General features: G+C 46.0%; 1 protein-coding gene across 1 annotated transcript; it reads left to right on the top strand.

The window, feature by feature from the left end:
- Nucleotides 1–17,732: 17,732 nt before the first annotated feature.
- Nucleotides 17,733–70,956, top strand: LOC144134178 (uncharacterized). Its single transcript, XM_077667139.1, has 13 exons — nucleotides 17,733–17,794; nucleotides 24,277–24,300; nucleotides 28,572–28,689; nucleotides 35,902–36,064; nucleotides 46,760–46,817; nucleotides 46,912–46,982; nucleotides 49,013–49,261; nucleotides 53,545–53,676; nucleotides 55,641–55,860; nucleotides 61,035–61,188; nucleotides 65,351–65,521; nucleotides 67,409–67,522; nucleotides 70,718–70,956. The coding sequence occupies exons 1-13, from the start codon at nucleotides 17,733–17,735 to the stop codon at nucleotides 70,856–70,858; spliced, it is 1,677 nt and encodes a 558-aa protein (XP_077523265.1). The 3' UTR covers nucleotides 70,859–70,956.
- Nucleotides 70,957–144,179: the final 73,223 nt, after the last annotated feature.

Here is a 144,179-nt window from a genome sequence, read left to right on the forward strand (position 1 = left end):
GACATTTAGGAAAGAAGAGCCTTAAGACGATATCGGTTTGTCGTTGTAACCTATCTGTTTTTTGCTGCAAATAAAGGATCATTATTACTTGAGAACAGTGGCATGCGCAGATGAAGTGTCGAATTATTTCAGGCTCAAATTTTATATTGACAGCAGCACATAGCGAGGACGAGTTTTCAAAAGGATGTTTGGGTGCGGAAGCGTTGTCTGGTACGAGTAGGTAGAGTGTTATAGTTATAGCCGAAATGTCGCTGATCACGAAGTGGTTGAGAAGGTAACGCTGTGCTGTTTTTACCATGAAAAATTCTACATACTGTATGGCTCAAGCAATGACAGCCCGCGGGCACTTATAGTAATTTGGCCTGGAAGGTACCATTGGACACCTTATCATTCAAAGTGCACAGCAGTTGATGTGAAATGTGCATTTGAATACTGGAACAGGCGCGGTGTTATCTCAGTGTCGTTGGGCTTAAAATATGTCAGCCACCTGAGCTATCAGATGACGTGAATGACATCTGTTGCTTCGTGTGCGGTTCTTGTGCATCCTTGATTAGCCTGAACCTAAGCGCACTCATTCTGTAACGGCTATGGTTTCATATTAAAACCCGCAGTACTGCAATTAAATAAAACTGTTAATCTAGCTTCGACTGCCTCTGAGCCTGCTAAGCGCATCAATGACTGCGGTTTACGCTACAATGTAGTCGTGGCGTCAGTTGGTGCCAATAGCAACGCTTGGTTAGCTGGCACCATACTTGCAAACTGCGTATTTCCCTAGATAGCGATGCCGGCATTTCCTATTGATAAGACTATGGCTCAAGAAAACTTGTTGGATGAGTTGGTTAGACCGGGCGCATTGTATCAGATGAAAGCTGGGAACGATGGTCTCGAACTATCGCATCTCGTCCCAACCAGTCAATAAAAACCACACACTTCCAGGTGGTGGTGTATTATAGGCACAGCATTGAACCGATTTTGAATGCGAAATCATTGTACGACTGAATCGATCAGATATCGTGTTAGGGCCCTTGTTTCTTAAATGTAGCGTGTGATTATACACACATCGATCAGTAGTGCACATTTTAATTGTAGTGCTGTTTCTTCAGAACCTACTGGCAGTGTCTCATTGCCAAATTTTTTGCAGCATGCCAAAAGCTAATGTTTTGCATCATTTCAAAAGCCTGGTGCTATGAAAGGTGATAGAATGGGGCAGGTCATCATCTCAAACAAAAAGCGGGGATTGTTGAAAGCTTCTTCAAGGCGTAGAATGCGCTATGGCAGACCCAGAAAGCACCACCAGAATCATTTTGTTAAATGCCGTTTGTGTAAAGGCTAGCCTGAAGAGCAGCAGTCGTAACGGGGAAATCGTTAAGGTCCGGTAAGAGACGTCGATATTTTAACGCCATTAATTGCTGACGTATATTTCTGTTAGGAGACCCTACTGCTGCTATCCTAAGTTGCATGCACCGATTGCTTAAGTACTGATTTAATCACTATGAATGTAGTTGGTTTAGGCCTGACCTCCCAGGTTTGCAATACTATGCCACAGTTTACACTTGCCAGAACGTGAACTAACTGTACCCGTATTTCTGGCCGGTGGGTTGCTCTACCATGCTCCGTGAAGTTTGTTCGAAGCTAAATGAACGCCAAATCGACAAGAATAAGACTTTGCGGGCCGAAACTAATCCTCTTACGTTGAGATCATGTGCAAGGTGCACATAGAAGCGAACAACGCAGTGGCCTAGAATTCTAAGTAGGCTCTCTCGTCGGCTGACTGAATATAAACAAGCATGATGGGTTTGACACTATTAGTCACAAAATCAAGCATGCGCACCAAGGGTCCCAGAGGCTTGCATAACTCAGGCTTGACTAACTAAACCACGGAGAACAAGAACACTCCCACGGCAACGGCTGTTAAAGGCGCGTTTGCTGTTTCGCTGATGTTCGCATCGGCGTCATCTGCGTAACACCCTGCCGTACTTATCAGTCAGCATGCAGTGGCGTCAAGCATTACGTCCGCGTAACTTGCCAGGTTGATTTGCCGGCATGTATTGACGTCACTAATGACGTCACAACATTGCGCTAAAGCATAACACCAACATCAGTAGTCCGTGTAGCAGTACATTTTACAGGGCTTCCAGTACATCTTGCTTGGCAGCGGCCGTCCTATCCGTCTTTTTGCGTGGTTTGTGTTGAATTTAGCGCTGTTTTTACCTTTTGTTAGAAAAGCTTGTGTATTTTATGCCTTTCTTTAAAAAGTGAAATTTCCTTGCAAAGTGATGTAACGGACCTCCAGTGTACCCCACTGGCCATTTAGCGCTGATTATGCCGATTTGTAACAAAGTGCCACGCTTCTATATCAACTTTATGTGGAAGGTTTAAACCACAGCGCATGGCCTGCTCTGTCAAGCACCGTGGAAAACGCACAAAAAACTTATCCCGTCTCGACGGTGCAGGCAGAAAGCGTTTGTGTCGGCAATTTGTCATTTTCGGCGCTCGTTATGCTTCTTGCGCTTATTTGTACGCGGAAAATCGGGCATGTGGTCCTCTGAATAATGCCGCACTGCGCGGTGCGCACGGCCTGCTGCGCCATGCTGCACCTCGACAGAGTTAGCAAGGCAAGGGGGCTACATTAGCGGATCATGAGTAGCGGAATTTAAACATACTGTGCACAAACCTTTTATTACAATTGATCCATCCTCGTGAGCAAAGCCTCCAATTTCTATTCGCTTTATATTGCCGCGAATCATTGCACCGTTTGTTTTCGCACTCAAAACGGCCGTTACGCGGCTGTGTCATTTTGTTTTGTAATTCGAGATTCGACGAGACTTATGTTCATATATCGGGGCCGGTTGCAAATGCTTCCACATTTTTCCAGATGGCTGTAGTTGCTTTTGGTTCTTTATTTCGAAGATTCCTCGCCAGCTTTAAATTGAGCGCGGCCAACAACACCAAGCATTCAGGACGATGACCGCCGACCACGCTTGCGGCTATAGCCGCTGTCGAGGCTTTTAGTTCTTAATGGGTGCAAGTCAGTCCCTTAACCACGGTTTATGGGGGTTTAACGTCCCAAAGCGACTCAGGATATGAGGGACGCCGTAGCGAAGGACTCTGGAAATTTCGACCTCCTGTGGTTCTTTAACGTGCACTGACATCGCACAATACGCGGGCCTCTAGAATATCGCCTCCATCCAAACTCGACCGCCGCGGCCGGGATCGAAACCCCGTCTTTCAGGTCAGCCGCCGAGCGCCGTAACCACTGAGCCACCGCGGCGGCACTCAGCCCCTTAAACCGTTTCTTTTGGATGCCGTTTCGTTGTCTTTTTCACTGAGGAATGTCGTCACCACAACGTGACAGTTTGCATCAACCTTTGAACATTTATATATATATATATATATATATATATATATATATATATATATATATAGATGTGTGTGTGTTATGTAAGTGAGCATTAAATACATTATTAACGAAATAAGCTCAAAGTCTTGCCCCCCACTCAAAAAAAGTTCCGTAGTAACTGTAGATTACCCCGTCTTCAACCTCTCTGCAAACGGTGCAATGCGCATGCGTATATGCAAGCCTAGGCGAAATCACGAGTGGTCATTCAGGCTCACTCACAAATGCTTGGTCAACGTACGGGCTCTCTCAAACTCACACTGACAAGAGCTCGACCTCATTCGAACTCATAACTGAAACTCATTTTGGCGCACTCAGACTCACGACTAATCTAGACTCCCTCATTCATTTGAACCCACGACTCGAACTCACTCGTATAGACTCACGACTCATCTTGGCTCACTAACTTCTACTCATGACTCATGTGCGCTCTCTATTTCGAGTCACGACTCACCTGGACTCATCCACTCATTTTAACGTGATAGCGTTAAATACCGAGTAACGAAGAAAATCCGGCGTCGGAGCTGTCGGCGCTGAGCGAAAAATCAGCATCATGGCATTGGCACGCGGTGCCCAGAGAGGAACCTAGGAGGCAGGAGGGCCACCTCGGTCACGCGATCTTGCAGTATCATTACAACTTGCCTTCCGCATAGTCATAAAACTGCTCACCATAATAGTTGGCACTTAAATTAATGACTGGTCGCTTGGGAACAGCAGCCTCGGTCACACAAGGCTCACCACCGGGAGAACCTGACGTCGAAGAAGAGTGGCGCATCGCTTATCCGATGCATCACTCTCCCTGTGAGGGATATGAGGACTCCCGGGTATTTATGAAAGCAAAGTAGAAAATGACCTCCTGCAATATGTGCATTAACTCATTATGCTATCGCGTAATACCCTTAGAGTGGAGCTTAAGCGTTTCCCATAATTTTTGACTCACGGCTCATCTGCACTCACTCATTCGTATCTACCCATGGCTTATGTGCGCTCACTTATTCGGGCTTACTCGAATATTTCAGCTCATGACTCACCGAGGCTCACCTTGACTCGTGACTTCCTTAAGCTCGCACATCGAACAGTGGAACCATTTTTGTGCCCAGCGGCCCATGTTGCGCGCCTCAAATGCCAAAAAAGGTGTAACACAGTGTTGCGATGAGATCTATATGCAGTTATCCTGTAGCCTGAGATGACTAGAGGCCTGCAACTTCCGCTCGCGAGATTTAATGATCTGAGGCGACTACATGTTTTTGGCAATCAATTAAAAAAAACAGTAAAGGAAGAATTAGAACAACTGTGATGCAGCAAGGTATAGCTATTATTTAACGAGACTAGGCGCGGCGACTAACAAACTTTTCTCGCCTTTATGTAATGTTATAGAATGATGCAGCCATAAAAATTACATTGCACCAAGGAAATAAATTTTTCTACATTATAACCTCGACCAGAACCGCATTTAGATTTACGAGTGCGCAGGAAACTCGCGTTTAAGAACTTTACAAACTCGGGTCCAATTGGTATCAGATTAAATGTGATCATGGGATTGTTCGACCTCACATCATGTATTTATTTGATTTGAGGCCCACACTACAGAGCTAGGTAGGAGGATTCAGATCACAATATCAATGTTAGCTGACTCTCATCACGACACAGATCGTAATCCGAATATGAGTACGAACTCACATACAACTCAGATCAACATATGAAATGAGCCTGAGTGAACCTGATTAAGTTGACTCAGAAGTGAGTCTGCCGAACATGTGCAGTTTATATTCCGTTTTCCCAGTGTCATTTCTGGGTTAAAACCATTTGTTCGTGCGCGCGGTGTGGTCGACATTAGCTGTCCCACTGAGGCCAAGCGGCGGTAAACAAGTGCGCAGAAAATTTCTGTTAGCTAGAAAGCGGCCATCATTAAAGTTAGCACTCTCTAGTGCGCATGCATCACTCTAAAATTTTTCACCACGATTCAGGTGTGAGAAAGGTTTCCCAGAGTGTCAGAGGGCTAGAACCTTTCTGGCCTTGATAAACAGCCTTATGCTATTCATAACATATTAACAATGTTCATGAGCATCAAACATCAGAAAGGTGTTCACGAACACCCTTCAAAGTGTTGAACACGCTTAAAGGGTGGTAGCCCTGTGACAAGAGCATTATAATTTTGAAAGTTTAATAATTAACCGTCATTCGTCTACATGGGAGTGCTGTCTGGTGCTGAAGCGTTGTGGCGAACGAATTCAGCCTATTCTACATTTTTGTCTTTATATTTTTTTGCCTTATCCGGAACGTTGTGATCATGTGCTGCAAACAGTAAAGACGATGCCAGGATCAGCACCAGTGCTGATAAGCTGTGCGGTAAAACCAACCACACCTCTTGTAATTGCAGCTACAGTGGTTAGTAACGCATTCCGCACCTTGAAACTAGCATTTATAATTCGGAATAGATCTCTCCCTGTCGTCTACGACATCATTCCTTTAGAACTCGTTTTATATGTAATAAAGCCCAATAGCGCCAGGTGTAAATAGACACACGTGACAAGGCCGACATATTCCCTCACTGTGCCACCGGCCGTCGTCACGTAGCGTAACTGTCACGCATCGCTATAGCGAAGTCATGGCTGTAACGAAGAAATCGCAGGACCCCTTTGACTTCGTTATAGCTAGTTTCCGCTGAATGTTCGCCGCCGTATAGAGATGTCGCTAAATATAGCATCACATACTCAGTGATAACTGTCCTCTTTAGATTTAAAAAAAATATTTACGCAGAATATCTAATCTCCCTTCAGCATCGCTCTCTGTAGAGTGGAAACGCAAAAAGGTGCCTGTGAGCGTAACATCGGTCCATCCTAAAGATAACCAAGTGGTGGAAACTATATCGGAGTCTTCATCTGCGTCGCCTCTGTGCTAAAATTTTCACTAAGAAAATATAGAGTAAACGTTTCACCACAGTACGTGACTCCAGAAAGAGCGGGGAGTTGGCCTTGAGGAGGAAGTGACGAGGACAACTACGAAAAATTAAAAGTCAATGTTTCACCACAGTACATGACTATAGAAAAAGCCCGAAGTTTCCGTTAGGAACGAAATTATCAGGATGGAAATTAAAACTTACAATAAACATTCCACCACAGTATACGACTCTAGAAAATCCCGGAGCTGCCTTTAAGGATGAAGTGAGCATGATGGGGAGGAAAACTTAAGAGTACGTTTCACCACAGTACATAACTCCAGAAAAGGCCCGTAGTCGCCCTTAAGGACAAAGGCGTGTTTGAGTTAGTTTCTGAGGCCTAAGTGAGGCAGCGCGTGTCTGTGTTGGCAAATGAATATATGCCTAATTAGTGAAGCGCATTAAGAATTGCAGTATGAATTAATTGCGTAGTCTCAGCATTGAGGCTGTTGTCAGAGTGTTTAAGACCTATAATTTTCATTTTGATGACCACGAGGATGGGGGTGCCATTTAGTGTGACTCAAATATCACACTAGGGCTTTGAAGAATTTTACTTTAATGGTTCAGGGAGACTTTGAGTAGAGAATTAGTAGTAGAGCAGGTTTTTGTAGAATTTGAGTATTTTAGGATTGTTTCAGTAGTTTTCAAGAATACTATTTAAAAATATTGCGGGGTGATTAAGACTACCTATGTACTTTGAATGCAAAAACAATGTCTCGTCGTGAGTTCTGGTGCGAGGTTCATTGCGATTCATTCGTTTCTAATGAGACACCCACTCGTTAGCATACAGTCACAGAGAAACGATTGCACCGGGTTCAGCTTTATTCGCCAAAACTCAATGCGGTTTGGTGCCCTTCGAGTTGTGTGCCTGGATCACAATCTGCAGTCCCTGGTTGAATTCCTCGCACCTTGAGAAGGAACTTTCTTTTTGCTGATGGCGTCATCGGGTTCTGAACGACGCCGGCTTTCATTGCCCATGTGCCATAAAACGCTTTCGCATTAAAATGTGGCCGTCAGGGGCAACGCACGCCCGTGTTGGTAGCCCATAACAAAGCGATGTGCAAGCGAATAAGAACAAGGCAAGAATACCAAAGCCGCGCTTTGCTGTGTATCTCCTTCCTGGTGTTGTGGGCTGTTGCTCTTTACTGTGACTAGATCTACACTCAGTAGAAATTGAAAGAATATTTTGGCCTATTACAGCGTTGTTATGAGGAATAGTCAAAACAGAGGAAGCTTTCAAAGCTAGAAAAAACAAAATGAAAGAAAAATGTGGTCTCCACTTGCCGTTTCCTTAAGCTGACTGTGGTGATGGTATTAAATTTTTGCACATGTATTTCCAATGCTTGACCACATCGGTATCCTGTTCCCGCTGTTGATCACGAAGTCTGTATTACTTTCGATATCATCATCCACATCACGTTTTCAGTTGAGCGGCGGGAAAGAACTATCCTGGTTTTCACTTTAAACATATTGGGAATAAATTTTTTTCCCACAAAATAGTAGCCAGCTGCTCCCAAGTAAAGCCGAACAATCAAAATTCTCTGAAAGCACAAGCTGCTTGGAGTTATTATCAGTGTCGGTTGAAAGTACGTGCGAAATGTACGCTGCTCTTGAGGCGATCTTTTTAACTCGCACGTTGCGTGCACGCAGAGTGGACCTACTTCGGAGTACGCGTAGGAGACCTGGAATCCAAAGGACATGGCGTGTCCGGAAAGGTGTACGCTGCGACGGCACAGGTTATCTGCCTCGTCGACTTCAATTACGATGGTGCAGGGTCCTGTAAGTAATAGCCATTGACTGAGCGTGTCACAAGTTTCCGGAATAGGAGGTCTAAGATGATTCTGGTGTGGGCTAGTTGGTGCATACTTTCTACGACACAGATTGACACAGCGCAACGGGACGAGGACGAGAAGAAGAAACACGATACACAGGACGGGTGCTGCCTTTGTTTCGTGCTTCTCGCCCTCGTTCACTTGCGCTGTGTCAATCTGTCTCGTAGATAGGAGGTCTGTTTGTGAGCCCTGCAGCGAGGCCACTTACGTCAGGCCGCAAAACTTTAGACATCTGCAGGGCGAGTAGAACTGCCATCCTCATCGCTGAGAACCGTGGTGACTTCATAGGCACCTTTAGTGCTCCACTGTACTTCTAAAGGAAGATCCTGTGTCCCTGAGAGTTTTTACTGAAGCTGCATCTGCATGTGAAAAGAGTAAGTTACGGGCCTTTCTTTTCGGGTAGTTGTGAAACTAGGTTGGGCGTTCTTTCTTCTGCTGTATGAGTTGCTCACAATGTTGCAATGAGAGTGAGAAAGAGAAAAGTTTAGGAGCATCCATGCAATGCGCTCAGAAGGTCAGCCTCACCTTTGGTGCACAAGCAGCCTAAGTGCATTACGGAAAATTGCCAGGCGAGTAGGTACATGATTTCAACGAAAACAGTGCGCGAAAGACGGGACTGAGTGTGTACATGTCTCCTACTCTCGTTCCCGCCTTTCTCGCGCTGTTTTCGTCAAAAGCAGGCTAAAGTTTCACCTTAACAATGTAACGTGCTTGGCCTATGGCTGACAACCTTTAAAGATGGTACCAACCATTAAATAAGGTTCGTGACACATTTATGATTTTAGGATGTTCGGGAACACTTCACGCGTGTACATAGCTGGCCATATTGGTGTTTATATGTACCAGAAGGGTATCCATGAACACCCTGAAAGATGTTAGCCTGGCAGTTAAGCGCAACTTTTGTAAAACTTTACAGGTGCAAAGCATTTTAGTGTAAGCGGTACCAAGCGCCACTGTTGCTCAGAGTCAGCGTACTAACGCTGTGCTAGAGGTAAAGGGAATGTGGAATAATAGGCGTAGTCACGAATATTGATTTTCCCTCTCTCTCTTGTGCGATGTTGCTGCATCCAGATGTTAACGTGGAGTGGTAGAGGGCGGGTCTCGTGAGTGACCCGGGGGACGTACTTCGCGACTGGTGAGTTTGAGACAGGCGTGCAGGTCTTCCGACGTTAGCACTTGGAAAGGCTTTCCTCAAAATTACTTATTTATTACAATATTTACAACTTATTTACATATGCCGACAGATTTCGGCCTCTCCACTTTAACTAAATAAAAGACAAAACTCTCACACTCTCGCGAATCCGGACCACCGTCGGCCACCACACGGCCAACCCGCCCGGCCGCCGCTCAAGCAACTTGCTCCTCCAACTCTGTGACCCCGGGACCACCACCGGCCGCACACGACCGATCTGTCCGGCTGCCACCAACCAACCTCCCGCGCTCTCCTTAGCGCGCACCCATCTCCTTGTCCTCCCGCCAAAACTACACCCTCAGCCAATGAGTGACTTTCCCGCCACATATTGGACGCAACATATCACAACACAAAAGAAAAGCACACAATATAAAACACACGCTTTGAAACACAAAAGAAAAGCACAAAATATCGAACACACGGCTCGCTGCAAGCTGCCGTGGCTAACTAGAAGAATGCCACAACGAAGGGGGAGAAACCATTTATGACACATGCGTCCTGTTAGCCGCTCTGGCCTAGGGTGCCCGGATGCCCGCTCGCCTCCGGCGCTGGCCCATCGAGCAAGCTGCTGTGGCTAACTAGAAACATGCCACAACGAGCGGAAGAAAAACCATTTACGACACATGCGTCCTGTTAGCCGCTCTGGCCTAGGGTGCCCGCTCGCCTCCGGCGCTGGCCCATCGAGCAAGCGGCCGTGGCTAACTAGAAATATGCCACAACGAGCGGAGAGAAACCCTTTACGACACATGCGTCTGATCGGACCATTCCCCCTCGCTTAGGCCGAGGCTCCCGACACTCGCGCGCGACGCCGCCCTCAGAGCCTCTCCCTTTTGCCGGCGCTTTCCCCTGCTCCCCTTCGGCGGCCCTCCTCGCGCCTTACCACGACGTACACCAGCTGCGTCGTGACAGGCGTAAAGGGCATTTATCATGACCGATAATAAAAGGTCTGGTGACGTTGCTATGACATAATGCCATTCGTGCGGATAACAACCCTGACGCGCCACTGTTGCTCAGAGTCAGCACACAAAAGCTGTGTTAAGGGTAAATGGGATGTGGGTTATTAGGCCTAAAGGGCATTTATCGTGACCGATAACAGAAGATCTGGCAACGTTGCTATGTGATGACGTCATTTCGTGCGAACAGCAACCATGACGCGCCCCTGTTACTTTGAGTCCGCATACTAATGCTGTGTTAGGGTTAAAGGGAATGTGGATTAATAGTCCTGAAGGGTATTAATCGCGACCGATAATAAAATTCTGTTGACGTTACTATGATATGACGTCATTTCATGCTGGTAACAACCTCGAAGCTTCTCTAGGCTGCGGGAGCGTTCATGGGGCGGCGTTTCTGGCTCTGACAGGAGTCGATATAAAAATGCAAATGCCACTCATCTTGCAAGGTGTTTATCAGAGATAGCTCTGAGCTTAGCTCTGAAAGGCGCATTACCAGGAATTCGGTGCAGCGCCCAGACAGTAAGCCCAATCAAGCGGCCTGTCACGTTGTGTTCTGCAGGCACCCAGTGAATCTCTTTCGTTCTTACATTATGGATGACGTCAACGAGGTATTTTTGAATGTTCAAAGCAATACTAGTAGCGCTTGGAGCAAACTCCTGGTAATGTTCTGGGAAGGAGGGGGGTTGTTGTGGAGTGCGGCGGACCCCCATTAGTAAACTGCGCGTAATTGATTGAGAAACGTGATTGGAGAGTGAGGGTGAAATATTTTGGTGAATGACCTCGAAGAATGGCGCCACAATTAAACCACACAGGAAACCTTATGAAACAAAAGACTATGAAATGTTGGTGATACACGGATGTAGAACTGTGGCTTTGCTATATTGAGTATTAGTCTGCTAAAATGTTTCAACAGTACTGTCATTAGTAATGTAACCAAAATGTATTTTTGGCCCTTCAGGTACTATTAAATGATTAGGTTGCAGTTTTACTGTGTTGAATTGCACTTGTCTCTTTTTTATTCGCCTTGTTTACTATGCATAACGTTTCTCCTGCAATGCAGTTTCCTTCATTGCATTGCGTATGACTCTCTCCGCTAAAGTTGTCAACTTCTACGGGTGACTAAGCCTGTCAAGTGGTCACTGCTAACAGCTTTTTCTGGCCACCCACAGTTTTTGTTTAACAATAGCCTAAATAAACATTCATTCATGGTTGGAGAGCAAGGCAGCACGCTTTGCCAGTTGACCTAGCCTCACTGAAAATAGCGGAGAGGAAACTGAGCAGACAACTAAACTTTGTTCGAGAAGCGTTTCGGAATGCATGCCAGGCATACAACACCAAGCACGCATTTTGGTGACATGTGCCTCACGTATTTTTCATGTTCCTGCCAGTTTGAGTTTGTACATTGCCACGCAATGGTGCGAAAAAAAAAACAGACAATAGACGAGGCGATTGACGTAGAACTGCAATTAACTATTATTGGGTTGACCGGGCGCACAAAGAACTGAAGCCGGCGGCTGTGACCATAACAACAAGGCAAGATAACCTCTGGCCCTTTAGGGTAACAAAGTGGATTCCAATATTAGGAAAGCGTAGCAGGGAGCGACAGAAAGTTAGGCGGGCGGATGAGGTTAAAAAGTTCACAAGGAACGGTGGCCGAAGCTGGCAAAGGACAGGGTTACTTAGAGAGGCATGGGAGAGGCCTTTGCCCTGCAGTGGAGCCAGGATGGTGATGATTTTGATGGTGAGTGAACTTTCCAGATAAGACGTGCAAAACAACCACAACAGCATCGAACAACGTATAATCGGTTCCACCAGAGTGCGATAATTCGCGCTAAACCTGGTTTGTCTTGCATCACAAACGAAAGCGGTAAAGCCACGTGCCACCGATTTTGAAGAATAAACAAACAACCACTACAAACCTTTGTGTGAATATACTAGAGCTAAAGCTTTACTCTTCGCACCACAACTCCCAAGGTCAAGTTTGTTGTGCGTTTGACCTTGAGTCGGCGGAGCGGAGGTGTGGCAAGTGACGTCATACCACATGACTCGTTGGGGAGAGGCGCGCAGCTGCGTTCGCTCGGATTCTCGCCGCTGCTGTACCACGTGACTGGCAGGGGTGTAACAGCTGCTTCTCTGGCGCCGGTCGGTCAGTCTGGCCATGGATGAGGCACGCGCTGAAATGACTCCGGCGCCAAACTTTGTGTATCTATCCTTAAAAGAGCTTTCGCTCATTTCACGAGTGCTAAGAAGCGCTACACGTCAACTAGTTTTTTTTTTTATCGTTTCTAAAAGTCGTTTAGTTTTTTTTCATGTGCCGTCTGTATGCCTTCTTGTTACCCCTCTTTGTCTCACAGTGTACCTTTCGGAGATTTTTAGATATATAGAAAAAGAATTGAGAGGAAATTTTCTCCATGGTAGCTTGAAAGTTTTGATCTTGCGAGATTAAAAAGAAAGCCTTAATTCTGCTTTTCACACTCAAGAGTTCCTGCCGTAAATTCAGCGGGCACCATCACAAAACCTTTTCGGTGAATTGTGCGCCTTCCAGGAATTTTTTCGTGGAACCCCGTATTTGTTGTCTTCGGTCGTTCCAGAAGCTGTTAAAGGGACTATGCAATAAATTAATTGAGATTACGTAAAGCAGACGAGAGATAGGCATTCGATCACTCATCACCCCAGTGCAAGAATTTTTGAGCTACCATCAATAACACTGAAGATATAGACGATTAAAAATTACCCTCCTCCTCTCCCCCCTCAACTCGTACACGAGGAGCACCAGAAAAAAAATAAAGAAAACAGCTCTGGGACTGGGTCCCACCCATGAATAAGTCGTCCGCCGACGTTTATTTTGCAACTTCCGGTTGTCGCTACTAGCCCCGCAGCAGCAGCGTCGGCGGCGTGGCGGCATCTCTCCGGTCTCTTCTTCTTCCTGGATTGCGGCGCGCGTAGGGTTTCTTTGCTTGTCATCTGTGGTAATTAGCAGTAATAAACCCGGACCTCGAGGTGCGACTGCTCGCTTTTACGGCCGCGATGGGCATCGAGCCCTATGCGTGCCCACGAAGAGCCTTGCGAGTGGCTCCGGAACTCCCTACAGAAGGAGGCGGCAAAGGAAAATTGAAACCATGTGCGCGAAGGCAATGCCCTGGCTCGCGCTTGGCAGAGAGGCTCGCGCGGCGGCACAAGCAAACGATTTTCACGGCTACCGGAAGTGTGCCCGTGACGTCGTGGCTTCCCTGGCTCCAGCGAATGAGAGCGTGTGGTGGCCTGGCGACGTCATGGTACAGTGACATCTTTGTTACACGATTTTAGTTCCAAAATCGGTCACTACGAGCACACCAATCGGCCCGCGAATTTTGAAAAACACGGTTCATAATAAATTGCCGGCTCAGTTCTGAAGACTCATACTTGGTGTGAATGCTTCTTAGCATCATTTCTAAGCATTGAAATCATTTACAAGTGACTTTTTATTCGTTGCATAGTCCCTTTAAATGTCAAAAAAATAGTTGTTAGAGTTTGGGGAGGAAGAAAAAGTGCCCCGAAAATTTAAATGTGCAGATGCCCGACGTCACTCGTCAACACGAAGAAATTACTTTTTCCACCCTCATTGGGCAGCGAAAATGAGCTGTTTCAAACAAACAGGAGAGTGCGGTTTTAAGGTAAACTACAAAATGTCAAGGCTCAGAAAACAAAACTAGAAACACTGCGTGTCGAAAGCAGGATAAATTAAACAACGGGGCAAAAGCACCGTGCACGGAAGAGTGATAACCAGGAAAAAAAATTAGGAGCTCTGTATCAGATCAACAAGCGACACAAAAACGTCGCCAGTGGAGCAAGCGATGAAAGAAAGCTCCGCAAATAACTTGCAGATAAATCTAGGCTCGAAGTAAACAATAACGATTGAAATGCTAATGCCACGGGCGTTCATAAAGCACGTATTATCAGCAGCATAGGTTTACAACGCTCTTACTCGGGCATGAAAATGAGTTCGTGTTCTTCTAGCTACAATGAAAGGTAACAATTGATTTCCATAAAGGAGCGCGCAAAAGTGCCAAGGCATCGAAAGAAAACTGACACCATCAATCGGGACAGTTGAAGTACTTGCACTGGTCCGCTTTCAGTATTTGAAGGGCACTGTACTCAAAAAATTCACGCTGAGTTGGCACTTTGTGGCGGCAGCGCCCCAGATTATGAGAGAGCTCTCGAATGGCGCCTATGATCTGAGTGCGCTCAAACAAGCCTGTGAGAAAAATAACGGTGCGGCCGGCCGTCACTAAGCGGTGGACCACAAACGCAATGGAAGTGGAGGCTCAAGTCCTCACAGGCCAGCGGATAACTGTTGAAGGAATAGTCGAGCAAGTTGCTATGGGTGCCGACTTATCGCACAATGTCCTTGACAAAAACCTGCACATGACGAAGGATTCCGCGGTTTCTGAGGCTTGCGCAAGAAGACTTGCGGAAGAAAGCGGCCGCAACAATGTTGAAGCTTTACGAGAGAGAATATGATGATTTTTCGGTCACCTTACCATCATAGATGAGAGTTGGGGGAGTACTCTGAGACAGGAACCCAGCGGGAAATAATGGCAGCATTTAAACTGACTAGCGCGAAAGGAGGCCAAGGCTGTGCGTGCATCAGGCAAAGCCATGCTGAGCCTGTGTTAGGAAAGCCGTGGTGCTCTTCTTACCGATTATTCTCGCAAAGAGCAAACTATTACGGGGAATAATTATTGCGAGCTTCTCACAAAGTTGTGAGCTGCTGTCGATGCTCAGCGCAGAAGAACGCCCACGAAAGCGTCCGTAATCGTCTCCTTCAAAACCGGTGACGGTGACAAACGCTGTGACCCTAGGCTAGAAAAGCTTGCCTCTTACTTTATATTCACACGGTTTCAAACCAAACTTTTTCCTCTTTTCTCGCATGACTAGCACAGAGCGCGGGTAAACATTTCCGGGAGGATGAGGAAGTGGTCCCTCAAATGTAGCTATTCCTTAAATCCCAACAAGTCATGGTTTTTTGGGCCAAAATCTTGAAGACGAAGCATTGTTACGTGCTGCTGCCAGAATATTGAATGTAATGGTCCATTCATTCGATGCTCGGAGAAACATTTCTCCTAAAGATTTCCCATTGCTCGCATCAAGTGTTAAGTTTGCCATAGAAAGTTAATAGGGAACGTTTATCAAGATAGAAAAATAAACATTATTAGCAAAAAAAGTGCAAGCTTGCCCACGGGGAATGGATGATATATTTATTTTTGCGGTGAAATCTTACGATACACAAAAAAATGGCGTTCATAAACTACTTCCCGTTGAAAAATGTCCTTGTCGAGATTTCCTGCCTATGAATGAGAAATACTACTGGAATAGTCTGCGGCAGTTCGTCCATAGTTGGCTAATGTGCTTAGACTTGGGAGGCGAATATGCAGAGACAGATTAAACTTCCTTTCAAGTCTCTATGTTTCTTCATGCCAGTAATATGTTCACGGCGGAGCTGTTGCAAGTAATCGTACGGTACAGCGAAACACGCTACCCGTGGACGACTGCGTACCATGCGCAGACCAACGTTCTTACGGAGCGCTTGAACAAGACCATAGCGACTTGGCTGCGCCGTACGTAGGCGCCGAACATGGCGTGGGAAGTCATCCTGCCTTACGCCGTCTTCGTCGAGGGCAGTGCAAGAGGTCACGACGCTGACGACGTTCAGGCTCGCCCATAGCAGGGAAGACATGACCACGCTCGACGCGATGCTGCCCATCGTTAGCCGAGAAGATAACCTCGGAGTCGCAGCCCACACTCTGAACAGAAAGGAGTAAAAAAGGCGAGCAAGCTGTCCCCTAGAACACCCCCTTTTATTAAAGTAAAAGTGCTAGAGGACAGATTGCTCCATTTTTACTCCCATATGTAGGCGTATTCGTGATTAGACTGCACCTACAGTGCGCGAGGGAAGTACGTTGCCTCGCGCACTGTCTTTAATGGTCTTTAATGACAATGGTCTTGGTCTTTAATGACCAAGAGCACAAAAATGCCCGTCGCTGCAACCTACTCCGACACCACGCAGTATACAAACCGGGTGACCGCATATTGGTGTGGACGCCCATTCACCGCCACAGGCTGAGTTTAAAGCCTGTACGACACTCCTTCGGCCTGTACACGATCATACCTGGACTTGGAGAGCTCGACTACGAAGCGGTCCCCGGCGGACCGACAGCATCACTGCGGCGCAAGAGCGCGCACAAAAGCTGCGCATGTGGTACGCGTGAAGCGTTATTACGACTTCGTATTTGCATTCTGACTGATTGTTTTTGCATTCTCTGTGTTTATATTGGCGCACATTTTTCTTCAACGTAAACCATCCGGTCGGTGCTTATTTAAGAAAGAGGTGATGCCGCAGAGGCTTGCAAAGTTTATGTGTTCATGCTTATTGCCGCCGGAAGACGCGCTTATCGCTTTATTTGTGATGCACGACGCAGCTGTAGATTTATATCGAAAGATAACAACAAAGTGTAAGAGATTTTGCGCTGTTCCTGACTTGTTGTAACTTCGCACGCCGTATCTTGAGAGAGCGCCTTTCTGTCTCTGTGTCTTCCTGTGTTCGTTCACTTGCGCCATTCAACTTTATGATGAACCAACTAGCCCAACAGCAATTACTTCTGTATCTCTAAAGTTCGATGTCAGCTTTAAATTGAGCGCGGCCCAGGACAGGCAGACATTGTTCGACGACTGCCGAGAACGCTAGTTGGCATCCCCACCACCGAATCATTCACTTCTTTGTCGGTGCAAGTCAACCCAATAAAAAATTCTTTTCGAAGCTCTTTTCGCTGTCTTCCTGACCATCGGACAGCGGTCACCATTACGTGGCAATATGAATTTTACGAGCTCTTCTCTTATTTTAGCAAACAAAAAAGCGCACAAAGCAACACCAGTGGGAATGCAGCTGAGCAAAAGTTTAGTTTATGGGTTTAACGTCCCAAAGCGACTCAGGCTATGAGAGACGCCGTAGTGAAGGGCTCCAGAAACTTCGACCACCTGGGATTCTTTAACGTGCACTGACGTCGCACAGTACACGGGGCTCTAGAATTTCGCCTCAATCGAAATTCTATCGCCGCGGCCGGGATCGAACCCGCGTATTTCGGGCCAGCAGCCGAGCGCCATAACCACTCAGCCACCGCGGCGGCGCAGCTGAGCAAAAGCTGTCATGGTAACGTGATGGTAATTCTGGAACATTTTGCGCATTAAAATAGTCATAGTACGTGGTAACGGCCTAGTCTCCAGATTCGATATTTTGGTGTTTGGTGCTGGTGGTCTTGTTGATCTTACTGCCTCCCGGGAAACTGTGCAAAGGTTTCCAGAGAAGTTCGACAAAGTCGTGACTGATAGCTTTCACACCGTTCGCTCGGTCGTTTGCTCTCTCTGCTCCGTAGCTGCCGTTTTCATGGTTGGAAAAACGGACGATCCCGACGAAAATGGCGAAGTGCTACGTGACTTAACGCTAAGGTAAGCGGCATGGTCCCGGAAAGTAATGGCTCTCAAATAGTCGCGTGATGCGTGGATATATGAGTTACTTGAAACTGGTCAGTACTTTTCAACGTAGTCTTAGCACGAAAGACATGCGGCTGAATATCTCAGATGCTTTAAACAAGGATGCTAAATAAAATAATGTGACCGAAGCCAAATAAAATTTTATCAAGGGCCCACACATCTTCCCTTCCCTACCTGTAAAAAGCATAAAGACCCATCATGAAGCTATGCAAATAAAATTCAAAAACTGTAAGCATATCTCTGGCAAAACACTTCTAGTCACGCGTCGCAGAGATGCACCTAAAGATTAATATATTTACCCCTATAAAATAGAGACTCGCTTCTGCCGAATTTCCGAGAAAAAAAAAACGACCGTTATCCAGCTTAAATGCTGATTGGGTGGGATTACGGCTGTGACATGGGTGCCTGACTCTGACACCGTCTTTCTTGGTGGCACTATATCCGGAAAGCGGATATTGCAACCCGTTTTAATGTATACCTTCCCATTCAAACTCCTCAGCGGAGCAAAACGTTTGGCTCAGTTTTTCTCGGCTGTCTCGGCTGTGATTCACATAAAAAACTGTTTGAAATAGGAAATAGGCGTGTGGAAAAGACGAGCCGTTGCGGAATGTGGTGACGCACTGTCAAGCCGCTGATAAGAGCGGCGGCCGCTCACTTCGCCGCGGTCAGCGAGCACGCTCCGTTTGCGGGAAAGCCTCTGAGAGCGCTGGAGTATGGCAACGCACGAGCGCAGTCACGTGGTATTTTTTGCATATTTCGCGGGCTTTCTTTAGATGCCGGAAAGAAGGACCTCGTACGAGATACAATGCTACAATAAACTAGATCGGTTGTTTCTAAATATGCTCTACAACCTAAAGTAATGCTGTTGGCACTGAAATGAATACTTGAAAATTTGCGCAATTTATCTTAATTAGGTAACTAAGCGGAATATATAAATATTCTGAGTAGCGCCACACGATGTCACGAAGACGAAGACAGCTTGACTACAATGGCGTACCGAAAACCTACTGACCACCAGCAATATTTGCACTTTGATATTAGCCATGTGAAACCTGTTAAAACCAGCATCCCTTACAGTCGAACACTTCGGTTCAAACGTATCGGCTCTAAACAATCTGACTTTAAAAGCAACTGCGCCACACTTCGTAGCATGCTCATTAAACAAAATTACCCCCTCAGCTGATCGATCACGCCATAGAGCGCGCAGATACGTAATCCCGAAAGATTCTACTATCTAAAGAAAAACCAGATACTTCCTACTCAAACACCAACCTTGTCCTCACTCATTCTGCATCCGCATCAAAAGTTGCTTATAATAATCTCATGCAAAGTATTCGCCAGAAGGAAATATCCATAGAGCCACCAACGGCTTTTTATAGATCGAGAAATCTACGGGACATACTAACTTCCTCAAAAACTACTGCTCCACAACCCACAGGCTGCCACCCTTGCAAAAAAAGCCGCTGTAAAGTTTTTCCGCATATGACTACGTCTCAGAGCGTTAGCAGTACTGGTTCTAACTTTCATATAAGAATTCAGGGTGGCTTCGCCTGCGATAGTGCGAGCGTCTTTTACCTACTCCAGTGTACCATAAGTAACCTTCCGTATGTAGGCCAGACTGAAACCCTCTTTATATTACGCTTCAATAACAACAGAGCCCATGTTATACCCATCTCAAACCTGTCCCCTATCAAGACATTTCCAGCTCTGAGGTCGTTTATTTCATCATAAAACAGCTTCAATTCAGGAATCTGCATTTAAATCTAATGAGGACCGTTAAATTATAGAGTCCCTCCTGATCTATAAGTTTAATATACTATCTTCTGGTTTGAACGAAAGCACGGGGAAATTGAGCACCCTACCAGTTCAAGCGTACTGATATCCACCGATGTTAGTGCTATTCTGTTCGTTCTTTTTGTTCATGTATATCGCCCCCCGCGTTTGAGTTTAATCGGATTTGTATGTTCAACTTGCCGCTCCATCATATAACTAAAATTTCGCTACGTTCATCTTTATAGATCACCGCATAGGTATGATTCTTATTTCTTCTTTTTTTGCGCTCGGACAGAACAGGCCGATCGCGTGATGAGTTATTTTTGTCAGTATGTAATAAAAGATAATACTATTACCGTGTAGGCTGCTTTAGCGTGACCGTGTATTTTTTCAGTGTTTTTAGAGTGTACAAATTCTCGATTCTTAAGTTTTGCTGTCTGGTAATCCTGGTTTCTCGTCTTTGGACTGTAAGCATGACACGTGTAATCATCGGTTGTCGCATTCTATAGCAAAGCTTGTTAACGCTTTAAATTTCGTAACGTACTCCTTCTGTCCAGCCGTTGTGACCCACATTCGTGCACCTACATACCGCGTTTTAGTCACGAGTGTGTTATGTTTTTAATCTTCTGTGCATTATATGTTTGCACGTTTTTTGCGCACCCGCCGTCATATTCTGTTCCCTCCCTTCCTATTCTGTTATTCTGATTAAGGCCGTTCCACGGCCGTGGCCGAAACGTCAAATACGTTGTTTCAACGTTGGTCTCTGTTTAGTCAGTATATATATATATATATATATATATGAAGGAAGCCAACAGTCACCGAAACCAGGGTGCATAGGAGAATGTTTCTTTTTTTTAAATTTGTAGTGCCAGTAAAATGGTTTAAAGAAAATCACTTATAAAGCAGCAGAAAAACAACCATGCTGCCGGTGGGATCCGAACCAACGACCTCCGAATATCGCGTCCGGTGCTCTATTCGGAGCTCGTGGGTTCGGATCCCACCGGCGGCATGGTTGTTTTTTCTGCTGCTTTATAAGTAATTTTCTTTAAACTAATAGACTGGCACTACAAATTAAAAAAAAAACATTCTCCTATGCATCTTGGTTTCGGTGACTGTTGGCTTGCTTCATATGTTTGTCAAACGAGCCCATCAATTCTTTTGCCTTGTTTGCTAATAGCTTAACGAGGGTCGCGGTTTTGGCAGTCCTGATGCCATAGGTAGCATAAGAGGGTCCTTGCACAGTTTCCGCCCTCGCCGTTAGATGACGTTCTACGTCACACTCGCGGTAATACAGGACGTCCTACGTCCACCGCTATGGACGAGGATGGCGCTGCTGAACACTCTCAAGCCTCGCTTACACGCTAAACATAAATACTCACAAAAGCAGCAGATTGGACAGCGTTCGCCGTAGCTCAGCTGGCAGAGCACCGGCAGCGATATTCGGAGGTCATGGGTTTGGATCCCACCGGCAGCCCGGTTGTTTTATCTGTTGCTTTATAAGTAAAATTCTTTAAACAAATTGACTGGCACTACAAATTAAAAAAAAAGAAATATTCTCCTATGCACCTTGGTTTCGGTGACTTTTGGCTTCCTTCATATGTTTGTCAACGCTTCTCGAGTCTTGCGGCGCGTTCTTCTGGCGTCTCTTGAGCGGGTTGTCGCTTACTCGCTTCGTTGTGTCGTTGTTTCTCTTTCGCGCTCTCCATAACGACTACAATACACTGAGGTGAAGCGCCTGTATATATACACCCCGCGATTCGACGCCTCCACTCCCTCTACCCCAGCGGTGCACGTCTGGTGGAGCGAGCGGCGACGGCAGCGGCGTCGACTGCGGCGCCATCTGTTGGAGCGCGGTTGCGGCGTTGCTAGGCAACAGCGGCTCAAGGTCCTTCGTCGGCCACGGCAAACGGCTAAAGTGCGACCACGGGACGAGCCGAACTGGCTGGCTGGGGTAGTGTTGCTTTCGCAAGAAAATGCAGACAAGGATAAAAAGTTATACACTCGAAGAACTTCAAACAACTTCTGAAGCGATAATCGCTAGGATGATAGCGTGATGCAGAGAAAAAGTTAGGGGAAACTTGTCTATGCATTTAGTGTTGCGACAGGCAAGTGGCGCATACGACAACGTAAATAGGGAATTCCTGTAGAAAACCCTTTAAGATGGTTTCGCAAGTTATATAATTCCTTTCCTAAGGATATATATGGAGATAATAAAGTTGTAATCTTCGGGAAGGAGTGAGAAATATAACTGTCGCCGTAAGCAAAATAATAGAGCAGGGTTGTCTTCTATGACTGCTGCATTCATGGTTTATCAGGTACATATAAAAAAAGCCACCAGAAAGTGATCTAAGTTAGGATTTCATGTACACAGTAGTGCAACGGTCATAGACGAGCTGCTGTCCGCTTTCGTGCATGCGGACGATATTGTACTATCATCTGATAGCCCGAAGGATTTTCAGGCTCTTGTTAATTGCTATGTAAACAACAGAGCCGCTCCGGGCTTGACGATTAGCGCCGTTAGGAGAACTCTGGTTATTATCATCAGTTATACTTGGCTAGTACTTACTATAAAAGACCACGAGATGCCTATAGACCGGCAGAATATAAATATCTACTGCTATGGGTAAACTACAGAGAGAAATACATAAAGAAGCATAACTGACTGTTGGGGCTAAAAGGCTATGAGATGCCGCGATTAGGATGCATAGGGTTCTTCAGAGCTGCGACAAGTATGATGAACTGAGAGGCATTTGGAAAAGAATAATGCCGCCAGGGCTTACTCTTGGAAATGCGGCTTTGTGCCTAAGGTCACAAAACAGAAAAATTGAATTCAACCGAACAGACAATAGATGTACAGTCTGAAGAAAATCCCTAGAAACAATACAACCTTATACTAGAATGCGGTAGTGTCCACCCGGTTGTCGTTGCACGCTCAGACACTGTCCTTGATGTCCTAAGATTCAGAGAAAACGAAGTGCCTGAATCTGGAATATGAGTGAGAAAAAAGCGATTGGGAGATTGTTGGCACAAAAGCAGCGCGACGACGTTAGGTTACGAATTTGGGATTAAAAATTAATAAAAAATGGAAATGTCTATAAAATGGTATGAGTTTTAACGATTGCTGAAACGAATATAGGTACAAAAAGACGACAAAAGTCACAACTGCCACCGCGGTTTAATTGAGCACGCTCCTAAAATCCGTCCGTCCGTCCATCCATCCATCCATCCATCCATCCATCCATCCATCCATCCATCCATCCATCCATCCATCCATCCATCCATCCATCCATCCATCCATCCATCCATCCATCCATCCGTCCGTCCGTCCGTCCGTCCGTCCGTCCGTCCGTCCGTCCGTCCGTCCATCCATCCCATCCATCCATCCATCCATCCATCCATCCGTCTGTCCGTCCGTCCATCCGTCCGTCCATCCATCCGTCCGTCCGTCCGTCCGTCCGTCCATCCATCCATCCTTCCATCCATCCATCCATCCATCCATCCATCCATCCATCCATCCATCCATCCATCCATCCATCCACCCATCCATCCATCCATCCATCCATCCATCCATCCATCCATCCATCCATCCATCCATCCATCCATCCATCCATCCATCCATCCATCCATCCATCCATCCGTCCGTCCGTCCGTCCGTCCGTCCTTCCGTCCGCCCGTCCGTCCATCCAAGCAGAATGGAAGGATAACGCGTCCATCCATCCAAGCAGAATGGAAGGATAATCGCGTCGTTCTGCCTAAGAGTGCAACGCCGCAAGATTGAGGTTACGAGATGTAGGTACCATCGAGCAAAGAGTGTAGCAGCGTAAAGGAAGCTACATATAAACCATTGCGCACATAATGGAGCGCCGCAAGGCAAGCGACATATATGTACTCTGGCGGAGATATATGCCTCCTCCCGGCCGGATAGAAGGTGAAAATTTTCCAAATGCCTTTCTTAGGGAGCGCTTCTCCAAAGGGAGAAAAATGCCCGAAGTGGGAATTGGCTCCAGCTTTTTTTCGAAGAAAGGCGCAAATAAAAGCTGGATATTGCTCGTGGCTCGCATATAGAAAAAGTGCATGGAGAAAACATGGATGCCATATGCTTATCCCGAAAGCGAGCACATGCAGTTTAGAAAAGTTCGAATAGAGTTCACCCATTTCTTATTTTACAGCAAACGCAGTAGTAGGCTCATTGATCCCAATCAAGGCACTTGAGTTTGAGAGGAAAAGGTGTCATTCGAAGCACAAGCTTAGATAGGAGGCAGCTGAGCCAGCCACCTGCACTCTCGGTGAGCAGCACCTATCAACCTTAGCCTGTGTGAACTCCTATATTGCCACCCAATTTCACTCTCCAGGAGCTCACGCCATGGGGAAATAAAAATTATTTCCCCCGAATCACCCCTCGGTCTATACGACTGCTCACCCATCTACCTGCACCCTCCTCCTCACACGTGCTCCAACCTCCAGGGTGAGGGTGGAGGAAGCAAAGTAAATATACACAGAGGAAGTTTTATTACAGTTGAGCCAGTGATTCGAATGCAGTTTTTGTCGGGTAGCACCCTCTTTTACGTCAAACTTCTATCATTTGAAAGTTTGTAAGTATGCAACTTATGTTAATCAATATATTCTTGATACTTAGAGGCTTAATTTTTGCTTATTTTCCGCAGACCAGCCGCTGCCAGGAGGTCGGGGTAAGTATTTATTAAAAAAATTCTTCTTTTGTCGGCGTCTTGTCGGAGACTGAGTCATGCTTAGATTGGCTTCTCGTGCTGTGCGTCACATATCAGGTGGGGGAGGGGAGAGAGGGACGGTTGGAAGATGGAGGGACGGCAATCCCTTTAAACGCCGCCTGCTACACCTAGCAGGTGGAGGCTTGACACAGGCTCAAAAAATAACTGCGGAAACGAGACACGGACGGAGAAGAGGCAAAGACGCACACGAACGCAGACTAACAACTTTATTACGCGAAGAGCACAGGGCGTATATTAAGCAATCTCAGCATCTTGTCCAAACGCTAATCAAGATGCCAGCTATGCTTGAGCATCAATGCGAGGTGAGAGAAAGTGCGATTCAAGTACAACTTGGACGGGCGGTTCTGCTTGACGCATGTTTGACTCCGGTGCCGAGTTGTACGTTTAAGTGTCGAGAAGAAGATTGCAGTGTTGATAGTGGCCGCGGCGGCCTTTCTTGGTTGAGGTCCAATGCAATAGCGCTCGTGCACCGATATTCCGAGGCACACTAAAAAACGCACTGGCTGCAAATGAATTCCATGTACGCCGACACTTCGGCGCACAAGAGAACCTCAGTGTGATGTTATGGTATAAAGATATCCTGATTCCTACTACAAGAAAAAGCAGAGACTTTGATGACCGCGCCGGTTCGACCAGCACTCTAGGACCGACTACTCCTGTCTTACCATTTGGCTGTTTGAACAAGTCGATACGTTCAGCATAACTACCGTTGAGACTTGCCTTCACAAAAACTTTCATAGTGCCATGTTTTAAAGCCAATCTTAGAAGAACCAGCTCCACCGCGTTTTGGCCAGCCGTGGCGGGACGTGTGACGTGGTTGCACCATACAGACCTACAAGACGGAACGGCAGCGCTGTTACAAATTTTCTTCTCACAGTTTGTAAGCTATATAGAGATTTTTGTCAATACAATTTATGTACTTTTTATAACGAAATCCTGTAGATCGGTGTATACAGATTTCAAACCTTGTAGACAATCTATAGACAATCTATAGGATTATGGCCATAGATTTTAGCGGGCTTGTCTCTTAGGCAGTAATATAGACTATGAACACGCAGAAGAAACAAGAAGGCAACAGAGTTTATAAGGAATAAGTAGAAAGTCTGTAGGCCACGTTTATAATGCAGTGCACTGTTCCATGCAGATACTTGTGCTCGGGACGAAGCAGATAAGCGAGACGCGCGGGTTTCTAGAGCAAGCTGCGCGTCAAGCCACAAGAGGCCCCACTGCAAAGCATCCATGTTCGGCCGCATTTTGTTCAACCAGCTTGCGCGCACATTTGGAGCTGAGTCTTGATGAGCGCTAAGCGCTCGTGGATACAGCCAAGAGGCTTAGCAGTGCTGGGAATGCTGCGCATAGACAGGAGCTCAGTAAAGACTGCAGAGTTCTTCTTCGCTTCCTCGTCCCCTCGAGGTGCTTATTTGGCGTTGGACGGGAAGCACAGGGCCACGAGATAACAAACAGACGAACAGATGAACTGGTATTTTATAAAAAAAACATCAAAAACACAAAAGAAACAGAATCTTTGCATTCAGCTACCAAGCTGCCACAAATTTGCGACTTGCCAAAGGCCGTGGCGTGTTCCTTCGACGAAGTCTGACTAAGAACCGCGTAATGGCATGTAACATGCTTTCAATAACCAACTCTGAAACTTCTAGAAGCGGGCGGCGGCGTCTGCCTCCTCTGCGTTCTTGAGAGGTCTGGGAATTTCACGCGCGCCGCCTCGCCGAGGTCGCGGGAGAGGCGGGCCCGGACGGGAGCGGCGGCAGCGGGCGCCCTAGAGAATGTACCTACCGCAAGTCTCCTCTTCAGCCTCCAGCGCACCCACCACAAACGCCTAGCGTGCGCTACCGGTCTTATGACGTAGGAACGCACAAACGTGTGGTGTAATGGAATTTTTTATAATAAACTGCACATCTCCAACCAAAAATGTTAACTTTAACCCAACGTTTCGAGGCCGACTCGGCTCCTTCATCAGGGGTGACTGAGGGCAGTAGCAAGCGTCTTTTAAGTATGGAGGAGAGGGGGCGGGGGGGGGGAAGAGAACGTCAGCTGTGTCGCCAAAGGCGCGGGGAGGGGGAGGGAGGGTGGTTTAGGCTGTTAGTCACGCTGGCGCACTGCAGGGAGGGGCTGAATGGCGACTTTTTTTCGTTGCGTTGAAGAGCGAAGTCCCTGGGGATATACTGGGGGCAGGTTTCCTTTTGTGCGGTTGATAGTGGAAGTAATGCACTGGGCCGCCAGCTGCCATAAACACGCTGCTCGACAACATCGGGCCCATGCCAGGATCCAACTACACTTGCGTGCCGCCTACATCGAGACAAGGTAAAGTCGGCAAAGTCAAAGTAAAGCCCGCACGACGAACCGCCGAAGTTGTTGGTTGAATCGCGTCATGCGTTGTAACTCTCCCGTGCGCCTTTTCTTGTCCTGTGTTTTCTGGTGTCTCCTATTCAGCTCCTGTTTCCTAACCAAGAGGGAAGCTGTCGAGTTCAGGCGCCTGCTGGCAGAGAAATTTTTTTATTCTGACTCTATGTTGCAAAACTACACTGAGGTCAACGCGGAATGCTGAAATAAGGAGGGCCGGTTTTTTACACGCGCCGAAATATAACCATTCGGGCATCGAAGCATGGCCGTTCGCGAGCCACTAGCCAACAACACAACGCAACAGGCGCTGATTCCCTACGGCGGCTGAGCAGAGATTTCTTTCTGAATGAGGTTTGCATAGTGTGACATGGTACTATATAGTGTGCCATAGGTGGTTTGGAAAGTGAGGCACAACGTCCTAAAGCTGCACAGGGCCTATGAGAGGTCCCATAAATGAGAACTTCAGATTCGACCACCCGGAGCTTTAAACGTACCCTTGCTTGACTTGGAAAGGAAGGATTAAAGGGCAACTCTGAGGTTAATTACGACATATCACATTTAACTGAAGCTACTACTGTACATTGTTCTTAGCCTTATGATCCTGTGCGCTGCATTTTGCAGCTGGCCGGCGTATTTGTTCAGCGCAAGTGAATTTAATAATAATAATTGGTTTTTTTGGGGGAAAGGAAATGGCGCAGTATCTGTCTCATATATCTTTGGACACCTGAACCGCGCCGTAAGGGAAGGGATAAAGGAGGGAGTGAAAGAAAGGAAGCATAGGTGCCGTAGTGGAGGGCTCCGGAATAATTTCGACCACCTGGGGATCTTTAACGTGCACTGACATCGCACAGCACACGGGCGCCTTAGCGTTTTTCCTCCATAAAAACGCAGCCGCCGCGGTCGGGTTCGAACCCGGGAACTCCGGATCAGTAGTCGAGCGCCCTAACCACTGAGCCAACGCGGCGGGGTTCAAGTGAATTTGCAATTCTCCCTTTTCGTGGCTTCACTCGGTTAGCATACATGACGTCATTTGTAGGTCGTCCAATCCGTACTGCGTTGCTCGAGACGCACAGTTGTTTTTTTTTTGTCGTCTTTAATTGCTTGGTGGTCATTGTTCTGAAGACGTATTTTGCTATTATTGGAGGCAGGATCAGAAGAATGCATCCGCATCACTGACCCAAAATAATCGATAATCCCTCAGAGTGGTCATTTAAGGTCTTTTTCTGGATGCTTTTTGTGCACAGGTTCAGAGCAGAAAATTCTCGAAGGGTTTCTACGCTTATTTATTTATTTATTTATTACCACAAGGACCCCGGTTAAGAGGCTTTACACTGTAGCATTGTGGTGAATAAAAAAAAAACGCGCCTTCAGTTCGTAATTATTGTTTTTCCCAAAGTTTAAGTTTAAAGATTAGAATAATTTGTGAGTAGCGGTTTACACAATGATGCCTTTAAAGGGGTGAGACGGTACTGTGATCTACAAATTTGAAACATATCTTTTAAAGGCAGGTTCGCACTTTCAACTCTGGTAATAAATAGACGCCATGCTCTTAGGTCCTTGTTATGAGTATGTCCTTTCTTAGCGCTATTTGATTGTGTGATCAATCAGTTCTTAATTCCGCCTAGATTATATTAGTGGTTTATTATGACCAGTTAGTAAACTAAAACTTGCGAATTTCATCCCCGTGCTCACGAAACATAATAATCTCATTCATCACAAACCACCATCGCCAACTACTACCATGAATATGATGTTAGGCTCACTGCCTGAACGAAATGCATTTGAAAACACAGTAAGCGGAAACAAAACAGAAGGTTTTAAGTGCCTCAACTCCTGTTACCCACTTTCAGGCTGCAGCGCCTGGAAGCGGAAAACCTCAGGAAATACACCAGTGAGAGAGTCATTCTCAAACCCTCCAAACCAATCAAGGAGTACAAATACTTCAGCGTTTATTCCAAAGAGGAAAAGGTACGCATGCTTTGTACTATGCTTGCTTTTATGCATTGCGTTTACGGATGCTGTAATCCTCTTTTGGGCATTTCATTAGGATGAGGAAAAGAGCATATATACAGGAAGATAACAATAAAAATGCAAATTTAGCATATGCATTAAAACCATATAAACGAAAAAATAAACACAAACAAGGGAAAGACAGAAAAGATAATACGTATTAAGGAGTCGCAGAAACGCAAAATGAACATACATGGTGAAACAAGAAAAAAAGCAGTCTTGCTTCATCCATCGGGTAATTAGGTGATTTGTGAAGCAAATGGCGTCATGTTTGGCGTAACGACGCAGCATCACTCTTTAATTGAAGCATCGCGAGAAGGTCTCTTTCTCTCCAGGGAACGGAGAACTGCTCCAGTCTTCTTCCCCGCGGTGCCTACTCTCCACGGCGACGTACTAGTAGTGCAGCTAAAACTCGACTTCACGAAGCGAAGAGCAACTACGAATTAAGGCGTTAAATCGGGAAATTAGTGAAATCGAGGAAGGTATTTTTTCGCCCTCCGAAATCTAAGATTGCAACATACAAAAGCTACCGCTGCATCACATTTTCCGGCTACCCGCGCCTGTGCGTGCGATAAGTTCACGGAAGCAGTCCGAATCGTTTGTGCGTGAGAGCGCCTTAACGTAAAACGGATTCGAAGCCAACGTGGCAAGCTCCGCCGACTGTCGAGTCCCCAATTCCGTGCAGTGGCGCATCTTGCTGACCCGTCAAAACAAAACCAGGGCCGAAACTTTGGCGCCTTGGTGCTGGCACACTGCGAACAAGCTCCTAGACATCATGGGCAAAATAAGTGAGAATTCACCTTTATTTTGCTCATTTATTCCGAAAAAACCTTAGTTAAATTGGCTTTACTAGCAGGCTGTCTCGTTACGTCGGGCTATTGAACACATTGATTCCTATGGGCTCTTGCTAGGGAATGAAAATTTCTTCATTAGATCGGCAACTTCGTAAAACTACTGGGTTTCATAGACCGGGTTTCAACTGCAGTCGGGCACGGAGTTCATGTAATAAAATGGTGCAGTCTGAGGGAGCCTGAATTCGTAGATTAGGTGTATCTCGCGACGCCTATGAGCCCTAAAATGAACAATGCACAAGTTACGAACTCTAAGATGGCATACGATGCCTACGATGACATCGCTGAGGCACTACTAGTACTAGTCACGCCACTACCAAACAGTATGCTTACCCCGAGGCAAGAAGCAAAGCTAGGGCAAAAGCTCTACACGGAATGCGCAGATAACATGAACAAGCGGTATATGTAGATGCCGCAGAATACCAAGAGAAACAAGCGTTCGCACTAGCAGCGGTGTACACGGAAGGCAGACTGTTGGTCTCCGGCACAACTAAATCGAGATCCTCAGAAAAGGCAGAAGAGGCGGCTATCGCCCTTGCCATCGTTAACACCAGTGCTGATAATATAAGACGCGACTCTAAATTCGCCATACGCAATTGTGCGAGGGGCAGAATTTCTGAGGCAGCAATGAACACATCGGGTAAAAAAAAACATAGAAGTATTGTTTGGGTACCGGCTCACTCGGGGAATCCTAATAACGAAGCGGCACACTTCAAAGCTCGACTAATCGTCAGCCGAGCAGAGGACGCGGATGTTTTTGAGAGTTTCTCAAAGGACAGCCTAGCATCATATCCCGACATTACTAACCATTTTAAACTACAGAGGAAGATCTCAATTCCCTGCACCTGGCTACACCTTGCATAAGGGGCAGGAGACCACCTGCAGGTGACTCCAGACGTGATACTTAATGACTCCTTGCTTACTATCAAAATTTTTTAAGAGTGATAACGACCCGTAATGTACGCTCTGTGGCGAAATAGCCACTTACAATCACATATTGTGGAACTGTAAACAGGGGCAGCCACCGGAATCTCTTAATACAAGTTCCTACTCTCGATCAATGGGTGGCCGTTCTTGGTCAGCTCAGACCTGGGCGTTCAAACGCGGGCCATTGAATGGGGCTTCAGGCCGCTGTCAGCCGTGGACTGCTAGCCACCCAGCACGAATCATCTGCATTTTGCCTTCTTACGAAATAAATGTTTTGCAATTCTAGACTGTATACAACCATGCTGGGGCCTGAAGAAAATCGATCGAGACCCGCGATAGAAATGCCTCGGTATAATATTCGAAATGAAAATTTAAAACCTGGGTCAAGCAACACGTTGGTAATGGCGACGAAGACGAAGAACGGCGGCAGTTTAATATGAAGCTCCTTAGACGACGACTCCGTCTGCCAAATCTGCTAAATCTGGCGAACACGAGACGACAGCAGATGGCACACTCTGCAAGCACGCACGTCCACATGTTCCGCAGGCCTGCTAAGGCTAACTTGGGCAGCATCCTTTTCTCGATTTGTTCAGGTATTTTGGTTACGTAATGCCGCAAATCAGGTGCTTGCAGCATCTTCCAATTTCCTTAAATAACCTTTACTATGAAGACAGGAGAAATTCGTCATTCTTAACTGCTGGAAAATGCGGGATTAACTTGTTCTGTCGTGCACTCTCAACGCGAATACGGCTGTATGCATGTGATAAGGTAGTAAGCGTTCTCAAGCGCACTCAGTTATAAAATAGAGTGCGCTAGAGGGCGGCTTACTCCTTCTTTACTGTTGTCTCTTTAGAGTGTACTGCATGAAATGTAGTGCGGTATTCCTTCATGGAATAAGATAAAATCTTCCCAATAGCATACCCCTGAAGATAGTTCGCTTTTGCGATTCATGGTGGGGGTCTCTAGAACACCAGCAAGTATTGAGCTGCGGGAGGGCAAGTAAGTGACGTTGTCTGTGAGACCGCTTAGGATGTAATTTGAGAAACCACACTGTATGACTCGAAGAGAAACTTGGTGAGCTGCATAATTGTCCGGAAATCTGCATTTCTTTCATTATTTTTTTTGCGCTTGCCTTACGGGAGTTCGAGTCGAGCCTCATGTACTCTTGCAGGCTGTCTTCTGCGTCTATTACTTCTTGCTTCCTACATCCATGCCACTCACGGTGCGGGTTAGATGTCCATCGAAAAGTGATACATTTACTGTGCCGTTTATATTCCAAACGTTTCGTTTTATTTTCTCCATCTCTTTTTCTTCCGGAGCGCACGAGATATCGTCGATAACCTAGCTGTCGTGAATGCTGTGCAAGGCTGTGCGTCGTGATATGCGCAATATGCATATTTATAGGTGGTATTTACTATATTCAGTTCTGCGCTTTAGTATTAACCAAGACCTTCCGTGTTCTGTGAGTTTCCGTACACAGGAGCGCGAAATTTCAGCAGCACTGAACAGCGGCGTTAAACCGTTAAGGCAAGCTCCCACACCAGCACTGAAACGGAATTGTGGCAGCCGGCTCGCGATCGCCGCTCTGATATCTCCCGTCGTCTTGTCAGTTGACTTTCCGCCCCATTTTTTACCTTTCACGGTAGCCGCATGCCGGGTTGTTCCCGTGGCAACCGTCCTCGGGTTGACCATTCATCCGTCCGTACCACAAGAATTAGTAGTAGTAGTAGTAGTAGTAGTAGTGGCGGTGGCGGCGGCGGCAGTAGTAGCAGCAGCAGTAGCAGCAGCAGTAGTAGTAGTAGTAGTAGTAGTAGTAGTAGTAGTAGTAGTAGTAGTAGTAGTAGTGAGAAAAACTTGTGGTTCGTCATGTCACAGTGGGTGGGGCCCATGGTCCAGAGCGCCTGTGCCCTTGTCTGCCAGTCGGACCCCGTTAACCACCTGTCGCTTTCCTCCAGACCAGAGCTGGGTAGAGCAGCTTCCCATATACACTGGGTGGAGTTTAGGATGGGGGAACCACCGTGTTATGTTGACACACCCAGGGAGTGTGGAGCAAACCAACCTTGTGTTTACAAACATAGCTGGCACTCGAGGACGCGAGAGCAGACGGAAGCTGAAAAGTAGGGCTGGTGCCCTTAGGATTACATGAAAAAAAAATGTTTTTAAACAGTTTTCTGATTTCAGAGTGCACTTACGATGTTGGCTTGTGTGAAAAATCACCGAAGTTCATCCTAGAACAGATTCAGATAGTGTGAAACGTCACTGCGACGCCTTTGTATTTTTAAAACACTGCATTAAGTATGCGAAAGGGTTTTGCTGACTAGGTGTGCAACAGGGAGCGCGGCTTTCTCAAACCATAAGGAAAACAATAAGAAACATTCTTCTCATTTTATAGAATACCCATGGAGGCTACTGTTTCTTAACACTGGGCCAATGCGGTTAAGAAGAGTGAGAGAAAGTGTACGCTACACCATTTCGAAGCCATTTTTTTAAATCGCCACCATAAATTTGTGTTGTGAAGCTGGACGTACACTGAAAAGGTTTCCTATCCTGTGTGTTTACATGAATAGCGGGAGCTTCCTGTATAGTCCGACAAGCAGCATTGCGCGCTACACTTGCTCACTAATACTAATAAAGTAGACAGCCTGGACAGCATTACCTGAAAAAGCGCAAGTTCTGGGGCAGAACTTCCGATTCAGACACATGGGAGAGGGAAGGATGTTAGGGATGGAAGGAAGACTGCGGAATGTTTTATGTATCAAGGTGCGTCGTAGTATCCACGCGAATATTTGCGGATTGTGAGCAGGATCGCGAATCCAGTGTGTGCGCACATGACATTGTTACATATTTGAACAGCGCAATAAAATGCGGTGTCCTTTCTTCGTTGTGTCCCGTTGTTTTATTGCGCTGTTCAAATATGAATCAATACCAACTCGCCCAGTTCGCAGCTTTAATGACATTGTTACTTTGTGCAGAGCTGATGAATGTATTGTGTAGTTTGGGATGGACGATGAAATTCCTTAAGCTGTTTAAAGGCAGCGAGGCAGTCGGTGAAGAGGTGTAGCACACTGAAGGCGGAAACGAGACGAAGGGAAGCAGTTGCATTGTGAATCACTTCAACATCCATACACTTGGCGGTACAGGGCGTGGTGTAGAGAGAGGCCTGCGATGAAGTCAGTTTGTGAGAAGCTCGACGGAACTGCTACGAACTCTTCCTCTTCTTCATTAAAAGAGCTAATATTGCTATTTTGAGCCCATTTAATTTCATTCGGTCTGTTTCGGGCTGCTCTGTCGTTTGAGTAGAGCGGTCGGACATTCCCGGCTTGGAGTGGCGACCCTGAAAAGCTTTTTGGGCGCGGCAAGGGGGCTACATTAGTGCCGTCACTCATCGCATTATGGTTTAAGTTATGGGCACGCTCTGTAGACATAATTCAACGTTCGCCATTGCAAATAATAATAATTGGTTTTTTGGGGGAAAGGAAATGGCGCAGTATCTGTCTCATATATCGTTGGACACCTGAACCGCGCCGTAAGGGAATGGATAAAGGAGGGAGTGAAAGAAGAAAGGAAGAAGACGTGCCGTAGTGGAGGGCTCCGGAATAATTTCGACCACCTGGGGATCTTTAACGTGCACTGACATCGCACAGCACACGGGCGCCTTAGCGTTTTCCCCCCATAACCATTGCAAATACCGATTTCAATTTCCAGAATTTTGAAAACTGGTTCGCTTTCAGTGCTGACTGCTACTAGACACGATATATAATCATGCCGCCTAAAAAGACAATTAAAAGCACAATTAGTCATAAAAACTATATATTCATAATTTTATTACTCTTTTAACAGGTATTCACAGTCAGTCTTGCCGCGTAATGCTCCTCTACGACCAGTCCCATGAATATTTCATGGCTTTTATGAGAAAAACCTCGAGGAAAAAAAATTTGGGCCATAGTTCTAATGGCTCCCTTAAGCGGCTTGGAGTCCTCTGCATACCACACTGGAGGCATGAACTCTTGGCTGCATAGAACTATGCCCTAGCGCTGCTACTAGGTCTAGATTTACCCTATGCTTGTGGATGGAAAATATAAGCATCCTATTTCAAACGGGGTGGTGGCAGTAGCCACTACGCTCGGCTTTTGGTCCTTGTTTTTATTTAAAGATGCACTCTATCTTACTGCAAATTCGCATTTTCATTAAACCAATTTTTATTCCTACACTTCTAACATGATGTCACCTCAGTGCTTTTGAGCCGCCAATCTTCCTATCACTTTTTGCTGAATTGGACAGCAGATTCGTTCACGTGTGCCTGTGGCGACATCCGGATGGATACCACCATATTTGAGTATAAGGTGTCCAATAGTTTCTGCAGATTTCCCACACACAGCACACGTGTCATCATATTGGTTGAATTTTATTTTTTAGCTTCGCGCTCTAAGACACCACGATCTAACTTCAAAGACAAGGGCACTGCCTACTGAGGCGTCAGAATGATTCCTTTATGATCTGAAAATTGAAAAGTGGTTTTTGGGGAAAGGAAATAGCACAGTATCTGTCTCAAATTTCGGACACCTGAACCGCGTCGTAATGGAAGGGATAAAGGAGGAAGCTAAAGAAGAAAAGAATGTGGTGCAGCAGTGAAGGGCTCCGGAATTGTTTCGACCACCTGGGGACCTTTAACGTGCACTGACATCGCACAGCACACGGACGCCGTTGCGTTTCGCCTCCATCGAAACGCGGCCGCCGCGGTCGGGTTGTGGAAGACGGGTACTCTGGATCAGTAGCCGAGCGCGCTAAATACTGAGCCACCGCAGCGGGCTTTTCCAGTTTCGTTCTAGTTCAACAATCTGCTTCTTTTCCATTACATTAATCCTCTTTTACGTTCTGCGTGTTTACCTATCGCTTAAAGCTCTATTCATCCGTGCTTGTGTCCTGCGTGCTTACTGGTTAGTTCCCTGGTCCTTTCCCTCAACTGTCAGTCAATGCTGATTCTATATGGTTAATGAAATAAGCTAGCTTCCCGCCTGTTATAGTTCAATTTTCTCAGTCGTGCTTCATGTTATATTTTACTGTGAGGTTCTCATGTTTCGAACGATGCCCTGGCCGCATCTCGCGGGCCATTTCTTAACGCAGGGCTCTTCAAGGCGCATTTTAATTGTGGTGGCCGCCGTATGCCGGTCGCCACTGCACCATTCAGTTGCGCCAAGCTTCCACGTCAGCCGAATAATCCGGTATTTACTCACAGCCAGCCAGGCCAACGCCGATGACGCTATATTGTTTTCTAAAATGGGGCCCTTAAGCTATCATTTTCAAAAAAAAGAAAAAGTATGACTGCATTGATGAGTAAATAACAAACGTTTGCGGCGGTGAGTGTCATACGAAACATGTTCATTTATTACAGACAATTTACGGTGTCGTGAAGATCGAAAATTTTAACCCGCCAGCTAAAATGGACTTGGGCGAATTTAAGAAACCCAATCATGATGTGAAGTCAGAACGGAACACACTTCTGGACTCGAAACGGATCCAAATCAAGGGCTTCAATATAGACGGCCAGGCACCCGGTAAGTCTTCAGCGTGCTTTTTCAAATGTAGGGAGGGGCTCATGTGTCATCTTTCAGAGCGGATCTCCCTGTCTGCAAGCACGGAGAGATTAACACCATTATACTTGTATGCTTCTTCTTTGCATTTCGGCGTGCGTGGATTGTGTGCAGTGTCCTTCCTTCTACAGACACTCGCAGCATGAAAAGAACTGGACCTATTATACCAAAAAAAATCAATTTGGTCTTTTGGTGTGATATGATTAAAATTTGTTGAGCCACAGCTCCGAGGGTAACTGCGTGTCTGACACGCCAAAAACCTATATCGCTGTTGATAATCGTATCCAAGCGCATGACTGTATTAGTTACAAAGTTAACTATCCGGGTTAACCAGGCTTGCTAGTTAGCATCATTTCCCTGTTTTTATGTTTCCGCCAACTCTGGAAATATGCGTGGTATCCTTTTTTCCCCTATCCTTTCCCGCCATCACGCCTGCCTGTTTAGCCTCCATGTCTTCTCTCTTTACCTTCTTTGCTGGCCACTCATAATTAGGCGCACAAGGCAGTAGTTAGCAGTTGTAACGGCTGGCACATAACTTTTGCTTCCTTTTTTATTTGAAGAGCCACAAGCTGCAGCCAATATTTGCAAGAAGAAATTCATTCCCGTATAGATTTTTCCCCGAAACCACCTCTGATTGGAATTTACTTCCAAAATAACTTTTTAAAACTGATAAATTCATTCAGGCATTAGAAGCACATTTACTTGGTTAGGTTGTCTGATTTTTTGTTCCCTTTCATTCAGCTTTGTGTTGTATTGTCGTACACATCTAAATAAGTCTGTAATTAGCATGCTCTATGCCTGTCCTGCTTGGGACACATCGGCATTCAGTATCTTTAAATAAATAATAAATAGATAAAAGCACTTCCACCACCAACACCGAATCTCATGTCATCGCGGGTGCGTCAGGAACGGCTTGCGCGTACAATCTGTTTACTGGGGAAAAAACTGGAGGGGGCAGTTAAGCTCTGCCTGAAGGGTACGGCGCTACAGTTTAATTGGTTAATGCCCATATCCGTGGAATTGGTCACTATACTTTATGTTTATAGATCGCTGGGAGCCCTCATACCACAACTGGCGGAGTAGTGCAGCGGCTCACGCTTTATCGCATAGTGTATCATAATTATACGCTGCTTTTTGCTTGTGCTAAAAACAAGAAATTATTTATTACTGATTTTTTATTGCAGTGTGCGCTGTTCGGAAGCCACGCCCGCAGTTACTTGACATTGAGAAGGATTTGTTTTGTAATTCTCTTTTAAAAGTGTGCGGAGGTAGTCTTGAGCGTTCGTTGCGCAAATTCGGCAGATGCAGGAATTTTTCTCTGCGTTTTAACTGGAGACAGTTTTAAAAAAAAAAATATTGGGCCATGAAATAGCACTTAGTCGTTCGATGAGAGGATCTGCTGCTCGCTATTTCTTGAGACTGCTCTGGGAGAGGAGTATATACTTGCGTATCTCACATGGCAAAGCATGCAGTTATGACTAATTTTGTAACTCTTTGCAGTTTCATACTTTCGGCTGCAGAATAAAAATGCCTGCAATCTAGAGATTCTTTAATAATTACTGTTTAAAACTAAATCTGTGATAGGACACTGTCAGATTTTGTGGCGGAAGGAAAAGTTAGGTCCTATGTCCTGTGCGCTGTGTTCGTCTCTTTCCTCGGCCTATATCCGTTCGGCAGGTGGTGTCAAAAGCGGCACTAGTGTGCTTTGAGAAGACGAGGAAGAAGACGATCTTCTGTTGGTGAAGGCAGAAAAAAGCGTGGGAGACAAAGAAAGCTGAAGACAGATTTGATGTCTAAAGGACTAAAAAAAGCAGTAATGAAGCTATACCTCTTTTTGAAGTGCGAAGTAATAAAGGCCAGGAAGCAGCGCTTAAAATGCAAAAAAGTCGTCAGACAGATGCAACCAAATTATGTTTATTTAAAAGAGGAATGGGACGTGCGTGATGACTGCACAGAAAGGAGAAAGACCATGGATGGCCAAGGAAATGAGAAATTTTAGAGGCGAAAACATGGCGTGCCGAAAGAAAGAACCATTTGCGTGAGCGTATTCCTAGATAACGCAGAAAGGTATGCGCGATAATAGAAACCCAGCAGCCCCTTTAAACTCTGAAATAAAAGCGCTCATCAAGGCATCAAACCACATGGCGCCTAGGTGGCGCTGCTTACTTTTGAAAGCTGCCTAGACAAAGAGACTATTTGCCCTTTTGCCTAGGGAAGCAAATGCGCTTTACGCCGGCCTGCAGTTGTCGCTCTGATTAGGTTTGACTTGGACGAGAAATGGTAATCCGCTTCAAGACACCCCGCCAGGTCCCAGGTGTTGCGATCAACGTGCTCTGCAAGAAATGCGATACGTGTAAACGCTGCAGAAGCGTTACAGTCGTACATCTCAGGGGCTAGTTTGTATGGATATCCCAAAAATGTTTTCCTGTAAAGAAATTACCATTCTGCGGTTGTGTATTGCAACTCGTGTTCAGTTCAGGGTGTTTAATCGCAGTTTTATATTTTCATCAAAAGTACCCTTGACAGCACGTGTGTAATAATAAGCGACAATATTTTGCTAAAGCTAAGCAACCAGATAGTTCTGAAAACTGATCATGATATGGATCATTTCTGCCTAAATAAAGCTCAATATAAATTTTTAGCCAGAAAAAAAATTCACTCACTAAGGGGTTAAGCGATGAGCCACTGCACTGAGATGGCAGGTGCTGTCCACTGTGGGCCTAGTGATACCAAGGTTGCTCTCCGCGAGCAACTTCTCGTTACCAGTCATTGATTTAACTGCCACCTTGCACAACGGTCAATTTCCTAACAATCGGGTGGGTAAGTCGTGATGACGCCACAAGACCACGTGGTCTAGGTGGCTTTGTAGGTTACTGCAGCGGCCCGTTGCTCCGGCTGCCAGGCTTCAAACGGTCGCCAACGCCTATACCTACTCCGGACAGTGCTTTCAGAGATGCGTTCACTAACGCTCTCGCGTTAAAAAAACCAGTCACCAAACACTACTCCCTCCAAGAGACGAATGTCAGCGCTAGCTGACTGTGCGAAATGCATAACACATTGTCACAGCGAACATTTGACGTACTCAGGGAAGGTTTACTGAGACTTACTAGGACGCGAAGGTAGCTGGAAGCTCGAGAGAGGAGGACAACCGCCACAGGAGCATACCCAAAGCTAGCCAAGTTGCAGACAATGCAGTGTGACAGCGCCATCAGCGTGGATAGTAGTTTGGCATTACCCCCCCTCCTTGAAAGGTACCGCTCGGCGCCGCACTTAAGATCGCGAGCGATGGTGAACAGTACGCGAAGTGACGTCGCAAGCGTATGGCTCCTGTTGTAGACATGTGTGATGTGGTACATATAAAGCGAATTTCAAAGGCTTTGTCGGACAGGTCATTTAAGGAAGATATGGTTAGTATTCACTTAGTTGTTAGAGAAACCCACTCTTCTCATTAAAGTCTAGTTAGCTAAGGGATGGGCGTTTCCGGGGATGCTCGCATATGATCATATCGTGTGGAAGAGAGTCGGTGTTTGCTGCGCAGCGAATACATTTTGGCGGTGGGCTGGTGGGGTGACTGGCAAGCAATTATTTGGGGCGACAGAATGGTGTCTGTCTGTAGCTACCGACACCGTGACAGCTTCTTTTATGACAGTGTGCGGTCAGGTAAAGGGCCCGAAATGTGCCAGTCAAGGTTCATCTTTCATATGTTTTGCTTTAACAAACTTGCCATCTCACTGCCGGAAATGTGACATAAGGAACAATGCTCCCCGCTTTTGAAAAAAAAAAATGTTATGAGAAGTGCCACAATGAGCTTACTCGCAAAATAGTGGAAGCCGCAAGATTCTCGGGCTCAAAGAAGAATGCGTCAGCGCGCCCTCTTTTCTACTCTCGGGCAAAGATGTTCCGTTCCTATCTGGTTTTATTTATCTTATATTTGTGTTTACAGGCACATTTTACACGTGTTTTTGTTTTTATTGTTTTAGAGTTCAGCCGTAATATTGCTTTTGTTTTTTAGCTCTGTTATCGTGTTTATTGTTGGCTGTCACTTTTAATTCGTTTTTTATCAGTCTGTTTCTAGCCATTTTTCCGTGTTAAAAACCCGGCGCTGGTGGTCGTAGCAGGCTACGTAGTTTCGAATGCTTTGAAAAAGCAACGAAAAAAGCTTACATTTTTCGGGAATTATTAGAAGCAACGGGAAGATATCCAGAAGAACAATATGTAGTTATGCATGTCCAGATGCACCCAAAATTTCTCCCCGGAATTACTTTTTCATGCATTCTTGTTTACATATAAGCTCTATTCGCTGGTGCTTTGGCTTCTTAAAGGTCGCTACTTTCCCGCGTGTGGTATCGATGGTGAATGCTTTTGTACAGTGAGGCAAAGAACGCGCATGTGGAGATACACTAAAATCTTGCCAAGTGGCCACCGGAGGGTCAACTGTGCAGTCTCTACTGACCAAGGATCAGTAAGCATGTCGGCGAAGGATGGCCATAAAAGCAGCCGTAACGTGAATAGAGGCCACCAAAGCCCTATATATTACAAAAAATTGTAGTGAGTACCACCATCAATTGGTGCAAGCCAGGAATTCATTGTAGTAATGGCGTAGTCCCGCCTAGGACTGTTCATAAATGACTGTAGCCGAATTCGGCTAAACATTGATTTATTGACTGCAGGACGCGGCGGCAGTGGATTCGGCCATTTATGCTCTACGGGCTGAGCCGTGGCCAAGGTCACCATGGCTGCTTTCGCGGCTTGATAACCGGCCGCCATCAGCCAGTACTGACAGCGCTTTCGCCGTCCTTTGGCGCTCCGCGTGTTTTAGGTGCTGTCCTTTGGGGCTCCGTGTCTTTATCTGGTGTGCGGTAGCGATATAATATCACTCGCTCCACCCCTTGCTTGGCAAGCCTTACCTGTCACTCAAAGTGAAAATGATACCAATATCGATTGCCACTGTACTCTGCTTTCAGTGCAGCAGCCTTCAGCAGCCTTGGCTTCTTTCGCACCTTCATATGGGAGTTCGTAAACTGCCGTTGGCAACATATGTGAGCGTTTCTATTTCTTCCCTCGGCAAGCTCCATTGCACGGACATGATGGCAGCGCTACCGGCGCCAAACATGACAGGCTCATAACGAATGGATGAAGGATGAAAACAAGCGAAAAGTAGTCCGCTTTAATGACTAAACAGCGCAACTCCCGAGCATTCGCGAGGGTAGAACGAATGTAAGAACGTAGACGAAGACTTAAATGGGAGAATCTGTCGGGATAGTCGTTGTTGCATCGTTCTCAGCAGCGCGCCGCAGCGCGAGAGAGCACAAAAAGACTCGAGGACAGGCAAGCGCTGACTTCAACTTTAATTTCGGAAAATTGCCAATCCACAGAGAACAATACGCCCAGCGGAGTTACAAAAATATGAACACGAGGGGAAAGGAAAATGTCGCAGGCAAAAGCGTAACACCAAAGAACCGAACAGATTAAATGCACAAGATTCTATGCCGATATGGTGAAGAACCAAGCCAGATCTTTACCCGAGGAGGTGAAAAATTACATACAAGTATGACTGGCTGTAGCTGACACAGCTAGAATACTTCATCAAAACTTTTTTTTTCTTTCACGAAAGAACGCAACGAGAGAAACAAGAAGAATTCAAAGGGATTCAAGACATGATATCTGTAATGAAAAAAACGAGGATAATATGAGGACATTAAGCAGCGTTGGGAATGACTGAACTCAAAAAAGATGCGGGCGCATAGCCCGAAGCATACAAAAATGGCAGCGGACAATTAACGCTGCAACACAAATAAACACAGAATGATGAAAGACGTATGACATGGAATATGAACACTCTAGGAAGGCTGAAAACAAAATATACAAAGGGAATGAAAAACGTATCAATAAAACCATGGTTAAAAACAGATAAAACCAGCAGAAAATGCAATCCCTTTGTCCGAAAGGGAAAGAGAGGGCGTGCTAACGCATTCGTCTTTAAGCTTAGCAATCTTGGCTGATCCACGCTTGCGCGTGTCAACTTATAATAGCATTTTTTCAAAAGTGTTGTTTCTTCGAATACCGGGCAGCATCGTTTTTTTACTGTCGGATCTCAGATAGTGAAGCGTGACAAAAGCGGTCGGTTTTCCGCTAGGTAGTCGGTACCAAAAGAAGGCGTGGGTTGTGAGAGTGTGGCGATGTCTGAGGCACCGGGAAAGGTGGCTGCTCTGCTTCCGCCGTTGTTGGTTGGATACACGTTCGGACATAAGCTGTACTAAAGTTTTTCCTGCTAGATACCACGAGCACACGGAAAGTTTAGGAACGTTTTCTACAGGATGGGCTTCATGGTCAGGTCAAGATGCCCCCCCCACCCCCCTCCGGTTTCGACACTACATTTACTTTACTTAAGTTTACCCAGAATAGGAGCTAATGCCAATTGATGCTTAGCTCCATATGCAAGGCAGCATCGGTTGAAATAGCACTGCGGACGCGACAAATAGCACTGCGAAACAGCACGCGAGGCTAATCGCAATGTTTTGGTAAAGCAGGAAAACGGAATTTTCAGAGTGCGCGCTGAAAACACGCAGGAAGGAATGCATTATGTAGCAGTTGTGTGACTGCCATATCGTAGGTTGTAGAAATGTACATGCAAAAAGCCTTAAAGGAATCATTACCATCTAATGACAATTTTGAGGGAGCGTCTCCTGCGCTCGATGGACGGCCGATGTAGATGCCTGTTATTGTTGGAAGTGTCCCATGCAGGTCGAAAATATGCGTTGCGAGTAAATGCGCTGCATGTGCTCCTCCTAGACAGGAGGAGTTCTGTATACGTTCGAAGCAAAGAACGAGGTCTGATACTGACGTAATGCACCATTAAAAAGCACATATATGACGAGGACTGGCAACATTAGCATAATGACTACGTGGTCGAGGCAAACGCAGTTTCCGAGTTCATCTAATCCATGCCGCCTGCGCTGTTTCTTTACTTTCGAGTATGCGAAACGCTGCGTCCGCGAAGTGTGGACGCTGCATTAGTCCCATGTTGTCGGCGATATAGCTGAAGCGAAAGGGGATGCGGTGCGTCTACTCTGCGGGACAACACATTACTTCTACAGTGCAACACAGTAGTCCTCCTATCGAGATATAATTTTCGCGTTCTAGCTTTATTCTAGGGAGAGATAAGGAATTGGGAGAGAGACGTGATGTCGATAAAGGGTGCGTTTGTGGGGAGTGGGAGAAGAGTTCGCTGAGAATAAGGGGACAATAGCTGGAGGAAAGGATTTAGTAACGATTAGTGGAAGGGGCCTTCGTCCAGAATGGGACAGAACCGGGCTGATGGAGGAACGTAATTACTTTTCTGCTTCCACATCGTCAAGTCACGGCGTTGTAGCTCACATTGTTCGGGAGCTTGAGCATCCCAAATGTCTTTCACGCCAGCAACTTTGTTAACACGCTTTTTATGCGTTGCATATTGCAATCACTCAGTTCAGCCCTTGAACGCGGCCGGGCAGCCACCAAACCACGTCACGTGACGTCACGACAGCCGCAGGAAAAGCTGGGCCCCAACTCGCGCGGTCGCGCGCGGCCGCAGCCACCACCTGACTCCCGCTCCTCCCGCTAGGGGCGCTGCGCCGCCGGGTGACGTCACGGAGGAAAAGCTGGGCCCCAACTCGCGCGGTCGCGCGCGGCCGCAGCCACCACCTGATTCCCGCTCCTCCCGCTAGGGACGCTGCGCCGGCGCGTGACGTTACGGAGGAAAAGCTGGGCCCTAACTGGCGCGGTCGCGCGCGGCCGCAGCCACCACCTGACTCCCGCTCCTCCCGCTAGGGGCGCTGCGCTATGATTGACGTCACGGCATATGTATAAAAAATCTGCGCTCCTTCGCCGCGATAGTCTTATACCCCTGTCACACGGGCATTTCGAGGGCCTTCGAACCTATAGTCTAACGACTCAAAGGCGATCGAGGGCTGCTACACGGGCAGTTTCAATGGCGATCGAGTCAATAGCCTATCGAGCCATCGGAGCAGCACGGAACTCCATCGAGATATGCAACGCATTCTTGGCTTAACCAAGCTAAGCCTGGCCATTTTTCTTCTTCGAGGGTTGCGTATAGTCATCCACAACCAAGCGCCGTTTTAATTGGAAAGAAGCAAATGAGCAGTGCCTCATACATTGTTTTTTAGTGCGAAAGAACTAACCAGGACTTTCATAGCCAAGCAAAATCGTTTCTTGCGTGCGTGTGCCCAGCGCGCGGCACTTCCCGCTGATCGTCGTATTCGACGCAGAATTTACCCGGTCCCTTAGCGAAAAAGGCTTTCTAAGTATGCTAGAAAAAATTATGAGCATTGTTAATAATAATAATAATAATAATAATAATAATAATAATAATAATAATAATAATAATAATAATAATAATAATAATAATAATAATAATAAAAATAATAATAATAATAATAATAATGCATTTTCTGTCCGCATAGCATGCTTATTATACATTAGAAATCTGCTAAAATATACATTAAAACATGAAAATATTCTAAAATATACATCAAATACATTACATTACATTAAAAACTAAAATACACAATTAATATATTAAAAATATGCACTTCGGCTGAACTTAGAAAACGTGTACTAGTCGGATTCACCGGTTCATACGGATCAATGTTGCGAACATCCGAAGTCATGACTGAACTGGCTATAAACATGAAGAGACATACAATCCCAGAGAAAACACCTTGTCATAAAGAAGCCTGTGACAATTGAAGGTCACCTGACAGGGCCTGAACGGGAATGACGTCTCCGCACAAGGAAATGCCGAAGGAAAGGGACATCAGCAAACAGGAACTCTACCCGCCGCGGTGGCTCAGTGGTTAGGGTGCTCGACTACTGATCCGGATTTCCCGGGTTCGAACCCGACCGCGGCGGCTGCGTTTTTATGGAGGAAAAACGCTAAGGCGCCCGTGTGCTGTGCGATGTCAGTGCACGTTAAAGATCCCCAGGTGGTCGAAATTATTCCGGAGCCCTCCACTACGGCACCCATTTCTTCCTTTCTTCTTTCACTCCCTCCCTTATCCCTTCCCTAACGGCGCGGTTCAGGTGTCCAATGATATATGAGACAGATACTGCGCCATTTCCTTTCCCCAAAAACCAATTATTATTATTATTATTAAACAGGAACTCCGACAAGTGTGATACTTGGCTTGGCTTATATATACCGCCCGAGAGGAGACACATTATCTTGCCCGGTGAGGCGCTTTTTGTGCAAAGATTGTGGGCCCCCAAATTGTCGCACAATCGTCGGAGTGCTCGCATTCGAATCTGTGGTCCACCTATAACCGAACTGTTAGTCGTGATGGGCTTTAGGCATCGGTCAGCAGTCGAACTGTCAACCAACAAATACATGGGCGTCTATCGGAGCCGGTCGGTCTTGCCAGTTGGGGTCCTTTTCGCTGGCATGTTTGGGTCCGGAGGCGCGCATGACGTCATTGCCGGTATAATGCTATCACGCTGTCCACGCGCAATTTAGATACGTGGTGATTGCCTTTCTGCTAGAGGTTAGCATAAACAAATGAACGACAGAAAAAGGAGAGTTTTCACTGTTTCCGGAAACGTGATTTCGAGCACGAGGTTGTTCCACGCAAGCTTGAAGTGTGCTGCAAATATGCTGACGCGGGCTACAAATTTTTAGGATTGAACTATACTATGCACGAATTAATTTTCCATTTACGAAAGTACACTTTAAACTCAGAGCCAAAATTTAATTTCCCGAAACACTATTTCGAGCACTAACTGTTCAACGGCAGCTTGAAGTGTGCTCCGAATACTTTCTAGCGGACAGCTGATTCGTTAGAATTGAAGTATAATTTGGACGAATTAATGTCATATCGGCGAAAGTACACATTCAGTACATAGCCAACACGCAAAGGTCAATGCCCGAAACGCGATTTCGCGCACTGGATTGTTCTACGGCAGCTAAAAGTGTGCTTCAAATATGATTAAAAGGATTGCCTGTTTGTTAAAATTGGAGCATACTTCAGGCGGATTAATTTAATATTTAGAAAAGTACACTTTTAATACATTGACAAGATGATAAAACCGCATACATATTTTTCACACGCTTGAAGCGTGCTCGAAACATGCTTTAATTGAGGTATACTTGAGACGAATTAACTTCATATTTACGAAAATACACTTTTAATATATTGGCAAGATGCTAAAACCGCATTCATATTTTTTTCATGTATTTGAAACATGCTCGAAACATGCTTTGTGTGACGCATTTTTGGAAAATTTTAAGAATTTATTTTCAATACCAAGCATAAAATTTCAGGGAACATATTTCCGGAATATATTTCGTGCATTCATGAATACAACATATGTTTAAAATACATTACAAATATCCTGAAGTATATTCCAAATGTATTAGTTGTTGCTAAGGAGTGGTTCCGTCTCAGCAAAATTGTCGCTTGCGTGTCCGCTAAAAACGAAAGAAGATTGAATCAGTCCTCATATATGTGCCTATGTTCGGTCATTTCATGTATCTAAAGCCAGTAAAAACAGTCTTTGCCCATAAAAAGCCCCTGCTTTCGTACTGAATTGAATGTCGTAAATAATCTCTAATTTTTTGCTTTCATTAAGTGGACTAAACTTATATTCTTCTCTCGCATGTCGCAGCGACATTCTTCTCGGTCGGAACAGGAAAAATCCTTAAGAAGAACGCCATTAAGATAGAGTAAGTACACATGACGCTTATCATGAAGCAGTGTCGTGACGCGGGATTTCAGGATGTGCCGACCCGGGAATGCGCTCATTTCTTATGCGTTCAGACTGGGCTCTGGTTGTATCTGTTCTCGCGTGCTTTGTGATGATGTCCGTGAAATCCATGTGACTGTGTCTGGTACACTGTCGTCTAGCAGATGTGCGCAGTTGATTGATGAGCTCGTTAGTCTCACGGTTGGTGTTGCAACAACAACACTGGTGACGCCTTCTCCTGTTGATGTCACGCAGCTTTAACGACAAGGTTGGTCACCTTGCGGCTGGCAAAAAACAAGGATGGCGTAGAACCAAAACGATTTATTGGGCGAACGTGCTCCCAAAACACAGATGACATTCGGCGTCGCCGACATCAATAAGTGCCTTACTCGGTCATAAGGTCAGAACTCGTGTCAAATTTTGCAGTGGTAATTTTTAATGAATCAAAGAATATTTGACGGAATACCATATTCCGATGGTAGAGCAACTTGGCTCGCATAAACCACCTAATGGTAGCAGCTGCCGTTGCAGTGCTGTGGCGGATCGCCTGATCATTGCACCACTGAACTGTAGTGGTATGAGGTCTCCTAGGGATCTATGCATTTGAAGTAGAGAATGACCAATTGTGCATATAAGGGCATTAAGCCATTACACTACCATGTCATACCCTTAAGGCAGAGCTACCATGTCATACCATGTCCACGGCCGTTCGATCGAGCGGCCGTGCCATGTCATACCCTTAAGGCAGTGTACCCTCCAAATTTTATCGTAAGCATGCATGGCATCCTCCGCACATTCTAGCCTTTCCTGCATGTTCTCAACTGAGCCGTCGCAGGTCCAAATCGTAAAGTTGTCAGCTTACTGCGCATGCTGTACACCCTGTATACTTTAGAAACCACTTCCACATTTCTCTCGGCTTCTTTAATCCTTACTTCCCCCCTCCCCCCGGATGTCGGTTATACTGTGAGATGACTTGTATTCCATTACAGAGTTCTCTGCGCCAAATGTATTTACTTTGTATTAATCGTAATCTTTGTTAGAATAACACAACCTCACTCCGCCGGTGTGTACAATTTCTGCATCGCGTTGTGCCAGCCTGCTCTCCAGCGTAGCCAATGGCAGACGTTATGCGGAGGATGATTGATGCTACATGCCAGGCCACTTCCAGCCTCCATCCTGAGCCTCAAAGAAGACGAAGTGGCCTCGGGTTCTCGGGCTAGTCACTAGGTCTGCTTACAAAATCGCATTCAGCATTGACAATCAAACGGCAGGCCATCTATCATTACCAGCTTAGCGGTGAGAAGTAGTAAAGTGATGTTTGCTGCGCGCAGCACACGCTGGCCGAATAAAGACAGAATTTAACGCTCCTCCTGATCACACTACCACAGGCGGTGCGCTGGTGAAGTCTTCAAAACAATAAGGAAAATTCTTGGTTTCGTGCCGCCCGCCACCACCCCCTGCTATGCGTCACCTCATGTAGCACACCATTTTTATGCACAAAAGGGGAAAATTTTTGCAGCTTTCAAAATTTGTCATTCATTTTTTGCTTTTTATGTTATTAAGCTTCTATTCTTAATATTAACCAGAATTTCTATTAAAATCCGGGTCACAAAAATATGCTTTCACATCGCTGTCCAATATTTTGTTTGAAATGCATACCGTAAAAGAGTGAATTCATGTACCTTCATTTTATGCTCTCCGCGTCAGTGTAACTGCACGTAATTTTCAGACGAGACTAAGTAAACCACCCTGTAACGAAAGAGCTAACGCCACTTAGCGATTCCTTCGCCAAAGAGCTGAGTGGGTGTATCTCTTGGCTGTGTGCGATGAGGTGTCTACATGTGCACGCGCGTACTCTAACACTGCCTTCATAATTTACACTGAAATGTGGCTTCGCTCACGGATCCCGCGCATATGAAAGGCTACGGCCTGTGGCCAGGTCTGAATAAGAGAACAGAGATGTAGCGCTACTGGCTTACTGATCGCCTCTTCCTCGGTAGCTTTGGTAGGTACTTACACCTTGCCCGCTATACTTCGTGGTGCGTGCGGGCCGGGACGCATTTTTTATTTCTTATTTATTTTTTTTAGTCCCTATATAGTCTATGTCCTTACGTACTGCCACCTTGGTCTGAGCATTTTAGTGGTCTTGGTGCGGCTGGCACCGTTGCTGTGCAGTGAGGAGGGAGCTTCATGAATTACACGGCGTGGACTTCGAGCTCAGTCTGCCCGAAGGCAAAACCTGGGACCAGTACAACTGGTTTTCAGCCTATTGCTACAACGCCGAAGCAGACCTCGGACACTTGGAGCTGCCCTCCGCAGACGCCATGACGGTGCCTGTCTACTTCAATGACAGCAGCAGTCAGCGCCGACGAGCCGTGCATCGACGAGCACTTTTGGGAAACCTGAGCCTTAAGGCCAAATCTGGTGCGAAAACAAGTGAGCATTTTCTGCACCCGCTTTCAGAAAAACTAGCGAACAAGCCGTCCTCTTTTTGAGCCTAAGATCTACAGTGCCCGGGAGAAATAAACGTGCTTACTTCAAGTGTGCAAGGAACGACCAGCGGTTAATCTTTCCTGAAATGATGCGGCCGTGCATGACCGTTGCTTAGTGCGAGCGCTCTTCTTCACTCAGCCTTAGTGCTGGCCTAAATTTTATCTGCCACTTCCTTTTTTCTACACTCTCGCCGTAATTCCTGCTGTCGCCGTAGCCTCCTTCTACGGCCACTCTACTTCCCCCTCTTGAGTAGCCAGACTCCGATTGGTTGGTGGCAACCTGTGGTGGCAACCACGTGCCGGTTACACGTTCTCACGCTGTCTCGATACCTTCCTCTTCCACAGTAGTCATACTCCGGTTGGGGATTTCTCAGCTTCCTCTCCATCCTCCTCCTTCCATGGTAACCCTCTTCCTGGACAGTTATGGTTGTCAACATCTTCTGGGTACTGCTTCCTATGCTCTCGCCATAAAGCCTCCACATGGTTTCAGTGACAGCCGCCGATTGGTTGCACCTTCTTACACTATCGACATTTCATACTCCTTCCAGGGCGACCATCTTCCGGCTGAAACTCTTCCCCTTTCCCGACACCTTGCTCTTTGCACGGTAATCATCCTCTGGATGGTTCGTGTGGTAACCACCCACTGGTCGCGCATTGCTCCGTTCACGCCATGCCTTCGTCTTTGCACGGGAACTACCTTCCGAGTGGTGTCCTTGACATCACACCCAAAGGTTAGTCAGATGACTACGACAGGCTACGACAGACTACAACGACGTGAAGCCCATGAACAGGCGTTTAACAGGATATCGCTGCAAAAGTTAATAACAACAAGAAATTGTAGGCTAATGAGTTCGATCTTTTAATCAGAGAGAGACATTGTAACGTTGATTCTTTTTTTTTTTTGCTGTGATTCACTAGAGGAATAGAAGGCGAACCTGCCGAGGGCTATTTATTTTTTAGTCATTCATAGTGTCACCGGAGCTCGTCCTCGGTGGATAGCTAGCGCCGCGTCAATGAAACGCTTGCGCGTATGTGTAACCACTTTACGGGTACTTTTGCGTTCCTCCTCCATGGCAACTCGGCGGCCGCGTTTCGGTGGAGGCAAAACGCAAACATTGCCGTGTGTTGTGCGGTGTAAGTGTACGTTAAAGATACCCGGGTGGTAGAAATTATTGCAATATTCCGGAGCCCCCCACTAAGTCATTCCTCTCTACTTTCGTCCTCCCTCCACTTAAGGCGTAGTTGAGGTGTTCGCCGGATAGTGAGACAGTTACTGCACCATTTCCTTTCCACAGAAACCACTAACCACGACTATCGTCCTCCTCCAGACTTTACTTTTTCTGCTCCTCCCCTGCTTCATGCCCCTTTGCTTCCCTTGCCGACGGGACTTTGAATAGCTCAAGCCAAGAAAACAAGAGTAAGAGACCACGCGGTGACTGTGTTTTCGCAGATTTCGATGCAATACAAGGTTTCCCTAAACGACTTTCGCACAACCCCCCTCCGGAGACTGCTTTCGATACAGCGTATTTTTAGCAGTGAGAGAATTGATGATTTGCGACCAGGTTGAAATTACTTACAGCCGTTGAACTAAAAACTGCGAATGAAATAATTATTTTTGAGTTCGCTTTATTTATATATTTATGTATGAAAACTTTACTGAATGCATGGCAAGTCTCAGTCTTATGTGGTCAGCTATTCCGGCAGCCCATTGGCGTGCGCAGCAGCGTGGACCCTGCGGACGAGTCCTCGTTGCTGCTTTGGTTCTCGCTTTGGCGAATGATCTCCCATTGCTCCAAATAGAGATTAGGAAGCCTCTCAATAGAGCGATTGAAATGATATGCCAATATCATGTATAAATCCGTAGTTTTTTCGCCATTGTGTGGAAACTCTAATTTGTAGCGTCTTCCTGTAATCGGCGAAGGGTCTGATCTTCCATATTGTCTACAGTTTTGTGACGTGCAGGGTATACATAACCCACCTGTCAGTAGCCCTGTTGGTTTTTGGCATAGCTTATTATAGGCTATGTAACGTGTTCATTTGCAACGTGGGCTAAAGAAGAACACCGATGTAAGACAGCTCGGTCGTGCCGGTGAGCGGAATCATTCCCTCCCGTTAGTTGCATGTCTCCAGGAACTTATATTATTGAGGCTTGATCAGCAGGATGTTTTCCTAGGAGTTTGAAGTCTAAGTGAGTGATTAGTGCAGTTTTTATATTTCTGCGCGAAATTTGGGAACTTCTGAGTACACTGGCGTTTGGGTTGGTAGCTCCCGGAAGCGCGCTAGCTGCGTCCTCTTTGTGAGTGGGCTTGGACAGGTGTATTGATGCGCAATTGATTAGTCTGCCTTCGGGATTCCTTATCGCGATGGTTATCCGACCTTGTATTGGACCGGCTGCATCCACGTAGAGCGTGTCCGGGCGGCCTTCCCATTTATTGCGCAGGCTTGCGGCTCTGGCTCTTTTTCGTAACGCTTTATATGTAGGATGCATATTTCTGGATATTCGAAGGACATAGATGCCCTAGCAGAACGATAGAGTGAGTTCCGTTCTTTGGTCGGCCCTTTAGGGTGCTGTAAGGGGCTTTGTTCAGGGATATGATTTCGCAGCGATAGCTATTTTGCGGTAGCATTTCCAGCATTCAGCGTGGCGGTGCCACCACGCTGTCACTTTGTTGGTCACGTGGCGCGGAGCAGCTGCCGGCGGCCTCGCGCCGTGCCTGATTACGTGAGTCGTCACGTGGTTGGTCACGTGGCCAAGTTCCACTCGGCCGTCGCGTCGCTCCAGGTTTAACCAAAGCTGAACCACCGCCATTTTTTTTTCTCTTCAAGTACAGGACTTTGGGGAACGCCATGCAGACTTATCTTAAAGCGGAAGGGGACCACCTGCGCGGATGATGCTGAGATTAATAATTTATTTAGAGTGGCGCCGCGGTGGCTTGGAGGTTATGTTCCTCGGCTGCTGACCTGAATGACGCGGGTGCAATCCCGACCACGGCTGTCGAATTACGATAGAGGCAAAATTATAGAGGCCTGTGTACTCTGCGATGTAAGTGCACGTTAAAAAAACACCATGTGATCGAAATTTCCGCAGGCCTTCCTTACGGCGTCCCCCATAGCCTGAGTCGCCTTGTGCGTCAAACCACAAGAAACCATAAACCAAGCGATTATTTTTTTACAGTACTTTTAATCCCTGTATCAAGAGATTATGAGATACTGAATAAGATAAACAGTGTTTATGTGATAAAGAAACAATGGAAATGCAGAGTGAACCTAAACCAACACAAGTTGGCATAAAAATTACTTTTCGATTAGGGCTACAAATTACTGTATAGCATTTTTGAGGACCGCACATGTGTTTGAATCACCCGAATCCTTAACTGCTCGGCGCAACATATTTAAACCGAATACAGAAGTTGGCCCGCAAAAAACGAGGACAAGCGTAGATAGACAAAGAGGAGCACTATATCACGCGACCGCACCAACTTCTTCAGTACGCATGTCAACCAACTAGTCCAGCTTACTGCTCTCCTAAGCAAAATATTTAAATGCATTCTTGGTGGCTGGAAGGGAACACACCAGAAAATGTCAGTATCTGGCAGCACACCCAGTGGATCAGTTCATTTATAAGAAATTTCATTTGTTAGATGATCTTCTATTCTTTTTAAGATGGAATACAACTTTGTTATTGTATATAATGTTAAGATTTCCACAAAGCCAACTTCGGCCGCTAACTGAGAAATGGATATCAGGCCGTGCAGAAAGAAAGGTAACCCGACTTTCTTCCGCCGAACTTTCGTTTGTCATGTTTTACTGGAGTGAACGTGTGCTAAATAAAAAGTAATAATGTTTTATAGGAAATAAATGGTATAGTAACCGTCTCACTTCGTGGCGGAAAACTGCGCCTCAACTGTCCTCAGTTGCGCCGTGAGGGAAGGGAGGAAGGTGGGCGTGAAAGAACGAAGAGATGCCCAAATGCGAGGATCCGGAGTAATTTCGACCACCTTGCGAATATTGAACGTGCCCTGACGTCGCACTGCACACGGGCGACCTTTGCGTTCCGCCTCCGTCGAGATGCGGCCGCCGCGGTCGGGTTCGAACCCGGGTACTTTGGCTGAGCTGCCGATGAGGTTTACACCCTCCATCATTGTGCAAGAAATCAAGTATCATGCTTTACATTGCGCAATTTTAAGCCTATTTTATTTGTTTTTCATTCTGAAGCACACTCCAGTGTAGACATGCACGCCGCAGCCGCCCTCGCAGTGCCGGGCTCCTTCAGCGACAGCAGCCGACGCCGGAAAGCCGTGAAGCGACGGGCGCGTGTGGGAAACCTGAGCTTCAAGGCCGAATCTGGTACGAAGAAAACTGAGCACATTCTGTTCGAGCTGTACGACTCTTCTTCTTTTTGAGCCTAAGATCAGCGATGCCAAGGGAAATTAAACCTGCTTACCCCAAGCGGACGAGGAATGATTACTTCTACATTGTGCCAGAAACGAGGCTGCCGCTCACGACGGTTGCTCAGAGCAAGCGCTCTTCTCCCATTCGCGCGCTACCGACCAGGGTACTATCCAGATTCCTGGTCCAAAAAATAAAATGCTCAAATGACTTTTTGACTTCAGTCATATGATGTCCCGTTGTAAGCTACTATTCAGGAGAAGCTATATTCCCTGTCACGGTCTGCATTCTTTGACAACGGCTCTCTTATTTTCTGCCACTAATTGGAATACCAAACTGTTAGTATTTTTCTCGAGCCGACTGTTCTTTTCTTTCTTGTTTGGCATTCCCTGATGTGAACCAGAGATGCTGTTTGTCGCACATCATAGTACACTATTGCACTTTGTTTCGCGGTAGAGTGGATTCATACGGAAAAAGTGATGTATGCAAGCGCGCCCACCTCGAGAAATTCGGGGCCCCGTGAAGAGATTGTGTTGAGAGATGTTTGCCGTAAAAAACGTGCCTTACTTTTCACTCTCCCAATAGCTGTGACGTAATAGCGATACCTGTATTGCGCCCTCCCACTCTTGCTTTTTTCGCCAAGTACGTGGCCTACAATACCCAAATGCCCGTTTTACCGACGCTATCCCAAACTGAAAACCATGATGAAGTGCACATTGTCCTCAGTTTCAAATGCCCAGAATTATTAACAGGCGAAACAGAGGCAGATTGTATATGCTCCATGGCAGTTCAGTAGCCTTGAAAAATTAGCTCAGTGGCAGTAGTGGTCATGCATGCTGTACCCAGTGCGCAAGCGACTGAAATGTTTTCCGTTTCATGAGGTGTACTCAAAGACCCATTTTTTGGCAATCATTTCTTCCTAGAGAAGCCAACCCCATTCGTTCGCGAATAAACTTGTTGTACTGTATGTACTGTTGGCAACCAATCAACACAGTCAAGAGTAATAACACACCAACATTGAGACATCGACCTTTTAGCTCCTGGAGTGGGAATACAAGCTCGCTTGAATAACACTTCTTAACGACAGTCTTCGCGCCTAAGAAGTAAAATTAACGTGCGCAAGTACTGAGCGTCCTCCAGCAAAGATATCTTCACGTTTCAGCTGTCTTGCGTTTAATTTGCAGCTGGTAGTGCAGTCCGAGGCGATTTGAAGGTTGTTACACTCACGCGCAGCGAACACGAGCAACAACGTTTTCCTGCTGTGATGAGGACAGAACTTCATATATAAATTACAGTTCACTGTTTAGGGAGGAAATAAGCATGAAAATCATTTTTACTGCGTTCACCCCTCATGCACAAACAAACTGCATTAGGCCACACATAATTAGCCTAACATGCTCTCCTTGAGATCAGCTCAGGCTGAAGTATATGGCGCCGCACCATGTTTACTAGCAGGAATTTCCCTATGAGGAAGCGTTCAAGTACAACCTCTGGGCAGGCTTGTCGTACTTGTGTGTTTTACAGCGAGTGCTGTACAGAAGAGTACTGGCTCGAAAACTGCGGAGTGTTTCTGAAGAATACGGACCTTTTTCGGTTAGAGCCGAATTCCAGGAAACAATTTTGGCTTACGTCTGTTGTTTTTTTAACTTCTGCAATGTCTTTATAAAACTTACCACAGCAGCAACTAGATAACCTAATCTGGGTTTGTTTTTTGCTTTTTTCTGGGTTTAACGACCCAAAGTGAGTCAGGCAAACACCACACTTTCTGTTCTCTTTCTAAGGAGAACCAGATTTGATGCTTTCCAGAGGTAGCTTCACGCCGCTTTTCGCTTTTATCTTGGAGGAAGCTAAATATGCAAGAGCAACCTGCACCCGCTCAAATAAAGCTTTGCACATGCAAACTGTACGGGGCGGTCTTGCAGGCTCGCCCAAGTTGCTCGCGTGTACATTCGGGGACCTTGGCGTGAAGAGATCAATGGTTCCCTCGGATGGGCTGTGTGACGTCGTGTTCTACACAGACGTGGAATACGACAGCGACAAAAACGCCATCGCGTCTAAGGACGGAGGCCCAGCCTTCAGCATGCTGAAGTCGGCAGCGAGAAAGTACACCAAGACCACCTTCGGCACCTCAATGTCCACAGGGTGAGCACCATCTGGTGTGCTGAAACTAGTCGGTTTGGCTTCTTCAGTACGTCGAAATAAAAATTGCCTCACAAGAGGATGTGGAACGCTGTCTGTCCCGAGCAGCACAGGAAATCGGCCCAATATTTAAAATGTATTGGCAAAGGCCGGGCCTTCAAAGGACCCTTGTAAAACCACCCCTGCCAATATTGGGTCAATTACCTGTACTGCTCGGGGTACTGCGACCGCTGTGTGCTCGTTAGGTGTTAGGTGCTCGTTCGTTCGGCGCGTTGTTTTTCAGGGATGTATATCTGCTCCTGATCAGTCAAAGGTTGAGCAAGGCTTTCGTATGCTGAATATTTCATCCGAAAAAGCTGAATATTTTCAGATAGCCAAGGAATGGTTTCTGAACATGCCGTAAGGAGAAAGAAGCCGAATTCCTGAGGAACACTGCACGGGTAGTGGCTAAAAAAGTTTTTTTTCATCTTAATTTAATGTCCTTGTGAACGTAAATTAGCGTGCATTTCTTCATTTTATTCGTTAAGATTATAAAATTTTGGTCGTAGTAACTCTAAAATAAGACGGAATTTGGAGTATGTGATCTTTCTTTAAAAAAATATTCAACATATCAGCTAACTTAAACAGCCAAATAAAGTACGCCTGACACTCATGAAGTTCTGCTTTTGCGTGCGTCTTCTTTCGATATCGATCAGCAATTTGTGTTTATTACTTAGGTGACGGGTTGAGACAATGTTGAGTATACGGGAAACCTGGGCAAACAAGGGCTTCTTTTTGATTTGTTGTTACTCCGCAGGTTTTTGTGAGATGAAACAAAACAAAACGAAGCCGTAATAATAATTTAGAGGAAAACAGTCGATACGAAACGAAAACAAGAAAAACACACTTAACACGCGTACAAGAATACAGAATAAAGGTTTGGTTTATGGTGGTTCAACGTCCAAAAGCAACTCAGTCTATGAGAGACGCCGTAGTGAAGGGCTCCAGAAATTTCGACCACATGGGGTTCTTTAACGTGCGCTGGCATCGCACAGTACACGGGCCTCTAGAATTTCGCCTCCATCGCAATGCGACCGCCGATGTCGGGATCGAACTCGCTTCTTTTGGGCCAGCAGCCGACCGCCGTAACCACTCCGCCACCGCGCGGCTACAGAACAAAGGAATAAAGGAAAGAGTTCACCGGGTACTGAGCGTCCCAGGTGAGGAGGGGATGCCCTGCAGACAGGGCAGAAGCGGGTGAATGTAGTGCGACGCGTCGCTGGCGTTGCGTCGAAGGAAGCGGCGGAAGGGAGCCAGGTGGTAGTAGGAGCGGAGAGGAACACAGGGAGACGCCGGTGGTCTCCCTTCAACCGCCCGAAGAACTTGGCAGCAGCAGGAGAATCGTAGGCAGATCCCGTCGACGGTGGCCCGAAACGCCAGATGCGTAGAGCAGGCAATCCAAGAGTGCTTCTAGGCAGCACGGAACTTCTATACATCGACTGCTACCTCCACGCTTGCAAAGAACGCAGTAGGCTTGCGTCGGTGATCCAAAGGAGGTCCACGGCAGCACGGACCCAACATCGAACACCTGCTACCTCCACGCTTGCAAGGAACGCAGGAGGCTTGCGTCGGTGATTAAAATACGGCAGGTCCACGGCAGCACGGAGCCAACGTCCGATGGCTTCCACCTCCACCTTCGAATAACCCAATCTCCGCTGCCCTGTCTTCCTTTACACCTCGGTTTTCTGACACGTCAGCTCTCCGCTCCTCGTGCTCGCCACGCTCCCTGTCGCCGTCGTCTCGCACACGCCATTCGCACGCGCACACGCGCAACACTGGGCTAGCACGCGCAGCGCTCCGCTATCCGACGCACCACTGTCGACGCACCGCATTCAAAAAATCCTCCGAAGATTTGTTGTGCACCTCACACAGGTCCATGTCGATCTGCTGACAAGGCCTTGAGGGGGTTCAATGGGGATAGAAAGCTTGCTGGTGGAGTGGGAGCGGTCTATCGTCGTTGACAATCTCAGCAGGTTTTCACTTAGGGCGAAATCGGTGGACAGTCGGGGCTAGTAATATTCGTCTCGAATGCTGCGGAGAGTACGAGAAAACCTGAGGTGTCTAGATGTCGGCTCGTCCCGTGAAGCTTGTAACGAGGAGGCAGGCTGTTTTGTTTGAATAGTTCGTCAAAGAAAGCTTTCGTGGTTCCTTTGATAACGAGCTATTATTCTTCGCTGAAGTGCATCAGCAGCAATTCAACTTTACCACTGCGGAAATATGCAATGCCTATTGTTATGCCAATTCCTCGCTCTAGAAGCAATTCTGTTTTCCCATCTGTAAGAGATTGCATGTTCTTGGCATCCGTGGCTCCTAAGGCGACCATGATGCTTGTTTGGGGTGGGACAGTCCCTTGTTCATTGACGACACTCAGGGGAGCATGCTGCTCCATGGCTGTCATCGAAGGTATGGTTTCGTCCGTCGAAAGCGTGATGAGCTTGTATCGAAGGTCGATGATCGCCTGATGCTCATCTCGAAAACACATGCCCAATATCACATCGCTGGAAGAGTGTTGCAATACTAGGAAGGTCGCCGTATAGGCATAGCCCTTGACAGTCACTCTCGCTGTGCGTCTTCGTGATTGCGTAATTAAGTGTCCTCCTGCAGTGCGAATTTGTGGGTCGTTCCAAACGGTCATGCCTTTCCTCAACTGCGCAACGAATATTCCAATCATCACTGATCAATCGGCCCCTGTGTCGACCACAGCGCCAACTTCCAGGCCGTGAATAGCCGCCTCTAATTCAGATGTCCAGGCACTTGCGTTGCAGGTCGTCCTCAAAGAAGGGTGATGGCTTCGGCGGGTATGTGGATCGTGGGTAGGGAGTGTCGTCGGGACTTTTCTAGTTGGCGGTGCCGTTTCGAAGTTCGGTCGCTGCATGGTCGAGCGCGTGTTTGTGCGCGCTGTCGGCGTAGCAGATGCGACGTCTTGATGCGTCCTGCTTGGTGGGGGAACTTCGTCGTTTCGCTGGTAAGCAACTTCACCTTAAAAGGTCGCTTTCTCTTCTTTACCCTGCGGTGGCTGGTCTACCTTCCGTGAAGAAGCGCTGCGCAACTGCGGCCCGACGGCGGAAAGCCTGGCGGCGACGGTGATTGTGAGCGGGAGAGACGGCTAGCTGATGCGTACTTATCTGGAAGCAGGTACTCGTCAATATCCCGTGGTCTTCGACCAGGGCGGGGTCACGGGGAATCATCAGGGAAGGTACGCAAGCCCATTGTTTTGTAGAGGCAGTGCGGAAGATGGTGGCCGTGGTCGCCGAAATGGAAGCAAAGTGGGCCGCGCTAGTCAGGGGTCCTCCAGAGTTCAGCTTTTCTTGGGTGAGTTTGCGATTAAGTTGGGCATGCGGGCGATTCGGATCATTGGTGCGGTGTATACTGCTCCTGGCGCAGTGTGGGAGGACGCCTTTGGCTGCACACTGCGGCGTCTTAAGTCATGGCCTGGCGTTATGCGGCCGCCGAAGTTGGAGTGAAAAGTGCCTGTTGCTCATCTAGCACCATATTCATGAGGCTCGCACTATATCTATGTGGGGTTATTGGCAGCAGACTTAGTAGCTTTTTGCGGACGATTTCGAGAATAACTTCAATCCTGTTGTCACTAGGTGGTGGTCATCGTGTCCGGTTGAATTGAAGAGACATAAGCAGGGCGGTTGTACAGTCGAGTGTGGAAGTCGAGGGTCTTCTCGATCGTGCAGGCTCCTTGCATGGTTCTTCGACAGTTTTTTTTTAGTCGGCTGGCGTACGAGGCTGGCAAAGAGTTGTTCTTTTACGCCGCACATTAATAACTGAACTTTCTTTTCCTTGGTCATCTCGAGGTATAAGCGGCGAAAAAGGCGCTTCTGTTGTTTGATGTAACCGAGGATGGGCTCGTACGAAAGCTAATCCTACATTCGAGGAGTTTTTCGGCTCTTTCTTTCCTCACGATAGTGGCGAACACTTTCAAAAGTTACTTCTTGAATAGCCCCAAGTCGTTAGGGACGACTCGTGGTTTCCGTACCACGCACGTGCTGATCGCTCTAGTGAGAAAAATACATTTATAATTTTCGCCGCATCATCCAAATTGCTGAATAATGCCACGCGATCTAAATGGTCCAAACATTCTTCGAGGTCTTCGCCTAGGGATCTATTGAAAATTGGGGGCACCCGCGGATTCTGCAGCATAATCGGGGTCGGCATCATTGGCGAGGTTGTGGTGCTCGTAGCAGCGTCTGTTTTCTGTAACGTGCTGTCCGGCAGGGTCTCGAACTCAGGCTTCTCTCCCTGGCGACGTCGGCAGGTTGGGTGAACGGGGGGATTGTGCTCCGGTACGAAGCGCAGAAGGCTGGCGTCATGATTTGGGGAGGGCACCCGGAATATGGAGGCGTACCCAGCATCTCCACCAGATGTCTCGGAGTGGTGACTGCAGTTGGGAGAGCAGAAAATATGCGAAAATGATGTCTAAACAAAACTCTTTATTTGGGCTGACTTGCGCCCACTGTGGACTGAATCACTCGGCGGCGGCGTAGAAACAAGCGTGCTCGTCGGTCGTCGGAGAGAATGCCCGCAGCTGTCGGCCGTGCTCAATTTAAAGCTGATAGCGAACTTTCGAGATAAAGCGTTCGAAGCTACTACAACATTCTGGAACAATGTAGAATTGGCTCCTCCTGGATGGGATCAATCGAGATAAATCTGGTCGCGTCTTGCATTGCAAACAAAGCGATAAGCGGCGTGCCAGCTGCTTTGAAGAGTGAACAAACAGTACACTGATCCCCGGCAATATTGTTATATCACGGGTGCGCCTCTTAGCTAATTGCTTTGATGTATTGGCGCGTCTGCTCGACATGGTCTTGAAATAGATATTCTGGTAACATTTATGAGGAAACGCCTTGCTACAGTCATTTTAGGGGCGTTTTCGAAGAAGCTATTTATCGCTGATGTTTTATAAAAAGTTTCTCAGAAAATATCTTACTGTCGACACCTATAAGGCGTTCCGATCTAGCCCAAGACGACTGTAACCATTCGGAGCTGATTCAAGACGCTGAAAAGAGGTTTTGCGTCTCGTGAGCTAGCATGCGATCGTGCCACGTTTCTCTCAGGTTGTAGTTTAGTATTGATACTCTCGGAAGCCCAATCCTAGTACGAAAACTCGTACGCTCATTTATTCACAGGTCGATCGCAGATGCCGTGCAGGACAAGCTGTCCCAACTCACCGCTTCCATGGACCTGCTCTTCCGCGCCCGGTTCATTCACTTTGGGATGCTTAATATCAAAAACATAGAGAACTATGACACTTTGAAGGGCGCAGATCTGACGTACCTCAAGGTGAGCTCACACGACTCATCAGCATTTATGACTTCTCGAAATTGCGGTTTAATAACAAGTTGTCCTCAGCGCAAAATGCCTCCTCGATTTCAATGCAAGCCACATGTCTGAGTTATGAATGTAGCCCGCGTCTTATTAAGCATTATTCTCCTCTCCCCACGCGTTAGCCTCCATGCCTCATCAACATCTGGATTGAGAGGGAGCGAACACCCCAATCACTTTCAACAAAGGATGAAAAATATTAGAACTAGTTGTATCTCTTTTGCTTCCCGAGACGGCGCAATATTGGTGCCACACAGCTGTAAATGGTTTAAAAGAGATAGACAAAGGTCTCAGATATGCATGATCTTCCACAGTATGTTGTACGTTCTCTACAATTTATTATTATAATGTCGTATTTTAGGCATTGTTTTTTTTCTATTGTACATTTTATGCCATTGTTCCTGCTATTTGTTGCCTCACTTAAAATAGACGACGCTAGAACTATTTCTGAGGGCCATCCAAGAAGTCGAGGCGACGAATCTGATACGAAAGAAACAAAACACTTTTATTACAACAGTATTCTGCTTCATATAAATAAGAGTGTGACTGCCATCGAGAATATAAAACGAGATGGGAACGTTTTAGGACAAACTCATTGCTTACTTCAGTGGGATGTTATGGAAAACACACAAGAGGCATCTGATCTAGCATCTTCACCGTGATCCCATTAACAGTAGGAGAAGGCAGGAGACTCAGATATCTTGTTCATGTTCCGTCTTATGTTCCGGTGGCGCCACAAGGGAGCCGTTTAAATGGCTCGTGCTTTATGGTCAAGTTGGCTACTGCACAGGGGGGTGAAACAAGCCACCGGATACAATGGACCTCAGAACCAAAGCTCAGCCCAAACGAACAGTCATTTAGCAGCTGCGCTCTAAAATAATCTCTGGAAGCTCTTTCTGCACATTGATTGGCGCAGCCGCTACAGGTTCTTCGTCTTGAGCGGCAGCTAAACACAGTGCCCGAGTAGAGGCTGAGTGCCACCGGTGACAGCACCCAAGGACCCCGTTTTTCTCGCTCTAAACTCCGTCTACTATAATACTGTGGTGATTCATTAAAGCAAACATGTGCACCTCGTCCTACAAAATCAGTCGTCGACAGAGCACCTCGAGTGCATCCCCTGCCACTTGCCTTGTTGTTCAGTTCATGTGGAAGGAGGCTGTCGCGCTGGCAGTTCGGCATGCACCACGTGAACGGCCATCAGCAGTAACGAGAAAGCAGTGCGTACGCTTTTTGCCCCATTGCACTGCAGGGTAGCGTAAACGGCAGCTAGTGTAACGAGGATCATACCCTCAGGCAGTTGCTTCTGCACAGTGAGCGATGCACCAATACAATGCTTCTCCTGTCGCGGCTGCTAAATGCGCCGTCCGAGCGTAGGTTCAGCGCCGCTGGTGCTACGATTAGTGGGCTCGTTCCTCTCTCTCGTAATGGCTTCCTCTGCTATGACGACCTCCCGAAGCACATGCATGGGTAGTTTTTCAGAGTCAGGCCTTAAACCAAAGCCTCGAACACATATCCTGCTACTTCTGAGATGTAAAGGCCTCCTTCATGATTAAGGATTGAGGTTGAAGTACTAGTTGGCAAGCGAGTATGTCTGGAATATAAAAAGTAGTCATTAAGTTTAAACAAAATACAAATATCCCTCCTATACCTTTTATCTGAACATATGGCGAAATTATAACACTATAGCAGCGACGCGAATTTGCATTACCCATAAGTGTGATTATCCAACTAGTTTTTGTTATACCGGCTGTCGTTTGACCCAGCGCGCAGCAAGAAAGGACGAAGAATGCACACTGCTTTCTCTTCCTTTATGGTCTAGTGGCTGGCAGTGCACGTTGTGCATGCTGACTCGCGAGCGCCATGTCCTTCTCCTTCGATGGTAACGACCCGCGCACACCATGCCGTTAGGACATTCCTCAACAACGACGCTCAACCGAAGGAATGGGCTCTGTCGAATTGGATATCTAGACAGAAGGGGTCCTCGGGTCTAGGACAATCCAGAGCACGAAATTACCTTGCAGGCTTCTATAGTTCTGTCTAAATAGTATTATCTTATCCTTGAGAGGGGAACCCTACATGCGAACAAGCGCCATTGCAATGGGCACAGCAGTTCTGGTTTGATGGTAGTTTCTGAAGACAAAGAAGGCAGTATATTCCATTCAGCAATAACCAAAAGAACTGATGCGCTAAATCGACGAATGCTTCTATATTAAAAAAATTCATATGTCGATAACTTTCTTGCGCACCTCAGCTTCGTAGAACCAGGGTTTTGTTTCGCAGTAGAAAGAGGAAAAGCTAACACTTTGACGTGCCCTGACGGGCTGTCAAATAAACAAGAAACAGATCTGGAGTGTTGTGCGCTCAAGAAACAAACCGATATCGACCGCCACCTAAACGTTTACTCTTAAGATGCGCCGAATCAAAATGCTTCAATCGTATCACCTCTTTTGTCAAGGGCGAGGGCCAGCTGGCGCGCAGAAATCTACAGTCGCAAGGAGGCAGCGGTCGTGTTCGCCTATCTTCAAATGAATAAGTACATGTACACGCTGAAAATCCCTGAATGCGTGTCCCGTCGCCCGACTCGGATGGTGCTGATGGAGCGAAGTGCTGGCATCATGGCACCATACTGAGGGGCATCAACAAAGCGTTAGTACTAATACTACTAAAGTGGAGAATTTGATTCCCAGAAACCCACTGCAAAGATAGGCTGCTTCCAGTCGAATAAGTAAGATATGTTTACAAGATACCCTTCGACTTATGCCCCGCCCCGTACTTCGGTGAGACGAATAATTTAAGCGATACTCCAACATGAGAAAAACTATGTTCCGATATCGACGCAGAATAGAGGGCAGTTATTAGTATTATATGTACCGATTTTGCTAGCTAGATTTCGCCACGCAGTTCATACGCCTCTAGGGAAGGCGACGTCAACAGACTGCATTGTTGCAGCTGGGAGAATAGGAGCGCCGCACCGTCAACTATTGTTTGGTTTGGTTAATGGGGGTTTAACGTCCCAAAGCGACTGAGGCTAGGAGATTCGCCGTAGTGAATGGCTCCGGAAATTTCGACCACCTGTGGTTCTTTAACGTGAACTGACATCGCACAGTACACGGGCCTCTAGAATTTCTCCGCCATCGAAATTCGACCACCGTGGCCGGGATCGATACCGAGTCTTTCGGGCCAGCAGCCGAGCGCCATATCCACTCAGTCACCGCGGCGGCCCGTCAACTTTCGCATGAGCGCATTGGCCGAACACTGCGAACTTTTTGAACAAAGAATAACCTTCGGCCTAGCGAAGCGTGGAGATTAATCTGCTTAAGAAACTTAACTTGAAATTTGGTGTATCCAGAGCACTACAGGTAACTTAAACAGAGAAATCTCTTTCGTCAAGTAAGCAGGAAGATCAAGCGACGTCTGCTTTAGTCACCCCGCACGAAAGGATCGAGTTGGCCTTAGAAGGTTGTGATCATATATTTAACCATTGTCTGGTGCCATAGACTCGTCTATGTTAGAAACGCAGCCAGCCCATCTTCCTTCAAGGAAGTTTATTTTCAATTGTGGTTCTTCAGTGATTCACATGCATACATAGCTGTGGACGGCTAAGAGTCACAGCGACACGTGCTTAAAAAAGAGCTTTCTATCATGTAGCACAACAGAGGCCAAGCCCATCTCGTCAGGCACGACTCTAGAGATTCTTTGCGCTTCAACAATGTCACATGCGGGAATATAGGGTGAAAATCGGAAACATTGCTAGAATCTTAAACAGGAAATTTCTGATGGGCTTATTATAATGTTAGGTATTGTACGCAGCTTGTTTCTTGAAGACATTATTTGGCATTGAATTTACTTCGTCCATATTGAAGTATACCCGAAGAGAAGATATAGGACTGTTTCAACGAGCTAAACACCAGGGTACATATCAAATGAAAGCAAAGGTAAAAAGAGGAGGCAATTGAGTGGGGCTGAAGTTGTTGCTTCGAATGGGAGCATTTGGTTCAGTACAGTGCTTCTCGTTTCTCCTACATCTTTGACGGTGCTGCAAGCCAATGTCCTTTTGCCGATTTTCGTGCCTCTCTTTGTCCTCCCTCATGCTTTCCTTCGTCAAATTCCCAATCTCCAGGCCAGTATCAAGGACGAGGTGAAAAAACATCTTCTGGACATTGCGAGACATGGACGATACGCGATGCTTTCGTTCGCCATGTACGCAAGAACGTACCGCATGAAGGCGTCATGGAGCGAAGGTTCTGTCCGCGAGGTGTCGGAGAGCACCCACAATATGGACTACGCAGCGGTGAGTGCGCGGATGTACAACTGCACCGAATCATGGCCTTCAACGCGATTCTCCACTGATTTAGCCAAAAGAAGGACGCAGCAGAACAAAGACAATTGGCAAAATAAAGTAGTAGATAATTCGTAAAAAGTAAACTGCATATTCAACGGTAAAAAAATTAAGGTTTGTGCCTAGTTGAAGGAGCTGGAACGTATTGAATATTTTAATACAGTTAAGAGCATTCATATGATATTGCATTCAGTTTGCAGATGAAGTTTTTATAATTTAGTGTATCCATCTTATTTCCCTTCTGAATATTCATAATTGCATACTTGTTATTGTATAATGTACGTTCTGGCCTGCTCGCACATTGTGTGCCACCTCACTAAAAATATTCCGCAACACTATGGAAACGGTCCTTATCCACTGACATTCTCGTTTTGTTTAAATAAATTTACACGAGCCTACTAGCGCCTCGTGGCCTCCGCGCTTAGTCGGAACGTTGACGAGGCGGCGGTTAGCTCGAGAGGCGCGCTCGGGCTAGACCTGGCTATGGGATTTAAAAGAACCGACCTCTTTCTTAGGTTCCCCCTACGCCTACCTGAATGGCTCCCCTTAGGTTGTGACAATATTAATTCACTTTCCGCGTGCATACAATTTAGGTAGTCGCAAAAACTGGCGGCGGTATATTGAAGACGCTCCCTTGTTCACCTACGTTCAGTGCCGTGCAGCAATCTTCAGTTCTAGTTCGAGCTACATCCTTCCCCTCAGACAAGTGGTCACAGTGCCTGTCCAGCACGGACTCTCGGGTCACTTGGAGTACGTGGGTACAGGTGCGACATGCTAGGATGTGCTCATCCGCCCGTCCACTTATCATGTATGGCGCAGGCTCACAGTGCCGATCCCCTTAAGGGACATGTTCTATAGGAGTTATCTCTCTCTCCTTTACGGGCAAGAGTGTGAATCTGAGTACGGATTAGGATGTTCAGTACGGGAAAGAGTGCATCGTCCCTTACGGAATATATCTCTTATAAAGCAAAATTCTCATTCTTATACCTTACAAGTGCAAGATGAGACGGGGCGCACGTAATTGATATGATATCAGCTAAGTGAGTGCTACGCACCTGATCCATACGAGATATGCAGGCAGAAATGTTGTCGCTCTCAAACACTTTCGTCCAATGCTCATGTTTTGCAGATGCTCCCTGAAGCCAATGAACACATGAGCAAAAGGTGTGTGGTGCGGTTCAGGAGTTACCTTCACATCTTCGTTGAGGGAGAGGGCGTGTTCTTCATTAGTTAACGAACAGCCGGCCTCAGTTCACAGTGTCGTGTGTAGCAAAAGTTGTCCCATTTGGTTACTAAGCGAAGGCGTATTGCACAGGCGTGCTATGCTGAGCGACTTACCGCTAGAATGGCGGCCTGTGCGTGCTGAGTAACATGGACTTCAGCAGAAGAGCGTGGCTAAGTGAATTGGCGAGAACTACTGACGTCTAGCTGAAATGATGGTAAGATGAACCTCGGCAAAATGCGTGGTCAGATGAACAGGCCCCCGGTGACATGTCAGGGCAAAATAATGTATGATAAGGGAAGAAAGAGAACCTGTACAGAAAAGGTAGGAGGAGCAGAAAGGTATATCAGGAAATAAAATTAGGGAACGTGAATGCGCTAAGCTACGGTGGCGGCAGCTCGTAGAGCGAAGGGCTTGTAATTAGACGTAAATAGGAATGGACTACTTTCTGCGGTATGCTTTGTGTAGCTGATTATGATGATGATGATGATGATGATGTCGATACTGAAGGCAGCAGACACCAAAGCCACGTTTGAGGAAGATGTCAGTCGAAGGTCTCCGTTTTGCCCGAAAGTTCTGTTGATGTTAATATTTTGCAACGGCTTTCTCACTTGAAGGTTTGCAAGATGAAGGCCGAAAAGGACAGCTCGGACGACGGGACGATGTACGCCGCCGACCAGCACAAAAAGATCCTGGCGCTCTTCGATACGCCAGCAACGTTTAAAGCGAAGGTAAGCCACGTGCGCCTTGCTCAAGGTTTACAGAGTAGCCAACACAATTATCAGAGGAAATGCATATAGAGGTTATTGCATCCAGTCGAAGTGTAACTGGTCTTTCACGTAATAGTGCCTGAATTTCGGGCTTGTGTTGACGGTAAACGGCAAGTATGAAGAGTTTAATGCGCACCAGCGTCTTTGATAAATGAAACAACTTAAAAATGGTACCAAAAGGGTCTTGCGACCTGTCCGTCATATCGCTCATGATTTGTTAACTACGCAATTTTTTAAGAACAACCTTTCAATAGGGATGAGGTGCTGAATGGGCAACGTTTGAACCGTTTGCGTTTTTTGATGAAATTTTCAGGAATGATATATTCTGATGCATTTAAAGCACAAACAGAATTGCCGTCTTTTATCCCTTGTGTGAGGACAGTTGTAGGCATGAAAACTAGCTAGTGAGCGTGTCAGTTTAAAACAATCAATGTAAACGTTCTTGTACTTCAAAAGATTTTTTGGAATTGACGACTCAAGGACTGCCTCTCCTGCAGAAAGGGGGTCGATTGTTGTCTTTGGCAAATCATTCAAAAAACGGCACGAATTAAACGCAGATGTGGCTTTTTCAATGACACCGTTAGTTCAAAATCTGTCTTGTTTTTTTTTTGTGCCATGGAAGCCTGCAAAACGAGTACGATCGGTGAATTATTTTGTTCTTTTGAAAGCGTTTTTGAAAAAGCACGGCCAACGTAATCGGTTTTGCAGTCTAGGAAGCGTATTTTTCCTAGATATGAAGTTTGGACCAAAAATACACACTCAGAAAAATGAGTTGCAAATTCTAACACATAATATTTTTTGCCGTGGGCGTTTTTTAGTATGTTAAATGCCTTTATTGAACAGCAAGAATCTTCGTTTTTCATTTCAGTCTGATAAATAGCAATTCATCGCAGTTTTTCGCATCTTCTGTTTCTGACCTGTCGACAGGTTTTCTTCGTTATCTGAAACACGCTTAAATCAGCCCAACACTAAATATAAGCTGCGGATACTATAATAAAACCGTGGTGTTATGAATAGAAAAGGCTAGAATTAAGTCTTCAAAGGGCGCGTGATCCGCTTACATTTATCAGAGTCATAACTTCGTTGTGCCTGCTAATTACGGTTCGCATGACTGGAATTATAAAAGTTTTGTTTGGTTTTTAACGCGTTCCTGCTGCAGTCTTCACAGCTTGCCTCAACAGTCCAGAAAATGGTGAAGATGAACTCATTTCTTCTTGTCACCCCAGTGCGCTTTGAAATTGATGTTGTCACGCTCTGCTGGTGACACCGCTTGTGACACCTTTACGGAAACACTTTCAATTTTCCTGCGCGTATTCTGAGTGGATTATAACTAAATACGATAGAAGATATTTACTATATGAGTTTATCAACCTCGTATGACCAAAATCTAGAAATAACTTTTAAAAATTAAAGTACTATATCTTTGCCCTTCTTCCGCCTATCACAGTAGATACTGTATAAAAAGATTAGCTACTGCTGAGTGCCTGCGTGAACGCCGCAAATGCTTCTTGAGACAACTGCTACACAAGTGGCACAAACTCTTAGTCTCTCTCAGCAACTGTCGATCCCATGGTTTCTATGCCTCACTGATTAGGACACAGGCTTTTTTAAATGAGTATGTCATTCTAAGAAATTATTCATCTGCTCAACAGCTACTTCAGACGCTGTGAGCTCGGTTAAGAGCAGTAGCAGGCTAGACAGCGCATAACAGATTGCAGTGTAATGCCTCGTATCTGATTACAAACTCGAGAAGCCAATACGCGCTGTAGGAGCACGGGAACGGGAATACAGTGCACCAGAGGCTGTGCACTAAATGATGCAGCAATATGGCTGAGGTCATAGGAACCCTTTTGGTTTTGTGGGGTTTAACGTCCCAATGCAACTCAGGCTATGAGAGACACCGTAGTGAAGGGCTCCGGAATTTTCGACCACCTGGGGTTCTTTAACGTGCACTGACATCGCACAGTACACGGGCCTCTAGAATTTAACCTCCATCAAAATTCGATCACCGCAGCCGGGATCGATCCCGTGTCTTTTGGGTCAGCAGCAGAGCGCCATAACCACTGAGCCACCGCGGCGGCAGGAACCGCTTTTAACATCACACTTCCGTCATTTCTTTCTGCTCTATGTGTTTTAGATCGCACTTTTTGTCCGAGGATGTTTAAATAAATAGAATATTGCATAAGTATTGCCATTGTACCTAGTTATATCAAAACAGAATTCTTAACACAAAAACGGCGACGTGCGCACGGCATACCATGCGTAGAGCACACAACTAAAGCCCCTTGATAATATCAAGGGGCTTTACGTAATATTGCACTCAGTTTAAACCTATACCTGTTATTTTTTTCGTTTCCCCGTGACCATGTATTTGTTTTTCTAATACCTATGTTTGTTTTTTTACAAAGTGTTTTGTTATTTTGTTTCAGTGTTTATTTGGAAAATTGAAAATATCTGCCTGTGTACTGTACTGCCAAGTTGATAAAGGGGGCAGGACCTTTGTCAAGCTTACGAGCTTTTAGTCCTGTCTCCTTCTCTGTCCAAGAGAAAATAAAGGCAATGAAATGAAATGAAATGAAAATAACAATAGTCTGTCCGACTGGCACGCTTGATACCGAGGGAAAACAAGCGTGGTCAGAGCAGCACAATCGAATTTTACGAAAAGTACGTGAGGAGTACCGGCATAGGCACGGTCGGTTTATTGTCCATGAAGTTGCATGGCGGCTAGTGGGGGACGCCGTAGTGGAGGACTCTGGATTGATGCTAATTACGTGGGGTCCTTGACGTGCACTGGCATCACATGCCACACGTACGTTTCGTATTCCGCCTGCAGAGAAACACTGCACCTGAGTTTAAGATTCGAGCCTGCGACCTTTAACTTAACATTTGAACTCACCAAAGCAACTGATCCAAGTCTCACCACTGGCAGAGGCCTTCCAGAGGCCACGGACGCAGCGTGGCTTATGAAACATGAGGATGATAATGAGGCATTTTTTGGCTAAAGACTCAATCATCTCCGAGCTGTCTCGCCGCCCGCTGCACAAAAACGTGAAACCACCGCACCTGTTAACAATTGCTGAAATCAGCTGAATGATGTTGCCCTAATTGTATTGTCTTTTATTTCAATTTGGTTCTTTGCCCACTTGTCTTCTGCAGACAAAGGCCAGGCTCCGCGTGATGCCGAAGAACTTCACCGGCGTGGTGGTGTACAACGTGGAGATGGATGACTACAAAGGCAGCTGCGGAAAGGGGCGGTTTCCTCTCCTCAAGGCGGTCAAGCATGGGCTTGCGGTTTAACCGTATCTAGCGTACGGCTGTATGCTTTAAAAAGCTGATAGAATTTCTGGGGCTGTCATGAAACAGAGCCTATTAAGACACTAGTTATATTGAACCAATTTTGTCTCTTTTTTTGCAGAGAAATTCTGTAAAGAGATGGCCGAATACATCGTTAATATTACATATGTCTTCTTAAGAGTCAACAGCTAACTGAACGGAAACTTAAACAGCGTTAAGAATTCAGCTGGCAGCCGCTTCCATAGCTCAACCCTGAATTTACGCTTCTTATCGTCCACCCTACTTTATGTCCAGTAATTTCATTTGTAGCCACTTACAAATTCTTTCCGCGGAAGGGTTTCTTTCCGAACTGCGTTGGAAAGAGTGCCTGCACATCCGCAGGATTCCTAAAAGGGGAAATAAAATCCACGGGCACCACTCTAAAATGAGGAACACGACATATCGCTTAACCAGGTGCCATACGGAGCGAAGTTGAATGACAAGTATTCAGTATAAAATATCAGAGGTTATAGAAGCGGCCCGTTCTTGTAGAAAATGTTCTTAGTACTGAAAAGGCGCCTTAGCTGATGTCATCCAAGTTTTAAGCATTTTAGCAAAACATTACGGAAGATCGAAATGGAAGTTCTGAACGGTGGGTGCCAAAATCTTGCGAGAGGGGTGAGGTGAAGACGACACTGTATAGTGATGCGGATGCCACGAGTATTGCGCGGTACACTAATGTTCATAGAAATGCGTGGTAGTCTCGTGGTGTAGGACGTCGATCTATCGCCTTCAATAAACATAATTTTGTGTTGCCTCTGCTACCTCACGCACCCTAGTAAATATACATTGCATCAGCTCACCGGCTGCTTTCAAAGAAAGTTTTCTCAAGCATCCTCTCTACGAAGCGACAAGGAATGCATTGGTGCTGAAAGCATGTTCCAAACAGCTAGTTTTCACACTAAAGAAGCGAATGCCTTGAACGGAAAACTTGAGCGAAGTTGAGCACGCACGCGGCCAGTCCCCCTCTTGAGCCGTGTTTGTCTGCAGTGCCTCCGTTTCAAACATATCCGGATTCAGACTGGGGTTGATAAGGCAATCGAAGTCAGTTTAATGTGGTACAGCAAAAAAGAAGGTGTCGTTTGAAAGATTGTTTCTGCACTTCTTATCTATGATGAGCTTGATAATGTGCACGTGATCTTATGAAAGTGCGACTGAAGGAATGAGCTAGTGGTATGCTTATTGTGAATTAGGCAGCATCCGTTTTCGACAGCTTCTGATGAATGATTTCTCCTGGACACCAAATTTGCCATAAATATCGCGCTCGGAAAAAATTGTTGCGAAACAATTTTCGATAATGGTTTGATGTTGATGCATACTTGTAGCACATATGCAAAATATGTTTGGGTTGAAAAACTACAGAACGCATTAAGGAGACTATGGCAGAAGCGAAGGTACTCTGTTCGTGCTTAGTGACGATGATCAATATCAGTTTGGAGATCGTACTCTGTAATTGCGCCACATATTACAGACTGTCACGATTAGTATGCTTAATACGCCACATATTAGAGACTGTCGCGTTTGATATGCTTAATACTGATTTTTTTTCTATAAAGGTTTTCTAACGGGCGTAATACACCATTGCACTATACACCAGGATACCAGCTAGGTAGCTGTTACAAGACACTCAAGATCAGTTTGAGGAATGGGTATACTGATCAGTACTTGAAAAGCTAAACAATGTGCATCAAGGCTTCTCAAACATGCTAACAGCTGCCCTCAACTTGTATTGTGCTGAGGTTAATGAAGACACGATTTTTGGCGTCTGCATACCTATTCGCTGCGGGATTAGCGCCCTGGCGTACTTGTACGAGGGCACGTTCCTTTTATTCATCACGTGCTCATTCGTATAGTCCACTCACTACCCAAAATCGGTGGTCTGCGTTTGTGTGTTTGGTTCCTTGACTTTGCGGAAGCACCGATCGGTGAATGCGTCCCCAGCCTCCCAAAAGTACTTCCTTCTCTCTAAACTCCACCCATCACTCAACCACCTAGACGTGCTAATGCATGCATATAGGCCATGCCAAAACATGCGTACTTCCGTTCCCTGAAAGGCACAGAGCCTCAACTTCTGGTTTCGCATTATAGATCGTCTACCGTTTCCTAAACGCCAATTTTATCTCAAGAATATCTCAGTGTATTCACAATAATACTCTTGAGAACTTCACATAATGTTTAGAGCTAGTACAAATCATGAGAATCTCAAGACGACAGGACTCTGGCTGTGTTGATAGCAGCTTAACATGCCTGCACAGCGTGAAAAAGGCCACGATACGAGAAGACACGAAGTTGAGAGCAGCGTTTTCCTTCCTGTGTAGTGGCCTCTCTTGATTGACATTGAAACGTTACAGGCATTGTATGCTATTATGCACATTAAGCCATTGTCTCGTCTTCGATCTCCAAGTTAACAGGACACCTGATCTTGCGTCTTCCAGTCTATCGGCCTACATGCTCTTACCACTCATTTTCCCATCAAAACGTTCCTCTATCCAGCAATTAACCGCCTGTGTCTTGGCCGCTCCCCTGAAGTGGGTATGTGCCAGCATTGTTTGAGGCCCACCTACCTACCTCTGGATTGTCTTCTGCTCGACATGCGCTTCGCAACAACTGCTTGTCGCCACCAGCTCTATCCCGACCTATGTATCGGCGCTCTTCTCAGCCTTTGCAACGGAGTTTGCACCCTTGTAATCAACGCGTCTCGAGAGCCCGGCATGACGTCGAACCTTGCATTCATCGATCTCGACGCGATCGACGGCAGCAGTGATTCGATCTCGTTCGACTCGACCATTAAACATAAATCCGCCCACGCCGGCGCTCGGCGAAGCGAACGCGGTGGCGACGCTTTCGACGCCGACAGGCACAGCGTGGAGGAGGACGGCGCCCCGGCTAGCTGGCATCGCAGAAGGTCGCGCTTCACGCCGTGGTCCCGGGTTCACCAGCGTATGCTAGGCGCGGTCTTCCTGGTCGGCGTCCTCTTCGTCGTTGCCGTGGGCGCCGCGTACCCCTTGGATGGCGATTACTCTGACGAGCCTCGGTTCCGCGGCCCCTTCGAGATGGGTGCACCCGCACCGAACAGAACCGCTAACGCCATGGTTTCAGGACTGTAGCTATGGTGGGCGAAGCTTCAAGCACTTTGCGTGTGATCGTAAAGTTATCACTCGAAGATACTGAAGTTGGTTTAAAAACCGGTATTTCTCTAAAACTACATCTAATGGACGTTTTTTTGGACGTGCATTTATTTTTGTGGTGTAGTTTTCGAAAAAAAATGCTTGCCTCGATCCTGAGTTTATTTGACTGTATATGAACGAGGATTTGATCCGTTACCTCGGTCCTATTCAATATAACTGCATGCCTGGCAGTGGTCTTTGCTAGAAGAGTATTGTCTTTTGCTGGTATAAGTCAACTATTCTGGGAATTTGGGAGGTACTGCAGTAAAATACGTTAGTACGCACGACACGTAGTATTTAACTTGTGAAATAATCTTAACAGTTTTGAGAATGATACATGTAGTCAGTAATACGCACTACTTGAGCTGCACGAATGCTGAGCAAAGTGTGTCACTCAATCTTTCATTAAGGGCCAGGAAGAACAGTCAAGAGCAAGTGCAAGTTTGCAAAGATTTAGCCTTTTTGTTTGCCACAGCCCGAAAGATGTTGCATCACTTCCATTACCAATCACAGCAATGAACTAAATTAGCTTTTTAATGCTTCATTGCATCAATAGAGGCAGATGCATCAAAACTGTTGCGCCTTAGTCCCCTGCCACCAAAGCATACCAGGTAACGAAGCCGCCCATGAGGCAGTCCGCGCACTCGCTGGGCACCAGGCGTTCCCAGGGAGGACCTGAACCCAGATCACAGCCCTCTTCTTTATTTTAAAGACATTACTGAGCACTATCGTGCCGAACACCGGCGCTACCCGGTTCCTATGAAGGAACTGGGTAAAGCTGGCGAATGAACTCTCCTTGGGCTCTTTACAAACACCTTGCTGTGCCCAGCGGTTCTAAAGCACTTTGAAGCATTTTGTGGGGAGGAGGCTGACACCTTTCACATGATTTGGGCATGCAGGCAAAACCCTTCCCTCTCCCCCCATCACCCCTTCCCATAGCCTAGAGGACTGAGAGCCGGCTCTGTTCGGCTGCCAGGAAATATCGGCCCAACAGGCCCAGGTATGGCGGACCTGCGCAGCGGTCAGGACCAACGGGGCTCCGGAATGAGGGACTTCGATTTTGTAAGGAGCGAGACCCACTAGGAGCCTCTCTCCGAGCAATTCTTGTATATATGGTTAAATAACTGCTTTTCGCCACCACCTAGACCCTAGGTTTATACACAGCCTCTTGTATTAGCCGAAGAAAAACTTTATCAAAAAAGTAACTTTTTAGACAAAAATTTCAATCTAGCTGTCATGAATACTGGCAGAGCTTGTATAGAGACTGTTTGCTGTTCTTGTTTGTTTTTTGTACCACATGCCCAAAGCAGCTTAAATGCCAGATAAGATAGTTTTTTTATTGGTTTTATTGTGTACGGCCTGCGTGCTACTGGCGGTGGCGCTTACGGCGCTATTGTCCCGTGCACAACAGGTGCGTTTTGTAAATAAATGAGGAAAAAGAGCGGAAACCACCCTAATTACTAGGCTGGCTGGTGAGTCCTTCCATTCATGGACGGCATTTGTTGTTTGGTCATCATCTGCATTACTAAAATGTGCTATTTTTCTTTAGAAGACAAGAACTATTTGACGCCTTAGGGCCTTCTACCATTGGGTATACGAACAGAAATGTCCCTGCCACCATTCTAATTTTGCTTTTAGACACGAAAAAGCCTGCATCCTAAAATCTTTCTGAATTATGTCTTCTGGCTGCTATTTTAAAATTTCTTCAGTAATGAAAGCATCCTAAGCACTGCGATCACAATTCTCAACTGCAATCACAGAACCGGCCTCACTTCGTTTTTACTTGTTTGAAAAACGATTTTGACCATCTGTCAGTCACCGCTCACGTCTTGGTCAATTACATGAACCGGATACGTGCCATTGCCTCATTGAGGAGAACAACAACCAGCCTTGTTTCGAAGTGCTCACTACCAATCTAGTAACGAATGCCCGGCTGGGCATTCGGCTACCGCAGCTGGTGCCTTAAGTGAGGCATTTTCTTGCAGTTGCCATTGTCTGCTTCCTAATTAGTTTTCGTTGCTGTCGGCATCCAGTCCCTTTTGAGGTGCACTCTTAGACACGAAGCTCATGGACAGCCTTTAACAGGCCAGAGAGCTTTCGGACAGCTAATACCTGAGTCCCATTGTTCTGAATGCGGTGCAACAGCTACAGTCTTACTCCGTTCAGTTTCGTGAGCGGCATGAGAAAGTTTCCAGGAAGTTAAAAACGCCAGTGCACGTGGCCAGAATTGTAACTAAAACTCCGTCAGGAGTCTGCTCCTGAAGGGGAATGTTATATTGATGGACTTAGTCACGAGCGATAGGTGAGTTGTGAAGCGACGAATGGTTGCTCTTGCTAATGTACCTATTGTGGTCACATGGTTTGAAGTTCCTGGGGGCGGAGGTACTCCGGCGTGCGACCTGTACGAATATAATAAACCAAGTGAAAGACTAGACAGAAGCGTGACCAACGCATCGCGTGTCATCTTGTCTGCGTGTCATGCGTGAGCCGGGTCATTCACTAAAGATCCATGCGCATGTCACGTACCTTCAAAGCACAAACAGGCGCGTGACCTCTAGGAACGGTCTTTTTCATTTTGTGTTGGGAATTATGCACCTGAAGGTGAGGTCAACAGCGTGCAAAATATGCAAGAGGTGGGCGATGGCTTTAAGATTGTCGTCCAGTGTCGTCATGCCCATGTTAAAGAGGGTAGGTGGTCAGTGGGAGGAAGGTCCATATCAAGCCTCAAACGAGCGGTGCGATTTCATAGGAAGAGAAGAGAATACTTGCCCAATTCATGTACAGCTCGGGTGGAGAAGTATATGTCACGCTGCAAGTGGTCTTGGATATTACCGCCTTCCATCGCGCGAACGCTGCCTCTAATCGCTGCCAAAAGTCGTTGCTCATCTCCCTTTCTTGTGCTTATTATCGTCGTTTTCCTTATACCTTGGGGTGGCTACCGTAGCGTTCTTGGCCTTTATATTCAGAAACACGTTCACTAAAAATTGTGCGTATGTGGCTAGTCACGCAATCTATAAAGTTACCTACGACATGCTACGCGTCTTCCAGCTGTGCGCCAGGGTCACAGAGGAGTAGGTGAGCCATATCTTTGTTGCCTCAACTGAGAGCAAAAATTCTGCGGTCCATTCTCTACTTGTCTCTTAGTAACGCCGATGATTTCCTTTAGCTCTCGGCATTCTTTACAAAGCCCATTCGCACTTTCATTTATATATTGAATCTTCGCCTCTAACAGATACTTTTCCTGAATATAAAGGTTATTGAAAGACACAAACGCTGGCAAATGTCTCACGTCTGGCCTCCCGACTAGGCCGCTGGTTCTTGGAGTGGGCGAGTGCACTTCGCAGCCATCTTGCTCCCGTTGTCTCCAAATGCCATGTTCCTTCCTTCTTCGCTTCCATCTTCGCTTCCGCCGCTTTTCCCGTCACACGCTTGGGGTGTGTGCTTCGCACCCAGGTGAACTCCAGAAGAACACCAATGTTCAACCCCAGATTCTCTGCCTATTGCGAAGACGGATGCCTCTCTTTCAGCATCTGAACACTCAGGCACTGTTGGCAATATCACCTACTTGGCACTGTCCCCTGCACCGAACCTACGCATTGCCTGCCCATTCTAACTCGGCCGCGGCGGCCATGTTTCGAGGAAGGCGAAACACAATAGAGCCGCCGCGGTGGCTTAGCGGTTATGGTGCTCGGCTGCTGACCCGAAAGACAGGGGCTTGTTCACAGCCGCTTTGGTTTAATTTTCGATGGAGGCAAAATTCTAGAGGCACGTGTACTCGGCGATGTCCGTGCTGTTTAAAGACCCCCGGGTATCGAAATGACTACGAAGCCCTCCACTACGCCACCCATTTCTCTCTTTCTTCTTTCACCCCCATCTTCCTTCTTTCGCTTACGGCGCGCTTAAGATGCCCATCCAGAAGTGTGACATTTACTGCGCCATTTCCTATAATCAAAAACCTCTATTTTTTCTTAATCGCTTAAATATTTCGTCTTACTATTATGGCGCAAGTTACATGTCGTCTCCCATATTAGCCACTTACCGATTTCACCGATATTACCTTAACCATGCTCGACCTAGAAAAACCGAGCCTCGAATAGAAACAAGGCCAAGTGGAAACGAAGCGCTAAAGCTCCTATACAGCATTTCGCCTTACCGCGCTAAATCGTCAGCCATCTTTTCAATAATGTACACTTCTTTGTCTGGCATATGTTTAAGCTGACTTCGCCACTTCTTCACTATTTTTATGTGCCAGTAATACAGAGAGCGTGAGAGCAGAAATTCTTTCCTGTATCGGGATGCACGAAGGCGTCGTGACAGGTCAGGTCTTATCGGGCACCTTAGCTCTCACTGTAAAAAAAAAAGGCTCCGCAGTACAGACAAACCCGCTGGTAATGCGTTGCCGGAGGGTTTTCCGCAACATGAGGTACGGACTAAATGTCAGAAACAGAGACTCCGTATGACGACTGTCACATTCTTGGTAACGGAAAGTTACGCCATGCTATGGACAAGACCGAAATCGTTTTTCCACAATGAATGCTTCTGTTTTGTTCTTATTGAAGTTTCCGCAATGTGTATGCATACGTCCTCCGTTCACTCGGGAGTCATTCCATCTAGAGCGGAAATTATCTGTATTGTAATTATGTGCTTTCTGTAGTACATGAACATGCGTCTTCGTATAGCTTCTGCCCGCAATGTTCACTGCAGATATAGCCGTCCAGGTGCCGAAGAAATAAGTATTATGTACAAGGCTTTCCTTTACGCATAATATGTATTGCATACGTACAAAGAATGCAGCTTAGAATGAAAGAGTGGTAAGTGTTTGGGTGAGTACAAGTACATACGTTTTATTTTCATGGCAAACTACACACATTGTACATCTGCACATTGCTGTCGGATCCATCTGAAAAGCATAAAAAAATCCTCATTTAGTGGTCACACAACACCAAATATAAATTTAACAAATACATTTCAACTATTCGCTATTGAACAATCGACTTTCGTAGAAGCTTTCAAAAGCCATTCACTGAGAACCAACGCGTTATAATTTATTGCCCAAAATTCATTTCTCATAACAGTAAACAGTAAAAACCACAGGTCCAGAAAGAAGCAGACAAAATGCGCTTTCCCGGGCGGCACTGTGCGCATGAAAGTCTTTACAGTTGTTTATCATTTTGTGCAAATAGAAAGTACCTCAGGATGGGCGCCAGATGCAATTCAATGCAGGTGCCTTTCTGTACTAAATGCACAACTTATCGAGCAAGGAACATTGGTAACGTCTGAACAAGGCGGGACGCTTGCCGAATTTATCGTCCATCCGATTTGTTATAGGCAAGACAAGACGAAGCGAAAGTCCCGCACTCAGTTTATATCCAGTTCCCGGGCATGCCCGTTGCGGCAGATTATGACGCTTTTTATTATGACACAAACTTGGAATATGGCCCCAGGAAGCACACTTCCCCCAAACCGCATATTTTCACTCATAGTTTCTATTATCTTAGCATGTGCAAGAAAATGTACTAATATCTGATGTCAGTGAAAATGCAGTCACACGTACCGGAAGCAGCTCACTAAGGCATTCCAATATCTCTGCAGTGTGCCTCACGAGGAACGGATGCTCAAGTTTCAAAAAAGGGCTCTTGGCAGAAATTTAACCAAAGGCCGTTGCCATGTGAACCTTTTCAAAATGACCCAGAAAGACGAAGTGTCCTCATGTGTCTGATGCAAAAGAAGGATGAAGGCATGAGTCTTTCTGCTTTTTGAACAGCTGTGATACGTTTTTTACTGGTACTGCTTGGCGCAGCTTCAGTCTCCTTCTTGACATTTTGTGAAATAATTATATATCTGCGAAAGATCTCGCTAGCAAACATTTTGGCACTAATGGAGAAGCAAAAAGACCCATGTCCTAGGCCTTTTTTGCGACAATAAAGAAAGGCTCGCCTTTTAGGGTCATTGATTACGAAGAGGTCCATGTTGCAACAAACTGAGAGAATTCCTGCAAGAGCTCTATGTTCTGATGCCTAAGAATTTCTCATGAGGTGCCTGTAGATATATCACAACACCTCAGTGAGCTGTTACCAGCCCTGTGAGTGCACTTTCACTTGACATCAAGGGTATGTACTTCTCCTCGCCACATGCAGCAATGATGTATATGTCAAGCGAAAGCATAAAAGATTTCTGTGTGAAATTCCAGATTGCTTGCAGAGGAAAGCACAAGAGTGGCCATGCTCAGCTGTTACCTTTGCTTCTTGCTCGAGTTCTACAGTGAGTACTACGTAATGACAGAAGGTGTCTGCATCAACTCATATTTAACACCCGTCCTGTGCGACCTCCATCTTGCATTACATGACAGGCAACTTTATAACACCCTTCATGCAAAGAGTGTCATCAGGGTCGGTGTGTTCTGTCAGTTTCCTGGTCCTGTGGTTTGGGCTGTGTTTTCTGCTCTTAAATTATTTACTGCCTTCATTTTCCACTCCATGAAGCCTGAATGTGCTACACTGGGCTGCTCCACGCGTCGTGGAGCAGCCCAGTGGCCATTTTTTTTCATACGTCGGAGGCACTCAGCTCGAAAGGCATGCTTACTATATTCAGCAGACAAGGGTACATGTGACACATCATTAATAACTAATTCTCACAGTGGTATCTGGTGCAAGAATATCTAAATACTACTAAATTTTTGCTTAAGTTTTCAGATACACTCTTGGATTAAAAACATAATTTGGCTACATTAGCAGAAGCACAGCACCAAGGTACTCACCAATTGCCTGAAGCACTGTATGCAAGTTCTCGTGCCATCATGAATACAGCACACTGTCCACGCCTTCATAATGCCATGTCACTCCAGCATTTCAGTAGCAAAATTTTCCTTAAAAAAAAGAGTAGTTTTGATTATGTTAGACTGGTCATATTTAATTTTACTATATACTATGTACTTCTCATTGTACTGCCCAGACTAAAAAATACCAATGATCACGCTTTGAATTATGTCATATATGATCACCAAATTTGGTGTAATTAATATGTTCTTAGAAATTCTGATTGAAATAAATCTGACAAAATATTATTTCATAAAATGTGGCACAAGAAAGAAGGACGCTAGCTAGATAACCTGGACGAATGTTTTCAGTTGCATGCAGCCATCGGCACCATTGCACACAAAATGTAAAATAAAGTGGGTTTTACCTCTCCGAATAGAATTTAATGCTGCAAACATTTAAGTAAAAAAATTTCAACCTTCCATTCTGCATAAAGGAAAGAAAATTCCTCTGGTTTTTTTCACAAGCCTCTGCAAGTACACAATTCAGTGAATCTACTCTACAAGTACTTGAATCTATCAGCACGAGACAGGGACGAGAAAAGAAACAAAACAGGCACTGACTCGCAACTGAAGTTCATTGAAGTGAACAGAGTATACTGAAAAGCCACACACCACAAACTACACAATTACACATAAGCTACATCACAACAAAAGTAAAAGATTGCCCTTAACATTCCTCTCATCTAGACAGTCAAACCCGCTGCATGTTAACGCTATGGGCAGCACACTCACACATTCGTCACCGAGTCATAAGATGTGTCTAGCCTCGATAATTTTCTGGTTAATCTGCTGTGAACGTAGCGCCAAAATGCGTGTTGCCGAAAGGAATGGCTAACAGCCTTCACATTCCTTGTAATATGCAGATAAGTTACAACCCCTACCAATATCCAAATACCTCTCATGCTCCTGTATTCTTACATTGATACGCATTCCAGTTTCACCAACATAAACCCAACCACATGATAATGGTATCCGACACACCACTTACATTTTGCAAGGCACATATATGTTGCCACGTTTCACTCGACACATGTGATTCTCCCTAACGAAATTCACAAAATTATTAACAATTTTACAGATTGTAGATCACTCATTAGGGGCCGAACACACCATTTTTACGTCATACCTTCTGGCCACAGTTTTCAAATTTTGCAACAATCTATGTATGTACAGTAACACAGTCAGTCTTTTGACATCTCACTGGCTGGCCCCGGCCTGATCATGCCAGTCCCTGCGAAGGGGTTTCAGCTTTTAACATGCTAAAGGGAAGAATGGCGCAGCATCAAGTAACGAGGAAAGCAGGACAGCACACCCACGCACAAGTGCCAACCCTGGAGCAGATACAAAATCCAAGAGCGCGTGCTTGACATTCAGCGTTGACAGTCAAGGAAACACGGATTTGAACACTAAAGATTGAACGAGCCCGATCCTTGGCTCCCAACACTGAATGTCAAGTACGCACTCTTAGATTCTGCATCCGCTCCAAGGATGGCACGTGTGCGGGGGTGTGCTCTCCTGTTGTCCTCGTTACTTGATGCTGCGCCATTCTTATCTTTAGCATGTCTGAACAACTTGCCCAATCTTATATGCTTAGCTTTAACAATTTATCACACGCTCCTGTAATAGCATGGTTGGGAAATCATGCTTTCATTAGCCTTAAAATCTTCTCTTGGAAACCAGTTGTCACGCTGTAAAAGCATGGCTTCACGAATACCGAGCCTAGACTTGACGACGCAATGCTATCTTTCACTAGCTTAGAATCGTTCGACCAACAGTCAAGGAGCTGCTTAACACTCCTGGGTGAATATCGCTAGCACACATGGCGTGTGCAGAACATCAAGGTAAGGTTCAGAAACCGCAGCTCTTTTTGTTGGGACATTTTCTCCAAGGTAAACTTAATACAAAGGCCTTGCTCCTTAAACAAATTCCCAATATGTACAGGTCCCACACTATCACAACCTTTGTAAAAGACCAGAAAATCATAGACGTAGCGAAAGATTTCCCCCAGCCCATGCAATTTCTTGGCAATCATTCCTCCAACCCTGCTTAAGAGAATATTGCTTAGCACAGGGGCAACCTTCGAATCGATACATTTAGCAGACTTTTGAACATATGCCGCACTGCCATACTCCACAAACATGCTCTTCACTTCAAATAAAAGGAGGCAAGTGCCAAAAAGGACTTATGTTACACACCCGTTCCTAAACACAAGCTCATCGTTGTGCTCCGATATACACATTCATAAGCTTTTCACAAGATCTTCTTACGGGATAGAATAAAATAGTTCTACATCGACACTAATCACAAGACAATCCGCTGGATTGTCATTCTTAAGATACTCAACCACACTGCGAATTGAGTACAAGAAATGGATCTTCAAGATGCGAAGTAGACAGATGCTTTTGCAAATAACCAGAGGTAATTTTGCATGAATCCTTTTCTGAAATTTATCTGAAGAGCATGTTATTGAATAGCATTTATTTGAAGAGCATGTTTGTAAAGTAGCGCAGTGCGGTATGTGTTATAAAGTCTCGAATATGTAGTGGTTCGAAAGTTGACCTTGTGCTAAGCAATATTTTCTTGAGTAGGGTGGATAGAATAATTGTCCAGAATGTGCATGGGCTGGGAAAAAAATCTTTTGCTATGTCGATGATTTTCTGGTCTTTTATAAAGGTTGTGATAGTTCGGGACCTGCACATCTTCTCAAGTTGTTTAAGGAGCAAGGCCTTTAAGGCCTTTATCTCAGGTTTACCTTGGAGCATATGTCCCAAGAAAAAGAGCTGTGGTTTCTGGACCTTACCTTGATGTTCTGCACACTTCATGTGTGCTGGCGAGTGTTAAGCTCCTACCTGGCTACATGTCGACCATTCCAAGCTAGTGAAAGATAGCATTGCACTTTCTAGCGCGGGCTCAGAATTGATGAAATTACGCTTTAACAGCATGACGACTAGTTTCCAAGAGCAGATTTTAAGGTTAAGGAACGCAGGATTTCCCAACTTTGTTACTGCAAGAGCATATGATAAATTGTTGAAGAAGCTGAGACAGTTTCGCGGTGACCGGCACAATCAGGCTGGGGCCAGCCAGCGAGATGCCAAAAGACCAGTTGTGTTACCGTATGTACATAAATTGTCGCACAATTTGAAAAATGTGGCCAGAAGGTATGACGTAAAAGTGGCTTTCTCGGCCCCTAATAAGTTGTCTATAAAGTATGTAAAAGTTTAAGAATAATTCTGTGAATGTGGCTCGAGAAAAGTACACGTGTAGAGTGAAATGTATATGGACTTTGTAAAATGAATGTGGTATCAGATATTATTATCTTGTGGTCTGGTTTACGTAGGTGCAACTGGAAGGTGTATGAATGTAAGACTACAGGAACACAAGAGGGTAGGGGCTTGGCTAGGTGGTTGGGGTAACTCTGCGCTACACTGCACGGGATGTGAAGTCTGCTACCCTTTCCTGTTGGCAACATGCATTTTGACAGTAAATTCAGAGAGATTAAATGGGAGATTATCGAGGCTAGACACATCTTATGACTCCGTGAAGAATGTGTGAGTGTTTTGTCTATCTCGTTAACACGCAATGAGTTGGACTATCTCGATCAAAGAAATGTTGAGGGCGATTTTTGACTCATTTCATCCTGTAGGCTTATCTGTAACTGCGTGGTTTATGGTATTGCTTGGGTTTTTATATATTCCCTGTTCACGCCAATAAACTTTAGTCGCGAGACAGCACCTGTCTTGTCTCCTTTTTCGTCCCTGTCTTTCGCGCTGGTGGATTCACCGCGATGGCTCACCTCTGCAGAAATCCAAGGCATGACATTTTCCTCTTCACACTCGTGGTTCAGAGCATAATACGGCAAAGGCTTTTCAATTCCAAGGAAAGTTCATGGCTCCATTGAACACTGCCTCCTGCTTACGAGACCCAGAGCAGCAATCATTGTAGATTCTACCTGTGACAAAAAGAGCAAAGTTTTAGTTTGAGTGGACTAAACTAAGAAAGAAGCACAATATATCTATAGCCAAATAACTGAACTGAAAGAAATAGAGGGTAGTGTAATAGTGAACACACTGATACATTGCAAGCGAGATATATGCATGATATATTGCAATATCCAACACTGCTGCCGTTGCCTTAGCCAACTACTTCATAAATAACAATAAATGCAGTATCACAAAAATACTGATAACTTACTATTAATGTTAATAGTAGCAGTGCAGATTCCATGAACAAAAAAGGGCCCAGTGCTGACTGTCGTTCCCACAGCAGCCTCGTGACCAATGGCCGGTGTAAAAGAAAGAGGAGGAATGACTGAAAAGAGAAAGAGCCAGGGGGAAGGAAGATAGGTATAGAAGGGCTTAGGATATGATAGGCAAATAAGGTTTTTTAGACAGAGAGCACAAAATAAACATTACCACACAAGTAAAGACATACAAGACCAAACATATATATCATTGTGCAGAGTGGCAAACTTGATGCCATTTAGCCCAAAATATGTTTTCAATAAAGTGATTATAATTATTAATAGAATAACTGACCGAGTGAAACCAAAACAGGGATGGACAAGGAAGTTGTTAATATTCTGGCAGAAATTAAAAGATGAAAATGGATCTGGCCAGGGCATACAATGCAGAGAATGAATCATCAATGGTATCTTAGGGCAACAGAATGAATTTGATGGATTTTAATGGCACAAGGACATCTGTGGCCAAAGAGTGCCTTAGCACAAGTTAATTTCGTCTACTCAAGGTGAGATCAGAGACCCATTTCACAAGCATTTTATTCCAGATAAGCTGAGCACCAGGCCAGGAAACAGCTTGTGCATTGTATCGCAACAAAATGAATTTCACCCTAAGGAAAATAAAGCAGGAGATAGCTGATTATAAGCTCACTAGACAAGATTAGGAGATTTCTGATAGTGTGGCATGCAGCTGGTGCAAGGCACAGATAATTAATCTGGAAAAGGCCATTGTTCTGAGGTGAACGTAAATTAAGTGATGAGGATAATGAAATTCGCTACACTAGAGCTGTTAAGAATCAGCTCAAGTTCCATTGTTCAAGATGATGCAAGTTTTCTCAGTGAAAAAAAATCATAACTTCACCCAAGAATTGGTATCTTGGCGGTATCAGGCTGCAGGTGCAGATGAATTAATCCTGCCTCCGAGAAGAGCTACATAGAGCACAAAACATTTTAGGCCAGTCCTACACTGACAGCTGTTAATAGATATTTTAAAACTGTTTTTCATTGCACAAACAATAATACCGAGTTTGGGTTGGTCATGTGATATGTTACTGAGGCTCTCCTAAAAATTCTAGCCAGAGCTAAAATACAAGCTGTCTCAACTTAGTTTCTATATCATCAATGAAGAACATAAACACATAAAGATTATTCAAGTAGAAGTTTTATTCTTCATGGCGTGCCCTACAAATTTTAAATTATACTGAAAAGTAATAGAGTGTAGTGCTTGTGCCACAAAAACTAATCCTCAACAACAAAGAGAACACAAGATAAAGGCAACAACATATTGCCCAAAATTTAGATGTTTGACAGAACAAATATGAAAAGGAAACCTCTCCACAACTGGAACAAAACAGCGTGATACCGAGCACACATTTGAAAATTGTTTCATCCAAATCCCCAGTCTGGTGCTCCAGCACTCGTCAGCCAGCATGTCATGAAATGTACCATAGTTCTGGTAGCTGTAAAGAGTATACAGCTGATCCGTCATTTTGATATGTGAACAGTAACCCTCAATGACCACCAGGCTGAATACTTTCAAGAGGCTGTTCTAGTAACAAGACTGCAGTGAAACACTTAGCAAGTTATGCTGGCATAATAATGCAAACCGTTAATCTGAGAGTTTGCTACCACGCAACTCTGCAGTAACTCCTAAAGTGTTGCAATCGAATGAAAAACAGGACTGCCTATTATATAAACAAAAGTCAAGAGGCTGCAATGCAATGCCACGACAGAAGTGCTGCAATACAGCAATAGCGATACAATGTACACTTTAAGCAACACAATGAAACATGATCTTTTATCCTTAAATATCAGAATATAAATATCCGTTTTCCTTGCTCTCTTGCAAAATTAAGTTTAGATTGTGAAAGCGCTCAAAAATATAAGGATACAGAAAGAGATTTCCACACAGTGCGCTTACTTTTTGAGCACATCCACTATCTAAACATGTTAACCCAACTAGTCTAAACACTGTCGTTATTCCAAAATTAAGTCTTTCACAAAGTGGGAGCCCCTTTCCCCATACAAGGTGCACCAAAGTAATCCAACTTTTTTCGTGATGTTTTCTCTGAGAATAAACACTGCTTGAAGATTTTGCAATAATACTTGTCTTTTCGATTCCACGAATGTATCATGCAAGTGTTCAATGAAATGACCATCTGCCCATCTTGATCATTGCTCAAAATCAGGGTATAATGCACCATGAACGGCAAGCTCTGCTTGATTTTTATGTTTTCCTAACGAAGCATGTACGTGCAACCCTTCTGCAGGCTTGTATGCAGCACATTTGTCTAGCTAGGCGAACTGTGGTTTTGCTATAAAGATGAAATGGTACTTTAGAAGTGAATGGTTTTCTAAAATGCATTTAACATACATACCGGGGCTTTAACAGCACCTGGTGTAAGCAACATCAGCGGGGGGACCGCAGGAGTGGCCTAGTGGTCCGTGCATCAGCCTCGCAAGCAGGAGGTGCGGAGTGCGATCCCCAGTGTTACCGGGTAACCAGCGGTAATACAATGCGTCGTTTCAATGGCCAGTTTAAAACTTGAAATAACCATGCTGCAATATATACAAAAAATGATTTGTGTGCTCTCTCTTACATAGTTATTCATATCATAGTGTTGGTAGTACACAAAATGCATGTGCGGAACATATACATGCACTGTTTTTGTTCATATCTTACCTGCTATGTGCTGTTATGGCATGTTATGTGCTGGGAAAGCAACAATAGTGAGCAATGTTGTGTTGCAGCCTTTCTTCTGGTGGAATTTGAATTATGTGAGGTGCAGCTGAAAGAAATTGTTTCATACATAAGTATATTTCATGCAGCACAACAAAAAGTGCACAGCCCCATCATGAGTTGTGGTTTAAACTAACAGCGAGCTTTTTACTACTCTATTTAACATATGATGCAAGTCAGTGATGCTAGAGGCACAAAACTAAATAATGTGAGGTAACAAGAGTTAATATAGACAATCATGCCTTTAAGAGATATTGTCAATATATATTTTCCTGAATGAACTAAAGTTATCCTTAGAAGCATTCAGAGGAAGATAATTTTGCTAAATGCCTTTTGCCAGAATAGGCCTTTTATGAACCAGTTGCAAATGAAAAGAATAACTTTAAGACCATGCTAAGCATGCTCTAACGCCAAAGTAGTTGCATACAAGCAGTATACTATGCCCTTAGTTTTATGGTGTGCCTGTACTGAACAATTTTCACGCAAGGTAGTGGAAAGTACGTTCCGTGAAACAGACCTCTGCTTGCTGAAACTGGCAAATAAATACTGAGTTTTTAAGGCAGGAAAGAAGTTACAAAGTTCCTTCCGCAGGTTTTGAACTTCAGGCTAGTTATTTGAAAAATATCAATCCCTGATTTGCAATGATTGAAGTTTTTAGCAAATAACATTTCCATTGTAACAGTGGAAACGCTCTTGTACTTGAGGAACAACTTTTCAAAAGCCTGCGTTTCATGGTGGCTGTCAAGTAGCCCTGATAGAGAAACCAGTCACGACACACAACCAAGCCCCCGTAGCACATTTTCAACTATACCCTCATGATATAGCTTTAAAGTAAGTGTTAAGCAATACAAATCCCTTGATTTCCTTCATGATTTATCACTGGTGTAAACAAAGATAACCTTACAAGATGTGGAGTGCATGGTACAGAGAGAGTAGGCAGATTGTTTCTTGACACTCACAAAGTGAACAAGGGAATTAAAAATCTCAGGGTGCTTGCCTACGTTTCGACAAGACAACTTGTTTTCGTCTGGGGTCAACATACACCGAGGAAACTTAGAATCTCTCAAGTACTGGGTTGCCCACTCTTAGTTCGAACACGCGAGCACATGGCTGTGCTCTTTGGGCCACTGTGTCTGACATTGCCACACATCGAAGTGTAACAGATGACACGAAGCAACACAACCAGGTACACCTCCTCCTGCGCCATTTTGCAGCGATGAGTGGCCGCGCCGCACACAGTGGACCTCTAAAGAGTGCGGCCATGCGCTCACATGTTTGCACTAAAAGTGGCCAGCTCTGTACATTCCGGAATTGGCGTAATTATTTGAAAAGGCCTTGCACATGGTCAGAGGTTTCCCAACCCATAATTTCGACCTCCTTTCCTGCTTTCTTTAATTTATCGTTATACTTTACCTTTACATCCTGCACCTCCTGACGTCACTTCTCGGAACCTTGGCTGCCACACTCCTCCCCCCTTCCTTCTTTTTGCCTTTTCTCCGAACCTGCCCTCATTTTCTCTTTTTCCTTCAAATTATTTTGCCCCCCCCCCTGGTATTTTATTCTGCCATGCTGCTTAATTCCTTTATCTTAGTTTTTCAGGAAAAGGCAGCCAGCCATACCAAGCCACCTATTGCGGCTGAACATAAAGCCATTCAAGCCCACTATCCACACTCCATACCCCGAGATTCGTTTCTACTGAATTGGGCTTTTTTGTTTTCACAGTTTTGCAGGTCAACCGGTTAATCTTCTTTAGCAGCTATCATGCCTGGTCAAGGTTCACGCTCCCCATCGTAACGCCCTTCCCATATCGCACCCTCATCCCACACAACAGGCCTTTCTCCACAACCGGCCTTTCTCCTCAAAGTGAAAACCTTATTTAAACCCCACCAATGATGAACGCTTTGCCAGACAAAGACAAGTCCTCTTGTCGAAACGTCGGCAAGCACCCTGAGGCTTTTCCCTTCCTTATTCAGTTTGTGAGGTACCAGGGACAGGTGTTCAAGCAGCCATACCACAATAATACCCCTGTCACACAGGCACCGCAAAGGCCTTTGAGAATCATATCCAAAGGCGTAAGGAGTGCAGCTACCCGGTACAAATATTGCGCCTTTGTCGCTAAGGGCCTTGGAGGCGAAGGCGCTCAACCGAGACCTTCGGAGCCCGAAGGCGCGGCATTCGAGAACCTGTGTTCGCAGTACCATCCAAAGTCAAAAAGTAAAAGCAATAAAAAAATAGATAAGCTAATAATGTTTGAAAACATTTTTTTCAAATACGAAAGGTGTGTCTGGCTTTGGTTTTTGTACGATTGTTTATGTTTTATGTTCAAATTTCAAGACAGTGAAAGTGTTGCGGCAACACCGAGCGCCCGTGGCGGCCAAGGCAATACACGTACAGGTTAAAACCTGCTCCTGCTGATGAGAGTAGCTGTTGCAGTACTTTTAAGGAAGCAATCAGAATAAAAAAATTGTCAAAGCTCAACGAATGAACAGAATACACCACTTTAATTTTAAAACACTCACTTCAGCCACCTCGAGTATAGCAGCGGGTGCTAAGCATGAACGACTTTCACCTTTGGGCTGCACCGTGTAGCTGCATCGCTGCTCCTTTACGCTTTCGCTCTTTTTGTGAAAAATGGTGCCTTTGCTGGAAAGGCCTTCGAGGAATGCCGTGTGACAGGGGTATGAAGCACATTTTTTAATGACACGAAAGACTCAGTGCCTTTAGTTCAGACAACATTCTGAATCATGCTTTGGTGGCTTAGCATATCAAAGTACTGGGCATGACAAAATCAGCTAATTAGTGAGGGCTATTATTTGCTATAGGTGAAATGATAACATTCTCCTAAAATAATGAAAAGAAACCACCAGCACTGACATAAATGTACAATTTGGCTGTAACATACTGACATGACAATATAGTTACACGTAAATTCCCTTTTCGCACTTCAAAACTGCATGCATTATTTCTAGAAAGTGCGAGAACAGAAGCTCATACATGGTGCCAAAGAAAAGAGTGCATAATAGTACCACTTATGAGGTGTTTATCGGCAATTGAAATGAGCAAGGCTATGTAAATGGCAATCCAGAGTTATGTGTCCTACGAGCGCATGCACTTGGGAGGTGATAGTAGCTGTGGACGCAGCTGTCCATCGCAGTTTTGAGTCTGTCGAGGTAACACATGGGGTAAGGTATTCCCTGTACTGCTGCCAAAGGCAAAATCATCAGCGAGTGGAGTTGCCTTGCTGTTCACTGTCAATATCTACTGCTCAAATTAAAGGAAACAAGGGTATAAAAAATACAGCATTTCATATTATGCTTTGGCCAAATGCAGTGAGAATGAAACAGACTAGAGACTTGTCTTATGATGTTTGCACTCTTTACTTTGCACCAGAGGAAAATAAATTTGTATACAGTTCACCTACTGCTTGCCACAGTCCTAGAAGAAATGAATCCAGGTCTCAGAAATTTTACCGAGAGAATACAGATGCTGCGTGTGCATTTCTCTGAACTGTCTGAAATATGCAGAAGTTAACAACTTTTTTACTACCTGATTGCATACTGTATTCTTTGCAAGGAATATGAGGTTAACGGACTGGGAAAAAATGTCAGGAATGGTACCTTTGGTACTCGGCACTTGGACAAACAAATGACCCACTGGGCGTCCCCAGAAGCTCTGCTACCAGGCACCCCTAGCAATAGTAGTCATTTTTCCAGATCCAAAGGAGCCATGCGAATGATTGCCGAAAAGTCAAGTTTAAGGACAGCAGATGCATGAACACAAAACAGTTTTCCAACTTTGTTTCAGTGTGATAAATGGTTTCAAATCTCTAGACTATATCCGGTAGTACACAAATTATCAGAAGACCATCTCCCGCTCGGAATCATCTCAAAACACATTCGACACGCAGTACCAACATGACAGTTCGTGCTTAATTGAATCCAAAAGTTTACGCTGATCGACCAAGTTACTTGAAATAGAGACAGAAAGCGCATGCACGTTGTACTGATGTTATCGTGAACATAACATGCGACGAGACGCAGGGTTACAATACAAACAAAAAACCGCTTTCAAAATTTGAGAACAAAAGGCTCACCTTTCACAAGTTCGCCAAACCGGAGACGCTGCCGAGTGGCTGCCGCCAAAGTCACTCGCAATGCACAGAAACAATAAAAATGCAGTGCCGCTGACTTTCCTTGAGCAATTCCAGTCGTTTAAGCTTCCAACTGTTCGCACCGACTACATCTGCAAGCATGTCTACAAGTTAGAGCGCAGCCACGCCATTTGCAACATACAGAGCTGCACGGGAAATACATAGCGCCATTCGCGTATTCGCGCTCAAGCTCACGTCGCTGATGTCGTAAAGGCGCACAACGGCAAAAACATATAAGATGTATTTAATTTTACGGTAGCTTTTTTTAGCTGACAACCTGAATCGTTTGATATATTGTTTTCTCTTTTCGTTGCATGAACGTTATTACCACCAGCGGCAGCGCAGCTTGGCCATGGCTAGCCATGGCGAAGTCGAAGCGCTGGCCGAGCCCACAGTCGGAAACATGTGCGCAGTTAGCGCAGTGTGGAGTTGAATGAACAGGCGCTTTGGAATGGGTTTTTGTTCTTCCTTGTTTGCTGCGTGCGTCCTGCGCGTTGTATGTCTTTAGTATGTGTGTGTGTATGTGTGTGGCCCGAACGCTGCTTTGGAGGGTACATACAACAGCTTGCTGTCCCGTGCGGCATCGGTGCGTAGTAAAACGATCATGCAGAATGTGTGTTACAATGCCAGTGGCCCTGCACGAAAGAGGAGGCTTGAAGCCGACGGAAAAGCTGCTCTCCCTCGTGGGACTGCAAGAATCTGGCGAGTAACAGTCGACGCGCGTTTCGGTGGATGACTCCGTTTACCACGCCAAAAAATTCAGCACCGGCCAACAGCAATGATGAACTGCTGCTGCATCATCACCTGTGTGATGTTTGTGACAAACTTGTTGGGTGTGAACGTGGCCATGAACGGTATTCGCCGAACAGTGGCCCTCAGGGCGTGGCACCAGTGGATACCTGAAGACGATTACTGTTTGCCCGCGCCCTGGCGCCTCGCATTCAACCGAATGCTTTGGCGTTAATTATTTATATCTGAATTTCACACGTAGTTGGACTCGCAAATATTACAGCGTACGAACGTACCGTCGGAAGAGCACCCTTTTCTTTTTTTTTAGGGAGGGGGTGGGGGAATTACCGTCTGCTCAAATTTAAGGTCACTAATATTTTGAGCTTATTTTCTAAACAGGTGCCGTGGTGGCACTGTAAGCAATGCATTTATTGGGCAGTTTATTTTATTTTTTGTGTTGGCACAAGGTTAATGATTGTCATTGTACTGTGGTGCCATGTTCAAGCAAAACACATCATTTTACACTCTCTTTGCAGAATGTCTAATGAGGTAATAAATTACTGAGCAACGAGTATGCACTGTGGTAAATGCGAGGAACGTTACTGAATTACTTCACACTTGTCATGTTCTGTTGTCGTTAGTGATTACGTATGCCTTGGTGTCTGCTGCTTTCCAGTGCAGGGGTCGAGAGGCATGTCGAGCTCCACTTAGCAGCTTTTTTCCTTCCACTCTCTACTGGCCAACACGGTAAAATAAACTCAACATAATGCGTGATTGCTCAGACCTAGATTAGACTACCATTTCACTTATTTACTTTCAGGGCCGATTGGCATCGTAGAGAGGAGAGCGACTAACATAAATACATGTGTAGGCAGATTAATTAAAATGATTATACACAGCAGACTTGAAGGCATTGGATGCAGTGGTGGACATGACGAAGGCAGAGAAGATGTGACAGCTGGAAACGTAGAAAAGTGGAGATCTGCGTGAGTTTGTACGCGACTTAAGGTGAACGCTAGCAAAAAATTAAGAAGGCGCAGAAGACTGAGGCCAGAGTTAAAACTGTAGTTTAACAGAAGAAAGCACCTCCCAGCAAGCCAAAATGTGCACATGCAAGCAGTTATGTGAACACAGAACATTGAAAATGAAACTCTTTTTTGGACAGAAGGAAAGCTAAGGCACATTGCTAATTGTGATGTTGCTTAAAAAGTTGGTGTCTAGTTGTTGCCCTTCATATCTGATCCTTCCACACCAAGCAACTGCAATGCCTTCAAAAAGGAGCATCTCCAATCACTCTAATTACATGGGAGGTACACATCGCCAGATGTCAGAGGCTTGGTGTCTCATCTTGCAGACTAGTTAGTTTGGCAGATTTAAACATTACCGCATGTAAGAGGCATGTGGTAGCCTTGAAGGGGAGTATTTCATAAGTGTTACAGCATATTGTACAGTGCTGGCATGCTTCATTATTTACATCGCAGTAATATGCTAGCACAGGCTGGAAAGTTTGTAAGTGAACAGAAAAAAACAATGTTCATGCCATATCTTAGCCACATTCTTAGTATTGTATAAAAAGTGCAAATAAAGAATTCTTCATTTTTTTGTCAGCTTTTTCTTTCTGTGCGTTGATCTTTTGCAAGTTAGCAAGATTCTACAGTCTTCTGTGCCTATCGGCTGGCCCCCTTGTTTGTCAAAGCTACCGAGTACACAATGGGTCGTGTCAGTGCAAGCTAAGTATACGATGGATAGAAAATTCGTGCTTTCAGAGTATTTCCAGAAAAAACTGCTATTATTTCCTACTCAGGATGGGGGAACAGCATCGATGGTGCACGTCCTCCTTGTCACTGCAGCAATTATGGCTGCTCGCTGCTTTTTGGCAGCGTTTCATTTATCTGCAGGAAGAGCAGGCATGAATGGGCGGCAATAGGTACCTACTAAATTAAACATTGCAATGGGCAATATGTTGTTGTGTCTGTGCTTTTGTTATCCATGAAGGAGTTGGTGTTTTTGATTAATGGTTGTGTAGCAAAGATGTAACTGCTACATTGCACTGCATTCACAGATTTGTTTGCCCATGCTTTTGATTTTCTCAGTGGTTCATTTTCTTACCAAATGGCAGATGGAAATTTGGCTTTCAACTTGTGCACTTTCATCATGTTTGCAATGTACTTTCAGTTGCTGTTCAGTTTCACTTTGGAGAAGTTGTCCAACCATTGTCTGTGTCTAAATGTTTTCTAACAGTTGACCTCATTACGCAGCATTTCTCATAGAAAGCAAATGTGGCAGTAACATTTTTATTAAATGTTATTCTATCATGTGGCTAGCAACGTAGCGAAAACATTTTTTCAAGTCAGCTTTTAACAGTATAGCAAATTAAGGCCTTTGTTATTTAATGTTGCTCACAATTTGTACCAATCACTCAACCTTGAAGCAACGCAATGCGTTATCACCCTTCCTCGGCTTTTCATTGTGTTAATCGCACTAGACATGCTCACGGTCGTTCGCCATGCTAGTTTGCGGACATTGTTGGCTAAGAGTAAACCAGACAAATAAAAAATCGGACGTCATGTGATGCCTATAGTCCGCGGGCCAGCAGTTCTTCGGGTAAAAGTGGCATCACATCATAAGCATCTTCTGTTTTTGCTGCCTTTAAGCAAGTTATTAGTGCATTTGGTGCAACACATAGTCGATGGGGTCAACCGTCCTGTCGTGTTAGGTTTTAATCCCTAAAATTGACTGTTTAGTACTTTTCCCTGCAACGACTACAGAGGAACACGGACGTTTCCTTCGATACTGGACTGAATATACGGTCATTCCCTACGTTTCATTAAAAGCAGAAGTGGTTCTGTTTTTAAAACGTACATAGTCTACGTTATAGGTACGGAATTTTTTTACAGTGCTTTTTCCAAAAGGTTTATTTGGCTCGATCAGAAGGGCATGTGTAAATACGAGGTGCTGCTAGCAGACATCGTTGTAAACACAGTAATAACGGGCACATAACTTAACATAAATCTACGTAACATAACTGCGTAGTCGGGACACAAATATGAAAGTCGCTAGGCGGTGGTGTGGCGTTACGCAACAGCCATGGCATTCATACTCTTTGTACCCTCTGCGCACCTTCTCCACCGTAGTGTTAGTCAGCAGAAAGATTTATCCGTGCACCGGATTCAGGCAGGGGTGGCTGGGACCACATCTATCCATCATCGCTGGCCCGAAATAAATATGCCGGCATCTGACAGGTGCCGTCACTGTTACGCTCCACCAGGCATTTCTGATTTGCGACACTTGTGGACGTGCCCTGCAATGGCTATTGTCTGAAAAGATCTCCTCAGGAAGGTGGACCTGCGGTGGAACTGCGAATGTAATAATGGCTAGTGGACAATGGACAATCAACAACGGCAACCTCTGCGATTACCTCAGCCAAGCTGGACTTCAGTAAGGAAGGAAGGAAGACCTCAGACGTTGCTGGCACATACCCACTACGGGGTAGTGGCCAAGACACAGGCGGTTAATTGCTGGAGACAGGAGAGTTTTGACGGGAAAATGAGTGGTAATAGTATTTAGTCTTATAGATTGGAAGATGGAAGGACAGGGGTCCTGTTAACTTGGAGATCGAGGACGGGACAATGGCTTAATGTGCATAATAGTATACACTGCCTCTAGTATTTCAACGTCGTACTGACTGAGAGCGGGAAACAGGAATTAGAATGGGAGTCTGCGTTTCTTGAAGAAAATGTATTCGTTAATCTAAAGCCTAAAGTATGTTATTAATGCTTTAATGCTTGGGTTGTTATGCTTGCGTCCCCACTGGCCGCCGTGATGCCGATAAAGATGATAAATATGACTTCGTTAGTTTCACCACTAACTAGTATCATCAATGCATTAATTATGTTGTCCTCTATTGGAATGTCACATAAAAAAGTAGGGGATTGCCCAGGGTGCTTTCAACAGTCAAAAAGTTGCTAAACATTCACTCATTTAAGTTATTCAAGTTTTATTATTGTTTTAAAAATGATTTTCAAAAGTTATAACTATCAAGAGAATCTCTTGGAAGCAATGACAAAATTATTCAGATAATCACACACTTGTTTTAGTTCGCCTGGCTGTCCAAAGAATATAAACGCGATGCCTAATCAAGCGAGCGGAATTTTCAGATGAGTTTCTCACAAAGAACCAAACCGCCGAAAGGAGAGGAGAAAGTGATAAGCGGTTCGATTTTTCCGCATGCTTGACAGAGGTTCGGCATAGAGGACTCTGATCAGCACAAATAAAGGTTTAGTCGTGATATTCTGACACGCAAGTGGGTTATAGACACCTCGCATTGCCGTGAGCTACATGAGCGCACTATCCAAGGGAATGCCAAATGTTGAAAATTCGCTGTAGCAAGGCCAGGCTTATGACTCAAGGAATGCCGCTGCGGGAACCATTGAAAGCGGATGGTTGTCAAATACACAGTGTTTGGGATGAGTGGTACCATAGGTCCTCAAAGTGCAGACTTTGCTAAAATATCAGGCATCACATCAGCATCAATACCGCTGTGTCCAGGAATCCAGTAAAAACGTACTTCTTTAAGATGTGGTAGAAAGAAATATCTTAGTGAACGGCCCGGAAAGTTGTACCTAGGACCTTGAAGTGCAGTGAAGAAACAATGGTTATTAGCAAGTGTAATGACTTGATTAACGTTGAGAGGGGCTCTTTATAAGCCTATTAGAATCTCTAGAAATTCAACAACGATTATAGGCGTATAATCAGGGGCCTGAAAGTAATAAATCTAATCAAGAGCCCTGGAATAAAGGCCGATAGCTACATTTTTCTTTTGCTGACAGGTATTTGAGGAAACTGCCGTATATGTTAAATATTTATCCGAAGGACCATTTAACAACGTAAAGGCCACATTGAAGACGCTTCCGGCGCCACTCTGCAGTGCTCCGAGTCTCCGACAAGTGCTCCGCTGTGAGACATCGCCTACAGATGACTTTCTACACTCCGTGCATTTTAAATGGCCCGCCAAAAGCACTGTGCATAACGGTGAAAGTAGAGGCTAATAAACCGCTTGTTGCTACTTATAGTTAAAAAATGCAATATTTTAAATTTGTATCTTTAAGCACCGTTATTCAGGAGGCGTTTTTCTGGCAAAAAATAAAGTCGTAAAGTTTGCTGCGAGATAGTCGCTGACTTTGCTCATTTGCTTACCGGCATGCTTTTAGCGGTTCGCACGCGTGCTAGCTAGTAGTTAGGGAACGCTCAATGTGCAGCACGATGTGGTTCGTGGAGCGTTATCATCTGTTACCATTCATCTGTGTGCACCGTTCGTATTACTGGAAGTACAGTGAAAAAGAAGATGTCCTGAGAAAGCTGGTTGCCACTTCGAAAACACTTTCGTTTCTCTGGAGCGCCTTCGAAGGCACAGGCACTGCACAAGTGCGAGCACATAAACCTCGCAAGCACACAAGCGTCCCTTCACAACGAAACAAGCGATCACAATGGTAACAAGGTGCCACACCACAAGTTCAGAGCATCCAGGCGCCGATCAAACACAACAAGCAAGTGATGCGAAACGCCCGCATGACCGCGATCCACAAATCATAAATGACGCCAAGCCAATCCATCCATGGATGAAAATAACGCTTTCGTTATTACGACCGGGTGAAAATAACGCTTTCGTTACTATGACCAGGTCGCAATAACGATTTGGCTTGGCTCTCCGTTATTACGAAACGAACAGGTCGCATTATCGTCGGCCGAGCTCTGCAGCGTGCTCGGTCGCTTTCGCGGCCACAAGCTGCCGCCGTAAGTTGTTTTGTGCCGCCTTGGCAGCGTATTTCCGAATCGTCCAACGTATAGTGGAGGAAGTAAGCCGCGCCACCTTGAGAAAAATAAAATGGCTTGCGAGAACGTGTATGAAACGGCGCATGTAATTCACTATTTCTTCTCTTGGTGTGTTTTACCCGTTACGTTTCATAGTGAGGTTCTTTGCAACAAAAATAACTGTTTAAAAACTTTTCAGGCTGATTGATCCAACCGGAAGCTTGTGCACTGTCCGGCTGGCGAAATGTAAATACGCGTAATGGAAGCGCTAGGCATCTGTCTTCGCTCTTGGTGCTTTACTTGCGGCAGCGTTCGGCTGCCTTCTCAGCTTTGCTATAATTATGATTATCGAAACCTTTCCTGCACTGCGGTCAAAGTCGAGCCGTGTCCCTGTTTAGAAGGCGATTCCTCTCCCTTATTGACTCATCTGGCTCTACTGCACCGATGCATAACTACTGGTGCAGGCCAGTTGAAGGCACAGAATGAGTTGCTGCGACAACAGCCAGTGTGGCTGTAGCGTAGTTTCTTTGTATCAAAGGCACGGTGTTCACACCTTCGGTTCCGCCTCTTGGCTTGCCACACGCCTTTTTTAATGAATTTTAAACTTGAACATAAAAGGTAACACGCACTCTGAGAATACCTTGCATGATACCTTGTTAATTGCTGGTGAAAAAAAACGAGAACTCTTTTCTTCAGTACGGTTTGAATTGGTCTCACGCGTTCAGAAATACAGCGGAAGATACACATCATTTCATTGATGTGCTATTTAGTGGCCTTTGTATAAAAGAACAGATTTTATACACAGCCCTTTACACAGTAGCCACCTACTGGCTGTGCTGCGCTGAAATACTTAAATACGTTGAACACCTAAGTACATACATTTAGCACCTAAACTAACAGTGAAGGAGGGCAAGAAAACAGCGGATAAACACCGGTTACAAATTCAGTAGAAATTAGCCTCCATCAAAAATGTCCTCATCGACAGAGTGAAATGTGTTTTAAGGAAAGATTGGTCGCGAATGAGTAATGTCTAATGAGAAGACAAGACTGCACAAGCGCAAACCTGCGTTGTGCCGTCTTGTGAACGTCCCATGTGCGCATCGTATCTTTCTAACAAGAACGTGGGATATCGGCACTTATTGGAAACACCTGAGATACCTTCTTGGCAGCACAATCTCTATATGCGAGCACACAGTTGTGTTCTCCTCAAAGGTTATGCCACCTGTTGATGGCGCTAGACTGAGGGGCATTGGCCGCCATATGGAGTGCTTACTGTGCACACGAGATTTTTGGTTCTTGTGTTTCCGGAAGAGACTTCAAATTGTGAATGAGCACTTTTATCCTTCGCCTCTCTAGCTACGCTTTAAAATTTGATAAGGTATTCGACTGCCCGAAGATGCGGTGAACTTCAGTGAAATAATTACTCGACTATGCCACAACGCCACTGGAAACAACATCAGCAGAAGTGATGTCAGCTCTTTTCATTTGAGCTCTTCTGAGCAGACTCTGTCAGCCCTATCTAGCAGAGCCAGTCACAATACGCTCCGTCGTTACACCATTTGTCACCATTTGTCACACCTTTGTCACCATTGCTGCGCGGCGGTCGCCCGGGGTTCAGCACCTGACCTTATCACATCGTGAAAAAGAGAGCTTATCTACAAGGGAAGGAAAGGCAAAAAAATATGGGTGATCTGAATTATACACGGAATGCAATTTGAGAAGGGGAGAAAGATGAGCGAAAATGACATTACGGCTACGAGGAGATAACAGTTTAAAGCGCGATGTGAAGAGTATCGCGGTACCTCGAAAAGTAGGGCTTCAGGCGGACCATATGCACAATTTTAGGCCCCGGTCACCGTTTGTCGACTCTCTTGGTTACATCAAGAAAGGACAAGACATGTCTGGAATTTCAGACCGGCGAGCTTAGTGTCTATCGTTTGGCGGACGTTGTAAGAGCACAGCTGAGCTCGAAGGGCAGGACACGAAATTTGAAGAGCTTGTCCAGTGTTATGACGGTGGTTTTTCACAGTCCCTATCATCTACCTGTATTTCCAGTAACTACTCCTGAGGTGCATAGAAGAGAAGTTATTTGCTTGCCGAGGTCTATCTCCGGGGAGTCGTCGACACTCGCAGAAGAAAAACGTCTTTCTTTGTCGCACTGTTAAGTTCCTTTTTTTCAGCGCAGAATAGCAGTTTTTTTCTTTTTGCAAGGACGACTGAAGAATATATACGGCCGCTTGACGGCTCATGTACGCCGTCGTCGAACAGCTCTGACTTGCTTTAAGATAGCCTCTCTCTCGGTAGAATACATACGGTGAGGATGGACGGGTCGAGCGCCTCTATGCGTGACAATCCGGTGTTTAATGACTAAGACTTGCCATAGTTTAGACGAAACGTGAAACACGCACTAAACTAAAATCGAGAAATAGTTTCTGCAGAAAAATAGTTTCTGTTCGTGCGTAAGGGCTGAATTTATGTTGACGTCGTTATCTGCGACCTGTTGAAATCTCGGCGTCGTCTCCTCGCAACCAGTGCATTCATGGTCGACGTAAGCTACGGCTGTACCGCGGAACAGCTGGTGATGATCACTGCAATTGGGAACGAGTACCTCAGTCTGACCGCCACGGAGGATGGCAACCCCTCTTGCTAAGGAAACCCATAGCTTCAAGAACAGAAAGACAATATTAGGCTAGATAACATGATGTCTCTGGTGTAGCTCTTCACGGATTAACTTCTGCGAGGATGCTGCAGCGTGGTGGCATGTGGCGTTATCATCGGCAACACGCAAGCGGCTGTAGAACCATTCTTTTGAGGTTTTCCTGTTGTTATTTCAGTTGACAATGTCGCGGGGATATTCGGGAGGTCTACATTGGCACCGTGCTCTCGTAGAAAGTTAATCCCAAGGATAAGTTCTAGCCAGCATTCGCGCACAATGAGAAAAGCGGCGAGAATGCGCAGCCAGGCACTTTAACCATGGTGGTGCACTCGGCCAGCGGCGTAACGACATGCCCTCCGGCCATACGTAGCTGTGTTCCTGCCCGCGGCTCCGTAATGTTTTTTTTTCGGGCCATGGGAATCTTAAAAGGGCTGTGAAGGGGGCTCTAATAAAGTTGCGGCATGCCTTGAATATTGAAGGACACCGCTTCACGAATAGTGTCCAGCAAGAATTTTTTAAATGCGCTTTGTAGAAGCTGACTTATCTGTAGTTTAAATCTGAATTTCAGCGTCTTCGCGCCTTTCCATCTCTCGTCACTTTTTCCACGCTGGAAGGGAGGCGCTCCTTCGGCGACCCCTCCTTCCCACTCTGGGAGCAGAGCTTCCCTACCCGCCGAAGCTAGGCGGCTTATTGGCCGCGGCTACGGTAGCTACCTGACGTCTGAAAGAATCTAACCGATGGCCACCTCTCACCATGTCTACGTCTACACAGATGCGGGGGACGGAGGAGGTTGCGAGCATGAAAAAGTTGCCGGGAAAGGCTCGCCAACTTTGACGCGTGGTTGTGGGTCGTCTGCTGCGTGTAGAAGAGTATTATTTAGCTCTGGTTTTCAAGGCAACAAAGTGCAGTGATTAAGTGAGTTATTGTGCTCTCCTCTGAAGGCGTTTCAGAGCCCCTTTAAGAGTATTTTACTCCAGTATCTACTACAGCGCTAGCCTCGTGAATGTCCATTAAAAAGTGATATCCAACGACATCCCGCCTTTACGAGAGCCTGTAATTGCTGACGTCAATCCGGGATGATCCGAAGGGCATGTCAGTGCAAAGCTTTGCGTCGATACGACGTCCGGCGGCCTCGCTCCAAACGGCGCCTGGTTAGTTTTCCCAGCGAAGGCAGGAGGGCCTGCATTGGGCTCCAGCTACTTAACTGGTTCGAGAAGGCGAGAAGCGGCATGGCGAAGGCAACCATAATTGGTGGCGCTGAGAACGTGGTGAATTGCGCCGTTGAATGGTGGAGGTGCGTGGTACCGGCGAATGACGTATGCTCTCAGCATGAAAACCTCGAAGTCAAGGCCGCGGATAGGGGCACTGCCAGTTAATGTGGTCGGCCTCGCCGTAATGGTAGCAGAGGGGCCATCGACCCGGCGCGCGCCAGACATTGCTCTTCCTCGCCAGCATGCGGCAATTCGTCCAGAGGGGAACCGGCTTGGCCGATTGCACAGCGAACATCGGAAAGTTCTGCGAGGCGGCGGTTTTCTTTTTCCTTTGCGCGTTGATATGCTTGGGTATCGGGACCGAGGTCTTCACCGCATGACGATGAACTCTGCAGACGACGGAGGGAAGCCTTCAGGAGGGTTGGAAAACATGAAGTTTTATTTACATATTTAGAAGAGAAGCAGGGAGACCAAAAGTCAGAGATGAAGTGCTACATATTTACAACAGAACCAGGGAGACCCAAAAGTCAGAGATAGAGTGCCGTGAAACCAGCCAAATCGCGGCTTAAATACAGTGGATATTCCCTAGGCACCTAGCTAGGGAAACCGGTGGCTGATCAAGCGTCCAATGGGCAGACACACTCTTAATAGTCTCTTCCTAACCCCGTGACCGCTCCGCCCCCACAAACACGTGCACAGGCGATAAGGAATCCTGGCGCCTTGATGTCCTGGAATTGTTTCCGACCGGTTGAGCCGGTTCATAAGGTCGTTGGCTTAGCAGGCGGTGACCCCCTCCGTGGGAAAGAGGCATCCTGGAATGTGTTTTCCGAAGGGTTGATCATGTGCACAAGGTCGTAGGCTTAGCAGGTGGTGATGCCCTCCGTGGGAAATAGGCGTCCTGACGGCCCCGGGCATTCCAGAGGGTAAGATGAATCAGCCGTGTCCGGCCCCGCTTTGTCTGGCCGCACGTGCAAGCGAGCGAGGCGGGTTCGGCGCCTTTGTTCGCGTCTTTCTGCCGGTCCACGTGAGGGTGCAGCTCGGGAGCAATGCCGCATTCCATACTCCAGACGAAGGGATGACAGGCCTCTCGTCACAGCTCACCGTCGCCAGGAGCCGTTCCTAATCCTCTTCTCAGGACGACAGCACCTTTGGGTCAAGCATAGTTCGATGGCGCCTGCCGGGCTCGTCTGTTCCCGCTGTCGGGCCTCCAATCACAACAATCCGTCCGCCGCCAAGAAGACGCGACGAAGTGGTTGCAACTGGTCGGTGCACCACGAATGGGCGTCAGAGTCCCAGTCGGCCTCGTAGTAGTCAGTCCACTTGACCTGCACAGCTGGCAAGGGTCCTCAACGGAGCATTAGCGATCCGATCTGAGCTCAGCCCCTACCTCCGGCTAGGCAGCACGAGGCCAGCCTCAGAACATTGCCAGGTCTTTAATAAAGAGCCATATGGCTGCAATTTTTGATGACTTAACCCTCGCCAACAGCTCACGCCCGGACGTCTGCTGAACCAAAACTAGTTCCGCTTTGTCTTTCCTTTTTCGCAAAAGACATGCGTCTGAAATTTGGTAAGAAACTTTTTTTTTCGGCAATGAGGTAGGTGCGGAGAAGCAAGAGAAAATAAACAAAACAAAAACCAAAAATGATACGGTAGCTTTTCTCGAGCATTAGGGCATTTTACGCCAGATTATGCAGGAAAGCTACGACTGACACTGTCGGCATTCCCGTTTTCCCGCCCTTTCCGGTAGCGGATCTCAAAGTTGTGCTCTTGAAGCGCTAGACTCCAGCGCAAAAGGCTCCCATTCTTTGGCGACATATTTCTAAGCCAGGTTAAGGGGCAGTGATCAGTTTCTATGGTGAATCTCGAACTTGCCAGGTAGCACCTCAGTCTCTGGGTGGCCCAGACCAAACAAGCACATTCTTTCTCAGACGCGCTGTAAGCCTGCTCCCTTGCGGTCAATTTTCGGCTCACAAACAAAATCGGATGCTCTGATCCGAGATCGTCGTGCTGGCTTAACACTGCTCCCATGCCCCTGTCGCTAGCATCGCACTGAAGGATGAAGGGGCGGTCACACGCGGGGGCTCTTAGCACAGGTTGCCCCATTAATGCCGCCTTTAAGGCCCTAAACGACCTCTCCTTAGCATCATCCCAAATCACCCGAACTGGCTCTGCCTTTCTTAGACTGTCCGTCAGCGGACTAGCGATTTCCGAGTGGCTGGGGATATAGTTCTGATAATATCCGGTTACACCTGGGAACGCTCGTATATCGGTCTTAGTCACAGGTCGGCGGTACTCCTGAATGGCTTGCACCATTGCGTCCAGCGGCCTTCGGGCTCCCCCTCCGATAGCATGCCCTAAGCATGCCCTCAGCTTTTCCGATCTGGCACTTTTCAGCCCTGATTATGAGGCCGGAGTTCTGCACCCGGGTCAATACTTCCCGCAAATGACGCAAATGTTCCTCCCAGCTGTGCAAGAAAACCTCTATGTCGTCGAGGTAAGGAAGCGCAAAGTCTTCCGTCCCCCTGAGAACACGATCCGTTAAGCGGGAAAAGCAAAAGGGGGCGTTTTTTAGCCCAAAGCTCATCACGAGCTGTCAGAAGGTACCCATGGGTGAGATAAACGCCGCGTAACGGCTCGCTCTTTCTGGCAGGGGCACTTGCCAGTATCCCCGCGTTAAGTCAAGGGTTGACACATAGGTAGCCCGGCCAACCGTCTCGACACTTTCCTCCAAATTAGGAATTGGGTACAGCTGGTCGCGTGTTATAGCATTTAGCCGGCGGTAATCAATGCAAGGTCTCGAGTCCTTACCAGGCACCTGCACCAGGATGAGGGGAGAGGTATATTCACGGTCTGACGGAACTATAATCCCCATCTCTAGCATCCGTTCTATTTCAGAAGCTAAAATTTCCTTCTGCCGCGGAGAGACTCGGTAGGGCCTAGAGCGAATCGCTTCGTCCGATGTCAGCTCAATGTCGTGTTCTATGAGATCCGTTCTCACTGGCTGGTCCGAAAAAAACAACCTGGAACTCGCCCAGCAGTCGCTGCAGGTCCCCCCGTCTCTCTGCACTCACGCTCTACTCCGCCCGAATCCTCTCGAGCAGGTTTTTGAAGGGTTGTGATTCGGTCTCGCCCCCTGGAAACACAAATTCTGTTTCCACTTCTTCTGGTACATTTAGTGCAAGGTGTACAAGGGCTTCGCGTTCCCTGTAAGGTTTCATGAGATTCGAGGGATAAACTCTCGTTTCCTTTCTCCGGCCTGTCATCCTAACCACATAGTTAACGTCGGATAGCTTTTCAACTACTTCGGCAGGCCCTTCCCACTGAACAGCGAGTTTGTTTGCCCGTGAAGTAGCTAAAATCAACACTTTGTCACCTACAGCAAACGTACGCTGGCGAGCGTTTCGGTCATAGTGCCGCTTTGCTATTTGCTGAGCGGACTTTATGTTATTCGCTACCATCTCCTGACACGGTTGAAGCCGATCAAGCAAGTTCAGCACATCCTCCACCACGGTAGGATCGTCGCCGGTTCCCTCCCAGGCCTCTCTTAACATCCGAAGGGGGGATCTCAGCGATCGCCCGTACACCAACTCCGCCGGAATGAAGCCCGTGGCCTCATGCGGCACCGAGTGGAGCGCGAACATCGTTGCTGGCAGGCAAGCTTCCCAGTCCTTATGATGCTCATAGCACATAGCTCTTAGCACGCGCTTCAAACCCGAATGCCACGCTTCGACGCTGTTACTCTGAGGGTGCCTGACCGAGCTATCAACTATGCGTATTCCACATTTTTCCAGGAAGGTAGTAGTCAGTGCGCTCGTGAAGACGCTTCCCTGATCGCTTTGTAACTCAGCCGGAAAGCCAACGCGGGAAAATGTCGACAACAACCCGTCAACAATGCCCACCGAGTTCACCTCCTTGAGCGGAACTGCCTCGGGGTACTTGGTCGCCGGACAGATCATAGTTAGTATGTAGCGGTAGCCCGACTGAGTCACTGGTAGAGGACCGACTACGTCCACCACCAAACGACGGAAGGGTTCGCTAATCACGGGCACTAGCTTCATCGGAGCCTTCCTCAAATCCCCTGGCTTTCCGACACGCTGACAGGTGTCGCAGGAATTTACAAACTGCTCGACATCCCTGAAGCAGCCAGGCCAATAAAACTCCTGTAGAAGCCTAGTTTTATTTTTCTTCACTCCAAGGTGGCAGGACCAACCCCCACCATGGCACAATTTAAGGATGCCTGCGCGGTATTTCTGCGGCACCACGAGCTGATCAAACTGGACCCCCTTTGAGTCCTTGTAATATCGATACAACACTCCGGAAAGGTTACGGATCGTAATGTTTTTCGTTGCTACACTTTCTTCGCTTGTCCGGCTGGATAAATCGCGAAGTGTAACGTCCGCCGCCTGCTCGGCTGCAATCATGTCTCTATCGACTTTGGCCAGATCCAAAAAGGGTTCCAGGCGTGGCTGCACGACATTTGACCCGGCCCCCACTGAGTCGCCCTGCGGCTCAGAGACTGGTTCCTTGCACTCGGGCACGCATCTGTTCCTGCCGCGAGCCTCTCCGCTCGTCTTAGAAGCATCGCCTCCTGGGTTTTCCCCTGCCTGACCCGTCGTGGGAGAGCCTTCGTTCTTCCTACGATTTACTTCAGCTGCAATCTCGCGAGCCTTCGCACGAGTGAGCGCCTGGACGGTTCGATCGCCGAAACTACGACCCTCTTCCTGGAGCATCTGCTCCGACCGATTTGAAAAGAGGTACGGAAAATTTTCCGGCAGATTCCGTGATACCGCTGCCTCCGTTTCCAGAACGCCAAACGGGCACTCTATTCTAACTCGTGCGATCGGCAAGCATGCGCTATTCTCTTCGGCCACCTGCCTAATCCATGCACATTCCCCAGTAAAATCAGCTGCGTTCACGTATGTGGAGTGGATTACGTCCATGGAGGCCGCGTAGTCCCTCAGAACCCGGCACGATTTTCCATTAACCTGCATGTCTTTCAGGTATGGCTCTAGCAGGCGCATGTTCTCATCGCCCGCCTCCACCAAAGAGAGAACGATTTCCTGCTTCCTGCAAGCGCGGGCGAAGTGACCGGGCTTGTGACAACGGAAACACACTGGTTTCTTTCTGGCTTCAAAAGCCTTATCCCTCTTTTTTTCGGTCGCCCCCTTTGTGGGGTTGCTTGATTCTGCTTTGTGGCCCTCGTTCTGCTCCCAGTTGCGGCTTGCTGCCCCTCCTGTCTGGATCCGTGGAAACTTCTTTTCTACTTTGGGGCTTACGGGGGCACGCGCACCCTCTGCTACGCGCTTGGCATAGAACTCTTCAGCCAGCTCTGCTGCACTTTCTAGGGTTTTATTTCCCGGCCTGTCCTGCACCCACACGCGCATTTCTTCCCTCAAAGAGCCAAAAAACTGCTCCAGGCAGATCACCTCTATTACTTTATCGTGAGTTCTGTAAGCCTGTTCTCCCTTAAGCCATTCCTTCAGGTCTGCCTTAAGGTTATACGCAAAAACCGGAAATGACTGGTTAGGCTGTTTTCTGGATTCCCTGAAGCGGCGCCGAAAGGCCTCTGCGGACAGGCGATACTTTTTTAGGAGTGCTGCCTTTACTTTAGTATAGTCTGCCGCCTCTTCTTTTGCCAGACGAGCGAGTACTTGGGCCGCCTCACACGGAAGAATGGTCAGAAGTTTCTGCGGCCAAGACTCGGTCGGGAACTCGCAACTTTCACATGCCCGCTCAAAGTTCACGTGAAAGAGCCCAATGTCCTCTCCAAGTTTGTACGGTTGCAAGAGGTCCTTTATTTTTATTTTTGATGCTGCCTGGCTTGCCAATGTGTTCGGCACCTCTAGCCTAGTGCGTTCTGCCTTTGCAGCCTGAGCTATCTGTAGATCGAGCCGTTTTTTCTCGATCTCTCTCTCATGCTCTCTTTCCTGTTCTTCGCGCTTTTTTGTTCATCCTCTCGCTTCTTTTGTTCCCTTTCCTTAATTAGCTCCCAACATTCTACTATCTCCTCCTCGTCCGCACCGAAATCCTCAATTGCCCTAATCAATTCAGGTTTCCTACGGATCGACCGAGAATCAATGCCCAATTCCCCGCATATGAGAACTAGGTCTGGTTTGCGCAGCTTCTTCCAGTCCATGACTATTTAAGCAACGACAAGTCTCTACTCACGTGGTCAGAGGAGCACCGGCTGCCTCTTATACCAACCTTCGATTACCTAGGCTAACAATCTTCCAAAGTTGTAAAACCTGCCAATGCACCAAGATAAAAGACCGCGCACTTACCATACCAGAGTCAGGACCAGGCGCAGACCATCCCACCGCTGCCAACCAGTTGATATGCTTGGGTATCGGGACCGAGGTCTTCACCGCATGACGATGAACTCTGCAGACGACGGAGGGAAGCCTTCAGGAGGGTTGGAAAACTTGAAGTTTTATTTACATATTTACAAGAGAAGCAGGGAGACCAAAAGTCAGAGATGAAGTGCTACATATTTACAACAGAACCAGGGAGACCCAAAAGTCCGAAATGGAGTGCCGTGAAACCAGTCAAATCGCGGCTTAAATACAGTGGATGTTCCCTAGGCACATAACTAGGGAAAGCCGTGGCTGATCAAGCGTCCAATGGGCAGACACACTCTTCATAGTCTCTTCCCTAACCCCGTGACCGCTCCGCCCCCGCAAACACGTGCACAGGCGATAAGGAATCCTGGCGCCTTGAGGTCCTGGAATTGTTTCCGACCGGTTGAGCAGGTTCATAAGGTCGTTGGCTTAGCAGGCGGTGACCCCCTCCGTGGGAAAGAGGCGTCTTGGAATGTGTTTTCCGACGGGTTGATCATGTGCACAAGGTCGTAGGCTTAGCAAGTGGTGATGCCCTCCGTGGGAAAGAGGCGTCCTGACGGCCCCGGGCATTCCAGAGGGTAAGATGAATCAGCCGTGTCCGCCCCCGCTTTGTCTGGCCGCACGTGCAAGCGAGCGAGGCCGGTTCGGCGCCTTTGTTCGCGTCTTTCTGCCGGTCCACGTGAGGGCGCAGTTCGGGAGCAATGCCGCATTCCATACTCCAGACGAAGGGATGAGAGGCCTCTCATCACAGCTCACCGCCTCCAGGAGCCGTTCCTAATCCTCTTCTCAGGACGACAGCACCTTTGGGTCAAGCATAGTTCGATGGCGCCTGCCGGGCTCGTCTGTTCCCGCTGTCGGGCGTCCGATCACAACAGCGTCCACAACGCCATCGGTCCGTTGCAGTCATTTTTCCCTTTGTTTCGTGCCCACGCATGATGTCGACCTTCGTGTTGCAATCGCGATCGCAGTTCATTCGGGTAAATACGGTAGTTACGAAAGTTTTGCAAGGCGAAATACCTCGACCTTCCAGCTCTCCTCTAGAGATTCGTTAAACACTGATTACCAGCACCTCTCCTTGACGTCAGGGCACACAACGAGACACACATTGATGATGTACCTGTTTGTGAAAAATCTAGAGATCGCCCCGTTCTGTTCCACGTTAATTACGTCACTGGATAAAATGCGGCAGCCGCGAACAGAATCGAACCCATGACCCGGTGTTCATCACACAGATGACATGCTTGTGGTCTAGTTGGTGAACTCGAGTTTTATCGGAAGCGGCGTGGCATTTTTGGACCCCCTTCCTGTTGACCTCTCTCTAAACACTGTCGTAAAACGTCGGATTATTGAAATCGCTGAATATGCTTACGGCGCGCTCCTCTTCGTCAACCTCCAAGTTCAATCGCCGGTAAACTGGTACCCACATGGGCAGCAATCAGGTAGTCGTAGAACATGACAAGACCCGCTCCTGCGGCGGCAGTGGACGCCACCGTGAATGCCATGTACAGGCTCGTGAGCCGGTTCCATTTGATCACAAGGGGGTAGCCGGTGGCGTACATGGGTGGCATCAGGAGCGCAAGCGGCAGCTGATCCCAACCTGAGACGGCGCTGGGACGCACCTGGCTCCGCGAAAAACGTGGTAAGAAGCACCAGAACCAGACCACCGACAGCGCCGCTGTGTCAGCCTGAAACTCAGGAAGGAGCAGTACGTCGGAAAGCCTGAACGGCTTGCCCACCTGCAGACGATGCAGGGACGACAACAGGTAAAACTGAAGCGGTGTCCTGGGTGGCATGCGAGTGCTGTCTTCCTAAACACTCCTAAATGAGCGAGGGCCAGTAGCAGCAGCCGCACTACTGAACAGGAAGCATGATGAAACGAGCAGAACGATTGCAACTGCGGCGGCTAAAGGTCATTCGTACGGACTTCAAGCCATAGGCAAGACGCCTGCATGCAGAGAATTCCCAATCGAACTGCACCAAAAAAATTGATGGTGACCTAGCTCTGTTAGGTCAGGATGTGCGTAGCGTAAGAGCGGCGACACCTGGTTCTGGAGTTTATATATGAAAGGCGCGCATTCACTACATGCGCCTGTATTCACGGTTAAACCTTGAGCCGTCATGGCGGAGTGGCAGCGTCTCCGCCTCAAACCTTAAAGGCCCTGGTTTGATTCCCATCTTCGACACAGGGTTTTTCTTCGACACAGAGATCAGGCATAACCGGGCTGAACGTGATGTTGATCGTAATGCTGGCTCTGTCGGCTTCCTGTCGGCTCACCTGCAGTTGCTTGACAACCTCGGCGCTTTGGACCAATCACCAGACGTCGCCTACTGCCACGCCGTTCTCGCAGGTCAGGCGCGCGATGACGGTGGTCAAGGTGTCGTACTTCCCCATAGGCAGGAGCCAGCGCGACGACTCCGAGACCGCGTGGGATGTCAGCGATAGCAGCACCATGCTCATCACCAGTGTGATGCGCAGGAGCCGCAGGTCCACGTGCTGCAGCCAAGGGCACAGCGAGCCGGCGTGCACAAGGAGCGCAGCCGTCTGGGCTGCGGCGATGTACAGGGTGCGGCTGGTCGACGAAGAGCTCTGGCCGAAGGGGCAAGATTGAGGACAAGGAAATCATATAACTGAAAGAATTGAATTTGTTGCATTGGTATACTTCAAGGGCCACCTTCTCGGATCGCTCACCTTTAGTGTTGATCGGTTGCGTTTTCGCAATAGCTTAGCTATCACTGTACAATTAAGTATGTAATAAAGATTGAAAATTATTCCAATATTTTATAACCACATGCCCAACAATTCTGGAAAAAAAGCATGTTTGAGCGGGAAACCTTTTGTGAATGCAATTTTTTCATATAATGTAAAATTTCACTATAACAATCATATCTGCAGTTCACCCGACGACAGTCTTGCGTCTTTTCGTATGTTAACGTTTTTGCTGTCAAAAGTGTTCCCCATTGGTTTTCCATGGCAATCTTAACAGTTCGATGCAATCGAAGGAAACACTGTAAAAGAAATGTCTTGCTATTTATCAGAAAAATGGACCATTGCCTTCAATATTTCCACAACACGTTCTTGCAATTTTTCAATTTTCAAAATTTTTCTCCGACAATTTTGTGCATGAGAAGAACTGATGCCTGTAATTGATATGCTTTTTCAAACCACTCCGCATTGTAATACGTTTGGCCCTTAGGGTGATCCAACAAAATTCGAGATCACAGCGGCGACCCGCATTGTAGTAATGCAAAAGCATTGACGCGTCATCGGCACTCGTTGCCTCTCTTTGCATTTCTTTACATGTGGTCTGCGTTGAAGCTGCACTGTGCGATGGCACAGACGGCTTAAAGATGACGCCACACGCCCACACAACGAGCAATTAAGCACCTCGGCATGAGCGCGCGAACACAGCATCTGCACTCGGCAACGGCGAGAGAGTGACTGGCGTACAAGCGGTGTGCCGAAGTTGAAGGGGCCATATACTGATTTCAATTTGCTCATTTTTTGGTGCGCTGTCGGTCCGTGTGTCCCACGTGATCTTGACATCACTTCACCAAACAGCCAATGGCATAGGAGCGATGCGTCGAAGTGGATGGGGCTGTATACTCATTTCACGTTTGACGTGGCATTACTCTGCTTCGCACTGTTACACTATTCACTGAATAGTGTAAGGCAAGGGGGTCGCCTCCCCCCTCCAGTCTCCAATTGCTTGCACTTGGGTCAGATTTCTGACAATTGAAACACTTCAGTTCTAGGACCCTTTTAATGCAAAACACAGTGGGGCTGAGCTACTTGGCTTCATAGCCAGTTATAAAGAATTTTGTTTATGAGTAATCTAAACAAGGCATTCAGTTTAGTGGGTACGAGTCAGCCCCTTAAACAGTTTCTTTTGGAAGCCTTTTCATTGTTTTCCTGACTGCTGGAGTGTCGTCACCACAACGTGACAGTTTGCATCAACTTTACAACACTGAAAAATAAAAAAAGAATATTAAAAATATAAAATGTATTATATAAATGAGCATTAAATAAATAAATAACAAAATAAGCTTGAAGACTTGCCCCCTCTCTCCTAAAGAAGTTCAGGAGTGGAAAATAAAATAATAAAAAAAAATATAAAAGCTGTGTAAATGAGCATTAAATAAATAAATAACGAAATAAGCTCGCAGTCTTGTCCTCCCTCACTCAAAAAAAAGTTCCGGAGTCCTTGACTTGAGACCTCGAGCTGTTTCAGCGCGCATAGTAAGCGTAGTGCATACTGCGATTTTATGAGCGAGGCTGACAGAATTGTGAACCGCTTGTAGGATAAACGCGTTGGCATGCGTGCATTATGTTTACACCAGGAAATCCCTTCAAATGATTGCACACTAGCTAGAGAAGGCTGCTTGCAAGGAATCACATCACTGTCTTGGTAGTTAACATTCACATCACCTTGAAATGCTGCTATCATGTTATGAGCAGGGGCATTAAGGAGAAGCGCTTGTGGTCCCGCTACAGTTTATGCACACTAGTGAGTCAAGAGGCCAGGTGCACCTTTAGGTCATACCTGTTTTCTGATGTGAAACTTAGTTAGCGCATTGCAAATACCATGAGCCTTTGAAACCAATTTTTCCTTCAGGTGTGCTCCATTCATTTCTTTGATGGCCGCCCCACATCAGATATCCCATACCCAACAATACATCTCGGAATATCTCTAAGTTTTATTCACTCCAGTTCTGTTGAGATCTGTCTGCAGCACAGGCACTCAATTTTTTTTTTTCACCAAACACTAGACTGTACGTGACAAGGGGAGAAGAGTGCTGAAGCACCGCTTGGGCATCACGGCTATGGTTGAGGCTTCAAATGGGGCGTCAACATCACAAAATACCAGCTTACAGCACTCCCCTGCACAAGAGAAAGAGAGCTTTTCAGAAATAGATGACACTCATCCTACTGCCACGTACCAGAGGCCAGCAAGGTATGATGCAGGGATTGTAATTGGTGCCTGTCATTGGGCCTTGTCTGTACTTTTGTGCCGGCCGAAGATTTCTAGTGGGTTCACTAAGTGCGCGCAGCCTGAAAGGCTACTAACTGAAGCACTTGCCACCTTATGCATCCACTATTACATTAATATGTTCACAAAGACGTGTCACCATAGGGCAAGAGTGTAGTGTGAACTACGGCTTAGAATACAGCAAAGGTCTGTAAGTGCTGGAGTGTAAATTGGAGAATGCCTAATATTGTCAGCAATGTTGCATGGAAGTAGCCCTCTCAACCAGAGTGATATTAGGTTCTTTGCATGAGCCTCCTGTTCTGCTGATAGTGTCCTTTGAAATTATTTTAAGGCATGTCTCATGCAGTTTTGCTAGCTAGCTAGCATATTTCAATTTCAGTGGTACTGAAAACTGTCAGAAAGAGTTTTATGTGCTCTGGCAATAGCGCAGTAGTGTGATAGTTACTTAATCCTCAGTGCCATTTATTGTGCAGGAGCAATCAAGAGAGGACTGCAGCACGGTGTCCAACCTGAGGCTGCAGGTGCAAGACTGTGAAGAAGATGGAACAGTCAGTCCAAGTTGACATGAAAGGAGACAAGGACCACACATACTCTGCAGCCTCATCACCTCAGTGTTCAACTGAAGCAGCATGCCAGACAGCATTTACTGTTTGCTGCACCTTGCAGCCTCACACATTCAAATTTTTTTCAGGGCTCTCAAAAAATTCATTTGACGAGCTGGTGAGAGCCCTTGCAAACACAAGGAAAACACCGTTCGCATTGCCCTTTGAGGATCAGGTGCTATTGACGCTGATGAGGCTGCGGCTGGGACTCCTTGTTCACGACCTGAGCTTTCGCTTTGCGATATCAGCTGCTGCTGTCAGTCGCATTTTTTTGTACTATTTTGTCACGGCTTGCCAAATTTGCTCAGCAGTACTTTTGTTTTCTGGCTTGCCAGGGACACAATCAAAGCATCAATGCTAGACAGCTTTAACAGTTGAGTTTTCAACATGCATCATTGACTGCTTTGAGATATTCATTGAGCGGCCAGGCAACCTGAAACGCAGGAACACGACATATAGCCGATATAAGTCTCACAATACTCCCTAGGTCCTGCATGTAATCGCACCATGTGGCTTTGTAATGTTCGTTTCAAACACATATGGTGGTCGTGTAAGTGACCGTTTCATAACCCAACACAGGAGATTTTTGAAGTTCTTGGCACCAGGTGACGCAGTCCTGGTGACCAGGGCTTCACCATAAGTGACCTCCTTCCTGCAGGAGTTAAGCTGATGCTCCCAAGCTTTTCGAAAGGTCGGTCTCAGATTAGCCACCCAGAGCTTGTGGAATCGCGTCGCCTGGCCAGGCTGTGGATCCATGTTGAGCGTCCGATAAGGCGGATGAAGTGCTTGAGACTGCTAAAAGAGCTTCCATCGACCTTTTTTGCCAAAAACCCACTGGTTGGTGACATCCTTACAGTTTTAGCTGGTCTCTGCAACCTCCAGCCACCCCTAATCATAGAGACATAGTGCTAAACTGTTTTCAGGAAAAGCAAATTGCTTGTGTGCTGTCCTTAAAAGTTCTGAGGCTATCAAGTTTACCTCTTGGCTGTATAATGTGGTTTTGTTTTGCACTACCTTTACTCCAAACCCATTGAGATGGAGCAAACTATGCTTAGTTTCATACGTCGGGTGCAACGCTGTGAAAAGTAGGGAGTAATCCTCATGAAAAAAACAGAGGCGTGCTACTCCACGCTTGTTTTGTGGCCAAGTGGTCAAAGGCACGAGAAAGCGACAGCGTGATATCAGCGATAAGAGCACATGTAATAAAGCTCCCGACAAATTATCACATAAATAGCCTGCAGGAAAAACACTTATTTTTCGCTCATGACAAGGAACGTAGTGCTTTTTGACCATGAATGTAGACAGCGCAAACAAGTGTGCTAGCTATGACAGGGTCGCACCTGATGTATAAAATGGAATATAGTCCTCACTACTGCAAAGCTTAGGAGGTTGGCTGTTTATGGTTGCTTAGATTCCTTGTGCCATACTCCTCACTGTTGCAACTGCTCGGAACTGATTTCCACTATAAGTAACATGCAATGTTGACAACTAGTGTGCAAATATTAGGCCACAACGGGGACAGGAATGTGGCTGCTCAGAAAAAGGAGTCAATAATGTTCATATTGTGTGAGCATTCTTGTATTTCAACTCTGCATTTTACAGAACACACAAAGCTACTTTACCGCTTACTGTCTGCAATCTGCAAGCACAGGGAGCAAGATGAAGCACGTCATCTTTATACCCAACATCATACTTGCCACTCCTGAAGAGCGCTCGCAGGCTGCCATGTCTCTGCAGTGTTTGTGGTGTGGGGAACTTTATCTCGACCAGCAGGTCCAGTTCTGGTGCAAAGCCATCAGGGCTAGCACCTAGCCACGGTGTTGCAGGATGGACGACGAGTCCACTTTCTTCAACACGAGTCTGCTTTGTATTTTCATACCAGGCTCGTGATTTGGGCTCAGACTGTGATCCATACCTTCATAGGAGAAAAACAGCACTCAGAATCTGACCTTATGCTATTCTATTATTACAATGCTGCTCAACCATGGGATCCTTCTATAGATACAGCATGCAGAAAAGATAACTATCTGCACCAAGATACTGCTTATCACCAGTCTTGATTCAACTCTCGCTGCACTATACGGATATGTAGAGCTTCAAGGGCTAATTTTCAACAGATCATTTGAAAATCCTGTGGTCATATCTGCATTACTTTTAAGTAAGTTTACGCTTTGTTGTCATCACAGAAAGAACTGACGACAAGACAGGGTCTACAACAATTAAGTGCACTACGACTTGCTAAAGACTTCTCTATGGCTGATCCTATGCACCTTTGTAGCAGCCAGGATATAGCCTTTTATCTCCACTTCTTTAGCAATCTGTATTGTTTGCTGAAGGCTTTTACATAGAAGATGTGGCCTATTGTTAACTGTCAATTGCAGGCTATAGCTTACTTTTCAGTTTGTATAGTTGCCTACAGGCAAATGTATGGCTTGCTAAAGACTAACCGATGCTTCTTTTGCAGGCAGGCTATAGAAATCTATTTACCGTATTTACACGATTGTAAGTTGACGCGAATGTAAGTCGACCCCCCCCCCCCCCTCCCCGAAAAAAACAGCGGTGGAGAGCTTCAAAAACGAAAATTTATTGCATATATGGGCTATTCATCCTCACTTGGGTCATATTCAGTGGTACTGCTGTCGTCGTCGTCTCCGCTGCGATCCCACAGCATATCGTCCTCCATGGAAAGCCCGCATTTCCTAAATGACCGCACCATGACATCGCGTGGAACGGCCGCCCAAGCGGAAATCACCCACCCGCACAAAGCCGCCAGGGAGGCTCTCTTCACGCGCCCCGTTGGCATAAGTTCCCGCCCTTCTGCCGCCAGCCACTCGTACTCACGCCGGAGCAAGTCCTTGAATGGCTTGTTAATGCCAACGTCTAGCGGCTGCAGCTGCCCCGTCAAACCGCCGGGAATCACCAGCATATCTGTATCTTCTTTTCGGAGCTCTGCCTTCACTTTCGCGCTAAGGTGGCTGCGAAATGAGTCCAGCACGAGCAGGTTCGGATTGCGATTTTTGAGGGATGCCCCTGGCCTCAAAAGCCGCACCCGACGCTACCAATCAATAACTAAGTCGTCCGTCATAAAGCCTTTTTCGTTCACTCGCACAGTCACACCTTTCGGGAACATTTCCTTTGGCATAGTTTTTTTTTTGAAGACGATGTACGGTCGGAGCTTTGTGCCATCTGCCAAACATGATAGCATAACAAGGAACCGAAGTTTCTTGTTTCCTGTCGTGAGAAGCTTAAACTCGCGAGCTCTCCTCACGCTCAATGTTGTGTTGCTCGTCATGTCGAAGTAGATGGGAGTCTAGTCCGCATTGCCAATTTGGCCGAGCAGGTATTGCCCCGAGTCGCGGAGCTTCAGGTAGTGCCTATGGAAGACGAGAACTTTGTCCTCGTAAGCAGCAGGCAGCTTCTGGCATACAGTAGTACGCCGACGAAGAGAGAAGCCAGCCCTCTTCATAAATTTCGAAGCCTAAGCCCTGCTGACTTTGAAGTCTGTTCGGAGTATTCCAGCTTGCGCAGCAAAGACCCGGCCTTGTTGCGTGATCATTTCGCATGTCTCTGGAAGGGACCGATCACGTATTTCGGTGACATACGCTGCAAGCTTGACCTCCAGCTCCAGAAAGCGTACCGACTTCGGCCTGCGGAAACCTCTTCGCTTGGAGTCGCAATCGAAAATTCTGTCTCGCTGCTTCCGCCACTCCCGCACCAACCGTTCAGAAACGTCGAACTTGCGGTCCGCCGCGCAGTTGTTGGTTTCTTCGGCGTAAATGATGGCCTCCCTCTTGAACGCTGCAGTGAATGAGTGCCGAATGCTTTTTGAACCTGGAGAGCTCATGGCGAAGCACGCGGCCGGCAGTAGAGTCAAAAGCACCAACTCCAAGCACCACCAAACAAAGAGGGATCGGTGTCAGTGTGTCGGCTCTTCCAGCAAACATCGGCATTCCCCAGAAGCGCCGCTGTTACGTATTGCGCAACCAACTGAAATAGCGGCTCTTCCATCAGCTAGCGACCCTCCCGGGCGCTGGCGAAGACTCCGCGATTGGAACAGCGGGACAGCGGCCCTTCCCACGAGTGAAATGAAATTGGTTTTGGGGGAAAGGAAGTGACGCAGTATTTGTCTCAAATATCGGCGGAAACCCAGTTGTAAGAGAAGAGATAAAGAGGGAGTGAAAGAAGAAAGGAAGAATGAGGTGCCGTAGTGAAGCGCTCCCGAATAATTTAGACCACCTGGGGATCTTTAACCTGCTGTACTGACATCGCACAGCACACGGGCGCCTTTGCGTTTCGCTTCCATCGAAATGCTGCCGCCGCAGTCGGGTTCTAACATGAGTATCCTGTTCAGTAGCACTGAACCATCGCGGTGGGTAATGGTGTGCGCAGTAAAAATAAAAAAAATAAAAAATCCTGGCCAAAAAGCCCGCGGAATACCTTAATGTTCCGGTTGGAGCCGTAGACCAAACAAAAACTTCTAACATCGCAGTAGCGTCCCTGATAGATTGTTTTTCTTGCTTTTATTGGCAGTTCAAGGTTTCACATCAATTGTAAGTGGACCCCCCCTCCCTTCGGAATTTTAAATTAAAAAAAGGGTCGACTTACAATTGTGTAAATACGGTACCTCTCTTTTGCACTTCGTATGTTTTGGTAAACAATTTCATGCTGCTTTTGCTACTGGTCTGTTTAGCAGGCATGCTATAGCTTCCTATAAAATTCTTTATAAAGAAGTACAAAGCTTGCTAAAGCCTTCACATGACCTAACATTTTTACAGCGTTCAAAAGTGTGATGTCTTGCCTTTCTATGACAGCATTAGTGCTTTGTTAAAAGTATGACAGCTATTGGAGAGTGTAAATCGTAGAACTTTATTTTCCACCATAGGCTTAATTTCCTGATGCTTTATGATGGCGCTCCTGCGTTTAAGGCTTCCGTCTCTGCCTTATGCTTATTGAGCATTGAAGACAATGATTGGCGAATGGGTGCCTCTGTGATCAGCCCAAATTTCTTGCACGTGTACTCTGAAAATACAAAAAAACATAACTTGCATGACAGTATCAGGATGTGATAACTAATACGCATCTTTGCAGCAAAACTCAGGGGCCCAATAAAGCACATTCACCTAACCTGAATCCCAAGTATACAGGTAGACAGATTTCCCCCGCAGGCCTATCTGAACCCCACACCTTCACGTCTAGGGGCAGAATACACTAATACCAAGCATAAACATCAATTATACATACTACGCTAAGGCAAAGGAACAGATATTTTCATACATGCGAGCATCTTTTAACGCAATAGCGTTAAGGAGCTCGTGTCGCAGAAAATCCGGCATCGTCGGCGTCGTTGCCCGCGAGTGAAAATTCCACGAAAAATCCTCAGAGAAATAACCTAGGAGGCAGGTGGGCGGGCTAGGTTACGTGACCTTGCGTCGTCATAGCCTGGCCAGCAGAATGTGAGCAAACTTCCCACCATGAAAGGTGGCCGTTAAATTAATTATTGGTAAAATAATTATTGGTTAAATTAATTATTAAATTAATTAGCAACCTGGGTTGCGCTACGCCTACCGGTGGCAACACCTGCATCCCAGGGCAGTGGCAGATCACTTAACCAACCACTATGCCACTGCACCAGGAGTGGTTTGAGGACTCCCAGGGATCTATGAATGTAAAGTTTAAAATGACCAATTCTGCATATATGGGAAATAATTCGTAAGCTATCACGTCATACCGCAACTGTCTACCTGGCGAGATCAAAAATTGGACGATTTTTTATTTGCGCCAAGGAAAGTGAGGGGGTGGGGGGAATGTTCACTTTTCTTTGATGTCAAATTCAGAAGTATATGATCGTAAAAAATTGTGCAAATACCGTACTCGCATAACTTGCGCACTTATTTTCTTTAGATTAAGGCTGCATTTTCTGAACACCAGCTAAAAAGCACTGCAGTGGTCCTAAAACGCAACATATACAGTATATGTAGACCTGGCCCCTATCTAGCATCCCTCGCTGGCCAAAAAAAAAACAAGTTGACTCGAAATATAACACACATAGGTCCCCCCCCCCCCACGTTACGTAGTTTGTCAGGGGATGGCATGACGGCACGTGTGCAGCTCAGAGCAATAAGCCCGCAACAATACAATCGTGAAGGTAGCAGTGGGAGGCAAAGGAGATAACGGGCGCAATAAAAAGGTGCCTTTGCGAGTGACCCGGCTCACTATGAGCAAACTGCGGTGTAGCATCGGATTCGGGCGTGTGCACAACTGACCACCTGGGAAAGAGACCGGCAACACGGGAGCCGGCTAAATGTCTCCCAATTTGTGTCCTCGTCAGTGAAAGCTTTCGCAACCACACTAGGCGACGCGGCCGCGCCAATCTTGGCAAACCTGCCTTGCCAGTACGTGTTGGTGGTCTGGCGCAACAGAGTGCACAAAATATGCTAATAAAATCTTTTTTAAATCCGGGTAAAATGTTGGGGCTGCAAAAATTATGCTAGTAAACATGGTATCTTTTCTTGAGCTTTGATAGCGACATGACATCAAGCACACGAGAATTTGCTGTGCACCGCACACAGATGGCCTAGCTAACCCTAAACATACATACAAGCAGCAGCAACAGTACAGTGAGCAATAGCAAGCACGAAGTCGGGCATGAATTTTAACCAGCCACAGCTACTCTGGGTTTGCTTGATTTGGCTCTGACTGGCTGCTTAGCCAATGATGCTTGTGCGACCGTTGGTGGTGATACTGGTGATTACGGCGCGGTTGCTGATGCTGTGATGCCGGTTCCTCAAAAACCATTATTATGCGGGCAGAGACAGCTTTTTGGAAGATATAAGGACGTGGTCGTACATTCTGAATGTTCAGTCACAAATTGGAAGTGCCCCGGGCGAATCGGGAGGGATGGCAGGTATGCCATACCCTTAAGGCAGAGCTTAAATGTCTCTTCCAATTTTTTTTTTCAGCCAAGGTACATTTTTTCAGAATACCAGAACATCCCTGTCGAAATGCTTATAAAAGGTCATTAGTTAATGGCTGTGTTGCTGCTTTCCACCTTCTTCCGCTACCTGATGAATTATCACCATTTGACATCAATGCTCCACTTAGGGATGAAAAACAGAGCAAAACTTTTAAATCACTACAGCCAGCTGCACGACTACACTGGACACAGTACTAAACTTTCATGCAAAATATCTATCTCATTCCAACCATAAGCTCTACAAATATGCGAAGCTGCAAGAATACTGAATACTTACTCATCACCGCGTTCACCCGAAAAGGGTCCATTTGGGATTTTGCATCCTTATCTTTATGAGCACCGGATTGCTTGCCCGTGATAGACTTGTTGACCAACTCTGCTGGGCCGAACACCTGTCTCAGAAGCTCTCATGCATAAATGCTAACAGTCTTGCGAGGGCCTAAATCCAGCATTTTCAGTACAGATTTCGGAACCAGGCAGCCGCCAATATCTTCCAGGTCGTCACCCCGCATGTGATCGAAGATTTTGTTTAAAATCTCATTTACAAAAAATACCCTCTAGATTCTTGACTCCAAAAATGTTATTGGGGCTGCATAACTTTCAAGCTTCCTACTTCAAAACACTTTGCAATAACGTCAAGCGTCAGATTTCTTTAGCCAACTACCTAAATATCTAACAAAAGGGACAATAAATGTTCGTTTACATACACTGCCACAATATGGACATTTTTCTTTGTTTGTGAAATATACTGATTGCACGCCATAGAATTTTAAATGCAGAGAGGGACGCTATAAAAGCACGGCTAAATAAAATACCGACTAAAAGTACTGCACTTTAGGTGCTATCAACACAAAAAGTACATGTACAACAGAAGTGAATTCAAGCATTTCTTGAAACTTGGCAGAGGAGTAATGGTTTACCCTATTGGTAGAGGATAAGCATGGTAGACCACGTTTGTTGCACTCTGTAGTTTGCATGCAGCTTAAAAGGGCCCTGCAACGCAGATCTAACATGATTTGTATTTTTTGTATTCATAGTACGGGATCCTTGGTAATGCTTTAATTCCCAGGGAGATCACCGAACTCATAATTTTTTAATCTGCTTACCAAACACTCGTCTCAGGCTGAACACGCCAAGACATAGCGGCGATTTTCAGCAGAGAGACATGAGGGGGCAATAAATCTAGGAGACTTGATCGCTTTACACAAGTGAAATGAATAAAAAATAAAATGTCTATGAGTACCATACGCCTAATACATGGTGTGGTTTATGGTTCATGGGAGTTTAACGTCCCAAAGCAACTCAGGCTATGAGGGACGCTACAGTGAGGGGCTCTGGAAATTTTCACCACCTGAGGTTCTGTAACGTGCATTGACATCGCACAGTCCCTATACATGGGGAAAACAAATATTCTACTTCAAGCTATAGCTTAGATGGGCATTGTTATTCAACCAGCCAATAGTGAGAAGTTGGAGTGTATATATATATATATATATATATATATATATATATATATATATATATATATATATATATATATATATATATATATATATATATATATATATATATATATATATATATATATATATATATATATATATATATATATATATATATATATAATAAGCCAAGCCAATTAATGGACTCCATGACTCAAAAAGTAAACAGAGTGGTGGATACGTTTTTGAGAGCAGCTATAGTAGGATATAGTGTAAAAAAAATATGCAGTTGCTTAACAATAGGCTGTGATCCATGGTGTCGTGCATTTCTCTGCTGGCCATTCACAACAGCAAACGAAATCAGCTTTTGAATGTCAGACTGTATCAAACAAGCCAGAGGCATCAAAATTCTTGAGCATATAATTTCTTCTTGCAGTTAGCTTTTCGTTTAGGTAACAAGGAGGGCTTAAAAGTGGACTACTTTTTGCCACAGAGGAATTCTGTGTAGCTGTCACTGCAGATTTAAATGGGTACAGACACCAAAATCTTAGTACTGCATTTCTGCTTTTCAATTATCCTTAAGATATCAGTGAATATAAATCACCAGGTGAAATTTCTCTCCAATCAGTACCTACTTTATAATTTAATTAATTCTTTCATCGATCTCAGCAGTCGAAACAATGTTGCAACGTCACAAGTGAGCACAAAGTCATGCGAGGCATACAAAAACTGCAATGTAATCGCTCTTTGTTCACTTGCTGTCATTTCGGCTTCTGGAGCAGTTTAGCTCAAGAGTCATCATCATCACCAGCCTGACTATGCCCACAGCAGAGCAAAGGCCTCTCTCATATCTCTCTAATTAACCTTGTCCTGTGCCAGCCGCTGCCATCTTATTACCACAAACTTTTTAATCTCATCCGCCCATATAACTTTTGGCCACTCCCTGTTCCGCTTGCCTGCTCTTGGAATCCATTCCGTTCCTCCTTGAGAGTGAATGAGTTAAATCGACAAAGCAGTGGTTATATTGCAGGTTTCATAAGCCTCACGTGACCTCACACCCATTTGTGACGTCGCAACGAACAACTGGAAACTGGAACCAAAACATAAAGTGCTGAGAAAAAAAATTTCAAATACTAATTATTCATTGAGCGCTGATGAATTCCCTGTGGTGAACATGTTTACTAAAGTTGAAGGGCACGAAAACTAGTCAAGAACAACTCCTTTATGTTTTATCATATCACTGCACCCAACAGCACACAGAATTATAGCCTCCAATACCAAAACGGGGAATGCATGACTGCTGCCATTCAAGCCCAATGCAGGCAGAAGCCGAAGCAATGTGTTCTATAATACATTGGATCAGTGCTTAAAGCACTTGGCTGCTGACAGGATGCAATCCTGGCCACAGCGGCCACATTTCGATAAAGGCAAAATGGAAGATGCCCTTGCACTGTGCAGTCTCAGAACACGACAAGAACCCCAGGTGATTAAAGTGATTTAGGGCCCACTACTACAGTGTCCCTTACATGCTTTAGGACACTGAACCCATGTAGCACCATACCAGGCTGTCACATTCCTTGACTACTTGCCCTGCTCATCATCACTGTTACACAGTAAGTCACAAGAAAACCCAGCGACACTTGCCAACTTTTACGAGTGAGAAAATACTTCGCAGTCAAAAAATAAATGGAATCAGTGGCACTGTACTAGGTGTCAGCTGTTCGTGGAATTCCGTAACTGTCATTCCGCCAAATAGTTCGGCTGCACAACGGTGCACCTGGCCGCCTGGCACACTGCTTCCTCTCCACAGCTGCTTCACTTTGTCTCCGGTGTGCATCATCTATAGAAGGCTCTTGCCACAAGACATGCCCAGCAAATTCACTGTAATCAAAAAAGCTTCTCTTCTCGATTTTCTAACATTTAAGGTTGACAGTTATGTTCGAAATATGCTTCAAATAACAAATTATGCTAGCATACGATGACTCAGGTGAAAACTAGTAACTGCATATCCGCTGTGTAGAAAGAGGGGGTGTGTTTTGGCTGCGCAGCTTTTGCTTAACTGACAGAAAATGTCACGGATCCGAAGGTCGCCGCTCTCGAGGTAGACACCCTGGTTGTCTGAAAGCAGCCACTCATCCTGGACGAGGTTGAGGAGGAGCGGTGAGTGGGGGTCGCCTTGGCGAACTCCCATGGATGGGTGGACAAGCTTCTTTAGCACCTCGAACTCCAGGACCGTGGACGAAGTCTGGTAGAATTCCTCCAGGTAGTCGAGGATGTCTTGGCCGCAACCCCTCACTGCCGCTCCTCTCAAAATGGCATCTACCGCCACACTGTCGAACGCCTTAGTCAAGTAAAGACTGACCATATAGAGTAGCCTACACGGGGTCTTGCATTCCTGGAGGGCCATGGACAGCAGGAGAATGTTTTCCGCACATCCATCTACCGGCAGGAAGGCCCGCTGCCGACAGTCGAGCTGGATCTCCACCAGGAGCCGGTTCGCCAGGATCTTATGAAACAGCCGTACCAGGACCGATGAGATGGTGATCGGTCGGAATTGTGCGGCTGAGTCCGCCCCCGGAGTCTTGGGGAGAAATACCGTCCTGGCGTTCCGAAGGCACACTGGCAGATGACGTGTGAGGAACAAGATATCCAGCAGGACCAGGAGCAGCGCCACAGGAACTCCCCGTAGGTCTTCCCCTGTGAGGCCATCAGGCCCCGGCGCCGGTTTGTCCGGCAGCATCGCCGCGGCCTCCTCCTGGGCTGGCACTGGGCGGGGGGGGGGGGGGTCGACACCATGTTCAGCAGGCTGCCGCACCTCGACCTTCGACACTGCAGGCCTTTCGACAATCGCTGTCCAGGTGGGCGGCCGGGTCCCGGATGTCGTGCGTCACAGCCCCGTCCAGGATCTGGCGCGCACACATCGCCTGCCGTGTGCAGAAGGTTTCCTGGCATTTAGCGAATTCCTGCCGACGCCTGCGCCTCCGACTGACGAGCTGTGAGGCCCCGCCTCCGGGGGCGGGGCTCCGACCGGCTCTCGCAGCTTTGCTAAGATGACCTTGAAGGTAGGAGTTGAACATCCCAGCAACATACTCGCCATGAGCCAGGCACCGGGCAACCTCCCACAGCATGGGTCCACTATGGGAGGCAGGACACCTTTTGGACATTAGCCGGCGCAGCTCCTCCTGGAGCACTTCCTCCCACTGGAGACCGAGATCGCCTTCACCATCGCCGAGGGCCGCTTCAGGAAAAGGATGGCGTTCACCAGCGAGGCCGGACAGCAGGAAGGGGCCGCACTCGGACCCGGGGTCTTCATTCCGACGTCTTGTCAACCTGGGGGGTACACCCTGAGTAGCACTGACGCCATCAACATCAAGAGCAGTTCGAGAGGCCACATCCACTGAGAGGTCCTCCGAGTCAGTTCTCATCACGGTCTCAACAAGGGCCTTGTATGATGCAAGCCTCCTGTGAGACCTAATAGACCCGAGTGATCTGTGCGGATTTCTCGTGGCCAGACTCATTAATATTGCACATGCCTTCTTTGATCAGGTCGGCCTCAAGCCTGGCCATGAGCTCGTTTTCCTTTGGTCCACCGCGGCTTTATTCGGCACACATTGATAGCTTCATTGTAACCTGCCATATGGCGGGCTCTTCTATGTAATCCCAAGCCTGTCTTAGACGAGTAGGACCGGCCAATGTCATGACAAAGTGGTTTTTAAGAGGCTCCTGCCTCGGCGGAGAGGAATCTGATTGCTCAAGCGGTCCAGGAGTGTTGTCTGGAGCCGCGGGTGACATCTCTCTAATCTCTCTGCCTTTGGGTTTCATCGTACTACTGCTTCCAGGTGCCATCTTCCCCTCATTCCTGGAGGACACAGAACAGGAGAGGGTTCCTTTAATCCTTTTGTCTCCTTGTTTGCCCTTTGTGGGTGACTTGTCCTCCTCAGAGCATGACGCTTCGTCAGAAGCCGAGAGGGTCTTTAGTAGGGCATTCAGCCTTGTGTGACTGGCCTGCTGCATCGTCCTGCTTTTGTCACTGGACCTCGATATTTTCGGCACCGGTCGCTCTGCCGCAAGTTCGTACATGACCCGCCGCTTCGGGCGGGCCCCCATGGCCTAGGTGAAAGGCTCTCGTGCTGCTGACCATCGCAGTTCAGCAGCCTCTTCCTTCTCATGTTCCTCACTGATGGGGGGAGGAGGGTCCAGGCCAGGTGCAAAAATCCCCGGCCCGACCGACCCATGGATGCAGCCGTCGATCCTCCGCACTCACTACCGAGTGCAGATGCAGTTGAGTAAGTAGGCCCGACTGGCTCGCCAGGCCCAGCTCCCGCACCAGGATCCAAGCACATCTCTGAGGTCAGCACAGCACCGGATGGAGACCTCGCGACGGCAGCAGATCCGGGGGGGGGGGTCCGCCGCCTTGGCATCAGCCGAAGCAGCTCCCAGCATCGCGGAGCCGCCATCGTTTCCTCCGGATCGCAAAGGGGCACACTGCTGGCAGCCAAGCTTAAATGGAGCCCCACACATCAACCTTACTCTGCGTCACTTCTGAAAAGCCACATATATTTCATAACACAGTGCCATGCACAGGTCAAAATGCTGCCCTACAGTTCAAATCTCACTGCAGTAAGCTTGTGGGGATGAATGCTATACAATGCAAATGGAGCTTCTCTAGTCAAAGCAGTTATACTGAAAGCCGAAATATGGCAATAAAAAAATTCTATTATGTCTTCACGTTAGCTTTTTCACCCACTGGAGCAAGTTAGTTCATCTATAATAGCATACAACTTATCAAAACAGCAGTTGGTAATTGCGTGTCATGGTCCATGACAGTCTGTGTAACTCCACTGGCCAATGACAACAATAAAAGAAATCAGCGTTTTATTGTTTGACAAGATTAAACAGCCAAACACATCAAAATTATAGACCTTTAATTTTTTCTTGCATTTAGCTTCTTGTTAAGGTAACAAGAAAAGCTTTTAACAACAAACCACTTTACTGTCATGGAAAAATTCTGTGTGGAAGTTCTGAATGTGGGTGGAGCTTCACTGCAGACTTGAGTAGCATCAGATTATAGTTAGCAGCTGAGGGAAGAATCTTGCAGTAGTGACAAAAAAAATGTGTTTAGTTTCAAGGAGTGCTTAGCATCCATTCAGAGGGTACCTTCCTGTGGTATTGAGCCTTCAAGGCACAAAAGTGAGGGCTAAGCTCTTGTAGGGTTGCATCATGCTTGCAGGCAAGGACATCACAGCAAGTGCACGATTATGCAGACTCATGCATGTGTGTGGTGTTTTCCACAGTATGCTGCAGTTTTTAAGGCAAAAACCTTTAATGGCTCATACTCCTGGTCGAGATCCTGTCCATTCGCTACATCCAGAATTGGAAGTCGCATAACCGGAAGTGACATCATAACTCAAACATTGCTAGTCAGAGCAGAAAAAAAATCATTGTGCACGATGGGATTCGAACCACCTTCCTTCCGTTCCGCAACCGAGCGCGCTAACGGCTACGCTACTTCCTGCCTTTTTTTTCTTTATTGCATGGAAGAACTTCTGTAGAAAGGAGGAAACTTCAATCAGACTGGTGCGCGTCTCAAGTTACCGGGCTGCTTAATATGAGCCCCCCATAGCCCTAACTCACCACTGCATCCCCATCAAAACATCAAAATTCAGGGAGGCACACACAAGCATCTAGGCACGGCAGCCAGCTTGGAGGTTCGTCGCGAGCAGCATATACACTCCTCACCAACGCACACTGTTCCCGAAACACAGATTTGGACGATCTTGGTGGCTCGGCATGTCTGTCCATCATACGGCTTTTCCAAAGACTGAATAGTCCCATCAACACAAACACGTCATAAGGCACAACAGAGTTTTTGTCAACAGGCAGAAATCTAATAGTGTATGGTGTAATTTCAATGTCCTTCTTATGAGTTCGTTGTAGTATGTCCCAAAAGAATATGGCATCATGGCACAGGATGAAGCAATGATCAATTGTCTCAGGCACGTTACACAGACAACAATTCACATTCCAGGGTACAAACATCCCCTTGTCATTAAGAAATGTCTTGACAGGCAGCGTCGCTGTGTGTAGTTTGAAAAAGAACGTTTTAGCGGCTGCCTGAATGCACATCCGCCTAACACGCTTTAGAACACTGATGTCCAAAGACCCCAGATAAGGCTGCCGATACAATGGTGTAGGGAACAAAGACTCAGTGAGAGCCTGGGTCACCTGCTTTCTCGAGAGGCCCTACAGGTAATCTAAAGAGAAGCGCACAGTGAGAAAATTGAAAGTGTCAGCAACCTCCTTAAGAAATCCCCATAAAGTCCCCTCACGAGCCTGCACAGTCGGTGCGAATAAGTAAGGCAAATGAAAACTAAGCCGCCTAATGAGCACAGCTACCAGAAACGGGTCGTTTGCCGATTTGAAAAAGAAAAAACGGGAAACGAGTTGATGCACGAACAGGTGAACAAGGCCCACTCCACCACCCTCTAAGGGAAGGAACAAGTTGTCACGCCTCATCGGCTCCTATTGAGAGCGCCAAACGAATGCTGCAAATATTCTATGTATTGCTTGCACCTTCCTCCTCGCACAATGCAGGACTTGAAGGACATACGCGAGCTTTGCAAACAAAAAAATGTTACAGACCTGTGCCCTCGCAAACACTGAGAGTTCCCTACGCATCCAAGCCTGTGTTTGCCGCCGTAGAGTTACAGTTTGTGAATCCCAGTAGGCTGCACTGTTGCGAACTTGGTGCAGCGGAACGCCTAGGTACTCAAGAGGGCTACAGTTCCAGCATATACCACCGAAGTGGCTTGGCCTAGTTCCCCAATGACCCAACCAAAAGCCTTTGAATTTCTCTAAATTAAGAGCCGCGCCTGATACATCGCAGAACTGTTTAGTCAAGTTTAGAGCCTCGAGTACACTCTTTTTGTCAGAACAAAAGAGGGCGACATCATCAGCGTAAGCTAAAACTTTAACTTCACATTGAGCCAGAGAGAAACCGCGGATAGCTGCGCTGTTAATTATACTGAGACAGAGGGGTTCCAGATATAGGGCAAACAACAATGGAGACAGTGGACATCCTTGACGAACAGATGCTTCTAGTGGTAGTGGTTCTAGTGGTACAGTATCAGATGAGATAGGCCAAGTAGCTCTGATTCAAATTGACTTGGCTAAGGCGTTTGATAAAGTTCGGCACGATTTCTTGTTCGCGGTCTTGGAGTATGCAAATATTGGTGACGTCTTGCTCAAAGGCATAAGGCTGTGCTATAAGAACTCCTATACAAGGGTTATTGTTAATCAGGAGCTAACGAAACCAGTACGCTACTTCCTGCCAACGCATATGTAGTGCTCCTTGTCTAGGGCACTGGAGAGTGTTTGCAGAAAGCCGTCAAATCAGACGGATGCCTCTCAAACGCCCTCCAATGTCTCTAGCATTTAAGATTCACTAACAATGGTGTACACTTAATTAACATCGTAGCCACACATCAATGACGCAAGCAGCAACACCACGCTAAAGGCTTTCACCTCACTTCACTTTAGATCAACAAAGTGCCCCCCTGCATTTTGTTATAAATTTATGCAATTGAAAAATTTTTGCAATGCAAAAAATTAAGAGCCTTATTCACCTTAGCTACAAAACTGGGCCGCAGGCCACATATCAACAGACAGCAAGCTGATGGGTTGATTTTTTCATTTCTGAACATCACCTTTCTTTATGAATGAGTATTACGCTATCATTTTTTTCACAATGCTGGTTGGTACAGCTGAAGCCATAACGTATTGCCTACACAAGGTTGCTAGGTTTCTGACCAGAACGTCTTCTTTGCCTTTCATTGGCACTTCTTAAATGTGTACAGCCACCAAACTTTCGATTGCTTTTCTTCTTTATAATGATGTCTAAGGCATTATACCTGAATCAGCATATAGTATTTGCCTTCGACTGCAAATTAATTTATAATTTCATTTATTCTCACGCCGTTTCAGTTCCACCGGCCAAAAGATGGCTGTGACATCAAAGTTCAGTATAGGTCGTGTGACACACATGAAAAGCGTGCTATATAATCACTGCTTCATATTTTTAATATACCACAACCCTTTAGGCACCTTGTCTGAAGAGCTGGAATCGCAAAGAATGACAAAGCAGTGATATTAGGAGAGTTTTTTCAAGCCTCACATGACAAACTGAACTTTGATGTCACAGCCATCGTTTTACTGTTGGAATCAAAACCAGAATTGCGTGAAAGAAGAAATTCAATTATGAACTATCTGGAAACCGTAAGCATGTACTATATTGTGATGTGATATGCTAATATCATAAGCATCATTGCAAAGATAACCTGCAACCAAAATTTGGTGTCTGTATTCCTTCAATGCATATTCAACTGCAGTTTTCCCTGTGGCCATTCTTTGTAAGGTATTCCTTACAGCTTTGTTAATTACAACTGGAGTTGCAATTTCTGCATCACTATTTTGTGTAGTTCCTATGTGGATTCAGCGTAGAACACTACTGCCACTTAAATAATCTTATCCGAATTTCTGACATATGGTATTGCCTGTAATTGTTAATAAACGATTGCAACCAATGCTCAGTTTCTTTGCTGCTTTCATGCGTCCACGATGTTGCAGTGCTGCTCAATATCTGCATCGCAGTAATTTGTATGTTTCCTACTTTCCATTCATCAATTAAAGCAGGTAACTCTTAGCTCCTCCTCATCCCTATAATTACTAATTTCTCAATCCGATATCACCCAAGCAGATACTTCATCCGCTTTCAGCTTACAAGTTGCCTTTGAAACTCTCAACTTCCTCCTGCAGACTTTAGAATAATTTTAGGTTCAGCCAGGCGAACCTCTCATTAACGGACTAACACACGCACAAAAAATATGGGTACAAAAATTTCTAGCACGCATTCGTTTTTCAGGACTGCACACCTCACCACCACACTGTAACTGAACCTTAATCGTTGGAATGTCGCAACTTTCTGAACAGCTTAATATCACTTTGAATTAGTGGAAGCTATGCTGAAAAGATATGTTGCAGTGTACACACAAATTTCTATAAGCTTCAGACTGAAATCCCACAAATGCAAGATTTAAGGAACTGCCAATCAAAATGTCAGTAAGCCAACTAAATGGCAGCAGCATTTTGCGTGTAGGTGCACGACATAGATTGGTGCCTTCACAATTCACACGTCAATTAGGTTTCTACTAGATGAGACAGAAGCAAGGGCTGGATATCAACACGAGAGCTGTAATGGCAAATTCTAAGAAAACACTGTCAATTATTATTCTGTCTGGAGTATAATTTTTGTCAGAGCAGTTAGCGACATTTATATATGCATAATCCTCTAAGAGCTCTGAGAATAGCCCACCTATCATCATCATAGCACACAATAGCAGACACCTAGCCTGACAACATCCACTGCAGGGTGAAGGCCTCTCCCATGTCACTCCAATTAACCCTGTCCTTTGCCAGCAGCGGCCTACGGCATGCAAACTTCCTAATCACATCCGCCCATCTAACCTTTGCCGCCCCTGCTACGCTTGCCTTCTCTTGGTTATCTTGCCTTCGCATTACATGCTCTGCCCAAGCCCATTTCTTACTCTTGATTTTGAATAGCATGTCATTAACACACGCTTGTTTCCTCACCCACACCTAAAAAGAACTTTTTCTTTGTGGCTCCTTTAGCTTGCGCCCACGTATTTCCATCATAAAAAATAGTTTATGAACTGGCTAATGTAGTTAAAATATTGCCAAGAATGTTTTGTTTATTTTGAGATTTTTGGGTTGTTTTTTCAACGTATGGCATGTGTGAAGTAATTCACAATGGCCCCAGAGATTCCAATGGCCATTCGAAGACCTCCATTGAGTCGATGTTCATCGAGACGAACGGTCATTGAAAACCGCCGTGTGGCACTGACATATCCCCATTGAGGTCGATGTCCATTGACTCATATATAGGAGGTATTCACTGAGGCCGCGCTAACAGATGGCACGAACGTCGCCGCGGCAAGTGAACCACGTTGGCAGTCGTTTAACGCCAGCACGTCCTGCGTCGTGGTACGCCGTGAGGTACCCAGCTTGAATGGTTAGTGATCCGTAACATCTTTGCACACTGTTAAATGTCTCAACGCCCACTTTTCTTTGTGGAACACTTATTGTGCATGAATTTCACAACAGAATTCTTCTGTGCCATGATATAACAGAGCTGGCTGCCGCAGCTCGGCAGCAAAACTGCCCAGATGCACCGCACGCAAGAATGTACACGACTTGTAACTTTCAATATCATTTGATAACTGTCTGCATGAGGTATCATACCAATGACCTCCTTAGAGAGTTTTCTTCCTATGACATCCTTCCGTAGCAACAGCCGAGGAATAACCCTTTCGTTGGAAGTGTGCACAGAAATGAACTGCACATTCATTTCTAACCCGTGTTAAGCACGTTACTTGCAGTGCAGGGAAATACATCAGGTACATAACCAGTAAGCTCAAACCCAACAATCTCCAAACCATAGGCTTTTTGTTGTATGCAATGCAATTACTAGTGTCACTCACCTTCAATGCCCTTCTTCTGCGACGTCATAAGGTCTATGGCCGCCTTAAGTCTCGTGTTTTCCTCTTGCAGGAGTGCTAACTGCTCCTTTAGGTCTCCGTTTTCTATGTACCGTGACATACAGGTCTCGCAAGTCTCCGAACGAAAGTTAACACTGCCACTAGCAAAACGTCTGCACTCTTAGCAGTTCACAGCACCACACTGCGGCCCCATCATATGTTTCAGCGCGCTTTATTTCCTGCTGATTGTTCTTCTCCATTTGCGACTGTGTGCCTGTCAAAAAAAAAAAAAACTTGCAGCACATGAAGGCACAGCTCTAAAGCTGCAGTTTTGTAAGCAGTTGAAGCGTACTTACCGACAGCGATGATTTTGGCAGGATGTTTTTCTCCGCGCCAGCGCACGTTGACATGAGCATTCAATACGCTGTTGTCTTTGGAATTTTGTAGAATGGCTGATGTTATTATCGTCTCAACGATATCTCGTACAGAGATTACGTCAACCACTGGGGCGATGCCAGTTTTGTCCCACTGCTCAAGTACGCACATCATTCTTAGCCGAGACCAGCCGAGACGTAAAAGTCGGAGAGCTGCCGGCGCTGCCGAAACACCACTACCACAGTTGCCGCAGCTACAAGTGCAAATAGTGCAAACACAGGCTATGCGACCTTTTTTTAAAATGTCGCCTGCTTGCCTTCTTGTACTAGGCGGCTTGGATTGGATTCGTTAGATTTGAACGGCATTGGAGTGCCAGAGTGGGATAAAACTTTAAAAAACTGCAGTTGGTAACTAAACGAAATCAGGTTTTTAATGTTGACCTTTATTAAAGAAGCCAGATATCAAAATTCTAGAGCTTACAATTTCTTCCTTGTGATTACCTTCTTGGTTAGTTAACAAGAAAAGTTTTAAGACTGGACTTATTTTGTCTTGGAGGAATTCCGTGCGGCGGTCCTGAACGTGGTCCTGAATGTGGGGAAGCTTCACTGCAGAGCGCAAAATCACGTGTTTATTCTGTTAACGCGTTTTGCCAAAATCTCACCTTCAGCTTTCTGATGCCGCTTTAATGGAAAATGAGGCAGTAAAATTCTCAGCTTGTCACGACGATTTCGGTATTGGCGCATATCTGTGAACGCGGTACACGGCACTGCCCATGGTAAAGTATTGCCCTTGACTTCTCGCTAGCGGCAAAAAAAAAAAAAAGATTGAATGACAGTTGAGGAAAGAAAATAGCGCAGTAATTGTCTCACATATCTCGGTGGACACCGGAACTGCTGCAAATGAAGGGAAAAAGGCGGGAGTGAAAGAGAGAAAGAGCTACCGTAGTGAGGCCTCCGGAATAATTTCGACCACCTTCGGATCTTTAACATGTCCTGACATCGCACAGCATACGGGCGCTAACGCAGCTATCGTGGTCGGGTTCGAACCCGGGTACTCCGGCTTGGTTTTGAGGAAAGGAAATGACGCAGTAGCTGTCTCACAGATATCTCGGTGGACACCCGAACCGTGCCGTAAGGGCATTAGGAAGGGAGAAAACAAAAAGTGGCGCCGTAGTAGAGGTCTGCGGAATAAGTTCGACCACCTGGCGATCACGTCGCACAGCACGGGTGCCTTTTCCGGTTCGCCTCCATCGTGAAACTGGCAAAACACATGGAGGAAGGAAAAATTAGAGAAGAGGCCGTCACGTGACATTTTTTGAAGCCGGAAACAAGCTCGGCGCCATATTGTCCGGGCGCGTTTTTCTTTATTTTTATCCGCGCTCTTGTTTACGTAGCGCGCGCGTTTCAAACCAAGCGAAGGAGCCGGCCTAAAGAGACTGATAGACTGATAAATAGACTGATAATCTCCGGCACTACCATAACGAAATCCTCGGAAACGGCAGAAGAGGCGACAATTGCCCTTGCTATCATTAACACAGAAGCTACTACCATACTCAGCGACTCTAAATTTGCCATACGCAATTATGCGAGGGGCAGAATTTCTCAGGCAGCAATGAGCATATTGGGTCAAACCAAAGACTTAGACAGAATTATTGAATTGATATGGGTCCCGGCTCACTCGGGGAACCCTGGTAACGAAGCGGCACACATAACAGCTCGAGGATTCGTCAGCCGAGCAGGGGACGCTGTCGTTGCTGAGAGTTTTTCGAAGGACGGCCTATCATCTTTTCACGATATTACTAATCATTTTAAACATGAAAGGAGGATATTCCCTCCTCCAGACAAAGCCTTTAATAAGGAGCAGGAGACCACTTGGAGGCGACTCCAGACGCGATCCTTCATGACGCCTTACCTGTTGTCAAAATTCTACCCCGGTGAATACGACCCTGCATGTACATTATGTGGTTATTTAGCCACTTATGATCACCTATTGTGGAATTGTAAAGAGGAGCCGCCCCCGAAATATCTAATACAGGTTCGTACTCTCGAGCAGTGGGAGGCCGTGTTGGTCAGCTCAGACTTGGGAGTTCAAACCCGGGTCATTGAATGGGCTACCCAGGTCGCTGTCAGCCGTGGACTGATAGCCACCTAGCACGGATCGTCTGCATTCTGCCTTTTCTGACGAATTAAATGTTTTCCAATCCAATCCAAAGAGACTCCAGTGCTAGTGGTGCTTGGTTTCTGGCCGTTGTTCATCTACGGGAGACGTCGGAAGCGTTCGTGCGAGACATTCGGCTGCTTCCAGTTATTGCTCTTTGCCGCGTCGTCTCCGCACCATCCCCGCTCTCTCGTTCGAACGAAGCAGTCCGGCCTTGCATGGCCATAATCAAGTAGCATTCAACGAAGGCACTTATCGCAACTGCGGTAAGCGCGGCTAGGAACTTTCACTTATTACGGTGGCCCACCATGGTACGAGTGTCTGTTGCCGCTTTTGCCTGCGTCGTTTTGCGACGGCGGATGTTGCTTGCAGGCTGCACTTGGCGAAATATACTGGTTTACTTACATCCGGTTCATCCTAGTCACGTGTTAATCGCAGGGATAGAAGGTTAATTTCACCAGATTAGGTGAAAGCCACAAAATTTTATTTCTTTCAAATTGTGTGTAAATATGCAGCTGCTGCCAGAATTTAGCAGAAGAAAAGAAAACCTAATACCAGCATACACTTTGAAGAGCATGCTTGTTTGTGTTTTCTTTTTTTCTGATATAAACTGTTGCCCATGGCGTCATTGAAATAGAACTTGTTACTTTGCGCCGTTTATCATCTTTCATTCCTTTTTTTGTGCGGTGTCTTGGACCGCGCTGTGTATTTCATAATGCTTCCGAACCAACTACCCTACCTTAATTCATTGTAAAGTACAGTGTTTGTTGTGTTTTATGGCACATAGGCAACTCAGGCCATCATGCACCAAACTCAAGGCAAGGAAAATTGTTTTCTGGAGACTTTTTTATCCATATTAATTATCGGTGGTGTAGAGGGTGTAAAACATTAACTGTATTGACTAATGATGAAAAAGAAATTTTATGAATGGCTAATATTAAGAGCTTTAAAGAAGGTCGGGTAGTCAGCAGGCGTCCTTGGCTGGGCAAGGTAGTTGGGCTTCCCAACCAGTAATACAAAACTACCGCCTTCTCAGAAATGAGAAGGTGGCTGAGGTGTACAAAAAAATGAAGTGAATCAATGGTTAGAAATTTAGAGTTTGCTGAGGAAACCTGCTTCTCTTAAAAAGTTAAAAACACATGTCGTGTCAGCAATTGTATCTTCACCCAAAAGAAACATTGGGTGTAAAGGAATGTGTTCATTGCAAAACTAAGTAAAATATTTTTTCCTAAGTTTTTCATGTTTTGTGCATGAGTATGAAATATGACTAACTGATAGGCCATCCGCATTTTTCACAAATCGGCTTGTTGTCACTTGTCAATGGAAAATTGTGCGTGATGTGCATGTGGCGTATACAGAGACGACAAAAAATAACTTCAATCAAAGAAGCGCTCCCGGTGCAAACATGACTTCCATTCACCTAGAACTGGCTTTACCAAGTGCAGTTTGTTGTTTACTTCATTGTTCCAAGCTGTCTGCCATTGTTTCTTAATTACATTCGTACTAATCTAATGCAATCCTTAAAGGTCATATTTACCTTTATTTCCTTGCCACGAGATTGAGCAGCGCACAAATCTGCTCTCTCGTTGCCCTTTCTTCCGGTATGAATCGGGACCCAACACACAGTTTTATGTTTTGTCCTAGAGCTGTGGCTGCTACAATGTTGTGTATGACGTCACCAACCATAGCAGTGATTACATTTTTAGAGTGGAGAGCAGTAAGTAAACTTAAGGAGTCTGCGTAAATAATGCTGATTGTGAGCTTCTCGTAAACTATTTGTTCAATGGCTACACAGACAGTGTAATATTCGGCAGTGAGAATTGATGCGCACTGTGGAAGCCTATTTCATTGCAGTTCTCATTTATCACTGTGCTTCCAAAGTAAATATCTGTTTTTGAGCCACCTGTATAAAAGGTCTGAAAGTACTGTATTTTTCCTCAAGTGCAAGAAATTCTTGTGTATTACATGTCGCTGTGGAGTTTATTTCTTACGGAACAGTGTACGAGTGAAATCACAGATTGTAGGAAATTTAAACCATGGATGCAGTGGATATCATGTTCGAGCAATGCCAGGTATTGTCAATGTAAAGTACTGCCTTTAAACTAAAAATCACTGAAAAATTTTAGTACATGGCTCTCCCTCGAAGATTCCTTTGGCCAGCTTGCTGGCACGGGGCTTATATTTAAATGACCCTCTGCAACACTTTGTATTTGAGAGAATATTGATTTTTGAGTGGACAGCTGTCAAATGTGCTCATAAGGTAGTAAAGAAATCTTTCTTTGCTAGAATGAATTTAGAGCTTCACACATGACATCCCTGAGCAAGGTTTTTGATGCCGGGCTGTTTGCATGCTATGCTCCATAAAAGTGGCCCACATACTGGGAACAATTTAATCACGCTCTGTGGTGGATAGCACAACCCTCTCAGTTTTATGCTGAATGAGCATGCACGTGCCTGCTTTTGGCTGAGTCGTGAACAATGCTGCCATGCATGGTCACACCCCAGCTTAGTGTTCTGCCTGCCTTTTAATGCTGCTCTTGTTTTTGAATGTTGCAACCTGTCTCCATTGCATATGTTTCGGTGCTGTATCAACAGGGCCTTGTGCTACAGCAGTGAGGACGAGAAAAATCCTGCAGTATTTTGTTTTTGATCTTGAATACTGTATTTATCTTCATAACATGTTTTTGTGTGGTTGCCCAGGCCAGGAATCTTTCTCATACAGCAGTGAGGATGGGCAAATATAACAAAAAGTTAGAGTTCTTGACCCTGAATGAAAAATGTAGTATCAGAACATGTTCTTAAAGGTGGCCGTACCAACAATGACTTTTGATTCACGACTCCAAGAGCCACTCATAGAGGTGACAGAAACAGAGAGGGCTTAAGTGCCTATAGTAACACAGCAGGAGAGAATATAGGGCGGTGGGGGTGTCACCCCCTTCCCAAAACCAGAAATATTACTTAGGAAAACCATGCCGAACCCCTTTTTCTCAACAAAAACAGTCCAAGAAATACATGTTTTAAATAGGACTGGCCCTCTTTAAGAATGATTCATAAATCCACGCATTGTAGCACTGCAACACAGCATGTTTCACATCCACAGATCTAGTTTGGAGCATAATATATATGACCGCAGCTTTTCAGACAGCTTCTAGAAGTTTAGAAGTACCCAGTGGCTGCAGTATGTTGCACAGTGCTGAACATTATTTCAGTGCTATATTGCATGTTTAACGTGCAGAGCTGCAGCTGTTCGCACCAATTTTCACTACTTGATGAAATACTAGCTTGTAATGTTACTGCTTAGTAGCACACTTGTCATCAACAATGCAGGCAATGAAAGTGAATTTATTGTATTTAATGAACTCATGGAATTATTTTTCTTCACCATAACCACAGGCATCATTGAAATTCAATGCACACATGTGGATCCTCATTTCACTAAGTGCTTTTTACCACAAATAACAGTCTCACAGAACATGGGCACAAAAACACGTGTGAGGAAAGGCCTCCAAATTCACTTAGAGCTTCGCCGTTTTCGCGCTTCTTGACCGTGGCCTCAGCCAGAAAAGCAATTGCAATACCTGCTACAGGAAACTGGTCTAAATATAGCACGCGATCAAAAATACAGACTTGACCTCGATATTAACGAATACACTTGAGCCAGGCATGCCACAGAGGCAAACACAGACGCTTCAGACGTTGTACGCTTCAAAAGGGCATGCAACAAAGTTTCTGAATACTAAGCACAAAGCTAGCGCAGCTACTTCCTTTACAATAGCCACTCTCCTCCCCCGCCGCTAACACAAGCGCAATTTCGGGAAAACAAAATTGGCAGCTGTATTATAATCAACACCAGTTGCAAACGCTGGAGCGTTGCAAGGAAAAGTATAAGTAGCAACGAGGTTTCGCTGCCGATGGAAACGGAAGCGCGAATGGCACACGCACACACAAGACACAAAACGCTCGCACAACACGCCGACGAACACTCTGCAGCGCACGCCGTACTGAACAAATGGTGAACGAACAGCGCGAATGCTCCTCGGTGAACAGCGGCGGTCTCCCGACGGCTCCGAGCAGTGTCGCAGTAGATGAAATGCCCGTGCTATCGTTGTCGCAGAGCGCGTTAAAATTCGGGCACGCAAAAAGATTTTTTGTGCTCAATTCCACCTTGAGATATGGGTGAACGCCGGCAAACGTCAGCCTGTGAGTACCACCAAAAACAGAAACTCGAGCAGTCACGCCTACGCCGCACCTCAAATGGCACGTCGCGGCCCGCTGCTGCCGCCCGGTTTGTAAACAAGCTGCCCGAACAAGATGGCCTCCCGACTGAGAAAATTACGTCACTTCCGCCACACTTTTCTTTCATGTAAGGGCCTCTCTTGAGTTTTCCTTCCTCCATGAGCAAAACACCATGGCATATAGGTACCTATTTGTGTGAAAATGCGTGTGATTGCACAATAAAGAATTTTGAGGGTGCATATATTAAAGGTGCAATATATATTTTAATACATATATATATATATATCGCTCGAGGGGATACTTGTAGCGCGACAAAGAACACAAGGGACAGAGACGAACGGGACAAGCGCTTGTCCCGTTCGCGTCTGTCCCTTGTGTTCTTTGTCGCGCTACAAGTATCACCTCCAGCAAAATGAACCAACTCACCCAGCAAAATGTTTTATTGAACTTCATATATATATATATATATATATATATATATATATATATATATATATATATATATATATATATATATATATATATATATATATATATAATATAAAATCACCAAAAATTGAAGAAACATAACAGGATTTAATTCACGACGTATCGGCTGGAGGACCAGCCTTTTTCGAGTGTAGTACAGCGTTTGAAACACGCAGTTTTTATAAAGTGCGCGTGGTACAAAGTTTACTAGTTTACAGCAATGCACGAGTTCAAAACAACACTAGGGGGTGGAGGGAAGAGACCAGGAAGAACATTTTTTCTTTTTTTTTTAACAAAGGAAGAGAGAGAATCGGTGACAATCTAAGAAGGCGTCTCCTAACCTAAATGCAGGTGTTCCCAAGGGGCCGAAATTTTTTTCAGTAACAAAAGAATAATAAGAATTATAAATAAGAATATAAAAAAGGGGGAGATTCTTTCTCACCACCTCAGGGCTGCCTTAGAAAGGCCCTCGAGGTGTCGCTCCTCTCAGCATTTTAGTGACAAGCGTGAAGGGCTCGACCCCTGTACAAGGAGGAAGCTACATTTCAGAGATACTGGTAGAGGGGAGGAGGGGGAGTAAAGAGGAATGCAAAGGAGGCCTCTAATAAAGAAAAAAAGACGAAAAAAAGAAAAAAAGATAGTAGTGAAAAAAAGAAAGAAGAGCCATTGTACAAGGCTTGGTAATATGCATTCAGAGAAGGGTGGTGGCAACACGAGAGAATACAAAATAGGACATTAAAAGAACAGAAAGAAAAAAGAGGAAAAAAAAAAGGGGGATTCTTTTCCACCATCTCAGGGCTGCTTTGGAAAGGGGTGAAGGGCGTATTTTGGTGACAAGCGTGAAGGGCTTGACCCCTGTACATGCAGAAGGCAACATTCCAGAGGAACTGGTAGGGGCCAGGGAGGGGGATAAAGAGGAATGCTAACGAGGCCTCTAAAAAAAGAAGAGAAAAAAAGAAACAAAAACACAAAGACAAAATGAATAAGAAAAAGAAAGAAAATTAGGGGAAAAAAGGAAAGAAGAGCCATTGTACAAAACTTGGAAATATCCATTCAGACAAGGGTTTTGGCAACACGAGAGAAATCAAATAATACAAGTTCCTAATCAATCCTTAGAAGGACACTCCGTACACACGCATACAGATACAGACAAAAGACAAGGCTAACAATTAATCCAACACCAGAAACGAACTGCTATGAGTCGGAAGTACAATCTACCGCAAGACAAATGACCATTGAGAGTAAACAATTCATCAATGTATGAAGCGAAGACCGACATGACAGCAAAAAAATGAGGGGGGATAACAGCAAATGGGTGACAATATAACAAAATGCGCGACAATACAGGATTAGAATACTAATAAAAAGGGGAAAGAAAATAGCAGTAAATGTGGGACAATGCAAGTGAAAAAAATGCCAGTGAAAAAATGCAAGTGAAAAAACTGGGGACAATGCAAGTGAAAAAAGGAAAACACGTCGGAAGCTATGCTTGTTATGCATGCTGCCGCCCGTTCTATGAGTCTGGGATAATTATTTTTGATAGTCTGGGATAATTATTATTCTAGGAGTCCGGGATAACTATTTGTTACATCTATTGAGTGTGTAAGCATGATAGCCGGCCTACTGTTTCGTTAATGCCGCTCGAGACTGTGTTAAATTTGTGAATAAGGTATGATTCACAGCTCTCGCGGTCATAATTTGTTTTGAACCCCGATTGGAATACAATAGCTGCAAAGTTATCGAATGAGTGCCCAAGGTTGTTGATGTGTTTTGAAAGTGGGAGATTTGGCTGTGTCCGCACATGTGATCTGTGTTGTTGATGCGAATTCTGAATGGTGTAACTGTCTGCCCTACGTACTGAGCTTTACAGGTGCCACATTCCAGGAGGTAGACAACATTAGCGCTGTGGCATGAAAAGTTACCTTTTATCTCAAATGAGAAAGATGACGCTGTGCTTTTAGCACTAGTTGTTGTTGTCCTCATCAGACCGAGTTTGCACCTAGGTTTATTGCATGGCGCGGATCCTCTGAAGCTACGGTTGCCGATTGTAGACGATGTTATCATATCCCGGATGTTCCTTGCGCGCCTATACACAACACGTGGGGATCAGGGATAATTTCTTTCATCTTTTCACTCTGTTGAAGGATGTTGTGGTGTTTTTTAAGAATTGTGCTAACATTGGGCTTTGAAGCCGAATGTGTAAGGACCAGATTGACTTGATAGTCCGGGCGTGGCTACTTTCTGCCATTTATGAGTTCGCGCCGGTCATGCTTTGAAGCTTTCTTGACTGAATCGTCGATGACTGACAATAGGTGCTTCTGTCGTGCTAGGTCCACACGAAGTTGCTCGCAGTTTGATTCAAAATCGCCTTCTTCAGAGCAAATCCTACGGAAACGTAGGGACTGACTGTATGCGATGGATCTTTTACAATGGCGAGTGTGACTGCTCTGGTAGTGTAGGTACTGGTGACGGTCGGTGGGTTTCCTGTAGACTGTTGTCTCAAGTTTGTTATTCGTGATGGTCACCTGGACGTCAAGCAAATTCATTGTCGAGGCTGAATGCGACGAGCAAAACGAGATGTTAGGATGAGTGCTGTTGAAGTCCGAAATAAACTTAGTGAGTTTTTCTTCATATGTCCAGACCGTAAATATGTCATCGATGAATCTTCTGTAAAATATTTGTTTAAAGGGAAAGTTGTTGAGGAATTTCGTCTCAAGCACAGCCATGAATATATTAGCGTAATTTGGTCCAATTTTGGTTCCCATTGACGTTCCACTTATTTGCACGTAGGTGGTGGTGGTAAAAACATTTATTAATTATAGAGAGAGGGGTTGGGGTCCGTGACCTAAAGGCCCTTTGGGCCTGGAGGATGTAGCAGCCGGACAGGGTCGTAGTGCTGGCCATTAAACTCGAAGGTATTTAACTCACGTATCAGTTTTAACATCTCTGCAAGTGTGCTGCCGTCAACCGGTTGTTTAGATTCTAAGCGCTCATAAGCATAAACGACTGCGTTGATGCCATCAGCATGCCGTATATTGGTGTACAGCGAAGCGACATCCAGGGTCACTAGTAGGGAATCATCTGGAATGACTAAGTCGAGAATTTCACTCAAAAAATGGGTAGTGTCCTTAACATAGGAAGGATATAAGGAAGGGATATCCCTGATGAGGCTGTCGACATAACTCGAGATGTTTTCAGTAACGGTTCCAATTCCAGAGACAATTGGTATTCCCGGATTATTTTCTTTATGAATCTTTGGAAGAAGATAAAAACGTCCTGGACTTGAATGTAACGGAATTAGAGCTTTTGCGATCTTGTCCTCAATTTTCTTCTTTTTTTTGCCAAACCTAAAATAGATTCTGAAACTTTCTTATTATACTCTGGCGTAGGATCAGTAGGGAGAGCCTTGTAAAATGAGGAATCACTTAACTGCCTTTGGGCCTCATCAAGGTAATCCTTTTCATTCATAACTATGATGGCGCCACCTTTATCCGCTGGTTTTATTACGATGTCAGATCGGCTGCTTAGAGCCTTCAACGCATTGCGTTCAAGCATTGTGAGATTAGGGCGATGAGAACGTCGTTTTTGAAATTCGGAAAGGATATCTTTTTGCACTGCCTTTATGTATAAATCTA

Source organism: Amblyomma americanum, chromosome 5, assembly GCF_052857255.1.
Source record: "Amblyomma americanum isolate KBUSLIRL-KWMA chromosome 5, ASM5285725v1, whole genome shotgun sequence".
Lineage (NCBI taxonomy): Eukaryota > Metazoa > Arthropoda > Arachnida > Ixodida > Ixodidae > Amblyomma > Amblyomma americanum.

Coding starts and splice junctions, on each gene's coding strand:
- LOC144134178 (XM_077667139.1), top strand. CDS start 17,733: ATGGTTGGAAAAACGGACGATCCCGACGAAAATGGCGAAGTGCTACGT. Junction 49,262..53,544: donor GAGCCTTAAGGCCAAATCTG/GTGCGAAAACAA, acceptor TTCATTCTGAAG/CACACTCCAGTGTAGACATG. Junction 67,523..70,717: donor CAGCAACGTTTAAAGCGAAG/GTAAGCCACGTG, acceptor TGTCTTCTGCAG/ACAAAGGCCAGGCTCCGCGT.